The sequence below is a fragment of the Pithys albifrons genome, chromosome Z, assembly GCF_047495875.1.
Source record: "Pithys albifrons albifrons isolate INPA30051 chromosome Z, PitAlb_v1, whole genome shotgun sequence".
NCBI classification, from domain to species: Eukaryota; Metazoa; Chordata; class Aves; order Passeriformes; family Thamnophilidae; genus Pithys; species Pithys albifrons.
In genome coordinates this window covers 26,707,369-26,851,547 of record NC_092497.1, presented here as the reverse complement: position 1 = coordinate 26,851,547, position 144,179 = coordinate 26,707,369, and the positions used below count along the sequence as shown (strand labels likewise).

General features: G+C 40.6%; 3 protein-coding genes across 5 annotated transcripts in view; 1 reads left to right on the top strand and 2 right to left on the bottom strand.

Annotated features, from left to right (window-relative positions):
* Nucleotides 1-43,249: 43,249 nt before the first annotated feature.
* Nucleotides 43,250-63,029, bottom strand: GCNT4 (glucosaminyl (N-acetyl) transferase 4). 2 transcript variants are annotated; one of them, XM_071580905.1, is made up of 3 exons: nt 62,527-63,029; nt 58,403-58,609; nt 43,250-46,745 (listed from the first exon to the last, which is right to left on the bottom strand). In XM_071580905.1, the coding sequence occupies exon 3, from the start codon at nt 46,742-46,744 to the stop codon at nt 45,377-45,379; it is 1,368 nt and encodes a 455-aa protein (XP_071437006.1). In that variant the 5' UTR covers nt 46,745; nt 58,403-58,609; nt 62,527-63,029; the 3' UTR covers nt 43,250-45,376. The 2 variants fall into 2 exon arrangements, with proteins under 2 accessions (XP_071437006.1, XP_071437007.1); XM_071580906.1 differs by lacking the exon at nt 58,403-58,609.
* A 2,283-nt stretch (nt 63,030-65,312) lies between these two features.
* Nucleotides 65,313-124,746, bottom strand: ANKRD31 (ankyrin repeat domain 31). The gene is made up of 24 exons (XM_071581537.1): nt 124,646-124,746; nt 124,425-124,562; nt 123,527-123,582; nt 121,752-121,831; nt 117,847-117,893; nt 117,137-117,231; nt 116,118-116,158; nt 111,511-112,146; nt 107,508-107,647; nt 106,973-107,097; nt 104,254-104,433; nt 101,255-101,397; nt 98,258-98,402; nt 93,655-93,840; nt 92,746-92,888; nt 89,563-89,722; nt 89,066-89,145; nt 88,247-88,328; nt 86,086-86,182; nt 82,942-83,983; nt 80,673-80,813; nt 78,340-78,436; nt 76,640-76,837; nt 65,313-66,824 (listed from the first exon to the last, which is right to left on the bottom strand). Exons 1-24 carry the CDS (start codon nt 124,744-124,746, stop codon nt 66,679-66,681), a joined length of 4,299 nt encoding a protein of 1,432 aa, XP_071437638.1. The 3' UTR covers nt 65,313-66,678.
* Nucleotides 124,747-127,530: 2,784 nt separating this feature from the next.
* HMGCR (3-hydroxy-3-methylglutaryl-CoA reductase) overlaps nt 127,531-144,179 on the top strand; it is an 18,897-nt gene continuing 2,248 nt past the window's right edge. The window contains exons 1-17 of one of the 2 annotated variants that reach the window (XM_071580385.1): nt 127,531-127,605; nt 130,620-130,815; nt 131,182-131,293; nt 131,833-131,920; nt 132,016-132,100; nt 133,575-133,680; nt 135,120-135,226; nt 135,611-135,727; nt 136,222-136,373; nt 137,242-137,486; nt 137,649-137,818; nt 138,275-138,469; nt 139,522-139,680; nt 139,762-139,919; nt 141,036-141,141; nt 142,083-142,253; nt 144,109-144,179. The exon at nt 144,109-144,179 is cut by the window's right edge and continues 70 nt beyond it. In XM_071580385.1, coding sequence (XP_071436486.1) covers nt 130,651-130,815; nt 131,182-131,293; nt 131,833-131,920; nt 132,016-132,100; nt 133,575-133,680; nt 135,120-135,226; nt 135,611-135,727; nt 136,222-136,373; nt 137,242-137,486; nt 137,649-137,818; nt 138,275-138,469; nt 139,522-139,680; nt 139,762-139,919; nt 141,036-141,141; nt 142,083-142,253; nt 144,109-144,179 — 2,207 coding nt within the window. In that variant the 5' untranslated portion in view covers nt 127,531-127,605; nt 130,620-130,650. Of the gene's footprint in view, nt 127,606-127,936; nt 127,953-130,619; nt 130,816-131,181; nt 131,294-131,832; nt 131,921-132,015; nt 132,101-133,574; nt 133,681-135,119; nt 135,227-135,610; nt 135,728-136,221; nt 136,374-137,241; nt 137,487-137,648; nt 137,819-138,274; nt 138,470-139,521; nt 139,681-139,761; nt 139,920-141,035; nt 141,142-142,082; nt 142,254-144,108 lie in introns of those variants that run through there. The other variant, XM_071580386.1, reaches the window with a different exon arrangement.

The window sequence follows — 144,179 nt, the reverse complement described above, 5'->3', positions numbered from 1 at the left end:
ATTAAACAGGTTTTAGTTAAGGTGTGTTGTAATTTGTCTTTATTGGTAGACAAGCCCTTTTCAATTGTTTTTGGCACTAGTTTAGAAAAGCCTCTTTGTTCTGGGAGAATATTTACACATAAACTTCAGTTTTAAAATATATTTGAGCCCTATTGCAGTTGTGGTCAAATATTTCCCTGATGATTTCAGGAAAAGAATTGAGGTATTTAGCTGTTTGCTGTTTTACTTACCAAGAAAGTCTTGTCTGCAAAAAAACCTGCCTTATCTGCAAGAAGCTATAAACAGGGAATTAGTGACTCAGTGGTATCTTAGACCAGGATGCTGCTCTGAATTACATTTTTCAGCTTTCGGAGTATTGCATTAAGCTCTGAAAATGAGTCACTGGGGATACAAGAGTGGATCATAAAAATCCATTATGAATATATTAGCTGCATTGGGTTTTAGTGCTGTAAAAGAATAGCTTCCTTAGTCGGTTGAAGACTTACTGAAAAGAGGGAATACAGAAGCATATGTTATTCTGTCCCATTGCTCCTTACACCATTTGTGGATGTGCAAACAAAGTAAAGGACTGTTTTGTGTAATTGGTTCAGTATGCTTAAATTCATCCACATAGTTGCTCCATTGACTTAAAAATAAAGACTGCACTTGACTGTGTATCAGCAACAGAGCAGTGGATAAATGAGCAAAAACTTTGGTGGGTTTTTTGGGTTTTTTTTGCCTGTGCTGGTGGGGGGAAATCAAAGTAAAAGTGAGTTTGTTGTTTATTATTGATGTGACTAGTAGATGGAAATCCTTATAGTTACCCTGCATTAATTTAATTCATGATACTAAGAAGTAATAAAAAAAATTAACTAGTGTCTCTGTCAAAGAACCTGTCCTAGTTCAGCAGGAGGGACCAGTTAACACTGTGTGTGGGGTGATCAAAGCTGTGTATTCTACCCCCTCTATTCATTCCCCAAGGACAATGGGCCATTAGCAGCAGCTGCCCAGGGAGCCATGATCACCTTCACACTCAGCCTGAGGGGGGGCGGAGCTGCTAAGGGGCCATCAACAGTTCAACACCCCCTGGCTCCCAGAGTTAATCACCCATTGTGTGAGTCCCCGCCCAGGGGGAGGGACTGGGTGCTCCCTGAGGGTACATAAGTGGTGGGTAAGAAGACCTCGGGAACTTCTCATTGGATCCAGAGGAGCAGCAGGACCTCGACAGGAGGAGAACACCGCTCTTGCCCAGGCAATGCTGCCATCTGTTCTGCTCTGCTGGTGCAAAACATGGCTTTAAACCAGAAAGTGATTGGGTCTGAGTGCAGAGGCTTGGACAGGATGCAGGGAAGAGGAAGTCCCTCTGTGCTGCTCCTGCCCTCTCAGAATATTGTCTGTTGTATCGTACTCACTTAAAAAGTTGAGCAAATTCAACACAGTGTCAAAACATCACTATATATTTACTTCAATAGAAACAAAATCTGCTTCTCTGGTTGTTTTCATGTTTCATTGCTTTCATCTTTCACTGCAAGTTTGTGTGGAAGGTCACCACACAGTCTCTGACATATTCCTGGAAGGTTAGACACACAGTTACAAACGCTCACAGGACTTTTGTACGTCAGCTTTTGTGGTGGAAATACCTTTTAACTGAGTTTTTAAGTCTATATGCTTTCTCTGGTGTAAATCAAGCCACAAGCCAGTTTACAATTTCTGATAGAATGACAGAAATGGTAATGAACCTAATGCACTCAGAAAACGAACTAGCCACTAGGGGACAGCAGAAATCCTACTACTATGACATACAATAAATAATACTCAGCTATAAGACAGCGAAGAGATGTCAGACTCAAATATATTGTGGTATCTGTCTGGACTAAGATACCTCCCAGTTTTCACCAGGGAGCAGCTCATCAAATTTTTTTAGTTGGTTGGTATAACTAAGAAATGTTTAAGATACTGCAATAAATATGCAATAATGAATATTACAAATCTTTGCAAAGCTAAGTTTCAGAAATCACTGTTCTTAATTTTATCAGAGACAAAATTCTTTCTCACAAACCACCACAGCAGAAAGAGACAAATTGGTGTAAATTAATTAGAGCAAATTACATTAGTATGTAAATTCCTGGACATGGGACCTAGGGTTCAATTTGCTGAAAATAAATGAACAGTGTGGAGAGTCACTGAAATAATCTATTAGCTTTAAACAGAATAATCTGAAGGTGTTTTTAGGAGATAATAATAATCTGAAGGGGGTTTAGGAGAATCATTCTTCTAAAGTATTCAGTTGTCTAGTACTAGTTTTAGTGGAATACACAGGAGGTCATAACATCCTGATAAAATTTTCCAGCAGATTAGTTGATTCTGTGTTCAGAATTGAGATTCATTTTTCTGTACCAGAGCAGAAAACCTGGAAAGGTCACACATGCTGATAAAGGCAGCTTAAAGAGACATGACACAAACGCTGTCAGAGGGTTGTGTTGTACTCTGACCTCTCACTCTCCAGCTAACGCAAACTTGTCTGCCCTGCCCATTGTTGCCCAAGTCCCTTCTCCAGAAAGAAGTTGGTCTGGGGCTGTTCAAGGCTCTTTCCAAAGAAATGCTTTGACCACTGTTCACATTAATTTAAATGTTTCATTTCTCTGTAATGAATGTTTAAACAACAGGGCATTTGCTAATGCATTTTGCAACTGCATACTAAGATCAATGCCAAGACAGTACCACAAGCATAGTCTGAAACCAATGGATGATAAATAATCTATTGCTGCCCCAGTTATCAGATATTGGCTTGCAATCTAATAGCTTTTACAGTTTCCCATTAGACTTGCTGGCCATCTATTTAGTCCCTGTGAAGAGATACTGTGCAAAACTGCATCCAGCTGGTGGCCAGTCACCAGTGGTGTTCCCCAGGGGTCTGTGTTGGGTCCAGTCCTGTTTAACATCTTTATTGATGATTTAGATGAGGGGATTGAGTCCATCATCAGCAAATTTGCTGATGACACCAAGCTGGGAGGGAGTGTCAACCTGCTGGAAGGCAGGAGGGCTCTGCAGAGGGATCTGGACAGACTTGAGAGATGGGCTGATTCCAATGGGATGAAGTTCAATAAGGCCAAGTGCTGGGTCCTGCACTTTGGCCACACAACAACCCCCTGCAGCACTACAGGCTGGGCACAGAGTGGCTGGAGAGCAGCCAGGCAGAAAGGAACCTTGGAGTACTAATTGACAGGAAGCTCAACATGAGTGTACAGTGTGCCCAGGTGGCCAAGAAGGCCAATGGGATCCTGTCCTGTATCAAAAATAGCGTGACCAGCAGGACCAGGGAAGTGATCCTTCCCCTGTACTCTGCATTGGTGAGGCCACACCTTGAGTACTGTGTTCAGTTCTGGGCCCCTCAGTTCAGAAAGGATATTGAGGTGTTGGAGCGGGTCCAGAGAAGAGCAGCAAGGCTGGAGAAGGGACTGGAGCATAAGTCCTATGGGGAGAGGCTGAGGGAGCTGGGGTTGTTTAGCCTGGAGAAGAGGAGGCTCAGAGGTGACCTCATCACTGTCTAGAACTACCTGAAGGGAAGTTCTAGCCAGGTGGGGGCTGGTCTCTTCTCCCAGGCACTCAGCAATAGGACAAGGGGGCACGGGCTTAACCTCTGCCAGGGGAAATTTAAGTTGGATATCAGAAAAAAATTCTTTCCAGAGAGAGTAATCAGGCATTGGAATGGGCTGCCCGGAGAGGTGGTGGATTCACCATCCCTAGAGATTTTTAAACACAGATTGGACGTGGCGCTGGGTGCCATGATCTAGTAAATGGACTAGAGTTGGACCAAGGGTTGGACTTGATGATCTCGGAGGTCTTTTCCAACCAATCGATTCTATGATTCTATGATCTACACCGACCTGGGAGTAGGGTACTGGGGATTTGAGGAAAGCTGGAAAGGAAAATAAACAGTAATCTGGAGAAAACTCATCCTCTCCAATTCCTCTGCTCATGGAATCAGGGATAAAGTGCAACTCCATAAAAGTTGTTAGGCCATTCTTGGGGAGACTAACTTTTCAGGATTCTTAGGGATAAATGGACACCTGGAGATAAAAACATATTTGGTTCAAATCTATTAAAAAAAAAACCAATAGAACTAGTTTTCCATTGTTTTGTTTGATCACTAGAAAGGCCATAGAAATTACAATTGTTTATGCCACAGATGTAGATTAATGCAAGAGAATGTTATTACTTGCTTTTGTACTTTCTACATGTCCTCTCAGCTGCTACAGTGTTTAGCAATATCAGATGCCATAAGAAGAGATCTGAAATAAATTTCCTGATACTTCAGAAAATAGATACAGGAAGATTTCTTAGCTCTGAGGATAATAGGCTCCTTTGTTCCACTGTATTTGGAAGAGACAACGGGAGTTCAGATGTGGAGGCTGTAAGAGAAGCACCAACAGAACATCCTCCTTTATCCACCAAATCTAACCCTACAGATACAATCAGCATCAGGGTACACCATATACATATGGGAAGGGGATACAAGAAGGGTGTGGGAGACATCTAAAAGAAGTGAGCAGAGTATATATGCACTGGGGTATTGGGAGCAAGGGGTACATATGTCGGAGGTGGAATGGAGGCAAGGGGATCAAAATGGAATCAGAGGCATTAGGAAATCCTGGCTGTGGTCCTCCTACAGCACATGAGATCTCAGGCTCTCCTAGGCTACCCTACGAAGTTAAGACAGTGATGAACATGTTTGGACATTGGCAGCATTCTTGAAGATTTTTCAGATGTTTATTCTGAGAACTTTTCCTCTAAGACGAGAAAATGCCTGGAACAGAGATCCTTGAGGAAATCTCTAATGCTTGACTAACTTTCTGCATCTGAACACTACTAAATTTTGAACTGCTTGGGATTAATTTCCCTTTCACTGTGAATATCATGATCTAAAGTAAACATGATCTAAAAAGTTCCTAGCAACCAGTCTCATTTGATCAGTGAAGCATCATTCTTTTGTTGTGGTGTTTATCTACTGCATACGCTGTGAGTTAACTGTTAAGCCTTGGTGTTAAAGAATCAATGAAGAGAATGACATTTAAAGTGGTAAAAATTCAAAATATAATGATTCTACAAGTAAATTTTATCCTATGTCAACTTTCTTTCAAGTTAACATTGGGGTTACTTATTTCATTGATCAACTGTTTCTTTATAATAAACACAGCATGAATGATACTATAAAGTACTTCAAATGCTCGAAAAATGCTTCAATTATTAAGTGGAATATCTCAAAGGATTTTAACCTATAAAGACAGTGTAAAGCCCAGATATATTTTCCTTTAGGTTTTGATTTGACTTACACAGAAGGAAATAGACAGAAAATCTCTCCCATGAACATAGGCACAACCTATGAAATATGGTCAACCATATCACAATGGTTCATGCATTCCTAAGTTTTTCTATGCTTTCTTCTGCCACTGCTTCCAAAACCTAATTTGAAGTTTCCTATCTTCTCATCTAATGCTTGAAAGCCACCCAAACTCTCAACAGATCAATTCTCTAAACAAATTCATCTTTGTCTTTTACCTTCATGGCAAAACTTATGTCAGGTGACCATACCAGCAAAACTTTTGTGCAGGACCTGAGAAAAAGGAGATTTTTATAATTTATCATTTTAAAATTCTTATCAGAAACTTTGATCAAATTCACAGATTAAAAAATTATTATGATATGATCTCTTCTATAATATCAGATTCCACAAATAGCTAGCAATGAAAAAATTCCTCACTGAATTATAGAATATTTTTTCAGAACATTTCACTTCTCAGTGTTTAGCTCAGAAATGGGCATAAAGATATTCCTTGGGGAGAGAAAAATATTATGTTGGGTTGTTCAAATAGTTAATTGTTCACACCAGTCAGTTCTCACCAACAGTCCTCCCAGCTCCTTCCTCTTCTTCCTAGAATTGCTTTGACCATCACTCTTAGCCCTTGTTATGAGTTGGCTGTTAAACCCTTACCCTGATCTAAATGTTAGACAAGTTTGATTATGGTCACATGCTTTGCATTACAGGTCTTTACTGCATTTTTTTTTTACTAAACAACATAGGAGACTTTCTCCTTATGAAGAGAGTTCATTTCCATAGAAACCTGGTGCATGATCTTCAAAGACATGTGATTAATTTTCTGTCTCTCTGCAGTTTCAAAATGAATTTTTTAATGTACTCAAAATATGAATCACTAGTCAACAGAGGTCAGCCTGTCTCAAGGTCTAAGTAATAGTTCTTGTGAGATAGTGAAAATTGTTCATTTCCTAGAACTATGAAAGAAGGGATTCTGTTAAATATCTTGTGGTATTTGAGTATCATCTCTATTTCAAATGGACCTAAAGTTTTATTATTTCTTACCTTATTATGAAGGTTATTCAATTGAATTGTGGTTAAAAAGTCACTGTGATCACACTGGATTTATCCAGGCTCAGGAAGCACAACTACTTACTGTCTGTGCCCAAGAACAACTTCTGAACATACTTTTAATGATGTGGTGGTTTTAGCTAGGCCTCAAATTAGCAGGCTCAAGGAGTCCGCACGGATTGGGAGAGACAGGTATCACCTAAGTAATCAGGGAGATATTTCATACCAGATGACACAAACCTAAGATATGAGTGCAGCAGTGGGAGGTGTGAGGTCAGTTCCATCATGGATGAAGTAGAAGAAGGACATACTGCAGCTCTTCTACTGTGCTAAGCCCCTGCTCCTGCTGCTGCTACTTGCATTTGTTTGAGTTTTAGGGAAGTAGAAACATTTTGTTGTTACTCTTTTTGTTCTTCGCTGGGTGTCTTTTGGGGCGCTTATATAACTACAGTGATAGAATCTGTTTTTAGTGGGAGGTAGAAAATTGTTGTTATATCCAACTTGTGTAAGTGTGTGTTATATTGTAATTTTCTCTTTTTCTCTTTTCTGTATAAATATACATAGTTTAAGCATAAATCTAGTTTGGAGGGTTTTTTCCCTCTCCCTCTTTTTCCCTTGGCTGGTTGGTTGGGGGGAAGGGAACCCTTTCTCTCTGTCTTGGACAATTGGTGTTTTGCCAGCTCAACCTGAGTCAAATGAAGACAAATAGAATGAATGAAAATTATCTACAGAACTAACAGAGGGGGAAAAGTAGCTCCAAATAAAATAAATCTCCCTGGAATTTTAAACTGATGACAGGTGATTTTGATGAGGTGCCTTTTGTCTTTGCCATATCAGACACAATAATTTTGGGTCAGCTGTTCTGACACAAGCTCTTTAACGTTGCCAGTGGTCATGTGTGATTATCTCACCTGCAATCAGCCAGTAATTTGAGATTGTATTTCTCCATCTAATGGGTATACAATAGCCAGTCTGAGCCCTACTCACCATGCGTGTCTACCTGACCATAACACACATAAGGAAGAGAAATGTAACTTTTTCTTCTGTCTCAAGAGAGGGTAATTGTAGGGAATTCACATGTAAGAGCAGTCAAAGAAATATGGTCTTCACTGGCCATGTAACCTCTTGAATAATTAACAATGTCAGTGTATCAACACTGGATGAATTCCTGAGATGCAATATGCAGTAATGCAGCTGCAAGGGTCTCAAAATATTCAGAGGTTTCTGCATGCTGCTGATTGATGTAACTTCTCCCTTTCAGTGGCAGTTGCTCACCTTCTAATACAATGCAGGAAGCTAATTCTTTTCACCCTGGCCATTTACAGCTTTCAGGACTGACCTTAAAACCAGCTGAAAGATTTAGTGTTGGAAGCCCTAATGACTTCCAACAGTCCTTATGTTCTGATCATAAATCCCCCAAATGATTCTGAAATTCTCTCAGCATGCAGTTTCTCCGCAATTGAAATTGTGGACCAGTGAATCAGAACAGTGTTGACATCAGCAAAGGTCAGGTTAACAATGAGTCCCCAAACATTTAAGTATGTAATTCCCAGCCCCTAATAGCCAGTTCCTTGTCTCTGACTTGTTTTTAAATGCTGACTACCTACTATTTCCTCCTATCCTATGGAAGAATGCTGAGATACTGGATTCTAAAAGGTATCTCTCCCTCAGTTCATTGTGCCTGGCCATCTACGGATGTGCTTACCAGAAGGGGCATGTCACCTCTGTCAACAGAGGACATTGACCTGAGCAATGAATGTATTGGGAAAGTGTGCTGATTTAAAGGTAAACCAGCAGGAGAAATTAACCCAACTCAAAAGAGATTACAAATCAGTTACAATTTAACAAAAATATTACAATAAATACAATCATACAGAGAAAAATTGGTTTTAACCCACAGTAACCAGGTGTATAACCCAGAACCTTGGGGCACAAACAGAGTGGTGTTCATTAGCCCCTGTGCTGAACACCATGTGGTCCCCCAGAGTGCAAAGTAAAAGGAAAGGAAAACCTGTTTGTGAGGATGATGGTCAGTCTGGTCAAGAGTGGTAGTCTCAGTCCTGTTGAGGTTCTGGTCCTCCTCTGGATCCCATAAGTGGTACCAGAAGTCCCAAAACCAGAAGATTATATATACTCAGGTTCAGGTGGGAATGCCCAGTACCTCCCCCAGGGTGGGGAGTTTCACAATGGGTGATTTAACTCTGTGAGTCATGGGATATTTTTGAAATCTTTGATGGTTTAAGTCATTGCAGCTGCCCATTATACCAGTCCCTAATGGCTCATTAGCAGAGATGATCCCTCAGACTGGGTATAAAGGTATTAATACCTCCCCTACAAGGGGATCACAGCTGAGTCATTGGTGTGAAGACAGAAACACTCTGCCTCACAGGGTTCTTGTCAGCTTGTAGCCTAAAGTGTCAGCTGTGCCCTGGGCAGATGCTGCAAATGGTCCATTATTAACTGTTCATCAGAAATGAGACAGAGGGTGTAGAATACGCAGTTTTAGTTATACCCACTGTCTGGGTTTGAGGGAAAAAAACCAAAATGTTTTACCCACAAGCAGGGGAGGGGCCTCCTCCACGATAATCACACCACTCTTTATCAAATTTAAGAAAAGGAATTTTAATACAAGAAGGATAACTGATATATATATATATGTAAACAGACTAGTGCAACCCACTTCCCCAACACCACAAGAGAGGAAAAAAAAAAAACAAAAGAAAAAAAACAACAACAAAACCCAGCAGGTTTTTTCTCCGGGAGAAAAGGTTATACTTAAGTGTCCTTGTCACATCCCGGCTGGCTGCAGAGTGAGTTTCAATCCCTCTCCAGCGAGACAGACGAGCAGTGAGCTTTCAGATGGACTCAGTCTCTTCCCCCTGTGTTCCCCGTCCAAGAAGCAGAAAGGTACGGGCAACCAGCAGCAAATCCAAGGCAGGCAGCAGCAGCAGCACGGCACGAAAAGTAGTCCGAAGTAGGCAGCAGCAAGACAGCCAGGAAAACCCAGCAGTAACCAGCAGGGCAGCCTGCCTCCTTCGAGCCCCCACTCCCCCGTTCCGCCGAGCCAAGACTCCGGAGAAATCCAAAAAAAACCAAAAGAGACAAACCTGCCCCCACCCCAGCGATCGCAGTTAACTGCTTCTTTTGTTAACCACTGGCCTGGGCAGTTAAGTGGCAGGGGAGAGAATTTACATAATGATCCCAAACTACAACATTATCCACCCCTAAATTCTCTTCCATGCCGATACTCTACATTAAACTTAAATTTTCTTTCAAATAATTAAGTGTTTACAAATACAGTAATAGGAGTTGTTTACCCAGAGATAAGTTCCCCTTGAGGTACACATCGTGTCTCTCCATCTTCCTGCATCACCCACCAGGTGGAACCAGATCCTTGAGCAAAGACAACCCCACGAATGGGTTTGCCTTTGCCTGAGGCAGGGTTGATCCAGACTGTTTTCCCTAGCATACCTCTCAGGTGTATTACAGGGACTTTGTCTCCATCTACAGTGTGAAGGGGTTCTGATTGGGCAGGACCGGCTCGATTGACAGAGCCTCTAGTGTTGACTAGCCATGTAGCCTTTGCTAAGTGTTGATCCCAGTGTTTGAAAGTCCCTCCACCCAATGCCTTCAAAGTGGTTTTCAACAGTCCATTACACCGCTCAACTTTCCCGGCAGCTGGTGCATGGTAGGGGATATGATACACCCACTCAATGCCATGTTCTCTCACCCAGGTAGCAACTAAGCTGTTTTTGAAATGAGTTCCATTATCTGACTCAATTCGTTCTGGGGTGCCATGTCGCCACAGCACTTGTTTTTCCAGGCCTAGGATGGTGTTCCGAGCAGTGGCGTGAGGCACTGGGTGTGTCTCCAGCCACCCTGTGGTTGCTTCCACCATGGTGAGCACATAGCGCTTGCCTTGGCGGGTCTGTGGCAGTGTGATGTAGTCAACCTGCCAGGCCTCCCCGTACTTATACTTATCCCAGCGTCCACCATACCACAGGGGCTTCACTCTCTTAGCCTGCTTAATGGCAGCACATGTCTCGCAGTCGTGGATAACCTGAGAGATAATGTCCATGGTTAAACCCACCCCTCGGTCTCGTGCCCATTTATAAGTGGCATCTCTGCCCTGATGGCCCGAGGCATCATGGGCCCATCGAGCCAAGAACAGCTCTCCCTTGTGCTGCCAGTCCAGATCTGTCTGTGATACTTTCACTTGCGCAGCTCGGTCTGCCTGTTGGTTGTTGAGATGTTCCTCATTGGCCCGATTTTTGGGCACGTGTGCGTCTACGTGGCGGACTCTCACAATCAGCTTCTCTACTCGGGTGGCAATATCTTGCCATATATCAGCAGCCCAGATGGGTTTCCCTCTGCGTTTCCAATTGGTTTTCTTCCATCGGTCTAACCATCCCAAGAGAGCATTGGCCACCATCCATGAGTCGGTGTAGAGGTAAAGCTTTGGCTATTTCTCTTGTTCAGCAATGTCCAGGGCCAACTGCACGGCTTTAAGCTCTGCAAACTGACTCGACCCACCTTCTCCTTCAGTAGCTTCTGCAACTTGTCGGGTGGGACTCCATACAGCTGCTTTCCATTTGTGATTAGTCCCTACAATGCGACAGGAGCCATCGGTGAAGAGGGCGTAGCATATTTCCTCTTTTGGCAATTGATTGTATGGTGGAGCTTCTTCCGCACGTGTCACCTGCTCTTCCTCTTCATCTGCTAGACCAAAATTTTCACCTTCAGGCCAGTTTGTGATGATTTCCAGGATCCCAGGGCGATTTGATTTTCCTATACGGGCGCGCTGCGTAATCAGGGCAATCCACTTGCTCCAGGTAGCATCAGTGGCGTGATGTGTAGAGGCAGCCTGTCCTGACAACATCCACTTCAGCACTGGTAGTCGAGGTGCCAGAAACAGCTGTGCTTCTGTGCCAATCACCTCTGAGGCGGCTTGAACTCCTTCATAGGCAGCTAGGATCTCTTTCTCTGTGGGGGTATAGTTGGCTTCAGATCCTCTGTAGCCTCGGCTCCAGAATCCAAGTGGTCGGCCTCGAGTCTCACCAGGCACCTTCTGCCAAAGGCTCCAAGACAGGCCATTATTCCCGGCGGCAGAGTAGAGCATGTTCTGTATGTCTGGTCCTGTCCTGACTGGTCCAAGGGCTACAGCCTGAGCAATCTCATGCTTGATCTGGTCAAAGGCTTGTTGCTGCTCAGGGCCCCAGTGGAAATCATTCTTCTTACGGGTTACCAAGTAGAGAGGGCTTACGATCTGTCTGTATGCTGGGATATGCATCCTCCAGAACCCTATGGCACCCAGGAAGGCTTGTGTTTCCTTTTTGCTGGTAGGTGGGGACATTGCTGTGATCTTATTGATGACTTCTGTTGGAATCTGACGGCGTCCATCCTGCCACTTCACTCCCAGGAACTGGATCTCTTGGGCTGGTCCCTTAACCTTACTCCGTTGGATGGCAAAGCCAGCTCCCAAAAGGATCTGGATGATTTTCTCTCCTTTCTGAAAAACCTCTTCTGCTGTGTCCCCCCACACAATGATGTCATCAATGTATTGCAGGTGTTCTGGAGCCTCACCCTTCTCCAGTGCAGTCTGGATCAGTCCATGACAGATGGTGGGACTGTGTTTCCACCCCTGGGGTAGTCGGTTCCAGGTGTACTGCACGCCCCTCCACGTAAAAGCAAACTGTGGCCTGCACTCTGGTGCCAGAGGAATGGAGAAGAACGCATTAGCAATGTCAATAGTGGCATACCACTTTGCTGCCCTGGACTCCAGCTCGTACTGGAGCTCCAGCATGTCCGGCACAGCGGCACTCAGCGGTGGGGTAACTTCATTCAAGCCACGATAGTCCACAGTCAATCTCCATTCTCCATCAGACTTATGCACAGGCCAGATGGGGCTGTTGAAGGGTGAGTGGGTTTTGCTGACCACCCCTTGGCTCTCCAGTTCACGGATCATCTTATGGATGGGGATCACAGCATCCCGGTTCGTTCGGTATTGCCGACGGTGCACTGTCGTGGTGGCAATTGGCACCTGCTGTTCCTCAACTTTCAACAGTCCAACAGCAGAAGGACTTTCTGAGAGACCTGGCAATGAGTTCAATTGTTCAATCCCTTCTGTCTGTACAGTGGCTATTCCAAAAGCCCATCTATGCCCCTTTGGGTCCTTAAAATATCCATTCCTGAGGTAGTCAATGCCCAGGATACATGGAGCGGCTGGACCAGTCACAATGGGGTGTTTCTGCCAATCTCTCCCTGTCAAGCTCACTTCAGCTTCTAGCACAGTCAACTCTTGAGATCCCCCTGTCACCCCAGAAACAGAAATAGTTTCTGAGCCCACATGTCCTGATGGCATTAATGTGCATTGAGCGCCAGTATCAACCAAAGCCTTATACTTTTGTGGGTCTGATGTACCAGGCCATCGAATCCACACAGTCCAATAGACACGGTTGTCCCGTGCCTCTACCTGGCTAGAGGCAGGGCCCCTCTAACACTGATCTTGGTCATAGCGGTCAGAACCTTTTCTCGATGAGTACACCTGGGAGGTGCCCTCCTGTGGGTCAGATTCTTGCCCGTGGGAAACTGGGACTGCACTTACTCTCACTGATCTTCTTCCATTCTCCTTCAGTTCTTGTACTTGGGCTGCAAGGGCACGGGTGGGTTTCCCATCCCACCGTCCCATGTCTTCTCCATGTTTGGCCAGGAAGTACCACATCTCAGTTCGTGAGGTCTGTCCACTTCCTCTGGCTGGGGGGCGTCTGGCTCTGACTTCAGAGGTTCTCATTCGCACTGGTGCCACTTGGAGACTTTCCCTAATTTCCTCTCTGATCGCTTTTACCTCTGCAGGCAGCGTCTTGAGACTCTCAACCAATGTCTCTACAGCAGAAATACGGGCCTGCATTGGGCTGTGGGTCATGCCTTCATATATCTGCAGCTTATCTGCTACAGCACCCACTGTTTCTTGGTTCTCTTCCCTATACATGGATGCCAGGAAATCGGTGTATTCAGCTGGCCCCGAGTGTGAAAGGTTCCACCACATATGTGGTGTGCATCTGACCTTGTCAGGGTCATTATTGGTTTGCCCACCTCTTCCAAAAAGTACGTCCATCATTGCCATCTCCCTCAGATGTAAAATTCTTTCTTCCATCGTCTTCCAAGTCTTCCTAATATGATGTTCCTGCAAGATTTCTCTATAAACAAACTTCTCTCTTACACTCGTTAGAAGTCATGCCCAGAGTGAAAGGGGCTTTGATTCCCTCACGAACACCTGTTCAATAGCCACATCCTGGGCCAGAGCCCCCAAAAACCTGGCTTCAGCACCATCCAGTTGTAAGGTTTCACCCATAAGGTCCCAAACTCGGATCAACCAAGTCAGGATGGGCTCACCCGGGTGTCGAGCAATGTCTTTCCGCAAACTACGGAGATTATCAAATGACAATGACTCAGTGATGATCTCAGGCTCTGGGTCTGCTTGCTGTGGAGGTGCAGCAGCCCCCTCATCGTCCGCTGGATGGTCTAATTTGGTCTTATATTTCCTTTTCTGGATAGGGGCAACTTCCATAGGCTTGGCCTGTCCTCCTGGTTTAGCCCCATCCTGCATCACTGTACCGTCAGGGGTTTTACCCTCTTCCTTCTCCCTCTTCACTGTAACGTCAGGGGTTTTACCCTCTTCCTTCTTCCTCTTCACTGTAACGTCAGGGGTTTTATTCTCTTCCTTTTCTCCCTTCACTGTGGCATCAGGGGTTTTATTCTCTTCCTTTTCCCCTTTCACTGTGGCATCAGGGGTTTTATTCTCTTGCTTTTCCCCATTCACTGTGGCATCAGGGGTTTTATTCTCTCGCTTTTCCCCCTTCACTGGGCTAGGCTTCTGAATGCATTCTGGAAAACACCTGGCCCTACCTTCAAACATTCTGTAAGCCGCAGGGATACAACCTTGCAGAAAAACCATAAAGAGCAAGATATCTCTGGCATCCAGGGAGAATTTAAACATCTCAAAAGCTGTTGTAACAGACTTGAATGGGGAATGGACAAAGGGTTGGGAGAAGAGATTCCCCTTTGTTCCTTCCCAAGGGTCCGTACTATTATCACTGAATCCCCAGAGGTAGCAGCTTAGGTTGCGGCAGGAAAACAGTCTGGAGAACACCACCCACATGACATCCAAAGGCATCGAATTCATGGCACCATAAATCCAGAGTAAGAACTCAATAATAATTGCGGCTATTTGAGTTTTACTCATTGATTTGTTGATAAGACTTAAACCTGCCGCTCCTTTTGGCATGAATTTGTACCAACAAAAAGCCAATATATTATACAGGATGGTCCTGATGAACCCTAAACTCAAGACCCACATGGTGCCACAAAATAGCAGTTATCCTTCTTTGTTTACAAGCCCCACACGTTGGGCGCCAAGAAATGTCTTGGTTTGAGGGGAAAAAACCAAAATGTTTTACCCACAAGCAGGGGAGGAGCCTCCTCCACGATAATCACACCACTCTTTATCAAATTTAAGAAAAGGAATTTTAATACAAGAAGGATAACTGCTATATATATATATATGTAAACAGACTAGTGCAACCCACTTCCCCAACACCACAAGAGAGGAAAAAAAAAACAAAAGAAACAAAACAACAACAAAACCCAGCAGGTTTTTTCTCCGGGAGAAAAGGTTATACTTAAGTGTCCTTGTCACATCCCGGCTGGCTGCAGAGTGAGTTTCAATCCCTCTCCAGCGAGACAGACGAGCAGTGAGCTTTCAGATGGACTCAGTCTCTTCCCCCTGTGTTCCCCGTCCAAGAAGCAGAAAGGTACGAGCAACCAGCAGCAAATCCAAGGCAGGTAGCAGCATCAGCATGGCACGAAAAAATAATCCGAGGTGGGCAGCGGCAAGACAGCCAGGAAAAACCCCAGCAGTAACCAGCAGGGCAGCCTGCCTCCTTCGAGCCCCCACTCCCCCGTTCCGCCGAGCCAAGACTCCGGAGAAATCCAAAAAAAACCAAAAGAGACAAACCTGCCCCCACCCCAGCGATCAACAGTTAACTGCTTCTTTTGTTAACCGCTGGCCTGGGCAGTTAAGTGGCAGGGGAGAGAATTTACATAATAATCCCAAACTACAACACCCACATAGTGATAAACTGGTCCCAGCCCCTGTAACTAGAACAGAGGGAGAGGTTCAAGGGCCTGCTCTCCTCAGGGAGACCACAGAAGAACAAACCTAAGACAGCAAGAGACTGTCAGAAGCATCAGTCTCCCCCAAGAACAGACACATTTGTAAGGCAATTCACTTAGAAGGACTACACCAATATCTGCTATGCCCATTACCAGACAGTTTAACACTTGTCAAAGGTGACCCAAAATGAACAGAAGCATAGTAGTGTGAAAGTCAATAGGGCTTAATCTCAGACTGAGATCTTGGTTTAATGCTGATAAAGGTCACAGAATTGCTTATCAGCAGCTTGGTACTCCTAGTCTCCCAACAGATCATCAGTGCAACAATATGGTACTTCTGAAAGCAAGTAATACTTATTTTGAAAATAAGTATGTTGAGACACTGAGATTCTGTCATTTGCCTGTGATAACTTGTACCATGATTTACAGCATATGGCATGGCTGGGATTAGGAGGGACTTTTTGAGGTCATCTTGTCCATCTCCCTTGCTCAAACAGGGCCACCTACAGACAGTAGCCCAGGCCTACATCCAGATGGCTTTTGAGTACCTCCAAGGAAAGAGACTACATAACCTTTCAGGGCAACTTGTGGCAGTGGTCAGTCACTCTCAGGAGTTAATGAAGTCAGAGGAAAATCATGTTTTCTAACATTCAGACAGAAACCCTTGTGTTTCAATTTGTGAATACTCCTTTGGTGAGTCACTACTTCTGGTGACTTTCTTCTTCCTCATGTGCTTAGAAATGGTTTCCAGGACACTTTGTTCCATAACCTTCCCAGACGTAAAGGGGAGGCTGACTGACCTGTAGTTTTTATTTCTACTGATGTCATAGGACCTCAGTGATTTCAACAGGCTTTAGTTCAAGTCATAAAGGAATTGAGAATAGACCCATGAACCCTACCTTTTAGTGGTAGCTACCAAATGCACCTCTTAACAGTAGGGATTATCTACACTGAGCCAGTAGTTGCCTATTGGACACAGGACAAGTAGACATTTGTTTGAACAGGTGAATAGTGAAGTTCCTTCCAGTATCACCTCTGAGGAAATGAGAAACAAACAGGATGTAGTAAAACAGTCTTACTATAAAAAGGCGTGCCTGTCTCTTACTGCCAATGGCAAGCTTGCCACAGTACAATGTTCAGTGGGATTTCCACAACTCTCTGGCTAGTACTTAAACTGAGACATCTCTCTCCAAAGTACAAAACATCCTCTTTGCAGTTGGTTGGCTTTCTGCTTTTGTGGGGGTATTTTTTGTCTGATTACATACCATCTCTCACTTGCATTTCTTCCTCCTTTTCTCCTAACCCTTCTGTGAACAGACACACTCTACCCTTCGTATCTTTTTCCAAGCTTCCTGGTATTCTGCTGCTTCTATTAAAATCTCATCTAACTTTTTTAAATATAAAAAGGAAAAATCTTTTCCCTTTCCATTGCACTAATTTATTTTTTGACTGCATGCATCATTGCAAAATATATTCTAATTTCATGACAGCAAGATGGAAATTCAACTTGCACATCACATCTACAACCCCTTCTGGGTTCTGTGACAGGGAAGAGATACTAAATATAGATATTAAATAGCTTCCATAGTTAACCTAGATAAAATCAAAATTTTAAAATTGGAATTCAATATCTAATGTGGCATTTAATCAATATACTGATGGGATCATGTTTCAAAATATGAAACAGAAAATAGAATGTTTAATATTTTCTGCTTCAGAGTTAGACTCTTAGAACTTGCATCAGCATTTGTTCAGATGCCTGTAATTCCCTTCATACACCTTATCAGACAAAACAGTTTTAAATTACAGGAAGCCTTAGCCACAGCCCAGATGAAGATGTACTGCTGGGTTTCTTTTGGCATTTACAAATCCTGACACAGGACCCCAGTGGATGAATATTGGCTTGGGAAACACTGCAAAAGAAAACTGCTGCCAGGCCAGCAGCAGGTTGCTGCCTGGCTTGAGCTGCTCCAAGGTGATTTAAATCCCAGTCTCCTGAGAACTTCTGTGCTGTGTTGAGGGGTCTAACTCCTGCTTGGGTGCTGCCACTGAGTTGTTCTTTCACAGACATCTGCTGCAAACAGCAGTTTAAATATCAGAAAACGTTGTACCACCCAAGTCCCATCCCCTGGATGCTGCTGTGTCTCCTTCCTTACTTCCACATCTCCATTCTTTGGGAACACCCCCTCATCTCAACAGGGTCTAGAGGCTCTCAGCTCCTCTTAGCCATGCCCTCCCTCCAGACAGGGACCATGCAGATCCAAGGCAGCTGGGGATGGCAGCAGGCTCCAGTGAGCCTGTCCCCACCAGGGGCCAGTGGGTTGGAAATAGCAACTCTCTCCCCTAAAGGTTTCATGAACTACTCTCCATTAGCACTCTGCAAGTATTGGTACCTAAATCTGGAAACCTCACATCATTTCCATACGCCATTCTTCAGGGCTTCTGCTCATGGCAGTTGCCCAAGCAAGCTGCATTTCTCTGGGCACCAAAGTTCCCCAGTTATATTGTCATAGTATTGCTAATGCCAAAGGCCTGCAAAGCTTTCTCTGAAATATATTCCTGCACCCAGATACCTTAATAATTTATAAAGTCAGCAAATCACAGTGTTGGCATAACGATGCTTCAATATTAAGCTGCTGTAAGTCTGGACCAAATACATTCTGCTGAATTCAATGAAAGGGAAATAGCCATGAAGTGATAAGACAGTTGAGATATTGAGTACATTTGGAAAGACACTTGAAAACACAAATATTTGACAATATATGCATTCCTTTTGCAGATGCTTACTAAGAATTTGATCTGTGAGAACACAGAGCTATGCTACTAATAAGGTAAAAAACAATCTATGTATTTATAGTACATAGCACACTGTTATATAAGAAAGCAAACCCCTCAAAAGGACCATATGCATTTCTCTCACTACATGCTACGTAATTGTAAAATTATTCTTTTAGTCTACCTCTAGTCACATCCGGCACATGACACAAGAGACAGAAATGAATGAGTGGAAAAATGTCCTGCTGGATAACTTCATGTAGTTTTGCCCATAGAGGGAAAACGGCAGTCACAAGCAGTCAGTTCTAGGACTGAACACAGCAGGTTTCAATAGCACAGACAAATGTTGCCTGTGTGCTTTGGGGTGGGGAGTAGACCCGTGTGATACAAGAGACTCAAAGCAGAAAGCAATGCCAGAGCTGTGTGCTTGGTCTGCATGGACATGCTTCACTACTTGCAGCAGGAGTAGTTTTCAAGAATATCAATTTTTCTTTGTTTAAGAGGAACCTAGAAGGTGTGAATAAAGGAAACATAACATAAATGGCATTACAACACAGAGAAAAATAGCGGGTCTGAGGCTGAAAAAATCATGGTTGAAGTAGTAATAATAATAATAATAATAAAAAATTTCCTGATAACACCAAGTTGGGAGGGAATGTCAACCTGCTGGAAGGCAGGAGGACTCTACAGAGGGATCTGGACAGACTTGAGAGATGGGCTGATTCCAATGGGATGAAGTTCAATAAGGCCAAGTGCTGGGTCCTGCACTTTGGCCACACAACAACCCCCTGCAGCGCTACAGGCTGGGGACAGAGTGACTGGAGAGCAGCCAGGCAGAAAGGGACCTGAGGGTACTAATTGACAGGAAGCTCAACATGAGTGTACAGTGTGCCCAGGTGGCCAAGAAGGCCAATGGGATCCTGTCCTGTATCAAAAATAGCGTGACCAGCAGGACCAGGGAAGTGATCCTTCCCCTGTACTCTGCGTTGGTGAGGCCACACCTTGAGTACTGTGTTCAGTTCTGGGCCCCTCAGTTCAGAAAGGATATTGAGGTACTGGAGCAAGTCCAGAGAAGAGCAACAAGGCTGGAGAAGGGACTGGAGCACAAGCCCTATGGGGAAAGGCTGAGGGAGCTGGGGTTGTTTAGCCTGGAGAAGAGGAGGCTCAGAGGTGACCTCATCACTGTCTAGAACTACCTGAAGGGAAGTTCTAGCCAGGTGGGGGCTGGTCTCTTCTCCCAGGCACTCAGCAATAGGACAAGGGGGCACGGGCTCAAGCTCTGCCAGGGGAAATTTAAGTTGGAGATCAGAAAAAAATTCTTTCCAGAGAGAGTAATCAGGCATTGGAATGGGCTGCCCGGAGAGGTGGTGGATTCATCATCCCTGAAGGCTTTTAAACTGAGGTTGGATGTGGCGCTGAGTGCCATGATTTAGTAAATGGACTAGAGTTGGACCAAGGGTTGGACTCGATGATCTCGGAGGTCTTTTCCAACCAATCGATTCTATGATTCTGTTCTATGAATAACAATAACAATAGCAACAATAACAACAGTAACAACAACAACAGCAACAGCAACAGCAACAACAACAAAACAACAACAACAACAATATTAATAATAATAGTAGTAGTAGTAATAATAGTAATAATAATAATAATAATAATAATACAAAATGTCTGGTAATATGAAGCACAACTGGGTTTGGCTGGAGTAAATTTTCTTCATGGAAAAAGAATTTGGCTGGGGTTAAACCACAGTGACACTGCAGGTTTGGAGTTTTTTTTTTCAAAAAAGCCCCACAATCACAAGGTGAGGCATTTCACAGTTCAAGATTCACAAGCACTATCCTTGTCTACTTTCATTTATAGTAAAAAGCAGGCATGATGACACCTTCCATCTATGTTTTTAAGTGCAAAAAGCATTATATATAGACCACAAAGCTTTTTTCATATGTCCCATTATGACTTTGTTCAACCCTTCCCTAGTTACCTCTTTAGCCACCGCCTAAAATGAATACTCTCTTCCAGACACTGGTTTCCCCTTACTCTTTACCCAGTTCCTCCCAAAGGGTTATCCAGCAACTAGTGTTTCACCAACAAAACTAAGTGGTAAATTTTCCCTTTCTTGTTTCTGATGTCTTGGTACAAAACCAAACAAACAAATAAACAAACAAGCAAACACAAAACCCAGAAACTAGTTGACCTCCTAAAATGCAAATCTCAGGTTTCATATTTGGAATTTGAAATGAAAAATTCCCAGCCTGGAGCTCTGAGGAATGCCAGGTGAATATCAGATGAATGGAAAAAAGCAGAACAGTGTTTTATCTAGACTCGAGAGATTTTTCCAACCTATTGTGAAAATCTGCAGCACCTCTATATAAACATGCCTTTCAAAGAGAAGTAAATTTAAACTCTAATACAAAAATGATGTGTGCATATGGATGGCAACTTAGCGAAGCAAAGTTTCCACTGGAGCTTAAAGCATGCTTTGGCAAAGCCCCAGCTTTGCTTATAAAGGCAACATTGACAATATCCTGCTGAACTCGAAGGATTGTTTCCTCACTACTATCAGACATGATTCTATACACAAACAATAAATATCTGTGGCTTTGTGCATCTGTACTGTGTTCGCTGCACCCTCTGAGAAGCACAGTCTCAGCCAATCTTTGACTCAAACCCTGCCTTGCCTGGCATCAGCAGCATCCCCTTCCAAACTCATGCAGTGAAGAGCTGAGGGGAAGTCTTTATCCACATTCAGAGGGAATTTCTCCAAGGATACAGTTCTGTCTCTGGCTGCTTTTTATAAGTGTTGGTACCTGAAATGAGGTAGGGGATGGAGGAACTTTGCAGCCAGGTGTCTGGAGTGCTTTGAAAGCTTGGGTTGTGGTGCATCTTGCACTGCCAGTCCTGTGGCTGCCCATGCTGTTAGCACATCAGGGCAAGGCACCCGTGGGTGATGTCTGCATACAATTGGGACTGATGACTGCTGCTGGCAAGTACACAGCTGCTCTTCTCTGCCATGGTGGGGACACTGAACATCACAGTCCTGTCATCAAGGAACAACTATTTCAGAGTAAATTTTGATTTTGTTGGTTTCATATATATTTTAAAGCTGACTTTAACTACTTTTGTACTATTGATTGCTTGTGGTCTAGGCCTTGTTTCCACTAAGTTCACTGAAACCCTCATCACTAAACTGAATGGCTCTACTTCACAATCCCCACAACCACCACCAAATTTCCAAGTGCAAAGTGCTGTATTCTGACTTTGTGTTTGATAGTGTCTCTGTCTTGCCTGCTCTCAAGCAGGTATACCACCCTCCTACTCACAGCTAATCTGTCCCCTTTTTAATTCAAATAATGTCTACCTTCTCAAGCTGATTTTTGACACAGTTGCTGTGCTTTACTGTAGGCAAGAAGTTAGTCAGAAAAGCAGGTGGTGAGCTGTATTTTATGAGAAATATATTTTTCATTTCATTTAGTCAGAGGTAGTTAGGCTAGAAACACACAAAGATCAAGTAACATATATAAAGTAACAATAATTTAAGTTAAAGATCTCTTTCCCAGCTCCCTACTGGGAGACAGGAGTAAAAAGTAGGATTTGCACAGATACTCAGCACTGGGAATGCTGTGCCAGTCTCCTCATGATGAGGGACACAGACTCTAGAGAGAAAAAGAAGAGAACTGATAAAACATGATTTTAACTTGTCTTGCTGTCTTTTTAAGACATAAAGATCAATCTTTAAGTATTTCTCCCCTTAGGAAAAAAATACTGCTGGAAAAGGTTTCATCTTTCAAACGAGCTGTTTCTTAACAAACTACGTAGACTGCTCACCATATTAAGCTTGACTCCTGCTTTTACTTTTAGCAATAGCTAATGAAAATATTTGTCTGATCAGATTGTTGAACCTAACAGACCAAGATGGTAAGAGACAAAAATCCCAGACTGGCTCGGTGTCAGTTGCCCTGCTTGTCTGCCAAATACATCAGTCCGGGAGAGTCACAGGCTTTGTTCTGTTCTGCTGAACTGCATGGGATTTATAGATTACAGGAGGGTTAATGATCTTTTTTTCATCAATCCCAAAGCATACCACATAAAACCCACAAGTTCATCAGGCAGCCTCTCCTCCAGGGCTGGGAAAGACCTGGAGAAAGCAGGGACATGAGCAATCAGCTTCTGAGGAGAGGAAATCTGATGAATGATGAAAATTCCTTAATTTTCACATTCCTACCCTCAGGGATACACAGCTGGCTTTCTTCAGAAGGCAAAAACTGAGTGTGAAAATGGGTGGTGGCTTGCTATGGTATAATTTTGTCTGCATTGCTAAAGAAACATGAAGCTCACTTTGCTAATCGTATTATATGTTACCTAATACTCATATTATCTATTTGCCCACAGAGTTAGAAGTAAGGTAGGAAAGGTTACTTATAAGAAGAAAACTACTCTGTATCCAGGACATTTCTGTCAGTAAAAACAAACCTTCCAAACTGCTGCCTCTTCTTCGTTCCCTTTTCTTGCTGGTTATTCATTAGCACTGTCTTATACACAAGTCAGTACAGAAGCTCCATAAGACACTCTTTAATGCTGCCACTGGCCAGAAGAAACCAACTTTCTGCTGGATCTCAGAGTAAGCATTATTTTGCTTGACTTGAACACTGAAGACCTTCCTTAATTCTAGGTAAGCAGGAAAGCCATCTACCTAAAGTTAATGTCTATCTTTCCTATAGAGAGAAGATACAGGGACAGACCACCCTGTCCAAGACTAACTGCCTAAACAGGATACAGCAATCCCAAGTGTTTTGTTTTGGCTTATTTGGCCACTGACCCAAATACATCCTGATTTAGTGGGTATTTGTTGGCAGACCTCATTGCCCTGCTTCACACTGCAGTACAACACAGGGTATCTCCAAACAGTTTGAAAGCAAACATGGCCCTGTTTTCCTGGATGCAGCCATCACTTTGGCTAGAGACTTTCACTGAGCCTGCTGTACTAATGGCAGTGGGGGACAATTGCAGAAGGCATTGCCAAGTGTTTTGAACACTTCAGCAACAAAAAATATTCATAATAATAATAGGCAGATTTAGCCTTTCTGATTAACTTAAGGGCCTAGGAACTGTGAAGAAATCTCCATCTACCTCTGACCAGCAGTTAGACTGATAGAAAGAAGAGTCTTAATATTACACCATGTTGTGTCTAAGTACAACAGAGCTGTACTTCACTTTTTTTTTTTTTCTTTCAGAGAACATAAGCTTCCCCCAACCCATGCCTGGGAGAAACAGTACTGCAAATTTAGCTGTGCTTTTTTGCAGCCCTGGAAGGAAAGAAGTAGTGAAAAGAGTTTGTGAAGAGTTAGTCTTCATGTTCCTTTACCATCAGCTGTGAGAGATTTTGGAAAGAGGTATGCTGCCACTTGCATAGTGCAAGATCTGCACAGCTCAATCCCTTTTCTGGGCAGAAGCAGCACTCACAGCCCAGGTTCCCAGCTATCTGGAACAGGTTAAAAGGAGGCCATTGCACTTTTTCTGTCCTCAGCCATTTCATTCTTTGTCTTGTTGACGGTTAACCTTGTTTTCTCAAATGCCCAGACTGATGATGCAGGTGCTGTTATACAGTAGGAGATTCCAGTGTTGCAGCACATCTTTGTCTGACTGATTTTGTCATTGTGTCTGCCCTGAGCCACAACCTGAAGTGTGGAAAATCCTTTCTCTCCTTTCTGTCTGATTTCCACCTGCTGTGCGCTTCCTACAAAACCATGATAAATATAAATCAAGGTGACAGTAGCTGGAGTGGTCAGCCAACAAAGGGTCACATCCAGCAGATGCAGTCTGCCCACTTTAATGGCCTCCCACTGAATACAGTCACTGAGTGAGAAAGATTTTGTTGTAGTTGTTCCCTCACTAATTAATATGAGTATGACAACTTTCAGGAGAAGTCAGGCAGCCCCTCAGGGAGGCAGATAAATGCAGACCTCCTTTGAGCATGGAGGTTCTTGCAACTGCAGACCTTAACAAAGAACTCAGTATATTCAAGCGTTGCAAGTAATTAGTATTTTCCCCACTGAGAGTTGCCTGAGAATGATATGACAGTGAACTTTATTCCTGAAAAAGGGGCGATAAGTATTTTAGTAGTTTATGACTCTGCAATCAGATACATAAACAAGATTTGGAGACTGAAAATTTAAATTTTTATCCTAATTTTCTACTTTCATGCTTTGTTTCAGTACTCTCTTGGGCCTTGCAAACAGCCAGCACAAACTATAGGAGCAAAGAGTGTTCCAAAATTGGGGCTCCAAACCCTTGATATAACTGGTAATTCTATTTTGTAGAAATCTATACGCACCATGGAAAAATTATTTCCCTTGCAGCATTCACAGACAGGTCTGTGAAACATTTGTCTGGAAAATCATTTATCTGCCCTATTCACAGTGGATCGATTGCAATCTGTAGTTACATCCCGTAGACAGAACTACTCACATTCATTCTGAGGTTTAAGTTTCATTTTCTGTCAAATAGCCCGGGCTTTTAATAGGACACAATCTACAAACGCCTCAGTGATAATCTAATATATTGATTTCCCCCTTCTACATATCTCCTATGTAATATAATTATAATCAGATAGTGTCTTCTTGACTCTGCTTTTTTATTTATACATCAATGAACTTGTAATCCAATGGTTGCATTTCATATTCCTCCAAATATTTTAAGAATAATTAACCTCTTTTGGCCAGGTTCTTATCTCTAGCACTATGAAATCAACATGACCAATAGAGTGTAAAGAGCTACTGCACCGGTTGTTTGGGAGGATATTTGCTGTAGTTTACAAACTGAATCACCGATTTCTCTTCAGCTAAATCATACATAGCTTGCACACATCAACAAGACCCACAAGACTTCACATTAAACCATCACTGTGTGAGTGGCAGGAACAAACACTGTTAGGAAAACACTGGCTAGGAATAGAGGTTATAGTCAGCAACAACAGCTTCCAGATATTGTGCCAGGTAATGACAACATTTTGAAGGTGGTGGGAGATTTACTTTTATCACCTGCAGAGACACAGACTTCATGAAAGAAATGTTTTATTTTAAACTCACAAGGAAGGAGGTCTCTGCTATGTGGGACACAGTGAGATGTGACTAAACTAACACTCTTCATTCTTCTCTTTTCAATATAGACTTTCAAAATTTCCCATGGAGATCTCTGAGAAGCATCAAAGGCAGATCCCAAAGATCAAATCAAAACAATGTCATAATAAAGCCAGTAGAGATACAGAAAAATTGGAAAGGGCAAATTTACTCCTATCTGAGCAAAATATTATCAAATTGTCTAATAATCATGCCAATAAAATGGGAATAAATCAACCAGAAGTCATTAATACACAGTTTGAGTTCATGAAAGCACCTACCTATGTAGAGAGAGCAACAAGAAAGTCCTTAAGCATAGGTCAAGAAGATATACACAAATTGTACCTCCTTTCCTTTTGACAGGTATGACAGAGTAATTACCTGTGATTCAGGAAAGAAAATACAAAACTTTTTTTTTAATATGTATTTTATGTCTGTATTTGCATAAAAGTGTGCATTTGTACATCTTCATAAGTACACACAGAAAAATATGTATGTATTTATACACATACACATCAGAGAGAGCAACCAGAGGCAGCCCCACTAAATTCCAGCTCCAGTGACTGAAGAATGCAAAAACTCTTACCACAGAAACATAGCTTGCATTGGCTGGTGCAGAAACACGAATATCCCCTTACAGCAGCTGGCACAGAAGAGCCTCTGATGCCCTCCTCACCACAGGCTGGTGACAACTTGCCAAGTGACAGAGCCTGCCAAGCCAAGGGAAGTCGCAGAACTTTCTGCCATGTGCAAGAGGTTGTTTTGCTTGGAAAGAGCTTGCTTGCTTGCTTGAAAAAGAGCTTCCTGTTTCCCCTCCCCAAAAAAGCGCTCTTTCTAGTAGGCTTCTGTAGAGAATATTCTCATTGGTACAGAATCAATATTATTTTTAAAAATCACTAGAAGGAAACAGGAGAGGCATCTTGTCACTGTCCTTGCAGCCTCACTCCTTTTCTCTATTAAGAGCATATCAGATGTGCTCTGTCATGTGAGGGACACTGAAACAAACTAGCTTTTGCAAATTTTATTTTTCCCCGGAGGATATTAATTCTGAAAATGCAAGGGGCTTTTCCATTTGGGAATGTCTTTGAAAACATATCTGACTTTTATATTTATTCTTCCTCCTCGGGTGGTATCATAAAGACCTGTCCTTACCTCTTTCTTCAGATTTTAGCCTTTGAGCTTGCAGCATCCCTGCAGTTTGTCCAAGGGCTCAAGCAGCCTTCTGCTTCTCAGTGTGCAGCCTGTGACCCTGTCACTCATAGCTCAGGAGAAGCCCCACTGCCTTCAGAGCCCAAAGGATACAGTTTTAAGTCAAAGTGCATCCACCTGAACATGCTTTCAAAGTACAGCATTTTTGCCTCTCAACACATCTCTTCACCATCCTAAAGTTTCTTTAGTGCTGCACACAGAGCTGAGACAAAGGAGCACTCCTAGCAACACCAGCTAAGTATTTTCAATGTTTTTCTACCCAAGTTCTAAGACTTTTTATCACCTTCTCATGTGCATAACACTTATATGCTTGCAGTAAAATTAACACCTCAAGTCCAAATCAAAGCCATGTTGACACCTCTTTTATTTTTTTCTACTGTCTTAGAGAGCACTCTTCACATTATAAAGTACAGTTTACCTGTGAGCTTCAAGCAAAACCCACACTTATCTACAAGGACACACATTAGTCAAGCACAGGCCACATCCTGCAATACTGCAGATGACACTGGGGTGCTTTTAAGGATCTTCACCTATTTGGAGAATTTAAAGTGCAGTATTTAAAGCTTTGAGGAACCAGCAACGCATTAAAGGAGCTCAGCAACATGAAGTTTTATGGCATGTATGCGGAAGCATCCCTTTCAACCTGCAGGTTTGTAGTGTCTAAGCCACCCTCTTGTCCTGCTCAGAGGAACAGCACTTTCTCAGGGAAAAGTTTCTCACTAGAAGCAGACACATCCCTCTGAGGGACAGCATCCTTACCGTTAACACCAACCTTTCTGTCTTTAATGCTGTTGCTCCCACAGATTATTATTTGGCAGGTGAAGAAGTTATAAAACATATCCCCAAAAAAGACATTGCTTTGATCAGTGACAAAACAAGCATATTGAGTCTTTTTTTCTCCAGAGTCAATCCTCTGTCCCAGACAATGGTACATTTCTGTGACTATTAGAAAACAAAACTATCTGTAAGTTTTACAGTAGGATAGTCTGCTACTTATTCTATGGAATTTTTACTTATTCTATGGAATTTTTTCAGCCACCCACCAGAAAGACTGCTTCCTCCCAAACCCTCAAGGATTTGCCCGTGGAAGTTCTGGTCTCATGATGTTCTCAGGCACCTTGCAGAGATTGAGCCACTTTTGCCAGGGGGCAGTGAATTATTCTCACTAAAACATGGTCTTCCACTTTCAAGAAGCAAACACAACAGTCTTCAGTACAAGGGAGGGAACCTTTGCCAGTGACTCAGGTTTCTGGGTAGCAGCAAACATGCCTCATTGCTCAAGCTTACAAGAGCCAAAACCACAGGCTGCTGGACATCAATTTATTTAGTAAAATCCAGATTAACTCAACTGTATAGTAGAAAATTGCGCTTCCTTCATTTCTAGAGAGGCATCAATCGTTCTCTGACAAGTTCCTCATGTGCATGCAACTTAGACAGCATTGCCCTTTTCTTCAGCTTCATCCTACCCTTGCCCATTTCTGTTACCAGTCTCCCAATTTTTTGCTACTTTTGACTGTCCTAGTTCTTCTCAGTACAAGCCCTTCATGTTCTGAGCTTCCATTCATTTTCTTGCAGACAGTGTCTTGCTTGAATCCCACTCCTGTCTCCCAGCTACAAAGTTTTCTTCATATTCCCTGATTATGAGTTAAAGACAGCCTTGTTTCCTGTCATTTGTTCTGCTTTTAGTGGGCCAGTGTTCAAGGGTTATGGTTAGCTTCTCCAGGCATCACCTTCCTGGCCTTTTGACCATCACTGGTCATCACACTTCTGATTTGGTGCATCCCACAGCATGTCACTACCAGACAGTCACTGAAAACAGAATATGAGATTGCTTTTAAGAGCTGTCTCTGTGATAAACATAAAGGCATTCATCCTCAACCAGTAAACAGGTTTCTGTTTTGGGAAAGAGAAGGGGAGTTGTTGCAAATGTAGGAATTAAATTCTCATGTCGTCTGGCATAAATCTTCTTAGTGATTATAAATGTGTATGACTAGGTGACCCATATTACAGCAACCTGTTCTAATTTTAATATAACTTTTCACAAAATTAATCATATTTTCTGGTTCATTTGTTAGAAGTCCTAATGACCCGGTATTGTATTACGCAGAATGGGAAGATTTTCCTATGTCTCTAGTAATCTCTGCAAGTAAGTGTCCTGAAAACACTATACAGTATCTTTATAGCTTCTGCATAAAACAAATTGGTATTAAAAACTGGAGATTAATGTTTGTGCAATGGCTAATGCAAATGATATCCCATCTTGCTCCCAGCTTTGAGGGCTTATGTATACAAAACATCTGCTATCACAGTGATTTTTCCCACTAAGGCAGACTGCACAAGTCTAGCTCTCTTGAACCCTGGGCTGTGAGTCTCATACTGTATCACTATTTGATCCAAATTTGTCCAAGGAATAACCAAATACCACAATCACGGCTGGGACCTCTCTTTTCCATGAGATGCTGCACATCTCTCTTACTAAAGAAGATACAGCAGAGCTGTTCAGGTAAGAAAATCATACGCATTAGCCCTTGTCCTTATAAAGAACCTAAAAGGACAACTCAGTATAAAGCCCCAAGGTGACTGGCATGCACATGGCTGTCTTTAAACTCACACATATAGACATCCCATCTTGTGGGGAAGCTGTCACAGACTTCACAGTTGAAAACTGCATGGGTTCTTTCTGCATATCACATGTTCACTGCTCAGAACTGGTGTCTTGGGTGTCCTCCCACTGCCACTCACAAAAGGCAAAGGCACAAGTTTTGTTAAAAGCTTTTTGCATTGCTTCCATCACTCTCTGACTCACAGTTTTGAAGGTCACTGTCTTTAAGAGATGAATAGATGAAATTTAGGTATCAAAACTCCTTCCAGATGGTGCATGAGGGTTCTCATGAACCATCAAATAACAAAATCGTCCCTTTAACACAGAGTACATAAATGACCATTATTTGTTTTCTTTGAGATAAGGCCAAGCCTAAAGCAATCTTTAAGGTCATTACCATGCACTTCAGGAAGACACAGTAAGTACATTTTTCTCAAGTGGTTCTGCACAAAATATGAGACTGTTTTTCAGTGAGTTTTCCTGATAGCTTTTCCTATCAGGGCTGCCTAAGATGAAAAGTGAGGTGGAGCATCAGGCTTGGTAAGTCAATAACCTGCTCCATAATGCATTTGTCCTACAGAAAACAATGAACTAACTGACTCCCTTTTTTTTTCCTTACAGTAAATTCTGTTGTTTGCAGCCTGTGATGAGGCAAACTGTCCTGAATGCTATGTGCCACAGCTGCCTCTTCATGTGAAATTCACGGGAGCATCACACACAAAGCTCAAACCAGCAATTTTCAGGAATCAAGACTTTCTGATATTTTTCACTTTTCCTTACCATTTATCCATATCACTTTGCCTGCATTCAACACAGTAATTTTTCCAAGATTTGTTTTCATCTCACACTGCTCCCTGGTCCAGCAACGAGGATCACTGCCTGAACTACATGGCTATTTAAAGATATTATAAGGCATACCCGGCCTGTAGGCAGAAGGGTGACAGTCCTCTTATTACAAAACATGTCTGCAGGAGAACAGAATGGGTTCCTCAAACAACAAGCATGTCTTTCAGGAGGGGAGAAATCGTTGTACTTTCTAAAACCATGGGTAACTATTACAAGAAGTGTACATGAGTAAGCTGAATGTAAGCTAATATAGACAGATAATAATCAAATTGCTATTAGGAAATTGCTTCAGCCATAACTTCATTAGTTCTTTAAACGTAGTCTCTAGATCTGCCTGTGCATTGCAGTTGTAGCAGGATTTATTGCATTTTCTCTCTTGGATTTCCTGACAGACTTCATGCTCCTGAGCTCTGCTGGCCCTAGATTATGAAGCATAAAATCATTTTTATTCTAGCCAAGCTCAGCTTTGTTGAAGTTTGCTGGTCAGCTGCTCTGTCCTCAGAAGCAGTACGAGAATGGCTCTGTGTGTTTCTTGGTCACTGCAAGACTATTACACAGACTACAAAGGAAAGAAACATAAAATAAGGTCAAATAAGGATGGGAAGCCCCTAGTAAATGTCTACGAGACCACAGAAGCTCAAAAGCTCAAAATACATACACATATATCTATTTATACCCATCTATATTAACTGGCAGAATGCAATGACCAGAGGTGTTTTTTCTTTAATAATGCGTGAGGAAGCTGATACCAAGCAATCAGAAAAGAATCCTGAGAATGACCTTCTGACCTGACGTATTCTGCAGACATTCCCAAAGCTGACAGAGACAGCATGGCTAATTTCCATAAACTATTGAACCAAAAACAACTTTCAGCATCTAGAAATAAATACCACATTGGTAACTGTTGCATTATTCACCATACAAGGACTGATTGAAAATCTATTTCCAAGTACTGAATCAAATATTTATTCATGCAGCGAGGTAGCAAGGGCACACACACACACATACACAGAGCCACAGGCTGTTTGCAGAGGTTAACATCCTAACAGGGGCACCACATGTTTATTATTCACTGCTGGCTTGCTTTGCAAGAGCCATTTGAATTTCTAATGGTGTCATCAAGTCTCAGAATTTTAGTATGTATTGTAAATACTCCAGTTCTGTGCATGCTGTTTGGATGGCCCAGTCCACAGTCTTAGCTCCTGTTAATTCTGCTTTGTAGCTTATTTTAGGCCACAGGTTTGAAGATTATGAGGTTTTCCTTTCCCCTGGTCAAAGGCAGTGTACACTTTGGTAAGTCATTCTTCTTGAGTTTTTCAGAACAAGTAGTATAGCAGACAGGCTGCAGAGTAGAATTTACCCAGCCACAAAAGCAGAAAGGAGTGCCATATAGGTCAAATCAGGTGGGCAGGATGTGAAAAAGGAGCCAGCGGAGGGTATATGTATTTTGGAGAGGATTTTCAGAGTATACACATGCTATCCAGTTATTAATATTTAGTCAGACATTCCTTGATATTTGTTTGCATAACTTCCATTAGTGCTTTTTTTCTTCAACACATTTTGCAAACAGGTTCACTTCCAGTAGCATACTACGTATTAGGACCCCACAATACCTAGGTCTATTTTCAGTGAGAATCTGGGAAAATATTTCACCTGGAAAGCTGAGTTTTTCACATTCAAATGACAATAAAACCCAGGGTAATCTTTAAAACTTAGCTTTTTTCCAAAAGAAAGTCAATATTGCTCCAGAAAACTGATGATGATGATGATGATGATGATGATGATGATGATGATGATGATGATGATGATGATGATGATGATGATAATGGCTCGGCTTCGTGAACACAGATTTGGGCAGGGCTCTCCCCACATGGCTGTGCCCTTCCAGCCTGCGCAGTGGATGTTTTAGGTGAGGCACAGCATGCGCAGAACTGGCCCCACCCTTTAACTCCTCAGGTTCATCTGCCACAGCTGAGCAAGCTTGGATGGTGACAATGAAGTCTTCAGGACTAGAACCTACAGCCTCTGGTATTGCCAGGAGGTCTCCCATCCAAGTACTATCTGGGGCTGACCCTGCTCAGCTTCCGAGATCTGACAGGGTCAGGTGTCAGGGTGGCATTTAATTCTATCAAAAGTCCATAATTTGGTAGAACAGCAGTTTCAACAGGTTTTCTGACAAGTTTACTTGTAACTTCTTCAAAACTTCATATAATTCAATATCGAGCTTTGCTTCAAGTCAAACTATAACTAGCATTCCATTCACATTATTTAAATGGTTTTGCAATACAAAACCCAAGTAAAACTTATTTCTTTGTACTTTTAAACATGTTCTTTTCACAGATATTCTGAACCTGTGACACTTCTTCTCTTCTTCTTTATAGCATCATTCATGCTTTGCTCTTACACCTGGTTGCTTGCAATATCAAAACTACTGAATTCAGGGACTTTAATTATGCCTTTGTGCAGACATAGGAGAGGATGGAGACCAAAAACATGCCATTTGAATGGTGGCTTACTTGAGCACTATAGAGACATCATACAACCACTGGCACCAATTTGGCTATATGCAGGACCTCAGAAATTGCTATTTCTCTACATATGAATCCAGAAAGAAGGTAAGACCCCAGATATGTGATTATTGGCCTCCATGTTAAATTGGAGGTTATCTTACGTAACCTGAATTTTTAAAAACAATAAACATAATAATGGAAAAATAATAACAAAAGCTAAACCAACAAAATGTTTACTGTGGGGAGGGAAAAGGGCTTTCACACCAATCCAGATCTTACATATATCCTGCAAGGACAGTAAATATACTGCCTTTGCACAGACACACCTTTCTCTGCCTCTCCCCAGCCCTCAATTTTCCCTCACAGACCCCCACCTCCTTGTCTGGCCTGAAAGGGCTCCTTCTCCCATCTGTGACACAGGGCTACAGAGCTCCCCCTGCTTGGACCTGAAACAGCTGTATGTGGGGGAATATCACTCACTGCCTCCCTCCCACAATGCCCTGCAGCAACAGCACGTTCTCCAGCTATGCCACCAGCCCCAGAAGAAACCCATGTCTTCACAAAGCAGCCCTATTCCCAGAGCAGTATCTACAAGCAGAATACTTTTTTGAGCCAATTTGTTTATGAAATAAATGCTTCATAAATGTAGAGTAATATGGATTGTCCATGGAGACAAACTCGTTGTCCTATTTACAGCAGCTGGGACCAGCTTATCACTATGTGGGTGTAAACAAAACTGTATTCTACACCTTTTACTCACGTCTGATAAACTGTTAATAATGGACCATTTGCATCAGATGCCTGGCACACCTGACCCCTCAAGATACAATCTGGGTGTTAAAGAACCCTGTAGGATAGGGAAGGGTTCCCGTCTTCACACCAGTGACTCAGCTGTGATAACTCCCCTCCAGTGAGGCACCAGCACCTCCACACTCAGCCTGAGGGGTCATGTCTGCTAATGGTCCGTCCAAGACTCCAAAAATATCCCGTGACTCACAGAGCAAATCACCCACTGTGAAATTCCTTGGCCTGGAGGAGGTACTGGCCAGTCCCACCTGAACCTGAGCATTTATAATCTTTGGGGTTTGGGACTTTGTACCACTCATTGGATCCAGAGGAGGACCAGAACCCCAACAGGACTGTGACTGCCACTCTCGACCAGACTGTGACCATCATCTGCACCAACAGGTTTTCCTTTCCTTTTACTTAGCACTTGGGGGGACCATGTGGTGCTCAACACAGGGGCTAATGAACACCACTCTGTTCATGCACCAGGGTGCTGGGTTACTCATCTGGGTTTTGTGGGTTAAACTGATTTTTTTCTCTGTATCATTGTATTTATTGTAATCTTTTTTTATTAAATTTTAACTCTGACTTATAATCTCTCTTGAGTTGGGTTCATTTCTCCTGCCGGTTTACCTTTAAACCAGCACACCAGTTGATTAGTCCTGTTATAAATGACCAAACAAACAGCTAATCATTTGGTATAAAGGGTAGTTTATAAGTAATGAAAGCTACAGAGTAAACAGCGCGGCACTAGTTGCACTGGGAGTCTTTGCTCCATTAGTGACACCCATTCAAGCTTGCAGGCTCCTTTTTTATACAGTCAAAGCAGGTTTATTCTTAACCAGTTCCAATAAATTATTTTCTTCTTTCTTCGCTTTGAGATCCTTTCATCTGATTCTGCAAGTTGCTTCTTGGTGGTTATGGGACTGGGTTCTTCTCTAGTGTGATTCTTAACTTAAAATTTAACTAGAGACAATCTTGTTATTTAAGCTTTATCTGTGGTCTTGAGGTGCTTCTTCCTTATCTTGATTGGGTTTACTTCTCTATTGTATTTAGGTATTCTCGGATTATCTTTGCTTTGCACTGTATTTATTTTATTTCAAAAGGCTACTTTAGTAATTTTCTTTTCCTACTTTATATACATTATTTGATAAGCTCATAGACATTATGTTGCTAAATCTTTACTGCATCAAGCTACACAGAAGTCTCGTTATGTTCTTGACACAAATTAAGTCCTATATTTATCACAGTCCAATGCAGCTGGAGGACCATTGTCCACTTAAGAACACTCATATTGCCCTAATCATAACCCATTTCAGAGTCATTACATTTAAGACATACTTCTGCGGAAGTATAAAACTGTTTTACCATGGAAGCCATCCCTGACACTGGAAAACAACTAAAAATGCAGGCTGAATTTTTGTAGCCACAGCAGGAGGGGGTCAGTGTCTCGGTGCCGAGAGTGTAGGAGCATGCTCCTGAAATGACAGCCAGAATTACAGGAGAAATCACATTTTACTTCCATGGCTCATGCACACTTCAACCATTTCTCTTTCTTTCTAATATTTAGGAAAGAGGGGCCCCCACAGAGCTTAGAAAACTGCAGTTTAAAACCCTGTTTCAGGAAATGGAAAAAAAAAATCTCTAGAACAGGAAAAGTTGCTTGGTGACTGTCATGAATTAGGTTTCACAGAAAGTCTTTGAGAAAGGCCCATTTACAACTTTTAAAGCAAGTTGGGGGCAGAAAGGGGGATCCCTGTGAAGGCAACAAACAGCAAAGGTCAACACTTTGAAGTCTGAAGTAGGACTGTGTTAGGAAAGAAAGTGACTACCTTACACCAAGATGAGATTGTGCAGCAAAGTACCTCTTCATTAACTTCAGTTAGAGGTGTTGCTTTTCAGTAGCATATGACACACCAGAAATTTCAGCTTGTCTTTGTGTCTGAGTTTGCATCACTACCTGCAGACCTTCCTTTGGCTTGTAAACTGATGCTCTAAGTAGGTGTGTTGGTACTGAAGGCTGTAGCATAAAAGCTCAAAAGCAGTAGGAACAGCAATCACAAGAGGCAGCCGCAGACTTTTCCCACATACCCAATCCAGGAACGCCATTAGCTGTGACTGGCGGTACTTAAAGTCCCCAGGGTCACAGTTACCAGTTTGGATCACTGGATCTCAAGTCTTTGGACCTTTGCATTTAATTGTCTGTACCACTGTAATATCTTTGATCAAGCTTATGACTTGTTGCTGACATAGCTGCGTGTGTATGTGTCATACAGATAATCTTCCCTTCCACTGTTTATTCGCCTTCCTAACAAGATTAAACTACAAAAACATGAACTATACTGCTAAATAGGTGTAACGTTTCCTACCAGTATGATTTCAACAAGAGCAGGAAAATTAATGCTAGCCACTTTTAAGAGCAGAGCACCATCACTGGTGCGAATTAACACAAGCACCATTTGGGTTTCTAATGATCAACAGTAAAAACCCCCACTCGCACTTGAATTTGGCTGTATTCTTTTCTAAACTGATTCTATGATTTTCATCTACAGCCTTTAGCAAATAGAGCCTGACTTCTGCATAGAACAGACCATGAAAAATCAGTCATTCCCACTTGAAGTTACCACTAAATTACCGATAACTTCAAATGTCAATGGATCAAACATACTCCTTGGTAATTTGTTCCAAAGGCAAATTCTTTTGCTGAAAAAGAGTTATAAATTGAATTTTATTGTTAATATCTGGCATCATGCTCCAGCCCTAGACTTACATTATAATTCTGTCTGCTAGATTAAGAAATATTGTAGCAGCCAATTTGTTAATTTTCTTCATTTATGGTCCAAGATCAAGTTGCTTTTTTCCTTGGGGTTTAAAAAAGGCAGGTATCTCCACTTATCAGAAGCACTGACACAATTTCTTTTTGGCTGCTTTCCCTTCCCTCTGGGTGTTATTTTACTTTTATCTGGTCAAGTCAGTCATCCATAAATCAGTTTCCATTAAACATTCAGCACATTGTTCATTTGCATCAGCAGGGTCAACTGCAGCAATGAGCAAGGGCCCAGCTATGCCTTCCAAGAGTCCTCAGCAAGCAGTTACTTATGGATTTGGTTTTCTGTACATGTCACAAAAGCAGACAAATAGTTGATCACAACAACAGACTAAACAGAAAACTGAAATAGAAGGATATTGCAGGAGCATTTACCCAGCAGCCAGAGAAAAGGATAATTAATCCACTGTTAAAAAGACTTCTTACCAGTTTGTTGTGAAGCAAAGTAATCACGCAGGGATGGACCCAGCAGCCACACAACTCACCGTGGTTTGGCATTCCAATCTTCAAACACACCCCAATCCCAAATTTGGAGACAAGAGAAGCTTCTGGGTGCACTACCCTTCAACTGATGGCACTCCAGGATGGCATCACTTTTTTACTCCATGTGAAAACCAGACAAATCTTAACTGAACTGTCTGAGCAGGTACTTCTCACATCCTTATGACTTGATTATATGGACAAACATTATCTTACCACTAGTCTTGCCAGCTAACCCACTCTTGAACACTGAGCTAAATTAACAGCACTCAAAAGAGAATACAAGTCTTTTCCCCTTATAGTCCGGAAGTCACTGCACTTTACTGGAGCACAAAGGTTCACTGTCTCATCGTGCCTCTGTTGAAGAAGGCAACAGCCACCAGGAGAGTGGATATTCAGAGCCACCTCTCTCAGACACTGCAAAGTGCCATTTTTTTAACAGGAAATATTTCAAAATAATTTTAAACTCTACAGTACCCAAAATTCATGCTACCATCAGCTAACCTGGCATATGTGGAAAGTCTCAGCTCTAAGGCAGCTGAAAACCTTGCCAAATCATCTCACCCCTCAGCTGGACTTGAACAATATGCATAACTCAGAAGTCTAGTTGTTAAGAAATTTGAAACAGATTTGAAAAAAAACCTGTTGAAAAAACCAAGCAAACAAAAATAGAAGAAAATGACAGCAGAGAAAACTGTGGCCAAATATTCTTGGGCTAAGCAAATGAGTTCCTGATGCAGGTTAAACTAGCTTGCAGTGTGCAACACGTTTCCTTATCACAACCCAAAGCTTCACTTGCTGTATCTGGTCATGTGAAGGGAACATGTTTGCATGAGATCTACTGGAGCCAGCCATTACCTCCACTCCTTCCCAAGGCTGTAATATTGAAGCTCATGGTCTGTCATGTTTATGTACTCCAACAGCTTTGAAGCACTGTGAGGCAGGATCACTGCCCAAAAGGTTATTTCTAGAATGGTAGGACAGAGGCCAGTTCTTCTGTCCCCTCACCTAATGACTGCACTGAGCAATGCTTCAGCTGGGGAGAGTACAGCTTCTGAGGCACTGGGGAAACTGTACTACAGTGCCACAGTGCCAGCAGCAGCTCTGTGGTATGCATGGTTGTCCAACAACTGAAATGGAAGCATGTCACTTCACACAGACTGAAGCAAAAACTCTCAAGTTAGCACGTCGGGTAAACTTTTCTTTAATAGCTACACTCCTTGCTTTTCTGATTTATTAAATGCTTCAGATTCCTGAAACTGAATATAAAACAATCCCTCAATGACCACAGAGAGGTAAAATGCTACAGCTACTCAATTTTAGGATGACTCAGTTTTTCAGGTCTTCAGCTCCTTATGGTTTTATTACTGCAGAACCTGATCTGGCTGCCTTGGTTTCAAATGAGGACAAGACATGAAGTAACAGAAGACATATTGTGTCTGTTCCCAAAATGTATGTAGAGAGACTTTAAATAAATCTTAATTTAAGGAAGCCATAAGAGAGAATACAATTAGCTGGCTGGTCAGGAAAATTATAGTGCTGACGTGCTCTAATGAAATGAAACAGAGACGGTGCTTGCTTTGCTGGCTGAGTGGGCTGATTTCTGCTCCAGCTTGGTTTCTGTAAGCAGGCACATCTTCAGGAGGCGTCTTGTCTCAGCACTTGCATGCCAACAGCCAGGTGCTTTTCTGGTTCTGCTCTAGCTTACAGGAATCCTGGAATCTGAGATTAAGAAAAGAAATAAACCACCTAAATCTGCTCATAGTTTCACAGGGTACAAATTTTCTGCAAAGAAGAGGGACAAAGCCTTAACAATTGTGTGCATCCACATCCCAGTTGAGCAAAAGCTTGGAACTAGGAGAGCATTTGTACGAATGTTGTTAGCAATTCAAAAGTCACAGACGTGACTCCAACTGGCTGTGATAACAGCTGCATGTGTATTATCTCTATTCAAGACACAGCATCATCTGTTTTTTCAATTACTTGAAATTACTTTTCCAAATGAACATTTTTTTCTCTCCTTTTTTGGTAATGTAAATGATTCTACTTCTTTGGATATCTTCTTGACACAGTTTTATATATATCCTGTATCAAGCAGAATTTGAGACAAGAGGAAGAAGTTTGGCATAGGAACAAAGGCTATCTTTCCCCTGAAATACAAGTTGAACAAAATATGGTAATCTCCCAGTGAGGCAAACTCCTAAGTGTTGTACCAGTTCAGGCTCAGGGTAGCCGAGCGCATGCACATGTATGACTAACGTCAATTAAACAGAAATCCAGCCACATGCTGACTGCACTCACAGCTCTTAGAACTGCTTCAGAACAGAATGCAAGTTTTGCACTCCTAAGCAGTTTAGAGCAAATGAGAAGTAAGTGATAAAATTTAGTTGGTATGGGTATCTCACATCCATAAAGGAGCTGAGACTGCTGCATTAAAAGGTAACAAACAACTGTAGGGGATAAAAACACGCATTACATTGCTTGGAGAAAATAAGTTGACGCCTTCAGTTCTGCTGTTTCAAAGCTCTGTAGCAGGAGGACATTACTTTCTGATGACTGAAAGGTCTTGCAATGCACTTACAGCTAATTTTTCCATGCATCAGATAAAAATGCACTTTCCACCTGTACTTTCATCCTACTTCCTATGGCCCATAGCAATTTGTCGCTGAAATATTTGTCTGTAGTTATTTCCTAATGTGATTTCTGATTCCTATTACATTTATGAACAGATGGTGATTTGAATCTCTACAATATAAGGTGCATTTATTCTTATTTCTCAGCTGTTATGCTATAATAATGTATTAATAGCATGACAGCTACGTATATATAGTAGCATAACAGCTGGTACGGTGGTAATAATGCCACCTGCAGCATCTTTTTATACTCTCCAATCTTCTCATTGCTCCAGGTAAAGCTCAGACTTGCCATCCTTTCCATCTCAGAGCACAAATTCAGGCAGAGAAAAGAGCCGCAGCAAAAGAAAAGCTGTTGCCTTCAATTCAAATCGCAATGAAGTGTCTAATTGTAGTGCAGGGAAGAGTATTTTCAATAAACTTATATGTGTTGGAAGCAAAAACTTGAAATGCAAGGTGGAAGTCAGTCACTAGTTTTCAAATTAGCACATATTTAAATTGGTTTCTATGAAAAACACAAAAAGCATCATTAAAAACTCTTGACCTGCCATGAGCAAAAAAGTCAGACACTTCTTCATCTGCTTTCTCTGATGCAACCTGCACAATCTTCTGCATCTTTTTCTAATGCCCTAGACAAATTTCAGTAAATTTTGAAGCACCTACTTTTTTACAAGACAGGAAACTGATACAGGCTCTAGGCACTTATTTTCTAAATTATTTTGTTTTCAAAATGTACTAACTCAAGTCTAGCTTACCTTGATCAGAGATGGCAGCAGCAATCATGCTATATGCAAACATTTCCACTTAAGCAAATCAGTGCTAAGACATGTAAGTGGAGGCTCAGTAGCAAGAAAACATATTTTCCTTGTCCCTCTTAACAATATACCATCTGACTCCTTCCTGTCTATAGTGGTTTGACCCTGCCCAGATACCAGGTGCCCACCAAAGCCACTCTCTCAATCCTCTCCTCAGCTGGGCAGGGGAGAGAAAATATAACAAAAGGCTTTGGGGTTCAGATAAGGACAGGGACAGAGAACTCACTGATTACTACCATGGGCAAAAAGGACACATCGGGGAGAATCACTTTTTCACCAATCCAGAGCAGGGTTAAGCAAATATTTAAAACAGAAACCACTTTCCCCCACCACCCCTCCCTTCTTCCTGGGCTCAACTTCACTCTTAATTTTCTCTACGTCCTCCCCTGCAGCAATACAAGTAGATGAGGAAGTTTGCGGTCAGTACCTCACATGCTGTTTGCCACTCCTTCCCCCTCATGGGGAGGACTCATCACACTCTCTCCCTTCTCCAGAGAAGAGTATCTTCAATGGGAGACAGTTCTACACAAACTTCTTCAGTGTGGGTCCTTCTTATGTGCTTCAGTTCTTCATAGACTGCTCTAGTGTGGGTCCCTCCCACAGGACAGTCCTTTGGGAACTGACTTCTCTCGTGTGGGTTCCCCACAAGTTCACAAGTCCAGAGGGATCTCCTCTCTCCACAGGGCCACAGGTTCTGCCAGGAGCCTGCTCCAGCATGGCCTTCCCTTGGGGTCACAGACTTCTTTGGGCATCACCTGCTCTGGCTTGGAGTTCTCCATAGGCTGCAGGTGGATTCCTGATCCACCACAGACCTCCACAGACTGCGGTGGCACAGCTGCCTCACCATGATCTGCACCAGGGGGCACAGGGAAATTTCTTCTCCAGTGCCAGGAGCACCCCCTCTTCTGCTTTCTTCACTAATCCTGGTGTCTGCAGTGCTGTTTCTCACATAATCTCACTCCTCTCTTCTCTGGCTGCAGTTGCTGTTGCCTACCAACATTTTCTCCCATTTTTAAATACATTATTCCAGAGCCACTACCACTGTCACTGATGGGCTTGGCCTTGGGTAGTGGCAGGTCCGTGTTGGATCCAGTAGGCACAGGCTCCGTAGGACATGGAGGAAGCTTCTGGAATCTTTTCACAGAACCCACCCTCACACACCTCCACTACCAAAACTTTGCTGTGCAAGACCAATGCACAGTCTCACTTCAGAAAAAGTCTCGTCCAAAGTTTCATGTCTTTTGCTTTCTCCCTTCTCTACAAAAGATTGGTACTATAAAGATTAGCATACTTTGGGCATTTAAAACTACGGATTTGTGGCTCTGAAGGAACAGGACCAGGATAGAGTTAACTATCAGCTTGAAAATCAAACAGCACTGGGGTACTTCCAGTACAGATTTACCACATTATGGTAACAGATCACATTTTTCTGAGTTATCATATCTATGTAGTGGAAATTATCACCACTAAGACCAACCCGAGTTCTGTAAAAACACCAAGTAGAAACAGTTGTTACACCTGAAATAAAACTCAAGGTCAAACCGTACACACACACTACTGTGTCACATATACTGCACTTTTGCTGGCCAAATACTGTTTTTATCTTGTTTATACATTCTGAAGTAAATGCCACAGTAATGACAATGCAGTCATAAAAATACTCAACAAGCCAAGACTGTTTTAATTACAATTACAGATTATATGTCTAAATACTAGTCTTTCCTTTCACATCGTTTTATTCCAATGTTGAAGAAAATATACAGTGAGGCATTTATGTTTGTATATACTATTCTCCTGACTCCATGTCTAGCCTAATAAATTCATTAGCATGACAAGTTGAACGAATGTTGGCTCTACTTCTCTTTCACTAAAGCTCATTATTTCCTTTTCTTCCTTACTTAACTAGTCCATATTAGAACACATTCAGCATTTTTGCTGTTTTTAACCACTAACAAGATGGTGAGCTGGACCAGTGCTGACAGTCAGAAGTAGTATTATTGTCCCATTCGTGCATCCTTCTTGAACAACAAAACAAGGTCATCTGATAGTCCAGAATTTCCATGTGACTGGTATAGGGCAGGGTGGGTGGAAGAAATCCAGGAGGAAACTATTATGTGTAAATGCATGTACACTTCAAATGTGTGAAATAACTTACAAGAGGAATCACTCAGAAGTGAGGAAGGGGAAGAGGAAAAGGATATCTAAGCTTTACTAAGGCAAAGAAATCCCCAAAAAACAAACCAAAACAAAATAAAAATTAACAACCCCTGTGAGAGAATATCATAATATACTGCCTATAATCTGTTTCAGCCCAAATGAAACTTTGTATTTGTTTTGCCATAAACTAGGTTCAGCCACTTCCCTCAAAGAAAATTTGTGGATCATGCCTCAAGTCCATTTTCAGCAAAGACAGACCTACCTGTGTAAAGAGCAATTATGATGAGGCCAAAAATAAATAATGAAGTTGTTATCCACCCCTGTAGTCTAATGACAACTGTGACTGATACAGGTATCAGTATGGCGACACTGCTGAATGTAAAGTCAAAAACAGAGATCAAATTATTCAAAAGGGAGTGTTTTGGTTTTGTGGCGGTTTTTGCTTATTTGTTGTTTTGGGGGTTTTATAAACAATGGGAAAAGTTCCTCCTTCCTCAGAGGAACAGGCCACTGCAGGAGCCCCTGGAAAGCCCAAGAAACTCAGCTCCAATTAAGTTGTTGATACTGTTGAGAGCAGGAGCCTGGGCTACATAATCTCCCAGCCCGACAAAGCCTGTGGTTTTTGTGAACCGCCTTTCTACAACCTTGAATATCCTTTGAAGTTACTTTCAAAAAAACCAGAAATATCTAAAATTTATCAGAAAATCAGCATTTCATAAAGTTGCAACTGTGCCTGTAAAAATTCTACTTCCCCATCTAGCAAATGTATTGATGAAATGGGTGATGCTGCCTCACAGTGTCATATCCACATTCACTTCTCTACCAACTTGAAAGGACAAGCTGCCTTATTCCAAACTAAAACGACAGGTATCATTCAACACAGTTCAAATAAGTAGCACAAAGTTGCATGCTGATTAAAATTATATACTTCATTAAACTTTATTGTGCTGATGGATTATCTTTATATTTATGGCAGATCAAACAACTCCAATAAAACACAAATGGGTGTCTGTGTACATACATACATAAAGCCAGTTTAAATAAATACAAATTTTTAAATGTAACATTAAGCTTGGTCCTGGAATCCTCACATTCTCTTTTATTTTTTATCACATGGGAACTCTATTTTATATATAACTGCTAATGTATGAATATTTAAATACTACCAATATTTAATTTTCTACAAAGTATCTATAAATTACATCCAGTCAGGACAGTCCTGGGTAAACATGGCCAGTCACTGAAGTAAGCTACACAGACTTTAAAAATAATCCCCATTTATTTCAGAAACAATACATCAAAGAAATAGTTAACCTGTGCACCTACAGACTTCACAAATAGTTGATAAACAATTAGTATTGTGGAACCAACTCAGAAGACCCACAGGTTTCAAAGTGCTTAGAAGATAATAGAAGATTGCAATTCCATTTTACAGCTGGAACAGCTGAAAGAGAAAACTCAGGTGGCTTGTCTGAAGTCTTACAAAAAATCAGTGTTACAAATGAGGCAAGAGGCCTGAGAGTCCTGACTCTCAAGCCACACATGACTTGACAATGACTAAATTTATAAATAAAAACTGAGAGCAAAAAGTGACTTGGTTCTTTTAGCTCAAATAAGGAAAAAAGATTTCTCATATGATAGGATATGAGACAGGATCATTACTGCAGCAATCTGTAGATCAGTAAGGCCAGATATTCCAAAGTCACTCATGGGAAGAGGCCCCTTAATAAAAGACAGATGGCTAGAAAGAAGACAGTGTCATGGAGAAAGCTAGACCCCAGGGTCCTCTGAAACCACCAAAACTGAACTTCTGGCACAGCAATATTCTGGGGAAACTTCCAAAATGCCAAGAGGCATTTTTGAGTTGCAGAGGTTTCTGGAGAGACCCCTGCACTAGCAAACACTTCCCACAAGCTGTAGCATGGGAAGCCCATCTGCAAGGAGTCTTCCAAGCCACTGCACTATCAGAATATCTGGCAGGGCTGTGGTAAGCACAAGCTGTTGGAGAACACTTACTCTACAGCTAAACCTGGGCTCACTCTGGCACCTGTCAGCCTAGGATCATGGTGGCACAAAACCACAGGACTTGCACAGAAAAACACTTCTATGCAGGGTCTTAATTTCTGCAATATGGCTATTCTTAGAGTTACTGCTCAACTTCGCATGTTCTGCGCTTCAACACAGCACCACATTGCTCAACACTAAATAGAAATAACACTTGTTATTCACTATGTGTAGACATACTGTCTCAAGAGGACTGGGATTTCACAAAAGATTATTTCTGCAGGCAGTGATAAAAATGAAGATTGATCTCTTTTCTCATGGATATCTACCCTAAGGGGCTGCAGAGACTGCCCCTAGGACACACTTGTACTCTGCCTTTGAAGAATAACATTGCATAAGTCTGTTTCAACCAACTGTCACTGGTTTCACAGCATAGAACAGCACCTGAGCACATGCTTCATGAAAGGAAAAGCAATGCACGGGTGAGCTGGAGAGGAGAACAATGCTACAGACAATGTAGTGCATAGGAATCTTCTTTCCCTTCTATCATCCAGTCATATTCACATTGCAAAGATCTGTGCAGTTCTCACAGAAGAGAAGTTTGAAACTTCAGGTGAGGTCACATGGCTCATTTGGTGTCATGACGATCTCTTGATTTTGTCTGTGAGATGGGCACTTGCAGTTTTCCTGAGGTAGCATACACAAAGGCTTTTGTTTCATTCCTTTAGGAAAAGCAAAAGTGAAGGGAAAAGAGGCAGACAGCGGTGTTGAAGTTCCTTATGAAAAACACAAACACATTTGAAGTAAAACATGTTGTTGAAATACTCCAGACACCACAGCTTCCAAAAGCAAACTTCACCTCTCAGAATTACACTGGAGGTTTACAATGCCAGGTTACAAAATATTCAATCAGAGAGGCATAACTTTCATAAATAAACAGCCAGACACCTGGCTCTCCAGGGGCTTGAACTTCATAGAGGACGGATGTTTTGCTTGCTGACATCCTGCAGCCGTCAAGGCAGGGAAACTGCAGGTGCTGTGCTATAGCAGCAAGGACAGCAAAGAGCACAGTCCTGCTACAGTAACGCGTTTGTAGAACTTAAGTGCAGAAAGCGTTTGTCAGAGGACAAATATACCCACTCCTTCTGTTGTTCTGCCACTTTTTCTGCCAAGCATTTTACCAGAACAGGGTCTACTTTGGAGTCAATCTTGTTGGCAAACCAGTGCCCATAATTCAGAAGCCACCTTAATTCCCCAGCCCCATAGATGCAGACACTGCGCAGGTGGGCACCAGTGCATGGAGGATACAAATAATCTTCAAGATAATTCCATTTCACCAGACGAGTTTTGCTTTGTAAGTCTGTTATGTCCTGGGATGACTTTGGAACTTCCCCAGGGACCCCAGGAACACGTACAAGAGTGGCCCAAAAGTGTTCATCTGGAGAGTATGTGTCCCTTGACCACTCAAAAAAATCTCTTGCGAGTGAGCTTTCAAGGGTATACTGAATAAATTCTCGGCTTAAAACAAAGTAGGCACTGCCTACAAATACTTCAATATTATGAGGTGGTGGATTCTTGGAAATGTTTGTTTTGACAGGCATCTGCATGTATTCATAAGGCACTTTCATAAGTTCATGGTGATAAGTAAATCGCTCTCTTTTGCTACTGCTTGGCTTTGAAGTTTCCAGCATGTTTCCTTCACCAAGTTTCTTCAGTTCAGCAACCAACTCAAAATTTGACCTCAAAGGGAAATCTTGGCCACACAAATTGATAGCATATTTCCAAGGAACTGGAGAGTCCATCAAATCAGACAAACAATTGAAATCTGCTTGCAGACGTGAAATATGTGCATACTCCACTGTCTCCAACTTTGATGCAATGAAAATATTTGGGAAACATTTAGCCAGATTGTTCAAAGCAGATTTGAAGCTTTTTGCTGCCTTTTGGTCATAATGGATGCAGTAAATATTTTGATGACCATACAGTGAATGTATGAGCCTTTCTACCATCGCTGCATCTTTGTGAACAACCAAAGAGTAGGCTATTGGAAAACTTTCCTCCTCTGGAGAAACAGGTTTTAGGTGGTATTTCCTAAGTGAACGATACACATGGCAATCACTCGTCATTGCTATAACATCTTCATCAGCTAAATCAACTATTTCTTTTCTTCTTATCTCTAAACTCTTACCAATTTCATGAGGATCTTGCTCATAGACAGATGAACAATTAATTTCATACTGGAACTCATTTCTAGGGTATGAATACCTGTTTCTGACATAAGAAGAAGTGCTCAAGAAGTGCTCAACCAAGTAAATGCCCCTAGAAGGAAAAAAGTGTCTTTCAACATGGAGAATCTTCAGCAGTGCAATCAACCACCCAGTAACACAAAGGATAAGGATCTTCCTTCGCGCAGGGCATGTGTAGGGCCACTTGCATCTCTTCATTCTGCAAGAAAAAAGAGACATGGTGCTATATTAAGTCAGAAATAAACTGTCAGAGACAATTCCAGCTTCTAAGAAAGACATGAACACATCAGTTTGCCTACAGCATAAACATCACAGGACAGCGCACTGGTAACCTGCGGCTTCATCTTAATCATCATTTTAAAATTTCATTCCCCTGAATTAGCTGACTGAATGCAATAAACCAAAAAAACAGCTCAGATTTCAGATGATTTCCAGCTAAATAAGAGTGTTGGAATAAGGCTTCCACTGTTTCTTTTCCAAACCTTTTTTAAATTTCTAATGAGTCACAAATGGAAGTACAGCAACCTCTGGATTGGCAAAAACATGACTGTCCTGTAGGTGAGTAGGCAGGACTGTTTATTTTCCTGAGTAACTACAATGGTTTCAATGGGAGCAGCACTGGGATCTCTTGTGAGTTTACAAAGAATGTGTGCTTAATGTTAGATAACAGTAATTTTTAAAAATAAAGAAGAAAGAAGTGCATGAAGACACAGTACTTTCCTCCACTGGGCCCATCCACTGGTATGAATATATAGTGAGTGTAACCTTTTGAAGGCAGAAAGAGTAGCAGTGAACAATACCACATCTATCCTGCTCTCTGACATCTGACACAGCCTTGGATGTGACTGCAAAAACACATGGTCCCTTTTTATGCAGTAGGTTATTTAATAACGTTCCTGTATAGCAATATAGCTGAGGTATTATCATAATAAAAGCTAAACACATAGATCCTCTCTTGGGACAGCTTTGCTTTCTGGCTGAGTGAAAGCAACATTGTTACTATCCCTGAATTAAAATCAAACCAGAACCATATACTAGTCAGCATTAAACTAAGCTTCACTTTGCCTTTAAATTGAACATCTCCAAGTATTTTATTTTGAATAGACACTCTTCCAGAATACTCCTGAGTCAATAAAATAGTGAGGCCAGCCTAAGTGGCTCGGATGCCTGCAGAACCCACATATGCATGTAAAATCAAGTACTGAGATGGGCATGCAAATGTACTGTAAGACTAACTTGGGCATCTTTAGCGTTTGCATAAATGTCAGGTCTTGCAAGCTATAGCTACATTTAAATAGCAGACTGTCAAGGCAGAGCTCCTTCATCAGTCTGTTCTCCCCAACTTTATGTTTCCCTGTGTATCTTTGTCCTTGATATTTCGCTTCTGGGATAACAGAAAGGAGAAGGAAATATTATCTCCCTGTTTTGCCTAGGGGTGCCAGGTACAGACCAGGGTAAACCAGCACATATGTATTTTGTAGAAGCCAAAGCTCAGCAGCTCTCTGTAAGTTTTACAAACAGTCTCCAGGTATTATAAGAAAGAGAAAAAACAGATCTATCTCATAGAATCATAGAATGGCTTGAGCTGGAAGGGACCTTAAAGATCATCTGGTTTCAACCTCGCTGTCACAGGCAGGGGACTTTGCTCTAGGCCTTGAATGCTTCCAGGGATGGGGAATCTGAAAGTTATCTGGGAAACCAAACTGTTCCAGTGTCTCATCGCCCTCACAGTGAAGTAGGGTGTTCATATCTCCTTGAAGCCAAAAATCCCACCTTCCCCCTTAGCCAGAAGGTGCTTTCCTTCACCTCTTCTCCAACTAATTCCAGCCTAACATCTAATCTGGATCTCCCCTTTATCTACTTCCTTCCTAAATGTGTGTTCCTAGACAAAATTCACTCTCTAAAGCTGCTCCTAACGTAAGGCAGGTCGTCAGTCATATGACAAAAGCCCTGCAGAGGGGAACACAGTTGACCTCCCCTGTTTTTATTTTGGAGGCAGAAGACCTGTCGGTGTGATCTTTCTGTGAAGCCCACCCTGTGCCTCAGCCCATGCATGTCCTTGGCTACCAAGGACAACTGCCACTCCTGGCTAAACAGGGATTGCCTAATCCAAGGAGCAAATCTTCTCTTACTCTCTCCTTCAAAAAAGTGAGTCTGGACAAAGAAAAAGGACGGGGAGAAACCCACACATCCCCCAGTGCCACCAAACCGCTTTATCTATGACCTGCCTCTACCCAGTGCCAAACATTCTGTTGCTATGAAACCAAACAAAGCCATCGAATCCTAGAATGTCCTGAATTGGAAGGATCCCACAAGGTTCATCGAAGCCTAACTCCTGGACCTGCACAGGACACTACAAGAGTCATACCATGTGCCTGAGTGCATCATCCAAATGCTTCTTGAACTCTGTCAGCCTTGGTGCTGTGACCGCTATCCCGGGGAGCCTGTTCAGTGCCCAGCCATCCCCTGGGTGAAAAACATTCTCCTGATACCCAACTTGAACTTCCCCTCACACAACTTCAGGCCATTCCCCCAGTTCTGTCACTGGTCACCACAGAGAAGAGATCAATGCCTGTCCCTCCTCTTCCCTTCACGAGGAATCTGTAGGCCGCGATGAGATCTCCCCTCAGTTTCCTCTTCTCCAGGCTGAACAGACCAAGTGCCCTCAGCCGCTCCTCACACAGCTTCCCCTCAAGGCCCTTCACCCCACCTTCGTTGCCTTCCTTTAAGCCTTATACTTTATACTGTGGCACCCAAAACTGCACACAATATTCAAGGTGAGGCTGTCCCAGTGCAGGGCAGAGTGGGACAAAATCCCCTCCCTTGACCGGCTAGCGATGCTGTGCGTGATGCCTCCCAGGACACAGTTGGCCCTCCTGGCTGCCAGGGCACTGCTGACTCACATTCAACTTGCCATTGAGCAGGACACACAGGTTCCTTTCCACAGTGCTGCTCTCCCAGCCTTTTGTATCCCAGTCTGTATGAACAGCCAGCACTGCCCCATCCCAGGTGCAGAATCCAGCACTTGTCTTTGTTAAACTTCATATGGTTGGTGATTGCTCAGACACTCTAATATGTCTTGGTCTCTGCAGGCCCTGTCTGCCTTCAACAGCTCCTCCCAGTTTAGTGTCCCGGTTTACTTAGTATCCCTTCCGTCCTGTATCCAAGTAATTTATGAAGATGTTGAAGAGCACAGGCACTAAGATTACCCCTTGTGGAACCCCACTAGTGACAGGTCACCACCCTGATGTCATTCATTTACTGTAACCCTTTGTGCCATCAGCCAATTGCTCACCCACCAACTGATGTGTTTATCCAGCTGTAGGCTGGACATTTTGTCCAGAAAGATACTGTGAGAGACAGTATTAAAAGCTTTTCTGAAATCCAGAAAGATTACAAGAAAGGCTTCCCTTGATCAAATGGATGGGTTACCTTCTCAAAAAAAGACAATTAAATTTGTCAAGAAGGGCCTTCCCCTCATGAAGCTGTGCTGGCTGTGACCAATAACTGTGTTGTCTTTCATGAGTTTTTTAATAACTTCCAGAATAATCTTCTCCCTAATTTAACCAGGCATCGAAGTGCAACTGACAGGCCTGTAGTTATCAGGGTCATATCTCTTGCCTTGAAGAAATTCTTCCTGGTATCCAGCCTGAACTTTCCTTGGCACAGCTTGAGGCCATTTCTGCTTATCTAGTCACCAGTTGCATGGGAGAATAGGCTAACTCCCACCATGGGACAACCTCCTTTCAGGTCATTGGAATGATAAGGTCTCTTTTGAGCCTTCTCTTCTCTGGGCTAAACAGCTCCAGCTCCCTAAGCTGCTCCTCAAATGACTTACTTTCTAGATCCTATACCATCTTTGTTGCCCTCCTAAATAATTTTTTTCTCACCAGGATAAAGCTAATTTCTGCAGAAGACTGGGATTTCTTGAGGAACAGTGTAAAACCATGGAAGTAAACCCCTTGGGACAGAATGGCTGCCACAAATCTCATCAGGTTTTGACTCAAGTGCAAAACATTTGTTTCTTACCACATGCAGATCTCAGAGCCCTACTCAAACACAGCAGTGTACTGTACATGCAGTCCTCTCCAGAGAAGCAGGGAATTAATGAATGTGGCAGATGAGAACAGGAACTTATACCTACATGGCACTTGTGTTGGGTAGCACTGGCCAGATGCTAACTCCAGTTATCCTGCCCATTAAATTTTTTTCCTCAGGTGGTGCCATACTATACAGAGAACTGAAGATCCATTTTTTGCACAAAGCATTTACATTACAGTTTTATACTATGAGCTTGGCCATAATATTAAACCATAAACAAGGCCATCTTGCCTTGTTTTTCAAAATGTTTGTCTTGTCTCTTCTACATGAGAGAAGACTCATGAGACATATTTGCATGGACCAGAGCTCTTCATCTCGCATAAGACTTCTGACAGATCCTTACCAGGCTATACAGCCCTTTCATGAACCCTGGTTCCCAGGGAAATCATACTCTCCTGCCTCTGCACCACATTATTGCTAAACCTCCCACATTAGCTGGCCAAGAACAAACACATGCATTTGTATCATCTGATTATCAAACCCATTATCAATTTGTTACATCAAAAAATCTGCATTTTCCTTGTCACTAGCACTGTAATGCAAGACAAAAATAAACTTATAAAAATCTGGGAAGTGTCTCTTCCTTCTCAACTGCTGCTCACATTCAGAGAAGACAGATGAAAGTAAAGCATCCATCCCTCAGGCACTTACTACAGCTCTTAGCCTCTCAGAGATCATGCCCTCAACTGCAAAGATTGTTGTGTCAAAGGTTTCTTCATTCATACAGCCAAGCACACTGGTCTGGATTCAACTGCAAAATGAAAATGGGTGAAGTTGTTGAAAAGAGGAGGAAATCCTGCTCAGGCTTCAGATGGGAGCACAGTGTGGTGGCTGGGAAGTGGCCCAGGTAAAAGCTTCCAGTCACAAACTGCAGGCATTAATTGCAACTCTTCTGACTCACAGCAAGGTTCTAGTGTGCCTGCTGTGATACTGAAGTTTAAAAGGGTTAAGCAAGGGTCAGGTGTCCTGCTAACATTAGATGCAATCTGGTTGGAAAACCCTGAACATCCTGTTCTACAAGCCATGTGAACAACTGAATCATTTTCCATTTCACTGGCACTCCCCAAAACCACATGCATTGCCTCAAGTCAATGTATTTCTTTCAAATTCAGTAGAAACATTTTCTATTTCAGGATTTTTTGTTTAAACTGAACTCAGTACAGAAAGAAATTCAGTTTTGAATGAGAACAAAGCATTGGAGATGGCAACAATCCACACTTTCGCTTGGTCTACAGGTTAGGGGTTTTTTGTCAAAATTAAGACAGAATAAAGCAATGTTTCCTGCTTCATTTGCATTTTTTCATAATTAAACAAACACTCTTTTCTGTAAAAAATTGTAGCAGTGGCAATCCTGGTCTCCAAGGCAGACCCTAAGAGGGAGTGATGATCGGCCTGTCCAAAAAATTGTTCTGCAGTTTCGCCTGAGTACTGTAGAATTTTTGTTGCATTGTGATCTAAACACACTGGGTAAGGTCACTGTGCACTATCACAGAGGTATTAAGGTAATTGTAATATTGAACCTTATGACACCTATATTATTTATTTGTATTACTAATAGTTCCTTAACACGTAATATCTAAGATGCTGTAATTTACTGTAAGTTACAATTACTGTAAGCTAGATTTAAATTGGTTTAGAGTGTGCCCACCTGATGTTTCACTCTATTTACCAAATTGCTTAAAAGCGAACCTTTATAAACTGTTGCATCTTCTCAGTGCTATGCAGACAAAGAAACTGTTGCAGGTCAGCCAGTGAACTATGTATCTGTGTAGCATAGGATACCTCCTACAGGTCCAGTACCTCTCTCCTAGGGTGACATAGACCACACATACACAAAGAGGAAGCCTGCAAGCCCACAGCCCCTGAAAATAAAAGTAGGAGCTGCTGATGCTGTTCATTGGAGGAAGAACAGAAGAGTCAGATTCTAACCAGCTGAAATCATACATTATGAGTTGTGGTGGTCCAAATTTCTGCTCTGAAGAGCCTCCTGTGACCACATATATTAATTTATTAATCCTTCAGAGTAAAATCAAGTTTAAAGCATCAGTCCTAGTGAGAAAACATGTAACCACTTATATTATGCATATAAGTACAACCATCATACATTATTTCAGAGAATCACAGAAATATGGAAAGGTTGGAAGGGACCTTTAGGGATCATTGCTAATCCAACTCTCCTACTACGGGCAGGGACATTTCCACTAGACTGCTTGAGCTTGTCTCACTTTTTTTTGTGTCAGGGAGAAGAACCCAAAGTGGTTAAAGTACCCAGATTACGTCCGGATTTGGCCTGGAAAGAAACCAACAGAGGACTTGTTCTGTATGCTGGTCACTCCACCACACATGTAAGACACACCTCACCTAGACTAACCATCTGAAGTCCCTCTGCAGCTGGTGGAAAGATACAAGGAACTACAAAGGATCATCAATTTGTCAAAGCACAGCCTGTGAGATGGGCTGGATGAAGCATTTCTGGGAAAATCATGGCCCCAGCAAACAGGAGCCAGAAAAAGGGCCCAGCTTTTGCACCATGACTGTGAGCTCTGACAGCTCTGACTGTGATAGCACAGCTTTGTTGTACTTCCAATGTGAAGTATCCTGGGGATAGGAGCATTGCATCCAACTCTAATACTCTGTCAGCATCACCCTAACATCTCCTTCATCCCAGAGAGGCAATGGAGAAAAGCCAGCCTAGAAGCTGCTCTGGCCAGCAGAACTCTGACTCAGCCTGGAAAATCAAGATCATGCTCTGTCTAACCTCCAATGGCTCGTATCCCCTGCAGCAGCTTAGCTTCCTCTGAGACCTGAAGAGGTCCCTCTGTAGAGGGTTAAGGAGGCATTTGAGCAACTCAGATGCATGGAGAGGTTTCATTCAGCACAGTAAAAATGGCAGGCTTTGGGCTCACATTGCCTCTCTCAAGGCACACTTCTACTTTACTAAGACCCTAATTATTTATACGTGGAGAGCCCTGACTCCTGAGAGAGACCAGGGCTTTTACTGCAGCTCCTCACACTACTATTTCTGCTGTTTTCATAAACTCAGTGTACACAGAGTACCAGCAACTCCCAGTCTGTGCAACTTAGTGATGTCAGTGTCATCCTTGCACAGGAGGAGTCTATAGCTCCCTTAACCCTGAGCAGGAACCAATTACCAACTAACATTCCTCTTGCTCTGCATGGCAAGTCTTACCTGTGGTCCACACAGTACAGAGGTGTTTCTAGTTTGTCTGTATTCACAGCACACTGATTTATTAACAGCTTGTGAACTACTTTGTTCAAGACAACAAGGAATTTTCAACTCCCTGGCACTTCATTCCCTTTCCTCATTGTATCTTTTCTGTCATAGCTTGTGTTCCATTAAACTCAGCCGCTTCAGTAATTAAAGGTAGAAGCTTCCAGGTGGATCTACAATGCTCACAAGCTCCCTGGTGCCCACTGTCCAGGTACATCACAGGAAGCATAGATCCTGGTGGAGCCAAGAAGTATCCAGTGTACTCCCAGGCAGAAGGATAAAACTTCTGCTTTAAAGGTTGGGGTTTGTTCAGGAAGAAGAAAAAGCAGAGGATTCTCTGCTTAGACTGGGCTCACCCCAAGCAGATGGAAAAGCTCTCCTTTGTTGTTGGAAGCAGCAGACTGAGCAGCAGGCATGCAGACAGGGCTCCCTGAGGAAGGCTGTAACCTGTCTGCCTGGAGCAACCAACACATCCCAACCTTCCTGAGGAACACAAGCTGTATATCAGCCCACGTCCACTGGCCTCCCTGCTCTGCCTTCTGCCTATTCTTCCTGAAGAACCTGCTCAGTAGGTAAGCAAAAGTCTAGTTCAACCATCAGCTACACTGAGATATAGAAAAACAAAAGTCATGATCTCTCCTAATGAGTAGACCTACTGAATTCATACTACTTCTTTTCTACTGTATCATTATCCATCAAACAGGTCTGTGACTCTCTAGAGATGCCACAAATGGCTTTCAGTGTCATGTGAGGTGGGCAGTTGGTGGGAAACATCTCTTTGTTGTCACATTGTTTTGGAACTGGTTAACCAGAGTGTGGAGTGACAAGACAAGCTGGCTGCTAGTGTGGATGGAATAGGGATTTTTGGAAAGTTCAGGCTGTAAGCAGGCAGTGCTCTCTCCCTGGTGGTTCTGAATACATAGTACTCGCTATGAATGCTGTTGTGAGGAAACAGGCTTCTGTGCTTGCCACAGAGCAAGATTTAAGTGGAAAGGTCAGGTCTGAATGCAAGACTGTGAAAGGAGAGAAAACAGGGAGAGCAGTGCAGGGTAGCAGGAGTGCCCTTACTCCATCATGTGATTCTCTCTCACATGCAGAAGCCATTTGGCCTATGTACAGCATGAACTAAGCTCCTTGCTGTCACCTGGGTTGAAGAATAAAAGGGGAATGGATGTTGAGAAGAACAGAAGCAGCAGAACAGAGGCTGGGAAAATATAAGAAGAGAATGGAGAGAAAGCAACCTATGAGGGTAAGTGCTTTCATGTAGGTTGCATTAACAAAAATCAGAGCAGCAGAACAGGTGCTTCCTCCAACCAGTTACTCCCTCATCACTCAAAGATATCTGAGGCAAACCCACTGTCTATATCTTTCCTTGGAAACCAGATCATAGGTGTATTTCAGCAACTAACACCATTAGTACATAAGAGCAGAAACTATGGGAACAATTCCCTCTACTCCAGGCAAAAACAGTTTGGGAAAGTTCTCCCTGATAAAGTATCTCTGTTTGCTTAACAAACACCTACTCATGCAGCAATGCAAACTTGATTGTTTGCATGACTAGCCCTGTGGAAAGATGCAGTTAGCTCGCTCTGTTTTTCCCTCTGGCCTGCATTATTCAAGTCTGGGTCTCATTGGGTCTCTAGAAAAGGTAGAGGGACAATGTTCTGGGAAGCTTAGGAAGGGGGAAATCATAGAATCATAGAATCGATTGGGTTGGAAAAGACCTCTGAGATCATCGAGTCCAACCCTTGATCCAACTCCAGTCCATTTACCAGATCATGGCACTCAGTGCCACGTCCAATCTGTGTTTAAAAATCTCTAGGGATGGTGAATCCACCATCTCTCTGGGCAGCCCATTCCAATGCCTGATTACTCTCTCTGTAAAGAATTTTTTTCTGATATCCAACTTAAATTTCCCCTGGCAGAGCTTAAGCCCCATTCCTCCTTGTCCTATTGCTGAGTGCCTGGGAGAAGAGACCAATCCCCACCCGGCTAGAACTTCCCTTCAGGTACTTACAGACAGTGATGAGGTCACCTCTGAGCCTCCTCTTCTCCAGGTTAAACAACCCCAGCTCCCTCAGCCTCTCCCCATAGGGCTTGTGCTCCAGTCCCTTCACCAGCCTTGTTGCTCTTCTATGGACTCGCTCCAGCACCTCAGTATCTTTCCTGAACTGAGGGGCCCAGAACTGAACACAGTACTCAAGGTGTGGCCTCACCAACGCAGAGTACAGGGGAAGGATCACTTCCCTGGTCCTGCTGGCCATGCTATTTTTGATACAGGACAGGATCCCATTGGCCTTCTTGGCCACCTGCAAACACTGCTGGCTCATGTTCAGCTTCCTGTCAGTTAGTACCCCCAGGTCCCTTTCTGCCTGGCTGCTCTCAGGCCACTCTGTGCCCAGCCTGTGGCGCTGCAGGGGGTTGTTGTGGCCAAAGTGCAGGACCCGGCACTTGGCCTTATTGAACTTCATCCCATTGGAATCAGCCCATCTCTCAAGTCTATCCAGATCCCTCCCAAATTGTTGTCATCAACAAATTTGCTGCTGCTGATCTCAATCCCCTCATCTAAAACATCAATAAAGATGTTAAACAGGACTGGACCCAACACAGACCCCTGGGGAACACCACTGGTGACTGGCCGCCAGCTGGATGCAGCTCCATTCACCAGCACTCTCTGGGCCTGGCCCTCAGACCAACTCTTAATCCAGGAGAGGGTACACTTGTCCAAGCCATGGGCTACCAGCTTTTCCAGGAGTATATTACTCACATGCTTTGCTAAGCATTTCATTTTATGTTTTTTAGTAAATTGTCTGATGAATTAAAATTTTAACATGATTTGATCATTCCAAACTGCTAGCTAGAAAAATTAACTTATTAATGTTCTAGTTTTTACTTCTGTTAGCTGATTATTTCCATCACAAAATTATCTATCGATAGGCATTTCAGGATTTCTATAGGGGTATTTTTATTGACATTAAATTTAGATCAGTTGATTCTATCAAGTTTTTCTGGTTTTCCACCCACTTCCCCTGAACTCAGACTATGTCCCTGTAACATAGTGACACTACCAGCCTTGTTCCACATGGCTCACCCCCTTGCTTTGGCTTGCCTCCCTGATGTAATACTTAGATATTCTTTAAATGATGCACAACTAAAGAACTAAGTAACTATTACTTACATACTTAATTGCAAAATGTGAAAAAATATGTCCTTATTTTTAGACCCAACACTAAATAAATGATTAGTCTGCCAATTTTAAGACCCTGAAGACTTAAAACAATACAGTGTCACAAGGAAAACCAGTAAGAAAAATCTAGTTTACCACAGCCTGATTTGTGCTTGTGAAAGAGGAAAGACGAGTCCTTGCCACATACATGGTTCAGCAGAGATTTGGCAATTATCACACATGTCAAAGTCATACCACACATGACTTTATCCCAGTGCTAACCATGAGGACTTCACTTCACAGGATAAACAGATCTGTGTTTCCTAACAGAACCTGCTGTGCAGATAGTAAGTTGCTTTGCTTATCTGTCTGCTATTCACTCAGTCCCAACTCTCTGGATGCTCTTTAGAAAACACTGGATGCTCTTTTGCAGTTCCCTCCAGCAGTGATCCCCATAATGTCAGTAAAATATCTTACATTAATTCATGCACATCCATGTCCCAGAGATACTTTGAGGTAAAGAAAGTCTGTGTGTCTGCCCTGTGGTCAGGAAAAGAGTTGAGTGACTTCTGCAAGGTCGTGCAAGAAGACAACAGCACAAGAGATGTGAACTTAGTTCCTCCATATCTCAAACTATTCTGACCTGTTTTACAATAACTTTTGGTGGAACCTGTTCTGGTGAGGGCCTGAAAAGAAGTGTCTCAGCAAATCCCTTAGTACATCCATACTACTCTGTCCTGCCAGTTTGAGGACTTGCAGGGTCTTTCCTTAAAGCAAGAAAGCATTAAGAAGGCTCAGAGATAGCCCTGAAAATTTCCAAGTCTGATTGCTCATACATTAAGTATTTAAATGCTCTTGACTTTGTGAAAGTATACATTCTTGCCGCAGATTTAATGTACTACACAGCCAGGAGTCAAAACAAAAACAAAACAAAACAACAACCAAAAAAATTGAAATCCACATACCTCAGCAAATAGGGTTTAGCAGCTCTGTTGTGACTCACATGGGAGTTTAAAATAATACTACTACAGTGAAGAGAGGGTTAACTTTTACTCCTAAGCTATAGTGTAACATAAAATAAGATCTAAAGAGCCAAAATCTGTATTCATTGGCAAGGAGAAGCACTGTAAAAGAGGGTGGAAGTTTCCTGTTTGACAGAAAGGCAGGACAAACCGTACCACGCTGCAGAAAAGCTCCGATTAAGAGCTCAAAATATTTCCTTCACACCTCCATCAAGCTGCCTGCAGACTCTCTGCAAACCCCTGCTGTAAATCACCCTTTTTGAGTCAATTCCCCCCCATCAAAGTCACAGCTTGTCACATTAGCAAGATCATTTCAAGGAGAGCTGCAGACCTACCTCCTGGACTTTGCTGTGGTCTCTTTCCCTTGCAGAGCTCTCTAGGATGGTCTGTCCCAGGACATCAATACAGGCATATCCAGCTTGGTGGGTGAACAAAGTCCTGGTGTCTGCTCCATCCTGCCACTGCCAACAGCCTTCACCATCATCAGTGCTTCAAGCGCATGTGAAGTCGGATGTACAGAAGAACGAGGGATGACATTGTATCTTGCACAAATTACAAAAGAAAATTTCAAAATATTAGCTGAAAAATAGTGACCATGGAGGCTTTGCATAATAAGCTGTGCAAAGCATTATCTGTATAAGAAACTCTAATGGATTGATGTCAGCTGAATGCCAGGTACCTACCAAAGCTGCTCTATCACACACCTCTGCAACTGGACAGGGGGGAGAAAATATAACAAGGCTTACATGGGTTGAGATACAGAGCAGGAGAGGCCCTTGTGTCCTCAGCAACAACTACTTCAGGACAGGGTACTTCAAGGATCCAAAGAGCCATTGATGGGCTTTTAGTGTAGGTATTGTGAATACAGAGAAGTTCAAAGAATTATCTACCCTGCCTGGCCTCTCAGAAGATTCCTGCATCCTGGGATTGTTGCAAGCAGAAGACCAGTAAGTGCCAATTGCTACCAGAACAGTGAACCAGCAGCCATCATACCAACCAAGACTCCATAATTCCCATTCAGAAGCTCAACTGGAGAGCCAAGGAATGCTCAGCAGTACCTGCCAATTCTTTCACAGCCCCATATGGCCAGCGTGAAAATCTAATGGAGAGTCGAGATTGACAGTACTTTATCATGGCCTGAACGAAGTCATTCTGCCCCTGAGTGCTCCTGTGCCAGACATGGGGGAAACTTCTAGCAGCTTCTCACAGAACCCAGCTCAGTATCCTCCCCACTACCAAACCATGGCCACACAAACCCAATACAGAATCATATATTTTTGTTTACTCATGTAGCATTTCTAAGCATCAAGAAGGTAGGGAGACAAGAACACCATAAAAAGAACAGATCACATCAAAGTAACCTAATTTCCTCCTACAGCACACTGAAGAGGACTTGAGGAGAGGTAGAAAAGCACTGGGATGTGAATAGTCTCTGTCAAAAGCCTCACCAATAAGATCCATATGGTACTTCAGGTACCAAGACTTCAGATCTTGGGGTCTCCACAAATGAAATAGCTCTAACACTAAGCCAAGATGAGAAATTTGGTCTGCTGTTACAAGGCCCGTGGTCCCGGTGGTACTTCCTGAAATTCTGCTTGGATATGATGATCTGCACTGCAAGTTCACCTATACATAAGTACTTCATATGGTATACAATGTCTTCTACATGGCAAGAAATACATTTTTGGGCTATTAAACCTAACTTCTCTGTGTGTAATGTTAACAAAGAAATTTCAGGAACTAAATACTACTGTTTGCATATACTGCAAACAATTATCACAGTATTTTTCCTCAAGGAAAGCACAGAAGCAGTAATTCCTAAGCAGTTACTCCTCCTGTAGCATTTTCCTCCTCTCCATCCACATTTTTGACCAAAATAGTATGTACACCAGTCTTCTCTTCATTATCAGCCTTCCAGCACAAACAGAATTATAGACTGTACTTTTGTGACTAGAGTTGACTGAATCTCATAAGCTCTGACCCTCGAGGCCTCTGGATGTCACAGATTCATGGGATCCTACAGTTCTGCCTTAGCTCAATGGTCCCAGAATGGCAAAATCATACAGAAAGAACAGTTTCCAAATTCCCCACTTAATATTTGGTGCTCTCTGTATGCATAAGATGCCGTGCACTGAGACAGTAGCTGGGTCAACTTTACCTCTTCTCAGTCTGATGGGAGGGTATAGCAGCCAATTGTATCAAATGTTATTAATTGATTAAAAAAATAAGAACATAGAACACTTCCTGTGAGACAAAAGCTTCCAACACATACAAAACTGGAAAATGTCTGCAGACAGCTGTGCATCTTTAGAGTAAGATTCAGGGTGCTGACTTGTCCTTGCCTGAAAAACCAAGCATGCAGAAAGACCCCTCCCCCCCCGCCCCCCCAGATAACACACCACAAAAATGAAATGCACACCAGACAACTGCACTGCAAGGTCTTTGACTGGCATCAGGGAATCCTGCACAGGACAGGGACGAGCCTCCTGACACACTAGACAAGCCACACTGCATTTAGTTAATATGACAGAGTGCATTGTAGGAGGATGGGTGGGTCTCTGACAGGCTGGTATGTACCCTGTCATCTGCTTATTGATGTCTCTGTCTGGGCGTGATGCACCTCTTTCTCCACAGCTGTCTCTCTTGTACTCAAAGCAGAGAGAATTGTGCATCACATATTGCAAATCATGGTAAAGCCTTTGTAATTTTTGAGTGTTTCAGTGAGAGGTCTGATGAGCTGACTGTTGACAGCTACGCAAATGTAACCCCCTTGCTAGATCCAGCACCCTGCTGTTTGTAAAGCAGAAATGAGCTTTTTGTGACTCATCTAGTGCATCTCTTAGAACCTTTATCAATATTTCCTGGAAGATCTCAAAAGCTGGAGTCACTGTATGACTCCTAACACCCTTCTGTATGTGTAACAACTACACAAATGCTGTAAATTTAATTATTCCAAACAGGTCTGGACAGAGATACAGTCTTTTGCCTCTCACCAAGGCATTTTTAAGACAACCACAGACAGCTTGTTGACTGACTAGAATAATTTGGACATATTAGGCCAGAAAATAGCATGCATAATGTAGGTTATGATCCACAACATCTATGGAACCTGGTACACAAGCAGTTTTCAGTGTCTGAAGCCCACTGTAATATCAGCACAAAGGTGGTGCCAACACAGGCAACTGAAGCCTGAATGTATTCCTTATCACCATCACTCTTTTTCAAAAAGTTGTAGTCCCTAAGAATGGCTCATCTTCTGATGCAAGTTTCAAAAAGCATTAGCCATGTTTGTTGGTAAGCTTCATATGCCTTTACAGCAGGGCAGCATACAGAAGAACACACAAGAAATGGACCAAACCCCACCAGTATCAGATGTATAAAACCAGAAAGCACAGCTGCACTAATGTAGTAGCATTTCACTTCCCTTTCTATGACTATCTCAGAAAAGTTACATGCATGGAGAAACAAGCCCATCCAGCACAGAATGTTGTTTCAAAGTACTCAAAAGTGGATGGTTGGAAACAGGAGAGCTCTTGAACACCTTCTCCGCACATTCTTTCCACTTCTGTTTCCTTACAGCTCCTGAACGCAGAGGTTACAACTGTCTGTTTCTCATGAAATTTTGGGTTCTTCCATCCAGTCATTTTTGAACCCATTTAAGTTTTCTGACATCCAGAGACTAGGGAGTGCAGAGGTGGAGTGGTGATGGCAACACTCTACAGCTGACTTGAGCATTGTGTAAAAACTCACTTTCTCATACTTGCCGTCAGTCTTTTGCCTTTCAGTGTCACTTAACTGCTGTAGTTCCTGGTCTGAAACGGCGCAAGCAGCTCTTCCCTGTTCACTCCCTCCACTCCACTACGTTACTGTTAAAGAATTGTGCCTAACTCAAAATGAAACGGCTGCTTTATGGGCTATGTCCTTGCGACAAGTTAGAGGATGTTCAGTGAAGCAGATGCTCAGGTGAGACACAGTGGAGGTTCACCATAAGGTCTCCTTCTTCAAACCTCACTCTTGTATTAGCAAATCTATCTGCCACATAACGAGGGAGAAGCAGATATTGTCTCTCTTCCAGAAAAAAAAAGTCAGATTCTTGCTGCTGTTACTTCTTGTTTCCTCACAAGGAAAAGGAGCCTCTTTCCACGCTAAAGAAATGACTAAGTGCACTTAGCACATTTAAACAGCGCTACAGGCTACCACGTTCGTTTTCAGCGATTTACTGAGACGAAGAAAAGGCCAACATCACAGCAAACCCCATTTCTGTTACCAAAACTCGGTGTAACTGTTGCTCTTCGGGAGAAGCTTATGCGGCTACAACATCTGGGCAGCTGCCTGCCAGCCGGGCTCAGGCACGTGTGTGTCCGACTCCGAATGCCCCGTGGCACCCGCTGTCTCGTTCTGCTCCCGAGCCGCAAAATCACCCCGTAACTAACTTTTAAGACACATGGCGCGTTCTTACCGGAGCCTTCCCGCAGCACCACCGGCACCGACCCTGCTCCTCCTGCTGCTCCGGCCGCCTCCAGCGTCGCGCCCGGCCCGGCCCGGCCCTCTCGTTCCCGCACAGCACCGCCCCGCTGCGCTCCCGCGGAGCCACACAGCTGCTGTCGCCCCTTCCTCCTTCTCCTCCTCCTCCTTCCAAACTCCACCGCCGCGGTCGAGGCTCCAAGTTTGCGCCTACGGCGAAGCCGCCGGGAGGAGGACGGGAGTTGCTGCGCCGTGGGGATCCGCGCAAAAAGTTGGGCCCTTTCTGCTTTTGCTGCTGCGGCAGTCGCGGGACGTGCCCGGCGGCAGCGCACTCACCGGGACTGATCGCGGCCGTCTCGGGACCGGCACCGCTCGGCTCCGAGGGGCGCGCTGTGTGCGGGGTGTGCGCGGATATGTGCGCGACGCGGCATTTTGCTTCATGACGTGGACGAAAAAAGGAAGGGCCGCCGCCCGCCCCGAAACCTGGCGGACAGGAGAAGGAAGCGGCGGCGAGGTGCCCACCGGCACCACCTGGGTGCGGGAGGAGCTGCCGCCCCGCCGCGGCCCCGCCGCCCCTCCGGCAGCGCCAGCCCCTCCGGCTCCGCCACCGCTGCGGCCGGCGCTGGCCGGTGGCAAGACCGGGCTCTGCTGAGCAGGGGACGAGCCCCGTCCCGGACTCCGCGCCCTCTCCTCGGCTGCCCCGGGACCGCCGCAGTTCTGAACTGGTAAGCCGTGGTCTGGCTTTAAATCTCTCCTAACAGTGAGATAACCTGCCGCTACACTGGACTACTGCAGATCCACAGCGATTTCCAGGCAAAGGCCGATGTTTTAAGGTCAGGCAGAGCCTGTGGGCCTGCACCCCTGGTACACCAGCTCGGTTGGAGAAGTGGAAAATGCCACCAGAGACGAGAGCATCTGTCATCTGTCTGCTGCTGTAGCCCAGACCGTGCAGCTGAGCACAGCTGTGGCAGCTCGGTTTAAGGTTGATAATTGCTTAAGCCACTGTGACCGAGTTATATGTTACTGTGTGCTTGAGCTCCTGCCACAGAAACGTGTAAGTGAAATCAAAACAACACAGATGGTGGACAGCTCACCAGAGGGTTACTCTGTCACAGTAATGTCGGTCTAAGTGGTAAAACCTTTTCCCACAGGCAAAGCCAAGGCCATAGTAACAACACACAAATGCCCCAAGAAACAAAAAACCCACAACCACAACACAGAAAAACACAGATACAAAACTTGAAAGTTCTTTGAATTTGGTTCCAGAGTCTCATTGCTTTGAAATGTTTTACTCCCTTCCCAAGTCATGCTTCTTGATATGGCTAGACACTTAACAGTTCAAATTCCAAATCACCTATATAATTTCTTGCTTGACTGGTTAATTGACTACTGGTGACCAGAAAAAGGGCCTGAATCTCGCGTATGCAGTTGTTCATTCTTTCGATGACTTAAACAGCATATTTTCCTCCAGTTATTATTAAGGTTTGAAAATCAGAAAAAGTCTTCATCTTTGTCTCTGTGTCACAATGACAAAACACTTGATAACTACAACTGCTTCAAGAATTTACCCAAATTCCTAAGGCAACATTATTCCATCCCTTCCTCCCCTCCACCCCCCACCTTAAGTTGCATTTCCACCATCAAAAACTCCTCCTGGTTACAGTTCAACTTTGCCTGCCAGGAAGGTGCAAATGTTTTGTGCTGATCGTCTGGATTGCATGAATTTAGCTCTGTCTGCACCTGTGTCTTTATTTCTTTTCTCTTTCCCATGTGCTTCCCTTGCTTACAGAGCTTCTTAACCTCTGCCCTGTGTTACTCAGGAGGCCAGCTTATCACATTGGTCCCCGCTGGCCTTAAAATCTGTGGATCTTGTGTTGCACTGTGTGTCTTCCAGCTATTTATCTTCCTCCTCACTCTCATTTTTTTTTTGAGTCTTACATTCTTCCCAACTGGAATTAATCTCCTCAATGATTTTGACTCTATTTTAGTAAAAAATAAATCTGTGGAAATAAGAATCTGAAATTGTAGCTTTTGTTCACAGCATCATCTCTTTCTCCTTTTATTCCCCATCTGAATATTAAAAGCATCATAATGCCATGGGGGGTGTGTTGTATTATTATTTTCATTTTACATCCTTTTTACTTTAGTCTGCACCATGCAAAGTAAGTGCTAACTCACAACCTAGGAATGGAGAAGAGGGTTACTAAATAAAAAGAACTGAATCATGAAAGCAGAAGGAGCGGCTGCGAAGAGTGACTATCTGTTCACCACTTATGAGCAAAAGCTTTATTACTCTGCTTCACTTTGGATCACTAATAGCTGACTATCTTTGACCCATAACTGCTTATATTTTTATGCAAAAGTACACTTAAAAAGTGTAAACTTAAACAGAGAAAACATGATGGGGTAAGTTTTTCCCATCTCTTAATGGATCTTCACACTAAGAAAAAAGATTCCAAGAGGGAGAATAGGGAATATTCACAATTTTAAGATTTGGGGAGCAAAATCCTGCATTTGTTAATCATATTAAAACAAATGTTGTCAAGCTAATGCCTTTCTCAGGATGCTTATATACAATATAAAAATTGGAGAAACCCCTCCAGTAGCTTACGTTTACATATGGCATTACAAAAAGGCAGCAGTTTTCATGTAACACTTTGCATTTTTACCTCTTTGCTCAGCTTGAATAAATTCACTTTTCTGTCACTATCTTAGGATTGCCTTAGGATATGCAATCATGTTAATATAATGGACCAAAATACTATTGTCAAATACTTACAGGTTTTGTACATTAATTTTATTAGACATCTTGCAACAAAGAAAAAAGTCAAACAAATATGCAATCAGAGGTCATTTTAACAGTCAAATATTTTCTACTTTTCAGTGAAAGTTCTGTATTTGAATGAACATTTCCTTCAAAAATGTCTTCAAATTTGTTCTGCTGCTGCAGTTGTGAGACCACACAATTTTCTCTTTGGAAACTGACCTCTACAAATATCTGTCACTCAGTAGCTGTTACCTTTTTGGACTTCCAGGCCATTTCCATGTCTTTATTCTTACAGCCCACCAGGCTATGATTGCTCATGTATCCTACAGCACAGTATTAGCAGCCTGTACATCAGAACCCTCTCTCTTTCATAAACCAACTTCTCTTTAAGTCACTAATCAAATCTCTGCAGAAGAGCTCTTCACACTCCAAATAGCTCACTGATGTTGTTATGTATTGACAGGAGATGCTTCTCATCCCATTCACCAGAGTTAGGAGTAGCAGGTACTATCATTTCATCTCTTATAATCCAGAGAATGAAAGAGCAAGAATGGTATTTGAATGCAGATAATTCCCATGACAGTCAAACATGTTATAAATAATTTGCTAAAGCAGATTCACATATTGTAAAATTAAACCAAACAGAAATCCTCCACCATTTGGAATGAGTATCTCAGATGTTGTTAAATGGAAAAAATCATGTTCCACAAACAGGCTAACTGCATTTCTCGCCATATGCCAGCATGTTTTGTGCCTTTCAGAAAGACTTGGCTGGAACAGGAATGGAGTTTTCCTGAGCACTTCCAATGGCCGAAATTTCTGTTTTAACCTCTCCCAGCACCTGCCCCTCGTCTCAAATGTTACATCCATGCCACACAAAGCAAACCTGCTGGTGATTTTCAAAGCTGCCCATCTTGATTTGTTGCCTAACCTACAGTTTATGTTATTACACAAACGTACTCCCATTTCTGATAGCACCTGCTCAGACAGAGCAGTTCCAGGTTCAGGTGTGGGAGGGTGTTGATATCTGTTTAGTTCTGTGCTGCCCCATCAAACATGGACAGTTACTTAAATCTTAAATTAAAACCTGAATTCCATACAAGTTATCAACCTGGAATATAATTCACAACAAGTACCAGAGTCTTAACAATCTTTACTTCCCAATTTCTTCATTTTTCAGCAAAAAATTAAATATTGACAGTTATCCTTACCTGCTACTAAGTACTCCCCTGTTCCTCACTTAATCAATCTTTCCATCCATTCCAAGTGCTGGGCAAATGATTTATCAAAATGACAGTAACAAAGCACTTAGTTCAAAAAGCCCAAATATTTACTTCTAAGTGATGATGAAGGAAAAAAAATGTTAGTATTCAAGAAGTTTTAGAATCCAAAATCTTCACATCCTTTGTAGAAATTCCAGTGCTTTTCCATTACAGTGCATGGTAGAAACTCCTCTTTACATACCAGTACTGTCTTACGGAATTGCAGAAAATGACTTTCCACTGAGTTAAACTGGACAGAAGAGCCTGTTGAAAATGAAAGCAAAGGATTACACAGTATATATGGGAGTAATGGAAAGTGATTGCTCTCATTATTTTCTAGAAAGAAAATACTGTTGTTTCTTGTTTGTTACAACCATGTAAACATTAGTGATCCCTAGGAATCTGGAACATATCCTAGGAATCTTGCGGGGAAGGACTCAGGACATCTTACCAGTATCTCTCACTCACACCTAGCCTTCAGTGAGACAAGGAGCATACTACTTTCTGGTGCCCAGACTGAAAAGTTACCTGTTCCAGACATTTCCAGTTATATAACAGGAAAATGCAGTTGTTCTTCTGTACTGATGGAATTTCACATATTATGTCTACAAAGAGGCACGCTTAGTGTATTTCCCTAAAATTAAAGAATCACACAAAGAATACCATCCAGTCATGAAAGCACTATATAAAAAGGAAGGCATACACCTGTACAGAAGAAACTGCAGGACTGAATAATGGGTATTTGCAATATTTAAATATCTGCTGGATTGAATTAACTATTGCAATGAATAAATTTAAGGCACTTTTGTCAGTACAGAAACTGAACTGTCATGCAAGTAGGGCAGGCTTCTGTTTTCAAACCCACCAACAATACCAAACAAGCCATAACAAAAACAGCGTCCACACAACATTCAAGTGTCTCAATAAGCAAAACACAATACGTTATTTAGGAATATTAGGTTAATCAAGATAAATCCTTGTCAAAGTGCAGAGAAAGCATGTTTGAAGTGACATCAGTTGGCCATTTAGCTTGTACTTACTTCTGGGCTATCATGTACCACCCCAAGAGTGTCTTTTTCTGTTATCACAGTTTTCCATTTGTGTTACCTACACCACTTCTAAAAAGCAAAATGTATTCACTGAACAACTTATACACTCATCCAGAAGTGATCTTTTAAAGGACACAAACAGGAATGCTTGGAGAGAAAAATCACTAAATAGTTTTAAGGACAACCTCAGGTAAAAATTATCTTAAAAGTATGCCTGGGATTTTTTCTTTATAATAAAAGAAACTGGCAGCAACTGAGATGAAACATTGCCATTAATGCTGAGTCTAACAGTGACACAGCAGGCATGACTTCAGTCTGGTTTCGTTTGTTGAAAAACAGCTTTTTTGTTCTAAAATATCTACATTTTGTATACAAGCAAAGGGAAAATTCTTAGCAAAGCCTGAAGTTAATTTATCATTTTGTTTTGGGAGATCATAATTGGAGACAAGACATTCCTTTCTTACTTTGGGAATACTCTGGACTGCAATGATTTAAGTTACTAAAAATTCTTTAGTATGAAAGTGTTAGAGAGATGTGACCAAATAAATCTATTGAAGTAACTTTTTTTAGCAGCTGACAGCTTTCTTTGTTGATTCTTTTGTGTCAAATTTATGTTTTACCTATAGGATTAAAATTTTATAGATTAAATATCAGTATTCTACCATAAACACTTTACCTGAGTGAATAATTAAAATATCTAATCTCTATTACCTCTGCTTTTCAGTACTTTGGGAAACAGTCTACAGCTAGGAAAACCACAGTAAATTATATATCCCAAAGCTGCCTTTCTTGGTTCTGACATCAATGTTTGATACCAAAATTTCTACATCCATTGACAATATTTTTCCTCAGTAGAAATGAATCAGTATTTTAGTCCCTGTATCTCTTCCTCTACATTCTGACACAGATGATTAATGTTCCTTCCATTTTGTTTTCTCCATTTTTTCTCCCCTTTCTCTCCCCCTTTCCTACTATTTTTAATCTTCTAATACCCACTTTGATTCTTTCTTCCTCCATTTTGCTGACTGTAACTCTCAGACCCTTAAAAAGGACTGGCAACTTATAGGTTGTAAGTAGCCAAGAAATGTTGCTCTACTGCTAATATAAAACTCAGTGCCCCAGCTAGAGGAAAACTTAGTAAATGAAGACACACACAGGCAGGGTATTTCCTACCCTTGCTGTCTGTTAGGTGGTCTCAGTTTTTTTGTCACCTTCATGAACTATAAGATGAAGTATCAATGTGAGAATGAGCTTTTTTCTGCATCACTATGGGGCAAGCACATGTTGTCTCTTTGTAGTTTTGTCATCCTGCTTATCAACAGCTTTTGTGTCTCTGAAGTTATCTATTTTCGTCTAACACTTTTGAAACTATTCTAAATGTTTTCAACTTGTGATTCCATTTTGTTGCATCTCTGCAAACCCTTGTTCTCTGTGGCTGCTTAGAATCTGAAAATTGTTTTTAAGGATAATTCCCATCAATGTTGAAACCATATGAATATCAGGCCATAATCTCAGTAGTATAAAGGTCAGTCAGCAAAGACTATCACTTCAGTGCAGAGTTACCATTTTCTGATCATTGTAACACTTCATGAAAGACCAGATCTTAAAAATCCCACCAGTATCTTCCTTAGCCCAATGCTGGGACTATCCAGAGGCATGTTTAAGCATTTTATAACTATTTCATTTGTATAAATTATCTGTAAAAGGAATTTAAATGCTCTTGCAGTTTAAGCAACATATTTGATTCAATCTACAGGCATCAATAAATCCAGTTTAAATACTTCTCTAAAACAAGTAATGGTATTACAGCATCTAAGGGAAAGATGAATTCATTTGCAGTATCTGGCAAAGTCACAGGACATTTTATTCTTCTGGCTCAAAAGGATCTGGTGCAGCACAGCTAGTCTAGACATGGTCTACAGATGCGTAAGCAAAGAGAAGATCTAAGAACAACACACTTAAAGGTGACAGCATTTGATCTAGAGGGCCACAAGGGAATATTTATAGAACAAAAATCTGTCTTAAGTGCTTTCAAGTTTCTTGGGCCCTATCCACACTCAAGAACTTAGCGAAAACCAGTCACAATCTAAGAGTCCCAACAGGGATTGTTTATTCTGACCAAATAAGGCCTTGGGAATGACAGCTAGCAATTCATATAAACAACTTTTTTGGACCCTCTGACTCTTCAAAAAAAGGTTGGTGCTGAACTGAGGCACAAGAATTCTGCCCATGCTAGTGACAATTTTGAAAATAAATTGTCTTTCTGCTGATCCAGACCTGGTATTTTGGAAATAGAGATGCATGTGGATGGATTGACATTGTAAGACTAGACCTTTCACAAACAAAATACAATGTTTTCTCAGTAATTTAATATTTTCCCCCTGTGAATGCTTTTGTTCTTCTTCAGGTATCTCCACAGTTCTTCATTCACTTCACATGATATAGATATCAATTCTTTTCTCCCTCCTGTAAATGCTGGTGTCCAAGGTCTGTCCTTACAAACCAGTCAGTAAATAGTGAGCTTTTTCTAACAATCAGATCAACCATATCACTCAGACACCTGAAGCTGAGGTGGTGTCTATCGACTACAAGATACAGACCAGCAGGGATTTTGCTAATTGCACTGTGATCCTCTTTGCCCATCCCTATCCCAATCCTGAAAGTACCTTTTCCCCAAGAATTAATTTGTCAAGAAACCCTAAATTATGCTCACCATGTTTTTTGAATTGGTAATTATAAACCTTTGGAAAAAGTTAAAGGATATTTATAGCATCATTGTAATAAATAAATCATTTCAGTTCGGAAGCTACCTAATGGACCTTAATGACCAGATAATTCATGGAACAGCTATAACAGTGCCAGAAGGATGTAGAGCACCTTCCCATAGTACCTTAGCCTACATATCTTTCCTTTACATATCAGACATGGGTCACTGTGGATGATCTGTATGTTCAGTTCATCGTTTCCCTGTAACTGGAATTTGTATAGTGATAATGTAAAATTTTATTCAGGCTTCCACAATTCATTATTCCATTCCATTCCATTCCAGATAAAATAATGGCTTTGAGAAAGAAACATTTCCTCTCCACTCAATAAAGGATAATATTCCTCAGAAGTTTATTTTTCCTCTTTGTCCTCCAGTGAGATTGGCAAAACCAATGTCATAAAGCAGAAAAAATGTGTGTTTGGAATCATTCTTCTTTCAAAACATTCCATAATAGTGGCCTTTCTTCTTGCACTCTGTTATCTGCATGGTGAAAGAACTTGAAGGTATGATTAAAATTCAAGTATTCACACCTTTTACTCTAAAGCATCTGTTTCAAGGTTTATGCTGAAATCTCTAATTATTTTATGTTTCATGTGGTAGAAGGTACTATTGCCATAAAAGGATTCAGAGATGTTACACTTTTTCAAGAGATATACTTTTACTGTTTCTAAATGTCTGAAAATCGTATAATAGTAGTAATATTACTTTATAGCCTCCTTTAAATCATTGCCCAGGTAATACAAATACATTCTTTTCCTTTTATCTTTTGCCTACCTCACAATCTTATACAGTAATTGGTTTATGTCTTCTCCCAGGTATCCTTGGGTATATCCAGTTAAAAACACTTTGCACATGACAAGTTTTGAATTATTCTTCAAGGACCTTGAATTGCTGTATTAAGTTTTTCACTTAACTGTGTGGCAAAGTCAAGTCTGCCGACTTATTCCAGATATCCACCACTGTTTCAGTAACTTCTCAGAGAAACAAGATAACAATTTAAATCTCCGTGGTTCTTACCTTCCTTGATATGGACATAACACGATTTTTTTCCTCAAAAGGCGAGAGAGGTATAATTGACATAGTTGCAAATACCAACTGGGAAATGTCTACAGCTTTCCATAGAAGATTCTATATTCAAGACTGAATTTATAAAGAAATAAAATAGCTACTTTTAAAATAAAACAAAACAGCTGATTCCATTTTTCTCACAGAAATATTTTTACACAATTGTCCAGATGGCCTTTCAGTTTCTCAGTTAAGACAATCACTCTATTTAAATATCAAGTTATGAGTCCAACAACAACAAATGTGTATACTAGTACCTTTCATTAGCACGCACAAAGATTGCTTTAAAATGATTCCTAAGAGACTATTTCTTGGCATGACGATCAGGGTGCAGGTTTCCAGCATATGTTTCTTTCTTACACTTGATTTATTGTTGTAGACTTGATTATACAATGATTCACTAGTAAAATCATTCAGAAGGAAAATGCTTCTCTAAAATTATTTCCAACCATTTTAGAAAACCTGAATTTAATGTGACAAGATAGTGCATAAGAAGCGGTTCTAGGGCTAAACTTGGGTAATTAAAACCACAACACTTTATAATTCTTGCTGTTTATAGCAGACTGAGATGCTGATTGAAAGAAACGGAAGGTAAAGCATAAATCAAGCTTCTGTCCAGGTAAGAATAACCATGTGATAGAAAAACCAACAGCTCATGTTTTTCATGCACTGGCAAAATCTACAATGGCTGTAACTCATTTATTGAGTTTTATGTACAGCCTCAGAACAACTGACAGAGCCTTCTCCTAGGCTATTATCATGTGGTGATTTAAAGAGTGAATTGTTTTGTTTAGAAGCTTTGTCATAACTTCATTAAAAGTCACTCCTGAAAAAAATAAGATAGAAGTGTGGTATAATCTGAACGTTCACCGAGGTAAAATCATCAGGTAGTCTCCCAAATGCTTTCATTTCACGTTACCAGTGTGGTGTCAAAAAAGTCTCTCCTCTCTGTTTCAAGCAAAGCAGCAGCTGAAAACAGAGCCTCTTGAAGCTTGCTGTGTATCACACTGCCTTTCATTTACTGCTTTCTTAAGTAAGAGAAGAAAAGATAAGTGGGCTCCAGGAAGTTTATCTACAACAGTTCTGTTTGTCTGAGTCTTCTCTGAGTCTCTACAGGACCACCAAAGCAGATGAAAATGTTATAGTGCAGCTGATGAATAAAGAAGATGGGACAGCTATCAAAGGATTAGTTATACAACTTGTTTCGCAGAGTAAAAAAGCCAGAAAGCCACTGTTCAAAGCACCTGACTACAAGTCTTTTTATGTACTCCTAGACAGGCTTCTTGAGGAAACATGGTTTCTGTATCAAACAAAAAGAGGCAATGGTTACAAGTTTTAACAAGCAAGATTCCATCTACATCCATGGGGAAAAAGAATCACCATGAGCATATAAGTATGTTGCAGAATATCCATCCTTGAAAATATTCAGAATTTGACTGGTCATCCTCATCTAACTTGGAAACCTGGTCATGCTTTGAACAGGCTGGGCTAAAGACCTCCAGAGGTCCCACTGGACCTATATTAGCTTATGATTCTGTGCAATCACATCTGTCACTTTGTTACTTCTGAAGTGATTTGCTAGTTTCAGAAAAACCTGACTCACAGATAAGAAATATAGACATGAACTCCTTAGAATTGGCTTCCCTGACATGTAGTCCCTAATAGCTGTTTCCTTCCCAACCTCCCCAGTTTTGGCCATCTAAAAAGTGATGTCTGTTTGGCTCTTGCTAGGCACATAGTTCAACGGAGTCAGTCATGTGACATTCTACCTTCTCCCCTGCTGGCAGTCAAACAACAGCAGGTAGAGGATTTTGGAGAGGAAGTGTGCAGATGAAGGAAGCCTATACGTCAGTCATGGTATGCAAAGTTACTGGAAACTACAGCGTTGTAAATTCTCCAGACAGAACTGTGTGCTTCTTGGTAAAGTACGTAAGTACCTAGAGCAACTACCTGGAACTTTACAGTACTGGAAGATAACTTAAAAAATTTTGTCTGCAACCCATAAAAAAGAGAAAACAGTGTAATAGTTGCACCTCAAAATACCTCTGAGATTAAAAAATATTATGGGTGAAAGTACTTGTCTGTAATCTCACTTTGCCTCTGAAGTACAAAATATAAAGAGTATATGGTTTATCTACCTATTACAGTCACACAAGTGGGGACATAGTGTAGTTGATGAATATTCTACTATAGCTAAGGAGGAAAACATACATATTAGATGTCAGGGGTTTGTTTTTGTTTATGTGTGCTTTGCTTCCTGGGTGTTTTTTTTAAAACTTTTCAAGTACTTCTACTCATCCACATTATCACTATTATTGATAGTATAATAAGCTACTACTTCAATAATAATCAATCAAAAAAAATTAAGACATATTGAATTAAATTCCTTTAAGCCACACTGTTTTGTTAGAAAAAATAAACTTGGGGTTCTCAGTTTATGTGTTGATTTTTCAATCACTAAATGATGTTCATTATCTTTTTCAGCTTTCCTCCAAAAACATGAAGACAAGAATAGTAGAGTTTTCCAGTGAAAGTAATTTCTGACAGAACTGTCTGAGCCCAAGCAGAAGTTGGGGTTCTGAACTGGAGTACTATGCAGCACAAAATACATTGCAAGTTTCAAGAACAGATCCCATTGCTTTACATTATAATTACAGGGATCTTTAAACATACTGCTGGGAAGTCATAGTACAATGGGCTGGATTTGTTGTTTGGATTGTTGCAAAGCAGTATCTTAGATGTATATGAGATCCCTCTTCTGAGAAGTTTACAGTTTCAGGTCTAGAGGAAGTATCTTGCAAATATGCACATGTAATATTTTCCAGGAGTTCAATTTTGCATCTATGTAGGAGGACACTCAAATACTTAATAGCTTGGTTTTGTTCTATTGGAGTAATTTGCATGGATTTATATATTCTCCTGTTAAGTCAGCAGTTTCAGCATCACTACTTACTGGTGCACAAACAAGAAGACTGAAATTAATTACTTTCCTACCATTTTCCAGAAAAGCCCAGAAAGTAAACTAGGTTAAAGCGAATTTATATATCTGGGCCTTACATTCAGATTTTATTTAGCATGAAGTAAAGCAAAAATGGCATTGCGTATATGACCAATTCTTTGGAAAGAAAAGGTAGAGGGTAAACCAATGCAGCAAATCCATCTATACATTTAAGATCCTCAGTAAAATACTAACCCTGAGACAGTTGATTGTAAAGGGATTTTATTAATAAGTAAGAGTTTGCATTTCACTGTTTGCTTTAAAAAATATTTTTAGTCAGACTAGGAAACATTAAAAGCTCCTCCTCAGAACTGGATGCAAAAAATTTGGGGTCCAGAAGGCAGAGATATCAAAACTGAGATGGCGGTTAAATTTTTTAAGGCTTATACTGCATTGTAAGCAGCTTTTCCCCCTCCATTAACAGGGTAATTATAGTAAGTATAAACAAAAATCTATATAGGAAACAACATTTCTGTAAATTTCCAATTTATTATTTTTTAGTATATTATGAAACTTCAATTTTGCATCATCTCCGCTGCCTGTTAATGGTTACTTTTGCTACAAAATTACTCTACACTCTTGCTATAAACATTCCCACACAGGCCTGAGCACTCAGGTAACAGGGTGGCAAGCACTACACATGATACAAGACTATTATTTTGGTAAGCAGAACTAGCAGCTGTATTTGAGAAAACTAGAATGTGGCTATTAATTTGTTCAGCAGAGAAACATAACTCCTATGAGCCATAATGTGTGCTACTTTTCAGTTCATATCAAAGGGCAGTTCAGTCTGGGGGGGTTTTGTATCTAAATTTGAAAACAATCTACTACACACTTTGGTTTCTGTAACTTTAAAGACCATCTCCCTCCAAATATTCTGCCCTGGCTTTTACTAAGTCTATTCCCTTCTATTTAAAAAAAAAAAAAATAGGCCATCCCGTGGTGTAATGGAGAGCACTACGGACTCCGAATCCCAAGGTCCTGAGTCTGAGTCTCAGTGGGGACCGTCCTCTGGCAGTTCAATGCCTCCCTGCCATCCCATCCCGTCAGATCTCGGATGCTCAGCAGGGTCAGCCCCAGTTAGTACTGGGTGCTGTGACAGTCCCGAGGACTTCACTGTCACTGTCCAAGCTCGCTCGGCTGTGGCAGATGGACCTGAGGAGTTAAACGGTGGGGCCAGTTCTGCACATACTGTGCCTCACCTAAAACATCCACTGTGCAGGCTGGAAGGGGACAGCCATGTGGGGAGAGCCCTGGTCAAATCTGCATTTGCGAAGTTTGGCCATACATACAAAAAATACCCCAAAACAACCAAACAAAAAACAACCAAACAAAAAACGGGATAACAAAGCATGTTCTGAAGATGTTTGTTGACCCAGGGGTAAACTTCATCCTTTGCAAGGCAGCTGCAGGGCCCATGTACAGAACCGTAAAGAATTGCTTTAAAGTGTGGATACACTTTCAGTTTATGTGACTGACAAAGACTAGGCACTTCACTTCTGGCTTTTGTCCTACTGCCTCCCAGAACAGGTCTGACTTGGCGGTGTTTCCCACTTCAGCACAGTGTTACCTGGCAGCAGAGTTTGAGCTGATTTCTCTGACTGTGCGCTGCAGTCAGTCAGGGTTATCCCTCTGTAGTGTAAGCACAGGCGGTACCAGGTCAAAGTGCGAAATGCACTGTTCAGGTCGTACAAACATTACACATGGGGTTTAATGTGCGATCAACATAAAAATGTAATACTGAAAACACAAACGTTACCAGCTCAGTCAACTACACAAAGATCAGAACATCTTTGAGAACACTTCCACATCTTCCTTTAAATTAGATTACATGAGACTATTTAGCAATGCTTATGAATCATATCTCTCTATCTAAATCCAGAAGACACTTCTCTATGCTATTATTCCATGAAGGCATTTAACTGAATATTTGGTATGGAGTTACTTCATTGACTACATCAAAATAGCAAAATGTTTCCCATTTGGACACAGGAGAGTCAACAATACTGAGCTCTGAAAAACATCATTATTGGGTCATTCAGATGAATCCAACCTATTGGCAGCATCATTTTTCCCCAGCACTCTTTCCCTCTCACACACTAATCAATTCCATGCTACCTACTTTCTTCTTCCTTTCATACTTCTTGCACGGTCCCTGCATCCACCATTAACTTTTTTAGACAGTTAAAAAAACACTTACTCATAAATTCCCTAGCAACAGATGCTTCTCTTCTGGCACACAGTGAAGTTTTCCCAGCTTCTGTTTGTGACAAGGATGGGGTGTTTGGATGTATATTGCTCAGGTTGAAGCTCCCAAGAGGCTGAGCAATGGAGACAGTACCAGGACTGTGATCATGCTGGCTGTGGTTGCTGGTGTTCCTTGTGATAAAATCCTTTCCTGAGAGCATAAAAAGATACTTTAGTTCTAAGAACAGAAAGTATTGCTTAACATCAGTGGTTTAATTCACAGAACAGTTACACTTTTTATTTTTCTTCATTTCTTACTCTAAATTTTCACTTAGCCTTACACAACCTAACACATGAAAGGGCTTTTCTTTGCTCTTTGCAGCCCAGCTGTAGCTGCTGTAAGATGATTGAGGCACTCTTCTTTCATTAAAAATACTTTTTACACTAGACACTGCACAAATTTAATTTGAAAAGTAGTCTACTAAATATGCATGTTTCATTGTTTGCCTTAAGGAAAATGGAAACATACCACAACACACATGATCACAGCACAACTATTCTTGTTTGCTTTCAAGCAATCTTACTGAATTCAGATGCTGTGCTGCCTCTTGGGAACAGTGCTTGGAACAAGCTAACTCCTGAACTGGTCCTGGAAACCATCTGGGAATTGCCAGATGACCACAACTGTTCTCACAGCACAACAGTGAAGATTAATCCTTTTCTGAAGCAATTTTGGGCACTGTTTAATTTCCTGCTATATATCTGTCCATGTAGTATTTGAAGTGGAACTGAAACTGAGAACACTTTGGCTTTACCTCCTTCAATTTCCCACCTAGGGCTAATTACACATTATATATAAAAAAAAATTCATTAAATACTCTTCTCCAGATTCCTCTGGACTATTCGGGACAAAACACTTACTGTTCTTCAGGCTGATTTTTGTTTCTCAACACTATTTTTGAATAAATGGATTTCTCTGTTCTAGAAGTTATAATGTTTATCATAAATATTCCACAAGAGAAATAATTTAAAAGAACTAGAGAAATTTTCAAAAGCCTATTTAAAAGTTAGAAAACTAAATCCGTTTTACTCCAAGTACAACTGGCTGTCAAAAGGATTTGGGTTTCCCTGAGAATACGTTACTTATCAAAATTAGATTGAAGTTGTGAAGTCTGCTGAACAGTTCTGAAAAAACTGTTCAGTGCCATTTTGTCGAATCAGCGAACTGTTTCTTATGAGTACTCATTTTTAGAGAATAAAATCCCCCCCCTAGTTATTACTGTTACTTGGGCATACTGGGATTTCCACCAACACAGACAATTCAATATGATTTGAAGATGTATACATGACTAAAACTTATGCTACTGTATCTGAATTTGCAACAGAATAACAAAGTATTAAAATAGTTCATTAAAACCTTCACTATTATCAAATATTTCAGTGTAAAATTTTACATAAAACTTTTTTACAAAGCAACAAAGTCATAATTAACTATCCTCCTCACACAACACACTTGTGAAAGAAGTGTACTTCTTTAGAGTTCATGTGTAAGTTCTCACACTACTTATATGTCAAGCCCAAGATCTGTGATAACTATGTATCTCAGAAAAAAGAATCAGAAAGCAACAGAGGAATTTTGGGATTTAAGTTCTTTAGAAATAATTTTCAGCTGCTTTCACTTATGGTGAATATTAGATTTTAAGTGGTACATACCCAAAGGCTTTCCTCCCTGTGTTGGTAACTCCAAGTCACTGGAAACTGACACTCCACCGACAATAAACTTTGACAACTCTGTCCCAAGATATGTAACCTGTATAAAGAAATGTAAGTGGATAACTGGTTGTTTTGAATTAGTAGGGGTTTTTTTGATAGGTGGAAAAATGTCACTTCTTATAAAACTGAGTTTATGCACTTACCAGTCTAATCCATGTCTATCAAGATCGAGGAGAAATTCTGCTAATTTGAATTCTAAATGAAACACCCCCCCCAAAAAAAAAAAACCCACGAGCATAATACAGCCCATCTGCAAAGACCTCTAAACTCTGTCAGTATTTCTGCAACATTTGTCCAGAACATTTCAACTAGCTTGCTCCTTATTCAAACTACCTTTCAGCTCACAAACAGGGACAGAGACAAGGCAGAGTTCTTCTTTTCCATGGATGACAGAACAAGGGGATCTCAGTGCCCTGAGCTGGAGGACCATGACTGCGAGACTGATCAAATTCCAGTCAACTTTGAAATTGTGAGGGATCTGCTGTTCCAGCCAGATCTCTACAAATCTATGAGGCTGATAGTATTCCTCCCAGAATCCTCAAGAGCTAGCTGATGTCATTGCAAAACATGTCTCAGTGATTTTTGAGTGGTCTTGGGATTCTGGAGAGATCCCAGCTGACTGGAAGCTGGTGAACATTGTCTCAGCTTTCAAGGGCAAGGAGGATCCTGTAAACTACAGGCCTTTCAGTCTTGCTTCAGTGCCTGGTAAAGTTATGGAGAAGATTTATTTTGGAGGTATTGAAAAATACCTGACAGACAATGCAGTCATCAGTCACAGCCAGCATGGCTTCATGAGAGCAAAGTCCTGCTTATGAAAGCTGACTTCCCATCTAGGGACCAAGGGAAGCCAGCTGCTGTAATCTTTTTGGATTTCAGTAAAGCTTTCAATACTCTCTCTCTCACAGGATCCTTCCAAAGTCTCCAGCCCACAGCTGGATAAACACATCATGTGGTGGGTGAGCAGTTGGCACACAGGTCGAGCACAGAGGGTAATAGTGAATGGGGTAACATCAGACTGGTGACCTGTCACTAGTGGGGTTCCATAGGGCTCCATCTGGTGCCCTGTGCTCTTCAAGATCTTCATAAACAACCTGGATGCAGGACTGGAAGGGATACTAAGCAAGTTTGCAGATTACACAAAACTGGGGGGAGCTGTTGACTTCCTCAAAGGCAAGGAAGCCTTGAGAGAGAGACCTGGACAAATTAGAGGATGGGGAATCACCAATCATACGAAGTTCAACAAGGGCAAATGCCAAATTCTATGCCTGGCATGGGGCATCCCTGAATGTATATACAGACTGGGAAATGAGAAGCTGGAAAGCAGCATCGTGGAAAGGGACCTGGGCGTCCTGGTCGATGGCAAGTTGAATGTGAGTCAGCAGTGCCCTGGCAGCCAGGAGGGCCAACTGTGTCCTGGGGGGCATCAGGCACAGCATCACCAGCCGGTCAAGGGAGGAGATTGTCCCACTCTGCTTTGCACTGGGGCGGCCTCACCTGGAATATTGTGTGCAGTTTTGGGTGCCACAATATAAGGAAGATATAAGGCTATTAGAGAGTGTCCAAAGGAGGGTAATGAAGATGGTGAAGGGCCTTGAGGAGAAGCCATGTGAGGAGTGGCTGAGGGCACTTGGTCTGTTCAGCCTGGAGAAGAGGAGACTGAAGGAAGATCTCATTGCAGTTACAACTTCCACATGAGGGGAAGAGGAGGGGCAGGCGCTGATCTCTTCTCAGTGGTGACCAGTGACAGAGCTGAGGGAATGGCCTGAAGTTGTGTCAGAGGAGGTTTATGTAGGATATTAGAAAAAGATTCCTCACCTAGAGGGTGGTTGGGCACTGAACAGGCTCCCCAGGGAAGTGGTCACAGCACCAAGCCTGACAGTTCAAAAAGCATTTGGACAATACTCTTAGGCACATGGTGTGACTCTTGGGGACAGTCCTGTGCAGTAAGGCCAGAAGTTGGACTCAATGGCCCTTGTGGGATCCTTCCAACCCAGCACATTCTGTGATTCTGTGATCTTTAAACCCACGCTCTCAAATCCCCAAAAGTTTACAGTGTGCGCATTCTATATTCTTTGAACGCTTGTGACTAGTTCATCTCTGAACAGCTACAGCTATTCTGTTCTTTTTTTGTTGCTCATTCATTAAAAGTAAGAAGACCTTTTAAAAGTTAGGCTTGTACTCTCTCTTGTTTTAAGAACAGCATGGAGATCTAGAGTTTTGAAACTTGTTATAGGCATTTTTATTGATGTTTTGAGGAGTAAAATCAGGCCTACCTTATTCCATGCATACTTCCATGTCACAGAAGTATCTCTTCCTAATAGATTTTTAACCCACAGAACTGGACTCTGCAGTATTTGTCCTTTACTGGTTCTGATTTTGCCATTCTTTAAGAGTGTAGCTTTGTGACCAAATTCCTAAAAAAAAGAGTAAGAAATAATTTCAACTCATCAGTTATGAAATCTGAAAGAACATTCTGGAAATATAAAAAATGCTGAAGAATATAGCTGAAAAGTTGCAGCTAATTCTGCTTTTATCTGAAAAAAGCTAAAGAATTTAATGCCACTATCATAAACTGTGTTATGTAAAATAAGAGGATTTATTCCATCAGAATAAGATATTGTATCCAATGAGAAGACAAATCTCCCAACGTGTGTTTATCAGAACTGTATTTGCATCTTATTTCCTCTTAGACATAACAAGGCTTTGAATAAATTAATTTGCAAGAGTGAACTCAGGCATTCACAGAAGGCAAGTCTTTCCAACACAAAACTGCTACTCAAATGCAATCTGCCTTACACATGTGAAACATGCATGTCACAGTGATATTCCAGCAATGGTGCAAGATGAAATATATTTGCATAAAAATTTTCCTTATATGAAGGGATATAATTCACATGTTTTAGGATGAAGTTGACAGTCTCATCTTCTGCAAAATTAAGTATAAAACTTATTGTTAGTGCTTTTTTGATAATACAGCTCAGTTCTGCAAACCAGAAGCACAACCTACTACAGTTGTTTATAATTGAACAAGTTATGGTTCTGTCACACTGGTCTCAGACTAACACAGCTAAGTAATGCAAAAAATAGCTGGTGATAAACTCTGTTAGAACTTAGTAAGGTCACTTAACTTTAGGTTAAATAAATAAATTGGAATAAGAGAATGATTCACCAGCAAATATTGAACCACCTCTTACCATATCCACTGGCTTGGAGTGTCTGTAAGAAGCTAAATTAAGATTATTAACCCAAATATTTTGATAAGCGCTTAATCCAGTTCACAATTTCACAGTCTAGGTCTACAAAATTCAACAAATGCATTCTGCCTGTCCAAAGCTAGCCTTAAGTATGGACTATGTACCAGCTACATGTTCTTGACAAATACATCTCCAAAACAATGAAGAAGGAAAATTTACTGATCCTGTCCTCTTTACAATGCAACAGACACTGGTTTCTAAATTTCAATCTCTATAGCCCTGTCTTTCAAGAAATGAGTGAGTGTTATTTTCACCCTTGTAAAAACTACTGCCTTCTCTACACTCCAAACATCAGTACTTCAAATTCCCTAAAATCCACATGCATCAAGGTGGTACTACAGATAACTGTCTTGAGAAATTACAGTAAGCATACTCAATTCTTCATCCCTTTAAAGAAAAGAAGTACATCTACATACCTATCATATGACACAACATAACGCCTCATGACTGGCACTATCTTACATTACCAACATAAGACCAAATGAAATGGCAACTCTCAGCAGAAAAGCATTCCTGAGCAGATTATAGGTGTAGAAGAAGGAGTCCTTTCTACATAAACTGCATCTGGTGAGTTGGCTGAAAAGAACCTTTCATGTTTCATGCATCAATATGCTGCCCTGAAAATAACTAGCTCTCATCTGGGAATTCAGTCGGTGATTCCCTCATTTGCTCAATACTAAGCCAGGCCCCTGGCACCTGCCTTGCAAATCTGCTCTGTATTTGGAGGGACATGGACATTCTTTCATATTAAAAAAAGAGGTTTCTTTTTCTTTTTTTTATTCAAATATGGTTCATACCAGACTGTAAAATGAAAGAGCCAGCTAACATGTAAGCAAGTAATTTCGCATGTAATTATGTCTATTACAGCACTATGAAATTCTCAGTGTCACATTTATCTGAGAGACTTGAAAGTTGCTTCCAAGAATCACAGTAAGTCTCAAAACCTTTATGTTCCTGCTCCTTCCAATATGAAAATCAGGTATTACACAATGTAGATCAACCAACAATTCCACTCTGGTTCTAGCAATAGGAAATAGCAACTGATAATACAATGCTAAACACAAATTTTACATATGCAATATTCTGTGTGTTACAGCTGACAAAAGATTTCATGCATAGCATTTTACTTTAACACTTAGAAAACAGTGATCTGTAACCAGTGAATAAAAACATTCAATAAGTGCTGAAAATGCAAACTGAAGCATGAGAACTGCTGTTTCCCCATTTTAGTGTGTAGGGGTTTTTTCATTATATGCCAATATTAACATTATTTGATCTCCACAATTACCTGCAGTTTGAATTCTAAAACATTTTCTCCTGGCTTAATTCTTCCCAATTCAAGCAGATCAATCAACTGAGGATTTTTCTTATTTTTACGTCCTTGTTTGTTCTCCCATTCCTGGTTATTATAGCTCTGTGAAGATTTCTCACTGACATTTACTCGAGAATTTGAATTTGAGGTAAGATTTGTAAGCACCAAGTTGGTATTAAATGAATTCTTACGACTCCGCAAGACCATTTGCTGCGAAGTATTAGGGAAGTTCTTCGTAGATGCTAACAAAATTACTTGCTGCTGCTGCAAAGCTTCTTTCTTATTTACATTACTGTGTAGATTCTCATGTGTAGTAACCTGCTGGCAGTCACTGGCCAGCTGACAGACATTCTTATTCACAGCAGTGCTTCGGGTTTCTACAATATTTACTGTGTTGGTCACTGAAGTGGGCTTTAAAGACTTGTTTCCTTGGTCTGCAAACACTACACAATCAATGGTTTTTTTCTGTGAGCACTTAGTTTTAGCAGTGGAAAGAGTAGGTTCTGAAGGCAATGTCACCACTTCTGCAGCATTTTTCAGCTTTGACACGTTGTCTAAGGGATATTCTCTTACCCTGTTTGCAGATACCAAAGCATAATCAGAAGCCCCTTTGCTTTTAATTGCTTCATTATTTGCTACTGTCTCGTCCAAGCAGATGTGTGGATGCTGGCTGCATTCCTGAGCTGAAAATCTATTTTCTAAAGAGACATGTGCTCCTACTCTACTTCCATTAGGCGTGCTGGCACCAAGCCCCAGACTAAGTGTAACTACATCAGGACACATGATTTCATCAGCAGTTAAACTTGGTCTTATATCATTTCCATGGAAAATAACCAAGTCTGAGATTTGCTTCTCTGAAGATGATAAACTGAAAATTTGCTTTGTTTTTCTGTAATTTTGTATTTTCTGCACTAATTTTTCCTGGGTTTGGGCAATAGTCAACACACTCTTTTGCTTAGAAGCAAGGTTAATTAACTGCTCCCTCAGTACTTCTTTTTTGAAAGATTCCACTGAAGCCCTATAAAAAATAAAAAATAAGGACATCAATTACTGTACACAAAATAAGGACAGTTTAATAGATGTAATCCACTAAGAACAGGAATATACCTAAAATTTGAACAGTATTTTTATGATGTGTGAAGTTTAAAGTTCAAATCCCAGGCTTTTGGATAAAATGCAGAATCTCACAGCAGGATGCAGAAGTAAGATTCAAGGAGGAATCCAACAGAACTAGGATGAAAAGCATCAAAACTTCAGTAATAGCCTTGTACTCCTGTATCACCCTTCACTCACACAATCCAAACTGGGTCTGTTCTCTGTCTGCTCTTTTATCACCACAATTAATAATACTTCATTGAATTCAATGCTTTTGAGGCTCTAATTCAGAGCCTTTTAAAATGAGCTCAGCATGACCTACTGAAGACTGATGCTATTGGAATTTTTTTATGATGTGCACAACAAAACATTTTGTGAAGCTGTAACTGTAATAATATCACATGATGATTAAGAGGACAGAGAAGTTTAGGATATTGCCTGTATATCTGGAAATGCCTTACCCTTTATCAGACCCTGCTTCCAGCCTGAGCCTCCTTCTTGTGAGACTCCTTCCCTGGGGGACTTAACCTCCTTTCTGTTGGAAGGGAATTCTTCATTTACTCCATTTATTTTGGCACAAGAGCCATCAGCCCAGCATAATACTCTTTTCTCCTAATTCCTCCCTCATGGGACAAGTGATATCATTAGTACTCTGGTACCTTAGTGGTGGTATCAAATATGATACTCTTTTTCTTGCTCATTTTTCTCAGGTAAGAGATAAATTTTAGTATCTCTGAAGGAACAAAAGTGGAAGCATGTTAGTCTCCCTGGACCAATTAACTGAATAACTGGAAGATGGAAAATGTGATGATGCCCCTTGATCTTTAATACATTATATGGCTTGTGTGACGAAAGTTACAAGCCAATTGCTTAAAAATAAAATGTTCACCATATAAATATTAAAAATGAAATTTAATGTGATTTGCCATGTAGCTCATTACTGTTGATGGATAGTTGTTACATTACCTGAAGGCTATCTGCAATACCCCGAAATATTTACCATTTTACTCTGGAACACACTTTCACTCTTAATATTAGAAGGCAAATAAGCTTGTGTAGTTATTAATTTTACTGCCTTTCTTTCTTAATTCAATCACTCGTTTGTACACAAGGACATGTTAGAATCCTAACTCCTCCTAAATTAATTTCTTGGCTTTTATTATTATCTGTGTAATCAATGTATGTTACATTTTTAGCTGGTAAAATGGCTCATGACAGAAATATTTCAGTCTCTTTGCTCAACAGCTCACCTAACAGGGTCTACCTGGAAGCTGTAGACTGCTGCTTTTACATGACCAACCAATCTTGCTCACACAAACAGTATGAAGGCATCCTCCTCATCAGCTGACCTAGAAACATCCATTGAATAGCATGCTCTGCTGTTAGCTGAGCACTCCCCACATGACAGAACTGAGGTAGTCCCTCTCACAGGAAGTCAAAAGGGGCCTTGTGGGAGCTAGCATCATGAAGCTGACAATTCCCACAGTCCATGCACACACTAAGGTGAGCACTTCTAGCTCACATTTGAGTTGTGCTCATAAAAAATGAATGTCTTGCAAGCATGCTTCAAACCATTTCTCTAAATGGCTCTTGCAGGCTGATGGCTCAAAACTCCTAATCTAGGGGTGCTAAGGAAACAACCCAGAGGCTGAGACATTCCAAGTAGTGCCTTGTGTTGCTCCTACTTTCCCCATGATATTGCAAAATAAATATAATTCCTCCATACCTCCATTTCCTAATTTCTGCTTAGGTATTTTTCCACACCTTCTGTATGTTCACTACCAAATTTCAATGCTCACTGGGTGTACAGCAATTAATTACTATGCACTAGCTAAACCTTGACTTCTTCCTTGATGCAAACTCTTACTGGAGGTAACTGCAGTCAATATGGATCATGCTTCCACAAAATCTGAAGAAAACCACATAGATTTACTTTCATGCCACTCTACGCTAGTCTCATAACAACTTCTAACACTAATTCTATAAAGAATAGCTTTCTATGAATACCATCCCTGTACTACTTACCTGTATTTTTTAGCAAGGGTATCCCTCTCTGTTTTCTGGTTTGCAAGCATTTCATTCAAAGTATCTTGTATCTGAGACAGCTTTTGTATATACATATCTGTGCAATATTTTGAAATAAGCAAAATTATGATGGCAATAAGCAGTAGAAAATAATTACAGTAATACCATTTTTAATGTAGCAAACACACAACCAATGTATAGAGATACTGTAGGAGCAGTACCTTATACTATCATGATAGCTCTTTACAATTGACGTACTTTTAATTAAATTCTTCATAGAAAGAATGAAATACAAGTTTAACTTAAAGAAAATAGCTCATACTGGAAAATTTTGAAGCACAAGTACTTTGTCTAGGAAATTAATAAAAGAAATGGATACATTAAAGAACTGCCCTATAGATGATAAGCACTAAAAATTTTGAAGTTCTTTGTGTTGCAAGGAGCAACCTAATGACAATTACACTGAGGCTACACAGTCTTACGAAGGTGCCTAAAACTTTTATTTTTGAAGTATTATAAAATACTTTAATGAACCAAGACTTTTTCAAGTTACATACAATGGTAAAAGCATATCTATCAAGTTTTACATCATTTCAAACTTGTATTATAAAATAAAATGATCAATTGTCCCTTTCTATTAGCTGTATTTTTCTAAATTAAGAAGAGCAAATATAAATTCCTCTTTAAATATCCTATCTCTTAAGACATATAGCATAAGGGAGGGCAAGAAGTCATGACCAGTGGATACCACTGGGCTAATTTGCTACATGTGTAATCTAATTCCAGAGATTCTACAACAGACAATGAGAGCTTTCCATAATCATGAAAAATGGGAAATTACAGTCTTAAAATTGGCTTTTATAAAATGTTTCCCTAAACCTGCTTTGCAGTACAGTATCTACCAGTACTTACTTAGTAATATGTACATATTGCTCTTATTAAGGCAGCTTTATAGCAAATTTGAATCTGTTATTTACAGTAGGTTTCACACATGAAAATACCTTGAAATTTTATTCTACATTTTGTCAATGTACTTCCATGTTCTTGTTCAGTCTTGTGCCTCTTCAGTGGTAATGACTATGACTTAATCTATGATGTGCTATAATATTAATGCTTTTGTCAGTAGTGATAATAGATCACCATGTTCCTTTTTCTCATACTCCTAAACAGAAGTCTGATAGTTCTGTCTACAAGCTTCTGCCTGTTGTACCATCTACCTGTTTGTCAAACATTTTTCAAGAAAACATATCTATTTTAATTAAGAGTTCATACACCATAAATTTTCATACACTATAAGTCTGCATAATTCTATATTTCAGACTTAAAGGGATAGATTTCCTTCTAAATATGATTTGAAAGCCCCACCCTATATTCAGGAAAAAAAAATTTTTAAATCAAACCCTTTTTTCTATCAGGAGGCAAAACTGTTTCATGGGCATGAACTGCTCCAAAGTAAATAGCCCTGCGTACAAAGCAAGGGCAGCTCAGAAGAGAGGCCGTTGTCAAAGGTATTCCTGCAGCAAGCCATGCCACCAGCAAGCTACTCCACTTCAAGAGTTATGGCACAGACACTACAGACTCCAACTGCTTCACAGGAGCAGCAGCATGATCTCCTAAGAAGTCACTGTCACTTAGTAGGTCTTGAGATTAATCTGAACTGAGATTTGATAGCCTAAAACAAATTACACCTCTGGGCATCAGCTTTTCTGAAGCTGTCCATCATGCACAATATCTGTCTTAAAGAATTCTTTTTTCTCTCATAAACTATTTCAGGCTCCTGTAAGTCCAGTCACAGTAGAATGAAAATGCTGCATCTGCTACTTTACATACAGACATAGCTGTTCTTGATGATGGAGGGGCTCGTGTACTTGTAACTGAATAATGCTGCCAACAGTGGCCATTCTTATCTAACGATTCCTTTTATATAATTCGGCTGACTTGAGACACGTGCCTCCAAGCGGCACGCTTAGCTTTTCTCTCAACTGGAAGTATTTCAGGAGGTACACTTACCTCCGAGATACTATTAAGATCTTATTCTCTAAAGCTGTATTTTTCAAAGGAGATAATCAAAATATATTACGTGCAATAACATTTTTTAAAAATTATATTACAAAAGATATTTACCCCCTAAAACTAGTCAAACACTTGAATTTATGTGTACCTGCATCTTTGGAAGTTCTCAATTCAAATAATAACAATTCTTTCTGCTTCTTTTCTGTATCATGTAAGGCAGCAACAGACTCCTGTTAACAAACATGAAATGATGGTAAGAAGCAGAGCCAAGTGCACTATAGAAAACAGGCCACAATACAGGGCCTGCAGTTTAAGTATTGGCAGACTCGAGTCACTGCAGGCAGGGAATTACTGCGTAAAGGCAATGGGGCACTGGTAGAACAGACACACATACTGCCAAAGGCATGCTCAGCAAGTGGCTGTCACAGCCTGCTTTTGCCCAGGCACATAAACTAGTCCATGCTCAGAGTCCCACCTCTGACCACTCTGCAAGGATTAGACAGTGAATTTCAGCATGACAGCATCACCTAGACAATATAAACACAGCCTGATTGTTTTACATTACGATAAACAGTTTCTAAATACCTTCATCATGAGGACAATTCATTACTATTTCAAAAAGAACCATTCTGGAAATGTGATGAAAAGCCTGAGGACTCATGACCTTTTTTCTATTCATATAAGCAGTAAGAAATATAATCATTGAATGCTGTTTGCACAATAAATGTAAATGCACAAGAACCATGAACAGAGAGAGGTGAAAATAAACACATATACATGCAAAACACAACTTACCAACTATAAACCTTTGCATTATGCTGAGTTTACATACATTCTAGTAGAGTAAATATTTACATTATATTTTTATATTATTGTATTTTTATATATATTTTGTATTATTCAGTCAGCAAATGTCACTATGCAGTACTACTATGCAGTTTAACACAACTCAGTTACCTACACTTACCACGGTATATTTCTCATGTGGCTCCAAAGCTGCATCATCATTTTTACAGCAGTCATAGCAAGGATGTTTCGATTTCCTCTCTCCATAATTAATTTAAAAAAAGAAATTAAAATTAATTTGCAGGAGCATAATATGTTACAAAGATGCAATGGTAGATCATACCATAAAAAAACCCACTTTGTCTTGAGATCAAATTTAGGTAGCATAAGGAAAAAAAGCCTTTAAAGCTTTTTAAATCTCCTGTGAAGGGAAATATGGATAAAAACGAAAATTTGAAGACCTGAATATGTTCTTATACCTCATTCTCTCAGAAAAAAAAACACCACTCATATATCCTATTTTCTGTAAGTAAGTAAATAAATATAATTCCAAGTTAATAGAGTTAAGTAAATCACTGCCAGGCAATACGCAGCTACACAAAACAGCACTATTTGAATATATTTTTTTTCTTAAGACTACAGGGTAATACTGTGATTTACACTACAAAACCAACATACCAGTAGCTTCAGTAGTCAGAGCAGGAAGTACGGAGTCCATAGCACCATAAGACTTCAGAAGTTCTTTCATTTCTTCATCATAAGCTTGATCCAAAGCACTTCTCCCTGACCCATCCCTCTCACAGGGATTTGCTCCATGCTGCAGTAGAATCCTGACTGCCTATTATGTATTTATAGTATTTGTATTGTGATCATTCTTGTTGTGGTCTAATAATACATGTGTTGTATCAAACATAAATAACAAATAATACAGGTAGAAATAAGATGCTCTAAAACCTGTTACTAATTTAAACAAATCAGATAAATTAGCTATTTTCAACATAGATTTCTATCTTACATTTCTAATTTTTTCCATTAAAATACACAAATAATTCACAAATTATCATTAGTCTTACCATTTTTACGTTATAAAGGAATTACAGGTTTTTTTCCTAATTCCAAATAACTTGCAAGTCTGCTTAATTCTCTAAAATTCACATCATAAAGTGTTAATGAGCTCAGACCTTTGATGGTAAAGAATTTTTGTATGTCTGATTTCTCAATTGTAGCATTTTTCTTATTTCTCACACTCAGAGTACAGGTAAGTATGAGAAAGTATCAGAAAGAGAATACTCTCTTGAAGTTCAGAATGTTTGCTGCTGGTTTTCCCTCACAATACTGAAAAATAACATACAAGTTCGCAAGAACCCTAATGATAGTTTGGCACCAGGCCTGTGAAATCATCCCCTTTGATGTACCATTGTTCACAGAAAAAGATAAATGTGATGAAACAGTCCTTCTGACAGAAATAGAAGTACGTTTGAGCCAATCTGGTGTCATCTTCTTTACGCTCAGCTCCCCAGAACTCAGTCTCCAAAGGAACATTTTATTTATTTCTGTGCAGTGCTGGGCCCCACAATTTAAGAATGATGTGAAGGTCCTTGGATGTGCCTGGAGGAGGGCAACAAGGCTGGTGAGAGAGCTGGAAGACATATCCTGCAAGGAGCCAGTAGGGGCTGTGGGCTTGTTCAGTTTGCAGAAAAGGAGGCTGAGGGGTGACCTCACTGCTCTCTACAGCTTCCTGAGCAGGGGAAGTGGGGAGGGAGGTGCACATCCCTCCACCCCAAGATCCAGAGGTAGGATGTGTGGATATGGTTCAAGGTTGTGCTAGTGGAGGTTAAGAATGGACATCAGGAAGCATTTCTTTACTCTGAGAGATGGTCAAACACTGGAATAGGCTTCACAGAGAGATGGTCAACAGCCCAAGCCTATCAGTTTTTAAGGGGCATTTGGACAAAGGGACATTTGGACCCTTAACAACAGGCTTTGACTTCTGGTCAGCCCCAAAGGGATCAGGAACTTGGACTAGATGATGACTGTAGGTCCCTTCCAACTGAAATAATCTATTCTATAGATTCTATAGAACTATTCTATAGAATGGTTTGGGTTGGAAGAGACCACCCAGTAAAAAAAAATTGATTCATTTTTAAACAGCAGGCCTAGGGTCTCTAAAAAACGATTTTTTTTACAGTGAAGGTGGTGAGACACAAACCAGTTGCCTGAAGAAGCTGTGTATACCCCATCCCTAGAAAAGTTCAAAGTCAGGTAGGACAGAGCTTTGGGCAAGCTGAGCTAGTGAAAAAATGTCCCTGCTCATGGCAGAGGGCTTTGCAGCATGTGCTCCTCTGCTTAAGCCATAACCTCCAGGGGCAGCTGTGATCACAGAATCATAGAATCGATTGGGTTGAAAAAGACCTCCAAGAGCATCAAGTCCAACCCTTGGTCCAACTCCAGTCCATTTACCAGATCATGGCACTCAGTGCCACAGCCAATCTCAGTTTAAAAAACTCCAGGGATGGTGAATCCACCACCTCTCTGGGTAGCCCATTCCAATGCCTGATTACTCTCTCTGGAAAGAATTTTTTTCTGATATCCAACTTAAATTTCCCCTGGCAGAGCTTGAGCCTGTGCCCTCTTGTCCTATTGCTGACTGCCTGGGAGAAGAGACCAACCCCCACCTGGCCAGAACTTTCCTTCAGGTAGTTACAGACAGTGATGAGGTCACCTCTAAGCCTTCTCTTCTCCAGGCTAAACACCCCCAGCTCCCTCAGCCTCTCCCCATAGGGCTTGTGCTCCAGTCCCTTCACCAGCCTTGTTGCTCTTTTCTGGACCTGCTCCAGCACCTCAATATCTTTCCTGAACTGAGGGGCCCAGAACTGAACACAACACTCAAGATGTGGCCTCACCAATGCAGAGTACAGGGAAAGGATCGCTGCCCTGGTCCTGCTGGCCACGCTGTTTTTGATACAGGACAGGATGCCATTGGCTGCATCCACCTTACTCTGGATTTTGGGGGGTGAATGGCATGAAGGTGGCCAAAGACTGAAATCCAGGTATCTTGCTGGTATGCAAATATGACTAAGTACACCATCTTACTCCCTTGACTAGGGACACTTCTCAAGGTTACTCCTTGGGACGGAAAGATTCCTTGCCACAACACAGTCTCCATGATTAACTGCATGTTAAACTTTGAAATCTTAGCTAAGTGATAGAAAGGACTGATTGTGCACATACAGGCCTTTAGGCATAAACTGATGACTGAGCCTGGGACCAAGTCTGGATTTAGTCATCTGAGATGGAGTTTAGAAAGCTAGGGGGTCCATTCTGGACATCATGACTCAACAGGAGTGTCCTCCTTACAGTTTTGACCTTGGCCTCTATGCCGTAAATAATCAATACCTTCTCAAATAACTGTCAAATCTTGTTAAACAGTTGTCACATTTACCAGGGAACTTTGCTAACTCACTGTTTTCTATCAATAAAGTATATTGGTTACTTCTTTCTCACATGTGAAATTCATCTCACATCTGCAGCAGGGTTGGACTAGACAATGAAATGGAGAATGCTCCATTTTTAGTATCATTTTTAAAAAGCCTGAACCTGGGAGAAAACCACAGGAAGTCTGTGAATTTTTATGATCTGTCTGCTGTACTAAAAAAGTCAACTAACTGCACAATTTCAACTGTCATTATTGAAAAACATTTCTTTCTCAAATTTGGATCACTTTAAAGAATCCTACTTTATTTCCTAAATGCAAATAATACTAAAATTGTATCAGTAACTTGAGTGAAAAGAGGATTTTGCTCTGCTGACCCTCTGCAGGAAATCAGCTTCAGGAAATTTTTTTGCAAAAGAAAAACGTACCTCCAAATAATTGCCAGAAACAGCCTTATGTATTGGTAAAACACCCTGCAGACTTTTGCTGTTGACATCAGCACCTGCTTCCAGTAATTCCAAGATCACATCAGTAAATCCCCCACTGGAAGCTTTGTGAATTGCTGTCCAACCTAATAAAGGCAAGACAACACATAGAGCATGCATCTGATTTGGAAAGATCCACACAGAGCACTTATTAGAGATTGTAAATTTTGCTGCATTTAAGATAAATCTTACACAAATAATCATCTTGGAATGCCAAGGTTAACGAGTTTCCGTAAAATTCAATTTACCTCAGAGAAAATCCAGTATTAAGCAGAAAGAATACTGCTTTCTTTTCCACTACAGTACTAAAAATAATAAAACAAACAAAATACTGGAGTAGAAAAACTCTGAAAGCTCAGAAGCACATTAATGATGGTCTGATTCCTAATCTCAGTAGCATTTTATAGTACTAAATCTGCCAGGTATCTAGAATAGAATACCAAACATTTTAAGGGTATGAAAACAGAAATATGTTATACATTTAGGTAGAAAATAAGAAAACATCATCTTGTCATCTGGTTTTGTCCTTATTTCTTAAGGAAATAAGACCTGTCTGAATGTGCTTCATGCATGTATATATTCATGTGCACAAGCATTATTTCCCCCACTCATCAATCAAGTGTAGTGTCTGAAAACTTGTTCTTCAGCAGAGATGCAAGACCCTATGAACACCCCTACTGAGAAAAAGTCTGCATTACCTCCATGATGAGACACAAAATTCACCGATTGCACTTACACTTGTTTAATAATTTCCTCTCCTTCTCAAAATTTTAAGTAAAGAATCCATATCTGTACTACAAATTATGCAAAATTGTATAACAAAACAAGCCCATAGGAGAACAATTTTCAAACCTTGATAGTCCTGTTGATTGACACAAATTTCAGATGATAGTAGGGTCTTCACCAAAGACAAATCTCCTCTCCTAGCAGCAATATGCAGCTGCGTTTCCCCTCTTTTATTTCTCCTAATTTTCTTCTTTGTTCCAGATCTTGAATTAGAGGTACCACATAGAATTACATCTTCTTTTCCAGTAGATTCTAAATGCATATGGGACATTCAATAGGAAATATTTTCACAAAAAATGTTTAACTATAAACAGAGAATTAAACTTCGTAACTCATTTAAATTACTGTAAATGTGTGCAATACTGTTACATTAATAATGCAATAACACATTAACTGACTACATCAAAAGGTTAGAAGGTACTGTGAAACAGATCTGATAATAAACAGACCCTATATGAAAAAAGTTAAAGTTCAAAACTAGATGACTTAACAAGGGTGCAAGTTCATGATGAAAAGAAAGGTTAACAAGGTTGAAGTTCTATACTGTATAGAGGAAGGGAGTATGTTAAGTTTCTTCATGCACTGCTTTCAGGCTACCAGGCACACCTCCTGAATATATAGACTACACACATAAATATATTTAAGAAACTATATAAAACAATTGCAATTCTTAATTCTGTATCAGGGAAAAGATACATGTATGTACATCCACACATAAGTATACATACAGGTGGGTGAATATGTATCTAAATAGATCTATAAATGCATAAGGTATTTTTACAGCTCTGATGTGACCAAGTCCTATAGACTGATTACAAATCTTTGATTAATGTTTAATGGCATACATTAACTAACTTTAAATTAAACCTGTGCAAGATTGGACCCATGATTTTAAGTAAACTTGATTTAATACTTATTGGTTCACAGAGCAAACAACATCCACTTTAAATTTTATCATGGGGTCATAAGACAGCTTCTAATGCTGAATCTTCAGGTAACAGATGTATTGAATTGTAGGAGACACAAAGAAAAAGCAGATTTACAAAGTACTGATTATGCATGTAGAGTAAGGACAACTACCTCCTCAAACTGCTATCAAAAAGACAGGATATATCAATCTTCAAAAGCTGTACCATGTATGTTAGCTTTTTCAAAACTCCTGTACCTGCTATTATAATACTGTGCTGTCAAGATTTTCTCAAAAGTTCACAGTGTTCTTTCTCTGTTTTCTTGAAAAACTGTAATTCATTCACAAAGCCTGAAAGTGTATGGTTTAAAACGAGCATTTTGCAACTCTTATCCATGGGTTTCTTTCCAATTATTTCTATGAACAATTAGTTACTGCATCATCCTCTTCTCATCAGACAAGATGTTTCCTCAAATATTTTCAGTCAGGAGTATGCATTGTTATCAAATATATTTAATGATTTGATAACTGCCTTTCTTCAGGCTCCTCCTGCCTTCTGAACAATTTGCTTTTTCAATGTTTCCCTCAAGGTGAACTACTGAGTCTGTCATCCAAGACTATTTGGAAGAACATGAAATGACATTGGAGACAGACATAGAGTGAGGATATATCCATACTAACTTGAACTATCTTGTTCATGTACTGCTGCAGCCAGACTATGGCACGGAGCTCACTGTAGTCAAACTGAGGAGGTAAAGACCTATGGCCAGGGCCTAAGGCCTGGCTATGTCAGCATAAGCTTTAGAACTTTGCATGAGCGTGATTTTGCAAAATGCAACCATGAGCAGAACTACCCGACTGAAAGGGTAAGATAAAACCTGGAAACCAGCGCTTCAGCACACAGCAGTGGTAATCAATGACCTTACAAAGGGACTGATGGATGGGTGGTGGCGTAGCTGCTTGAGTGATAAGACTGTTTGTACAGACCATGTAAGAACAAGTATAAGAAATAGGTAACTGAATGAATAGCTGGATAAGATAACCACAAATTGAACTTTGTACCGATCTGTGAAGGATATACAAGATAGATAAATTCAGTACTTCCTTGTTTCAGGGCATAAAACCCCCTTGAATTTTTAGATGTCAGACACGTGCACGGACATGCAAATTCTCATGTGTGCCCCAGGTGAATAAAGGTGTGCTTTACTATACAGTGCACACTGTGTAGTGGATTCCTTTCAATCAGTAAGTTGTTCAAACCTGTCAGAAAGAAATCTTTGCACTGAGGGTGCTTGGCTCACACTGTATTGGCAACTAGAAAAGCTCAAGAGTTCATTTTTAAAATGAAAACTGAGATTCTAGAGCACACAGAGGCATCTCACTATTAAAATACTACTCCAGTCTGAGACCTACTTTCCATAAGACAATGCATTGTATTTTGTGTAAAAGCTTCTGTGTCTGAACTCCCAAAGCAATCATCTGCTTTCTGGTTCTTCCTTTTCTTCCCCTTTGATTCATGGGAGAATGTCCCAGGGACTGTTTAGAGACATCTGAGAAAAAAAAAGGTACACAACAGCCCATTAAGCTAATGACCCTTAGCAATATTGGCTGTCAGTGAACAGAAATAATTGCAAAGTTTTCCAGTTAAATTGCCATGCACAACAGTTTGCTTCATGGCTGTTAGGAAACATTTGCAAAAGCATAATGGGACACTAGTATGTGAATCAAAATACTGGTTCTCTGTGGGATGCATTGCCAGGTGGGTCATGAGCAGGAAAGATCCAGATCTTGGCAAACACAAAGTACACTCAGCACAGTACAAAGACAAAATGAAGAGATTACAGTAACCAGCAATCAGGTTAGATTAGGCTGACATACCTAAACAACTTCAAGGACACTGTCCTTCAAAAAGATTTCAATACCTCAACATTGGTCTAAGAGCAATTATTTCCATAGATTGAACTGTAAGGAAAGAAGCAAGCTGTTTGTACCTTCCTTATGTATAAGCAGAATAGGAGTGTTGGGAGCCTAGTAAGTGACTGGCTGTAGATGACAGCAACTCTGTGTCATTTGGAAAGAAAATATTTTTATTCAAGAATAGAATGATATAAGGAGAGCAGTGGGAGACAGGAACAATCAGATGAGATACAAAGACTAGTTAATGAAGAAAAGTCATGAGAACAAAAATTCTGAAAACACCACTAGTCAGAAAACAATCCTATCTTCCACTTTTTTTCTACTGCAATCTGAATGTCATTGTCCTGGACTCCAGAATTACTAAGACCTTCAATTGTATGACACATTATACTTTCTTGCAACACCTCTCAAATGGCAACACTCTTCTGGTGTTAAGGGAATCATTCAATTTTATCTGAATAACATTTTACCTGAAAAATCTCTTTTGAGGAAAAAAGTAATCCGAGGAATGCTATTCCAGTGGAGATCAAAATAGACATATGTTTAGAATAAATTTTTTTATAATCATAATTGTATATGTAGGAGGAAAAAATAGAAATAAAAAATTCAAAAATACATTAATGCACACAGACTTTATTACAAAGGTTCAGCAGGAATATAGGAGCTACAAAAAAGAACATCTATAGGAAAACGAAACAATTCTATGTTCAATGTTTATTCTTCCAATAATTAGCAGTGGATTATGACATGTGTTAGATATGCCACAGATTCTTTTCCAGTGTGACTTAAAAAGGCATTCCTACAGCAGAAATTTGGAAATAGGAAAGATAATTACTGACACTGCCAAGAATTGGAGAGCACCTACTTCTTTCTTTCTCCCTTCAGCTTCCGAAAGAGAATACACACTTGCAATCCAGGAACTCAAGAGAGCAGGAACTTAAGAAGGGTTGAAAACAAGCAACCAGCCAAGATGGGAAGAGAGAACAGTCATCTGTACCACTGGAGGCAGAAGACAAGCAGACTCTACCATAAAGAAAAGGATCAGGAGGAGCTTCCCACAGTTTCTTGAGGGGTTTTTGTCATGTGTAACACGACACTGCAGAGACTGGCTGATGGCTCCTTAATTCAAAATCTCCTCTCTTAGCAGCAGACTTAAACATGCCACAGCCCACAGTGGCCCATGATTGTCCAATAGTCTTAATTCTACTTCTAATCAAGACTTACCTTGTGGCACACTTTTGCACTTATTTCCAATCAAACAGCCTCTTCTGAACCTTCTGCTAATTAAGTTCCCAAGACTGCACAAGACTCACCTTTTCTTTAGCCATAATCACTGGCTAGAATTCAACCATGTCCTTACAAACCCATAGGAGTTAACTACAATAGTATCTCCCTATACCCAGCCCAAACAGCAGCAGTGAAAGCTTGGCAACTCCTAAGATTTAAATCTAATCCTTGAGTCACCATTTTTTATCCTATGGATCCTTCAAAATTCAGACTTTATACCAGTTAAAAACCAAATTTTATCCCTAGCTCTAAACCGTACCTCACCCATCAGGAAGTCAAGCTGTGCCCCATCTTCCATTTAGACAACCAACTATTGTGCTTCACATCTTTGTTTCAAATTTAGAAGTTACTCCAGCCCAAGAAACACGTGGACTTAATTATCTTTCACACTTTGCCAATGTACAGCAGCTGTGGAAGCTAAGGAGTGTTCACTGGTACTCAGGCATCAGATAGTGAAGCCCACAGAATTACTAGCAATAATTAAAGAAATATTGTTCAAGAGATGTTCTGAATTTCTCCATTTAGTGGTGATGCTATGATAGAATAGTTCTTTCCTACCTGATTCTGAATATCCCTTGGATTTTTCTATATAACTCATAAGAAGTTTCCTCATAGATGGGTTAGAAGCTTCTTCTAATGCAGACCTTCCCATCTTGTTTTTTAACAAGGGATCAGCTCCATACCAAAGTAGTAAACGTGCCATCTAGAAAAATAAGTTTTTCAGATCATTTTTCTTCTGGCAGTATTATCCATATTCCTTATACAGGCTTCTCTCTCATACTTGACAACATGAACAACTAAAATCAAATCCTTCTTTATTTTAGTTCATATACCCCATGCATTTCCCTAGATGCATCATTGTCCTATAGTCTTACTATTTTCTTTTTTATCCATTTTTCCAGTTACTAACCTGATGCCATTTTGTCAGCTTATCAATTTAGGACATCACAGAACATGCCAAATTGAAGGGATCCCACAGGGATCATTAAGTCCAACCCTTAGCCCTGCACAGGACCATTCCCAAGAGTCACACCAAGTGCCCAAGAGTATCATGCAAATGCTTCTCGAACTCTGCCAGGCTTCATGGTGTGACCACTGCCCTGGGGAGCCTGTTCAGTGCCCAACCACCCTCTGGGGGAAGAACCTTTTTGTAACACCTAAACTAAACCTTCCCTAAATTAACTTCAGGCCATTCCCTCAGCTCTGTCACTGGTCAGTATGGAGAAGACATAAGTGTTTGCCCTTCCCGTCCCCTCACGAGGAAGTTGTAACTGCAATGAGGTCTCCCCTCAGTCCCCTCCAGGCTAAAAAGACCAAGTGCTCTCAGTCCCTCCTCACATGGCTTCCCCTCAAGGCCCTTCACCATCTTCATTGCCCTGCTTTAGATGCTCTCTAATGGCTTTGTATGTTGCTTATAATGTGGTGCCCCAAACCACACACAATATTCCAGGCGAGGCTGCTCCAGTGCGAGCACAGTGGGACAATCCCCTCCCTCGCCCGGCTGGTGATGCTGTGCCTGATGCCCCCCAGGACACAGCTGGCTCTCCTGGATGCCAGGTAACACTGTCGATATCTACTTTAGAAAAAATAAATTGAACTCCAGATGTGTCTATTGTGACTCCCGTGACTGCAAAGAGAAGCTTTGACAGCCATTTCAGATGTAAAAGAGCTATTTGACCAAATGAAACTCATTCAGATGGTTTTATTACACCAACATTATGATATTTTTACAAATGTAAATCCTCAATTTGTTGTTATTCAAGAAATTATCATGCTAGCAAAATGCTCCATCAACATTTGCAAAATACTTTTTAATTACATAGGAAATTTACAATCTGATTATTTAATTTCTGTGGGTAACCCTGCAATCTTATTCCAGCACTAGTGTGATTTTACTTGTACCTCTGCATTTCCCTCTTCAGCCTATCAGAATTTCAACCTGAACTTGACTCACATCTTCACCCATGTGTGCAAGTCCCTCATTACTTCCAGATTGCTAACAAGAACATTTTTAGTGAAGTTTTTTCAATTCATACATGCTCCTAACAATAGAGTAAAATGAAAAGGTTTCAATTCACAACAACAGCCCTCTTGGGTTTCAAAAGTTGTCCCAAACCTTTGGATTTTTTTCAACCAGTAATGTTGAGAACTATTTGAAAATCTTTCCTATACTTACCCTTTTTCCTGAAATAAATTATTTTGACATACTGCAGGCACAGAAAGGGATTAAGTAGTAGATGAAAGCTGTGTTTCCAATCTACAGTAATAATTTCATGCTGAGAAGGAAACTTTGAAAAAGCAGCTTCAAACACCATGTTACCAAAAGCTGTATTGTGAAATCATTATTATTATTTTGTTGCTAGTCAGAAACCACAAAAATTAAGTCTGACAGACCACTGCAGCAAGACAAGTTTACCATTACTGAGTAAACAGAGATGGAGTAAATACAGGACCACCAGGTAGTACCATTCCCTCTGTACATACCAGCTTGCATAACTCTAACTCAGCCCTATGCTAAATGATGTTGGTGTGTCTGTAGTGACCTAGCTGAGTGTTCTTCCAATATCATTTTAGTTGCTGGCTCCTAAATATTACTTCCAGAGATGCAGAGTTCTTCATGCATAACTATGGACATGGTGTGTTAGGTACACTCACAGAACTCAGAAAGAAATATTTCATGAACCTGCAACAGTCTGTGATGCACAGCTGAAAATCATTCTTGGGGCTCTCAAGTCTCAGAAAAAATTGTTAACCACAAGTCCACCCTTCCTCTTTGCTCCAGGGAGATTTGTGGGGAAACACCCCATCTCGTCTAAGTTGTGAAACAGAAAAGAGCAAATGTTTAGGGACAAAACTTATTACACTCCACAAAAGATATTTTAAAAATCTTGGAAATCAATAAGTATTAGAAAGAAACTGCAAGCAGATAAACAGAACACACAGAACTCCTACATAAATTTGGGCCACCCTAGGGATACGCAGAGACACGACAGGTGGAGGCAAGCACTGCCAGACTGAAAGAGGATCCACAATTCAGACACAGATTTATGAAACCATAGCATTTGGCAACAAGTCTTACAACTAATTCACATACATTATTCATTTAACTTTCAGTTTAAGACCATAGAAAATATAAAGCAATGTCTTCATAACCCCCCATGCTATGTGTTGTGGCAGCATGCCATACATGCATGATTACAAAGTCATGCAAAAAAGTCATTAAGAGTCCAGAAAACTGCTCAGATCATAAGTTATTCTGCAAGGTGGTTACAAAATAATTGAAGCAAGTAGTTTTAAAGAGGAGCAATCCATTTCTCAGTAATACAATCCTTTTCTGCAGCAGTTAGAAAAACAGGTATTTCTCCTTTTGGACAAATTCTGTTAAGCATGGAATGGTTTGAACAGAAATCAGGCAGGATAGACTTGCAAGCTCCTGAATTTGCCTTCAATCTGAAAAGAGCAGCCATACGCAAAAACACAATGCGGCCTTCTGGACTCAACAACAACAATTCCTAGTCCTAAATCATAATTCGTGTTCATATATTTGGAATATACCTCATAATGGTCTTCTTTAACTGCATTCTGCAACGGTGTTATTTTTTGCTTCTGTGCAGCATTAACATCAGCACCTGCTTTCAAAAGCAGGTTTGCTATCCCATAAAAGCCTTCCACACTTGCTATATGCAGTGCAGTCAAGCCTACAAAAAAGAAAAGCATGTATTTCACATTTGGATGAAAAAAGTTCTAATAACCTATGGCAGTTTCAGGCTCTCTATATGATAAAGATTTCACAGAGTACACAGAAAAGGTGAAAACCAGTGTATTACAGTTTTATGAAGAAATGTTCATGGAAAAGTCACAAGGGTTGGGACATTTCATGCTTTTGACAAAATTTCCACCTACTGAACAAGCAGATAATGCTGTAACAACATAAGTTTTAGGTTTAGTAGTTCTGTCATGAAATGGAAAAAAAAGAATTATTCGACTCATATCTTAGTAATTTCTCCTGGAACAAAACCTAAATGCTGTATTAAGAACAACATAATTTTTCATTGCACTCTTATTTACATAGCTATGCTAAAGAGGCTAAGTAAAAAAGAACAGACACAAAAATAAAGATGTGAAATATTTATAACCAAACAAAAATGGTTTTTAAGACCATCCAAGAATGATTTGAGTGTCCAAATAAATGAAAATTCGCTACTGAAATTCCATCTTCATTGCAAGCTGTACGGAACAAACCAAGACAGGAGCTTCACAATAGAATCCTATTCTATGCAAGGGGTGTTGAGGAAAAATACACAAAATACAAGACCCTGAACTGGCTTAGCATAGCCATGCATCAGCTCTGTAAACATGCTGGGTGAGAGAAATAAGGGAAAAACAGAGAGGATTTTTCACTTCCTACCTTCCAGCTCTCAAACCACCATGCCTTCCAGAAGACCATTCTGATCAACAGTCCTACTCTTCAACAATCTCCCATTATCACACAGTTGTTGAGGCCTAATTCACATAGTAAATATGTGAATTAATGAGGCTTAGCAAAACTCTTTTGCTTCTATTAGCGAAACTATCTTAATTTCACTGGAGAGAGAAACTCTTGAGGCTCTTACACACAGCTCAACTGAGATTAGTGTATATTCCTGTGAATTGGGTTTATTATGAAATCTGTTAAGGGGAGAATAAAGAAGTTGACTTAAGGGAATGTACTAATTTCTCCCTCAGTAAAATGTATCCTCCATTTGATATAATAATAAGGCCCTGAAAAATTGGCACCTGCAACACATTCAATTAGTAATCATTAGGGGTTAGCAACAAGATTCTGCAAGGATGCTGTGCATGCTCCAGATCAAGGAGAAACACAAGTGTCACTGCAACTGTTTTTCAGATCCCTTGAGACATTGTGAATCAAGACTCAAACTGAGAGCACATGACAGCATCTCTAAAATGCTGTTCATATCCTATGTTCGTATGTCCAGGAAAGAAAAAGGAGAAAAAAAATCCAAACCAAACAACAAAAGATCCCAAGAACTAGTAAGATACTGAAGCAGAATATCATAGCACAGGAATAAGGAAAAATATTAGGCACTGGTGGGAGGCTTTAAAGGAAGAGAACAGGTATGGAGGCAGAACATAATATTCAGAACAATGACTCCCAAAGAGATCAAGCTGAAAGTGCATGTCAAAATGGCACAGGTCTGGCAACTATTTCTTTCTGATCATACCTGCCTCATTAAATAAAAAATAATCAGGGCAAGGTTAAACCTCTCATCTCTTCAGGAAGTACAACGAGAAGATATTTTTTTTGCAGCTGTGCTTCTTTTGCACCAAAAAACCAGCAACCAGAGCCTGAGGAATGAAGAAACAGTGGCCTGGCAAAACATGCAAAGGCAGAAAGAGGAAGCAGCTGTGACAGCAAAAACTAAACCCGGTGTACTTCAGTAGACTTGCCTACTGCAGCTGCACTATCAGCACTTCCCTGTTGTCAGCACAGCGCTTTGAACCCCACCAAGAAAATATCTTCTCACCTTTGTCTAGCACAAGTTAATACATATTACGAGTCACTCTGTTAGCTCAAATGCCTGTGCTGCAAAAATCTGTAAGTTGCCACTTACCCAATCTATTTCCTAGTATATTCCAGAAGACAAATAATATCTAAATTAATTTTGGTCTGTTGTATGTCTGAGTTATGCAACAGCCTGTAAGTGCAGAATGTGGGTTTGTTTCCCACACAGCAGTTGTGAAATCCTAGCCACTAGCACGGTATGGGAACACTCCAAGAATTAATCAAAGTTTTCTACCAAATGTGCTAGCTGTCTAAAACCATCTTCTCTGTTGTTACGGAGTTTATCAGACACTGAAGAAAGAGACAGGGATGTGCACATAAGGAAGAATCTTATATTTGAAACACCAAGTGATACTTAAGGTGTAGCAAAGTGTTTGAAACAGAGTATCACACAAGAAACTGGATAAGGTGAATTGTTTCAAACAAAACATTAACAGTGGATCCTATTTGTCATTTTCTTTTTTTTAATATCCAGGATGAAGAATGGAAAATACCAAGTAGTCACAACTTTACAAAGTCAGAACAGTGACAAAGTATAAAACTACAACTTCCCTTAATCTAAGGGGCAAAATCAAAGTTCTTGAAAAAATAATCAGGAGAATCTACATCTTGGTATCTCAAGTTGGCCACTGAAGTGGACAAAAAATACCCCCAACTTCAAAACCATAAAGCTGATTATTTAATTAGGGACTGTTTTGTGATAAGCATGCACAGGATTGTTGAATTAAGGCTAATTAAACCTAATTACATCACTTTGTAATTTTTTAAGTGCTTATTTTCCCTCAAAATTTTCTTTTCTCATATACTTTTATAACGAGATCTACATATTTTCCCATGAACAAGTACGAAGTGAAACGAAATTTCATAATCTACTGACCAGTCACAAACCTACGGTCTTGTCCACTGCATAAACTCATAATATATGCTTTTATTAGTTATATGTGGATACTTGTACCGAAAAGAGTATTTTAATACAATTGGAACTTACCAGCATAATCCTGAGAATTTACATTTCCACCAGCTTTTATTATCTTACATACAAGGTCTATATCTTGATGAGTAACAGCACTATGTAGTAAGTCCTCACCATGCTCATTCCTCTTGTGGATTGTTGACAGTGAAAGAGGGTAAGCCAGATTTACAGAATTCCTACCAAATGCTTCTCGTCCTGAAAAATAATAAAAAATCTGTTGCACGGAAAAACATTTTTTCTCCTTTACTTTGGCACTCGGTATTACAATTGGCAAATGAGCCTTCTGAAGAAACAATTGCTCATTCAATCTGGTAGAAATGAGTATCTCAAAAAACACATCACCAATTAAATAATAACACCATTAAATAAAAGATGCCATAGGGAATTTCATAACAAAACTGCAATTGAAAGGCAACACAGAAATTATGACTTCATAAAAGTGTACTATTAACTTTAGACTTCTTCCTTTCTAGTGACTTTTTTGCAAAATGCATTGCTTACCTATGGTGATAAAACTCCTATTTTGCAATACAAATAATTGCAAGGAGACCATTTCAATGACTAAGTCAGTTAATAATTTAACTTTTAAGAAGTCAAATTGGTCTGTTTTAACTGTTCTTCTGTACTTGTCTTGTAAAATCTCTTCTTTCTGATCAAGTATTTACAGTTGGGGAGTGATTGAGATGAGCTCCCTCAGATGACCTTTTCCCATTACTTCACAACCAGCTCAGCCATTTCTGCAATGACTGAAAGGTGAATATGAGGCTTAAATGTAAAAAAAAAAAAAGTAAAAGACACTATTTTTAATTTTTAGTTTATTTTACAAAACAAATGCTATCTCTCATTATGCACTCATCACAGTTTTCAGCTTTGCTGAAATTATTTTGAATATCTAGATACGCTGTTCTGTACTTCACTAGCAGTACTTTTCCATCATCCCTTAAAACTGTGGAGAAGAGCATCCCGACTACTACTGCCTCTGATGAAAAACAGAGAGGGAATAAAGAAGGGAAGAAGGAAAGAACAAAATTGCCTGCAGGAAAACACAGTGTATGGCCGAGGCATTTAATTCATCTACTAATGAAAAACCTTGGGACAGCAGGCTACCTACACTGCTTCTTTCCACAAGCTGTAGCAGGTGTGCCTCACTGGCCCTAAAACTGCACTCCAGTGTCAGGAATAAAACCCACAGTTTTCTAGAGCTGTAACTCACACAGCCTGATGCCTCTGTTTTGTGCACAGTGTATACTGTGAGATCAGACTAATTCACAACTTTCTGAAGTCCTTGACTCTATGTAGCTTTTCAGAATCTAACCGATACAGGTTTACCCAGGACCTTCTCTCAGCTGAGCATGCAGACAGCTCCTCTCCTCTACCTGTCCAGGCTTGCAAATCATTTCAGATATACAGTCACTAGTCAAAGCTGGTCTAAACCAGCCAAGCAGTTCAGGAGGCATTAAACTGTAAGAGCAAGAACAAGGCACAGTGTTATGTTCCAATTTACTGATTTAACTTCTCCCTTCCAGAGGACTATTTCCCATCACTTCCACCTTGCCTTCCCTAGTGCCTTCTGTGTGCCTGACCTTGCACCGACACAAACTAAAACTTATCATAGGGCTCTTTTTTTCAGTGAATTACCAAACTAAGATGACTCAGAGGCTCTTGATTGCTAGGTCTGAAGCAAAACGGAGATGGACTTGCTAGATTGGTTTAACATCAAGCTGTGTCTATAGGCATTGCAACTCTTTCTGCAGAAGTCATGCTGAAGAACCAACAGATAATTTACTGGGTGGAAACTAAGTCAGTTTGAAATATATGAGCAGCTAGTCATTCAATTTCAAACCTCATCAATGTAGTGCTTCTAGTGTGAATAATTAAAACCCTGGAAAAGAAAAATTTTGGTAACTGGAGGGACTATTCTTCATGTTTTGTAAGACCTATAAGGTAGCTCTTACTGTCCAAATACTTCCAAACTTTGTCAGGTGTTTAAATTATCGTAAATGCATGGATAAACCCTGACTAAGTGGCCTGAAACAAACAAACAAAAAACACTCAATTTTCAAGATCTTGGTCTTAAAGGTGTTGGAGTGAGCATTTAAGTGAGGAAATTATTTATTCTCTTACAAAATTCCACTGTAAGGAGGTAAAGAATTTCTCTGTGTGTCTCTTCAAAGGATGAAAAATAGCAATCTTTCTCTCTGACAAAACACATTGCAATGAAAAATATTTCAAAAGTGGGCTGTGTAACTGGCAGTGAAGGCCCCATAATCCTGCAGACAGGGTAACAACAGGAGGCATTCAAAATAGAATAAACTGAGGCCAATGCTTGCAGATGGCACTGTCCTGAGAATGGTGTTGCACACAGAACACTAAATGATAGAAGGATATATAAATGTGCACCAAGATTTTCATTCTGCATGAAAACATTTCTATTCTACTTGTCAGAATACACTGTAATTTTTTTCATATAAAACATTGTGATAAAGATTGCATCCTGAAGAAGTTGTCACGATTCTTAAGGAGTTTATGCAAACAAATCAACGGTTAGGTTGCTAATATAAAGGTTTCCAGAAGTGAGGGAAATTATCAATAATTTTAATTATTAAAATGAATGTTTTTACCATATTTTAAAAAGAAATTCATGTTACAATATATTGGAAAGGTTATTAACTATATTTGATTCAGTATAGTTGTTCAAATAATAAAATGTCTGCTAACAGCATAGATATCTTACTCCGCTTGTTGTTGATTCTCTGGCTCCGCCTCTGCTTAGCTTCTGTGTACTCATTCAGAATTATTTCTCGCCGTTTTCTGGTTTCTAGATCCTGCTTGTCTTTAGAAGCAGATTTCTGAATTTGACTGACAAGACATTTGCTTAGAGTGAACAAAATTATTCTCTACAAAAATCGATGTTTCCAGTAGAGGTAAGAGTATGAACATATTTGATTTTAAAAGGAAGACTGTAACAGCTTGCAAGTACACAGGCTAACCTAGGTAGCACTTAATAAAAAGTAAAACAGGAGAGAAACTAACTTCCAGACCTTTAATTAAAGTCATTCACATGACAAATGAGTACTCCATATGCACTGTATTTATTACATTAAAAATAGTATTATGCATTTATTTCTCATACACGAAATCCTTACGTTTGTTTCTTGTTATACTGTCTCTATGAGACATTCTCTGCTGAGTCTCTTCAAGTATTTAGTGATGAGAGCAAACACAACCTCTGTTCCTTCCTGAGGAGGACTCTCAACTGCCTCACTTACCTTGACTTTGTGTGGGCTGTTTCTGCAGATGTTGCAGGCTCAACTAAATGTGAATGTCTCTCACCAGTTTGCTTTTCACTAGAGGTGGCATCCCAGTAATCTGAAATTACTTCTTTCTCTCTCTGTTGATCATCCACAGGCTGTGATGAAAAAAAAAAAGAAATATTCCAAGCAAATGGTAAGCATGCAGTAAAACAAGGGCTGTATATAAAAGAGCTCTAAGAACACTGTTATAAATTTTATGTGTCCTCACAGATAATGGAGGTGTTGCTTAAGTGAATAACTGGAATTCTATAGATATGAGCAACAAAGGATGCCATAGAAGAGGCACTCCTGAAGCAGTATGCCATACCACGTACTACTGCCAGAAGAGCTAAGAGAATTAGGATACTCAGAATCATAACTAAAACATAAATCTAGGCTGGCTGACAGCAAACAGAAGTTATTCTATCTGAAAATTATTTGATTGGACATATGAATTGACCTAACAGGTTCATTTCAGCTCCTGTTCTAAAAAATGAGATGATGTTTTAGATGTCTTAAGATAGCCCATCTTATCTCAGTCTTGCAGAAGCCTGGAAACATAGACAAACCAAGAACCATGTTTCATCTGAAGTTCAGTGACTCCCAGCTAAGAAGTTATTTCTAAAGACACACCATTCCTGAGCTACAGCCACTACAGATGAAATTACTTCACTTACCATCAGCCTTCTAAAAGCCAGACATCTAGATAACACTAGGCAATCTCCTAAATCCCCACCATGGATTAAGAGGAAGGGCTAGTTTCAGAGATGACAGCGATTCGCTTGTCCTCGGATGTGCAAAGGGGAACCTGAATCAGTCATGTATACAAGAGACTTATCTCTAACAGTAAGCATGAGAAATCAGAAATCCCACCCTAAACACAGGTCATTACATGAAAGTTAATTTGAGTTGCTTGAGTTTATTCCCTGTTTTAGCCAAGTGAGTATGACATGCTGCTGTGTATCACTCAAGCTGCTGAAACCTCGCTTTTCATTAGTTTATTACACACTTGAGTCATGCTGAAAGCTTTTAAGACACACCCTCAGCTCACACACATAGAAATTCTTTCACAGTGATGTGGGGGAAGTTGTTAGTCCTTTCTTGGGATACTAATAGAAATGGAAAAATTCACGGATAAAAATTTTAATTGACATATTTAGCACAGAGGATATTGAAGAGGTGAATTACTTTCCTAAAAGTAGTCCTCCTGGATCAAGAGATGATGCATATTAACTTGAGATCTGGGATTGTTTAGCCTGGAGAAGGGGAAGCTGACAGTGACTGTCCTAATTACAGGGGCCAGGACTAGTTTATCACTATGTGGGTATAACCAAACTGTTTTCTACACCCTCTGTGTCATCTCTGATGAACTGGTAATTATGGACCCATTTGTAGCAGCTGCCCAGGGCACACCTGATGCCTCAGGTGACAAGCTGAGTGTTAAGGAGCCCTGTGAGATAGGGGAGTGTTTCTGTCAGTGACTCAGCCATAGTAACTCTCCTCTGGGGAGGCACCAGCACCTTCACACCAGCCTGAGGGGTCATGTCTGCTGACGGGCCATCAATGATTCCAAAAATATTCCATGCCTCACAAAGTTAGATCACACAGTGTGAAACTCCCCACCCTGGGGGAGGTACTAGGTGCTCCCACCTGAACCTGAGCATATACAGTCTTGGGGGTTGGGTACTTTTGGTACCACTCACTGGATCCAGAGGAGGACCAGAACCTCAACAGGACTGCGACTACCACTCTCAACCAGACTGCAACCATCATCCTCACCAACAGGTTTTCCTTTCCTTTTATTTTGTACTCAAGGGAACCACATGGGGCTCCGTACATGGCACTAACAAATACCATTCTGTTTGTGTCCCAGGGAATTGGGTCACATATCTGGTTTTTGTGGGTTAAAACCAATTTTTCTCTGTATCACTGTATTTATTGTATTTTTTTTATTAAATTGTAACTCTGACTTGTAATCTCTCCTGAACTGGGTTCATTTCTCCTTCCAGTTTACCTTTAAACCAGCACAGTAGCCTTTATCACTTTCTGCAACTACCCGAAAGGAGGTTGTAAGGAAGGTAGGGATCAGCCTCTTCTCCTGGGAAACAAGTGACAGGATGAGAGATGGCCTGGAGTTCTGCCAGAGCAGGTTCAGATTGGACATTAGAAAAAATTTCTTCACTGAAAGGGTAGTCAAGCATCGGAATAGGCTGACTAGTGAAGTGGTGAAACCATCACCCCTGGAAGTGTTTCCAAAATGTGTCAATGTGGCACTTGGGGATATGGTTTAGTGGTGACCCTGCTGGTTCATGGTCAGATGGTTGGACTTGATGTTCTTGGAATTCATTTCCAACCTCAATGATTCTATGGCAGTTGGGGAAAATCAAATATGTTACTTTACAAAACTATCACAGCAGTACTTTCTGAGGGTTCGAGAAGAAGCAGCAAACATTTTAATGTAAAAACCCACACTTGTTTTATAAGAAACTATATACTAAAATACATGGGCTATCCAGCATCCTGATTGCATTTACAGGGCAGTGCAGGTTCTCCTCTTTTGGACACTTATTTCACAAGAATACTCTGAAGAAACAAGAATGAGAAAAGACCATGGTGAACAACATACTGTTAGAATTCAACAGTTACTAACAAATTAACATGGATTTTTTCTCATTAAATTGCCTCCTTTCTCTCTTCAAGAACTCCAGATGGAGACACAAAAAAGCGCTAAAACTGAGTATTAATCTACATGCGGTTATAGATCCCCATTTCCACAAGACTCTGCTTCACAATCTTAACTGTAATTTTGAGTAGATTTATACATAAAGCTTCACACAGCTGTGTAACAACTCTCAGAAATCAACACTTCACTGAAAGAGCTATGGTGCTATGGTTCTGAGACAATTAGCTGACAGACTTTTCAGTACCTTAAAATAAGCCATCTCAGCGAACCTTTTACTACATGCTATTATATTCAGTTAATACCACTAGGAAAAGACAGAACTAACTCATCCTTTTTGGATGCCTTACACCATTGCAGGGAAGTGACATGGTTGTAAACAGCTAGCTGTCTGTGACTGATCATTGATTGGTAGCTCCAGATTATTCAAAGACAACATAGAGCAGAGACTCAGAGCACAGGTTTACGAGAGATGTCTATTAAACTCTGTAACATCTCTCATGTGTCCTTCACTTTCCCTTATTATAATCTAAACAGGAAGAGATTATGGTGTTGCTTTCCCTTCATGCTTCTCTCCAGATTTCTGCATTCATGTTGTTGAATACAAATGACCTGTTCCAGAAACACCTTTACAGCACAAGGCATAACATGAATGGTCACATGCTGTATCCATACATACTGACTTCTTCAGGGGAGGACACAGACATAAAAACATGTCTTAGTTTTTTCAGAAAGTCTCACACAGGCGGAACTAAACAAAATAAATATACTTCTAAATACATGTGTAAAAAGTCCCTATGCAGTATTCTTTCTAGTCTAAAGAAAAGACATAACTGTAATTTATTTTGCGGAGCATTTGTACGCTGCAGCAGCGAGAACTATGACAGAAGAAAACAGCACACTATAGCATGGAATAAAAACAGAACTGTATGGGTTCCAACTTAGAGTTGGAATATGCTGGTATGTTACAATAAAATAATGGAATACTGTTATGGAGAAACACAGAGAATGCACAGGAGGACTAGATTTTGAAACTTCCCTTCTGATTCTAGACCTCCACATCAGTGACTACATTTCCTGTACCAGCAAGCTCAACCTTTTTCACAGCATGGACGTATCAAAGCAGAAAATACACTACTGGACTTTTAAACAAAAAACAACTTAAATGATCTAAACACGCAAATTACTTATGCCAGTTTATTCTTTACCAAGATTCACACCTCAAAGCAATTTGGCTATTCTATAAAATACTTTATACTAAACATAAATTTTCAAATATGAAATAAACTGTGTATATACTTGCTCATTTCTTGTGCTCTGACAGTCAGATTCCATGAAGGCATTTATTTCTTCCACCTGAATTGTGGCAAGTCGAGGCTCCATCATGCTTGTTATCTGTGTACAGTCATCATCTAGCTGGGGAATACTGGGTTCTGAATTTAGTTGCTCTCCCTCGGCGTTAAACTGTCTCTCATTTGGCACTATAGGAGTGACAGGTTGTACTACAGATCCTGACAAGGCATGCAGAGGCATCACAAGCTCTCCTGGCAGGGCATCACTGCTCTCAGCCACTGACGTATCAATGGAAAAGGCATCACGCTGACACTCTAACATGTCAGGCAATGGCTTCATCACTTTGAGACTCTCAGAATCACTAGGGGATCTCAACAAAGCACTGCTGTCAAATCTGTCAGTCTCTATAGTCTGTTCAATTAACACATCCATGAAAGTCAGTGAAAGATCTCTATCACTATTAAGGGAATGCTCTTCTACTATATTATCTGTATCAACAGTGGTCACATAGGTTCTGTGGCAATCATCTAAAACATGTGGAAATGTATCTTCTGGTGTCTGTTCATTTAGGACTGTTATGTCTTCCAGAGGGTCATCTAGACAGAGGTTTATTTCTGGAGGGAGCTCTTCATTTTTTAATTTCTGTGAAACATGAAAATTACAAAAAAAAAGTTTAGAAAAAGGAATGGAATGACTTTCTGAAAAGGACATAATTAGCATTCACTTAGAAGTCTTCTCTCTCTCCACATATATATACACACATATATATGTGTGTGTGTATATATGTAGATAAATACATACACACACATATATATATATACATATTATCAATTTTTGCATTAACTACAAGACTCAAAGCCTTCCTTCACCCAATTTATCATGAAGGGTTACAATGAGGTCTCAGTTTCAAAAGTAGATTACTTCAGCTCATGACTTTCACAGCAGTGAAAATCCAGAGCAAGAGACACTAGATCTGTTAAAGATTTTATGCCATTATTACCAATGACTTGAGGGTGTTAAAAGGCTTTAAAAGAAAGTTATTAAAAATTTCAGTCACTCAGAAGTAATGAAAGAGAGCATATTCATAATAATACAAAACGCATAGTAAAGCATAACATATGAGTTTTGATAATATGTTTAGGTGGATCCCACATAGGTATGGAGCATTTGTGACTCACAAACTTCAGTTCAAAACCTTAGTTTGCATGTTTGAGTTTCCACACTGAATACAGAACACAAAAGCCTGACTGCCCTTGGAAAAGTAATACTGCTACTGTTTTTGTAATCACTTTCAACAGATACATCCCATTTTTATAACAAGAAAAAGCTTTTCTGTTTTTTTCCCTGTCTCTGTTTCAAATGCTCTGCAGCAGAAAATATGATGCCTCCACCAACCTAAACTATGTCTATGTCACATTTGTATATAAAAGTGCTCTTACTTGGTAATACTGCATCTTAAGAAAATCTCTTTAATGCATTTGCAGAGCCTTGCTGCCAGCAAGTGGCAATACTGGGCAGTGCAAGAACCCTTTAACCACTGGTAACATGATTTTGATAAAGCTCACACACAAAAAAACAGGTCTGAAATCTGACAGCATTGACTTACATTCCGTTTGTAAGTCTTTATAAATCCCTGCTTCTGTGTTGACAAATTATTCCCTAGCCAGCTGTTTTGTACCTCATACCTGTGTACCTAATTGTGCCTTTCTAAGTAATGATTATTTCTTACTTTGCTGTACTGAATTACATTTTCTTTTCAGACCTTAAACAACTGCAGAGAAAAGCTCCACTGGCATAACTTTCTGTACTTGAAGAACTGTGGCATAAACAGCAATATTACAAAAATGTCTAGTGCCTTTGTTAAAGGGCAGGTTAAACTTCTGTTTCTATTAATGGAGAAGGCAGGCAATAAAGGATTAATTTTGCAAGATCCCAAACACCCAAATGACAACTGAAATCCAACCCTTCCATGTGATGTGTTCACAAAACTCCTGTTCAACTACAGATTCCTAAACTTCTTTAGCACTCATTTCTGTTGGGCAAAATCCTGAAAAACTTGTTCTACAAATAATTAAAATCTGCAGAACGCAAAAGAGTTTAAACTTTCTCTCCCTGAAACCCATCTTCAGCTGAATTTAATCATAAAGACACTTAAAAGGCCCAGTGCCTCAGGTCTCTGTACCTTCAATCATCTCTTGAAAACCAACGGAGGAGTTGCTGAAGAAGCAAACCTAAGCCAACTGAGAACTGAATCAAAACTGAGAGTTCTGTCTTCTGTTGACTCTAGCCTGGTAAATATGGTCTGAATATACCTCAGATGTGGAAGAGCAGGATTCCCTCTCAGTCACCAGTTCAGCCGTAAAGTATCATCACTGTGGTAAATGCAGGTTCAGGACCATCTTCTACCAGAAGAGCTATGCTTCAAGCAATTAATTTTAAAAGGAGTTTTCTGTGTAAGAATGTCTAAGAGCAAAAATGTACCTCTTTGGCATAATGCTATTGATTATTTTTAAGGTTTGAATGCCAACCATCTCCTGGCATCTGTGAATCTCTTCAATTGAGCATGTGCACACTACTTCAAAAAACTTGATTTAAATCCCACTATTCTCATGTCTCAATTATTCCCACTGTAAATTCAAATCATGGTGCTCCTTAATCCAGGCACAAATCCTGGTGATCTAGCCTCAGCACAGAATTTCTTGTCTCCCTCTTCACCTTATCCAGTAAGCACACACCAAGTAACAGCTGAGCATAGGCACAGTCAATTCCAGCCTCAGCTGATTCAGAGCCTGGCACCAAAGGAAGCAGACAGACAGGGAAGTCAGGAAGAGGTCTCATAAAAAAACAACTTGACTGAGGATATAAAAACAGTAAGTTAATAAATGCACTGCTCCAAAGGCCAGTGAGCAAGCCAGGCATTGCCAAGCCTTAGATATTTACCTCTCCCTGTACACTACATGTGCAAGGTTAAATCTGGCCTATCAGTTCCAGCAGCTGGTAGGACATTCACATCACCTTGGGGGTGGTGAATCGTGACACACAAGGACTTTTTTGGCTTTTGGGTGTCACAGCCTGTGATTTACAAATGTTACAAAATAAAAAGGTAATGACTAATGCTGCAGTATAAATAATATGGCTGGAGTGAAAATGTTAAGTGGACTCCTATATCTGATAACTGAGTAAAACAACAGCAGAGAAGTTCAGCTTCTCAGTACATATATGCAGGAGAATCACTATAAAAGAATTAAGCCTTCAGAAAGATCAACATTACCAGCTTTTATAAGAATATTGAGCTGAAAATTACTGCAATATACTGGGATATGAAGGAGGCACAGAAATTGACAGAATATTTGAGACTAGAAGGGACCTCTTGAAACCAATTAGTTCAACTTTGCTGCTCAAGCAGTGTCAGCTGCAGCAGGTTGCCCAGGACTGTGTCCAGTCAGGACACAGGTGGAGAAGGCACAACTGCTTTGGGAAACCTGTTCCAGTGCCTGACATTCCCTCAAAGTTAAAATGCATGTTTTCATGTTCAGATGGGATTTCTTTCCTTTGAATTTGTGTCCGCTTCCTCTTGTCCTATCAGTAGGCACTACTGAGAAGTCTGTGTCCCTCACCTTCATTCCTAGCTGTCAGTTGTTCATACACATCATTAAGATCCCCCTCAGCCTTCTCTTCTTCAGGCTGAACAGTCCTAGTTCTATCAAGCTGTCCTCACATGAAAGATCATAGAATCACAGAATAGTCTGGGTAGAAAGGGACTTTACAAAGTCATCTAGTCCAGCCATGGGCCAGAACACCTTCAATACATCGGGTTCCTTAGAACCTTATTCAATCTGATCTTGAATGTTTCCAGAGCTAGAGCATCTACCAACTCTCTGGGCAGCCTCTGCTGGTATTTCAACACTCTCATCATAAAAAATGTCTTCTTTATATTTAGTTTGAATTGACCCATTTTTACTTTAAAACTATTAACCCTTTTTCTATCACTACAGACCCCAGGAAAAAGTCTGTCCCCATCTTTCTTATTAGTCTCTTTTATGTACTGAAAGGCTGCAATGAAGTTTCCCTGGAGTCTCCTCTTTTCCAGGCTGAACAACTCCAACTGTCTCATCCTGTCCTCATCATAGTAGAAGTGCTCCAGCCCTCTGATCGCTTTTGTGGCCCTCCTCTGGACCTGCTCCAATAGGTCCGCATCTTTCCCGAGTCCACAGCTGGACCTGGTACTTGAGGTGGTGTCTCACAACAACAGAGTAGAGGGTCCACCAGGATTCTCATGTCCTTCTATGCAAAGCTATTTTCCAATCAGCTGGTCCCCAGCTTTACTGGTGCCTGAGGTTATTTCTCCCCAGATGCAGAACTTCGCATTTCCCGTTAACGAACTTCACAAAACTCCTCTCTGCCCCATTCTCAAATCTGTCCAGACCTCTCTGAATGACAACACAACTCTCTGGTACATCAATCACTCCTCCCAGTACCATCTCTGAACTTGCTGGCGTGTGTTCCGCTCCATTTTCCAGACTACTAATGAAGACATTGAACAGCATTGACCCAACTATTGACAGACTAACCACAACAGAAATTAGAGCTGTGACATCATCAAAGTCACTTACCTTTGCTTCTGAATCTTTCTGAAATCCATTCAATTTGATATCTAAATTTAGAAGAGTACACAAATATTTCAGTTTTACTTTCCACTTCTGAAATTTCTCATTGTCTCTCAAAAATGGCATCATTGCCTAAGTTTAAGGCTAAAGTTTCAAACACTAAAAATTACTAATGTCATGTTCCCTAAGTGGAACTGACAAAATATTTCTAGTTAGACTCTGTTAGTCACCAAACTATATCCCAGAGCTATTTTGTCACATTTCTTCACTGTGGTTTAGAGGCCTGTCTTTCCAAGGACTGTCAGCAGGTGGTATTGCCACCCATTCCACAAGATCAGACGTATCCCCTGCCCTCTCTAATTACAATGCAATTAGACAATACTGCTAAAGCAACCCAATAATTTATTGCCTCTGGAAACAGATGATCCCAATCCCCCTGCTTCCATAACCCTGTTTTGACATTAATGTGACTCCCTGGCAATTTCCTACACAGAAATAAAGTGAATGCTTTTCTCTTGTGTTAGCAAAAATAAAGCCGAGCAGGAAGGCAGCAAACAGAGCGGGCAGCCCCTGCTGCGGGGAGCACAGAGGAACGGAGGCACAACTAAAATAGCAGCAAGTAACATACAGACATGGAGGGGGAATAACATCCTTTCTTAGAGATGCCTCTGATTCCTAGATATGTCATTAAGAAGCTTTTGGAAAGCCTCTATGACCTGTTTACCTTACACATCCATACGGCATTTGAGTACTGTGTGACCTGTAACTTTTGTCAGAAAATTCCACAGCAATTAAGTTATTTTAAACTGGGTATGTACCACTGGCTTGAGAAAACAGTTACTTCTTCAAACAATCCTAAGAATACTCACAAAACCAGAACTTGTAGTCCACAACTATAAAAACTAAACAGCTGTTGGAAAGAACACATGCAGTCAGATGCTAAATAAATCTATATGGATACTCATCTTCAGCTTTTCAAATGATTTTTGCACAGCTAGAGCAACTTCTAGTTTTGTTCAACATACCTACAGAATAATTTTGCTGTTCCTTTACTGCAGCATTTAGTGAAAAACGAGGCTTAGAAATACTTTCAGTAGGTGATGAACACTTTATCCAACCCCTAGAATTAAATAATACAATTAAAAGTTCTTAAAGAATTGCAATCTGCTCATCTTATGAAAATGTTTGCAGTACTTTAGTTTATTTACGCAATTTTGTGCTAACCATTACTCGTGAAAACAGATGCAGTTATTTTAGAGGCATACTTTTCTATACAAGGACATACAGTGAAGACTTCTGGATGTCCTACATGGAGCTAGCAACATTTGCAAATTCATTCCCTAAGTGAAAAAATGGCCTTTCCTATTTTTATTACTTCTTTCTACATTTCTGTTATAAATTAATCTTCTCCTAAAATTCTTCCATAGCTTCCAGGAATGAAAGTTCCAATATTATTTATTATAAATTTTTGTTTATTTGTCTAATGATTTTCTCCAAGTTCTGTTACTCTTGTTGGTTATGCTCGTAAACCATTAAGGGTTGTATCATCAATATAAACAAATCCAGGCACATACTGGCCATAGAACTACCTCTGACATAAATACAGATTCTTCACTAAGCAAACAAGAAAACTGTTTCTCAGTAGTACACTGAGAATAAAATAACATGCAAATGGAAGTAGAAAGGCATTGTTTAATTACAGTACATCTGACTTTGTGTGATGTATTATACTCACTGCAGAAGAGACTGAGAGTGATCAGATGTGTAAGCCTCTTGAAGAATCTGAAAGAAAAAAGTAACAAGTTAGTAAAAAAAGTACTTAATCATTTAATTTTTTGGTTTTATTACCAATTGCCTATCTTCTTTCTTCTGTAACTGAGTTGGGAAATGGAATTTTTAGATCCTATCATTACATACATTACTAATAAGACACAAAGGTATTCTGCTTAAATCTTTTTTAAATTATATTATTTATATTATTTGAGAAAAATGTTGAAAAATAAGACTTTGGAAGACAACTCTCACTCAGAAGGAAAACATACCCATGCAATTAAGATACAATTGCTTCAAACTTAAGATGTCTTATATATCAAAGGTCCAAAACACAAGGTATTTTGATTTCAACTCACAGTTTTAATCTTTTATTTTTATTTAAAAAAGAGACTCTAGAGATTATGAAGCTTAGGATATTACTCACAATATCCCTGTAAATACCATAGTTAAGAAACTTCAAGACAAGCACATTAGCAAGCTCTAAGTGGCAGGGCTGCCACATGACAACACAGGAAAGAGCATGCAGATAATGTCACAGCAGGAGCCAAACCCCAACTCTTCAGTAAAAGACCTTGGATGTGCTTTTTGTGCCTCTCTACATAACAGAGAGGTGTTCTCCAGTATGGAAAAAGGAGCCTTTATGTGCAGCCTAAGGCAAACTAGTTCTCTCACTGATGAGCTGAAGACTGGGTATTACTAGTGGACTCCCTGCACAATGGCTGTAATTTTAAACCAATCACTGACATACAGTGAACAGCATTAACAGCACTAGGAAGACTCTGGGAAAGAACATCTTGGTGCAGACACCAAGTGACAACTTTTTTGTCCTACAAAAGGTATTAACAAGGCAGTAAGATCAACCATCTTAGCAATGACTTGAAGAGCAACAGGTGGAGATTGCCCAATAAAAGGACTGCCAAAAGGCTCCCTGGAACAGAACAAATTCTTTAGTTTTTCAACAATTATCGATTGATGTAATTCCAAACATGGCAATGCGATAGTTTGCAGAAAGTTATTGACTTTACTTACATACACCCTTCAGGTAAGTCAGCCTGAATATTTACACAGAACATTATCCATGGACTAGGCAAGGTCAGGAGAGTAACAAAACAGCTATTAAACTTCTCTGACTGGTTTACATTGCTCTTAAAACCTCAGTGAACTACCACTATAACTCAGAAGACAAAGGAGCTATTTCTTCTGGTAAAAATTTAAGTAAGTAAAATCAGTGTATTGCTCAATGGTTGAGAGGTCTTCTCAAGTCATTCAAATTATACAAGCAGTATTTGTGGCCACTGACTGGAAGTAGTGGAACAGTTTTTAGTCTTGCCTCTTGCTTTTGGTAAGAAGATTCCTGCAAAATCCTAAGATTTTTTTATAATTTCAACACTTAACTTATACATACTATATGAGGGGCCTCTGGATGTGTTCCAGAAAAAGACTAATACTTAAAAACTGTTAGGTGTTACCTAACAACTTTAGGTTCACTTCACCAAAGAGGGCAAGAAAAAGGTATTAAAATCATGACACCCGTCTGAACAAGCTATGGAATGGGGTGTTAACAGATAATGGAAATGACCCGTCAGTTGAAAAGAACCTGGATGCTACAAAATCTGATCTATCTCTACTGGATTTTTGGTGGAATCAAAGACAGGACTGCACATCCCAAGCCTGCCCCAATCCATCTGAAGTACAAAGAAAGCTAAGGCTCTCTGAAAAAACTGGAACAAATGTTACATTTCCTGACAAAAAACCCTAAGCCATTCCAGGCTGCATGATATTTATATCACATCACATTTAAATGCTGTATTCACATAAGATCACTTCCAAGGACACAGTAGAATGAAAGCTTCTGTATAACCATATTCTATGATAGGTCTGGGAGTGGTTAAAGAGCCTCCCTGGTGCAATCTACAAGTATGGGTATCAGAGGTGACAGGACAATACCATTCCTTACAGCATTCAATAAAGATTTAAATTTTAGATTGTCCCCAAGCTTTTCATGACCAAGCTGCCAGTGGCATGCTATACAGTTCTCACAAAATAAACCCAGAAAGAATTACTGTGCTGGTTTAAAGGTGAACCAGCAGGGGAAATGAACTCACCACGAGAGAGATTATAAGTCAGAGCTAAAATTTAATAATAATATTACAATAACAACACTGACACACAAGGGAAATTGCTTTCAACTCACAAAAACCCCAGCAGTATAATCCAGTGTCCTGGGGCACAAACCCAAGGGGGTTTGTTTGCCCTTGTGCTGAGACCCCTGTGGCTCCCCCAAGTCCAGAGCAAAAGGAAAAGAAAAACCTGTTAGTGCAGGCGAGGGCTGTGGTCTGGGCGAGAGCGGTGATCTCCTCCTGTCAAGGTCCTGCTGCTGCTCTGGATCCGACGAGAAGTTCCCAAGGTCTTCTTACCCTCCACTTATGTACCCTCAGGGAGCACTCAGTCCCTCCCCCTGGGCGGGGACTCACAAAATGGGTGATTAACTCTGGGAGCCAGGGGGTGTTGAACTGTTGATGGCCCATTAGCAGCTCCGCCCCCCCTCAGGCTGGGTGTGAAGGTGATAATGGCTCCCTGGGCAGCTGCTGCTAATGGCCCATTGTCCTTGGGGAATGAATAGAGGGGGTAGAATACACAGTTTTGATCCCCCCCACACAGGGTTAGCTGGTCCCTCCTGCTGAACTAGGACAAATACCCAAACTATTTGGTGAGAAGTACCAGGTTCTTTGCTTTTAGGACCTTTTCTTTAGTGCACTAAAGTGGGTATTTGTGGGGATTTGTCCTTAGACTTAGAAGAATCCCTTACTGGTACTGCAGACTGGTTAGTCTGGTGGTAACTACAAAGCCAAAGACAGGTTAGGAAGCAGTTAGTCAGATCAGCTCTCAGAGGGGAAAGGAAAAGAGCAAATGTGCACTTCCCTCATTCCCTTCATCCTCAGAAAACCATGATAAACTTAGTCAAGACAACCCTGAGACATCCAAGGAGCAAAATAAAGTTATAGGGAAAAGTCTTTGAAATAACAGCACCTTTTGGACTTTATTCAGTTTTCCACACTGACAGTTGAGATAAATTTATTCACAATTCTATAATGAGCCGTAAAAGTATTCACTTCAGAAGATGAAGTGTCTTTTTTTTGAGTGTAGCTTTTGTCATCTAGGAAGCAGGTTAGTTCTTTTAAAAAACCTCTCTTTTACTGGAGGAATATACAGGTTGTGGATTTTGCACTGGTAAATCCATAGTGCTAAAGACAGTGTAACAGTCACAGTTACAAGCAGAGAACCTGTTTGTCTCTAATTGTTCCATGATCATATCATGCAGGTGGAAACTGATTGCTCAACTGAATAGAAGTTTATGGGCCAGCTACCAACCATAGTAAATACATTAAAAGGTCAGCTAATTAGTAGATTAGGAAATGCAGCATTATCCATAGAGTACACCAATTACTTGATCATCATGCAAGTAGACATTTTATTCTACATTTCAGATGACTATCTCTTCTTTTGGAAAGAAACAATTGCTCAACCATTGGCTCACAGCTAATTTCATAGTGAGAAACCAAGGGTGTATTCTGGAATGATCAATCCAGATGGTTATTTTTCAGCTCCTGAAGGGAATATATTAAAAAGTCTGTGCTCCACAACTTCTTCATCTTTGTCCCGGGCTTGTTCCTCAAATTTGAAAGCTTATACCCTCACGAAATACATGGGAAGACACTATGATACATTCCTGCAGACAATGCACTACACAAGTGACAAGATGAAATTCACTTCACCTGTAAGCCACCAGACTCTTACACATAATCAAAGGGAGGCCCAGTGGGTTTATTAATAATTAACAGGAGACATTATCATTGTGGTACTTACTGGATTTATCTGTTCTTTCCCTTTACAGTATGTGTGGTCATTAAATTTCTGCATAAAACAGATTTCTGGAGAAGGAGCTCCTAGAAAAAAAACCAAAAAATACTCAGTAATTAAATTTTGGATTAAATTTTGGTTGCCTTAATTTCTACAGAATTTTGCATAATTCTACACATTTTTACATCACTCAGTAATTGAGGTACATGCATCAAAGCTTCTAATACTCCAGGGATTTAAGTAGCTAAATAATCTATCTAATTAGATTTTGAAACTACAATGAATGGAACAGAAATTCATAAAACCAACTGGGGAGAAACGTATTTCACTTAGTGTTCCAGGACCCTCTCTGAGGTTTTTTTGGAGATTAAATCTTTCCTCTTATTTGTTTAACTAACAACTTCAATTTTGGTAAGCTACCTGATTCATTTGATGAAAAATGTACTTTTATATGGAGTTGTTTCTTTAATGGTTATACAAAGGAAGACCTTCTCTCTGGGAAAAGACAGAAGAAGCCCTTAAGGCTGGACCCTTAAGTTTGAAAACTAAGATGTTGATACTGACATTAATAAAATACTAATCAAATTAATATCTACATTATGTATCTCATCACCAAATTGCTACTACGCAAGTATGCACAAAAACATGAATAATGAAATTCTAATTCCAACTTACTGAATACACTGTGCTGCAGACAGAATGCTAAAGATACCATAATCTGCTACAGTTGTAGAGACAACCCCACACACACTCAACCCTCAGACAAATGCTCACTCCACAAACTGCAGAATGAGTCAAACAAACATGTACACTGTAAACCACGCACACTGAGTGTTGCCATGTTTTAGTTTCAGTGGATAACCACAGTAAAGTTCAAGATGGGGTGGTGCTTCTCTCCTCAGTCAAAACTATTAAGCAGCTATAAAAGGCTCCGCATCAGGAAATTGTAGACACTGAAAGAGTTTCTGCAGGTTCCAATGGGCTGCAGGTAAGACTTAAAATTAACTCAGAGGAAGTTGATAAAAAATGACAGTCCACTCAGATTTTCAAACTGGCGAAAAGACAAATAAAAAAATCTGGAAGAACACCATGTGTCACTTAAAGAATAGGCAATCTGAAATATTGTTGAAATAAAATCTCCATGATGCAAGTCAAACAGATCACATGAAAATGCAAAGGAGGTATCAGTGAAACGATTATGTAACTAAGACATGCTTGCTTATGCAGCCAGCTTTATGGGAGTTATTAGGGAAGATTTTAACACTTTAAATGAGCGTTCATTCATTTATGTTGAAAGTAATTTAATGATACACTTAAAATAATGCACTTAAAAATCCCTACCCAAAATTTGTATGGTAAAAAGGATGGATATTAACAATATTAAAGGGTCTTTAAAAATACTATAAGCAACTACTGTTACATATAACTACTATGTGTATAGATTCCATTTATTTTATTCTGCTCAAACATCTACATAGAAATATATACATGTATGAATATCCCTATATATAGTTAATCCACTTTCCCAAGATGGGGATTCTCAGTTACAGTACCTACAATATAAAAATCAAAAGCACCCATATTTTTCAAATATTAAAACAGTGCTGAAGTATCTTCTAAAATATGAGCCAAAATTATAGATGCAACAAAAGATCACATACACTTCCTAAGAATGAACTTCATGCAGCTCTGAAGTATAAATAAACATGGGCTCAGGCAATACCTAAAGCAACAGTTTAAACAAATAAACCAACACAGATTGAAAAAAGAACCCATCCTACCTTTAGTAATACTCATCTCAGTGGTTAAGGCCATGTCCACATTAAGAAAGGCCAACCTTTGTAAAATAAATAAAATAAAGAGCTGTTAAGCATTACAGTCCTCTAAACTGAAAGGGCAGCCGAGAGCAGCCTCTGCTGTTGGGACTCCAAGTGCTAACACCAAGCACCCTAAATGGTAGGGATATGCCTGATTTTCTGCATAGAAAACCACAGGTACTGAGGCACATCGCTGCTTTACGTATTTCTGAGAAATGCCGTGCCACAAAACCATCACAAAGAGGTGCAGCTGCAGGTGGTTTCAATTATTTGCCACATTTTAAATGATACCACAGATAGTACCATGAAAATAGTATCAAATAAAAGTTGCAGGGATTAGTATCAGCACCAGCTGCATTTCATAGTGTTTATTTCCCCCGAGTTGGTTTCTGGGGCATTTCACTTCTGTAGAATGTGATGTAGACCCTGAGATAAGCTCAGTTAGTTAAAACTTGTTTGTAATGATGCCAAGGTCATGAGTTCAATACCCTATGTGGGCCATTGACTTAACAGTTGGACTCGATGATTCTAATGAGTCACTTCCAACTCAGAATAGTCTGTGATTCTGTGATTCTGTGGGTCCAGAGGCACAAGCCCTGAGGCACAGAAGGTGTGTGAAAATAAACGTGGCTATCTGGGGAGCTAAAAACTGTGAGTCTAAGAGCATACAGAACTGCTCTGAACAAAGGCGGGTGGTAGAAAGGGGTGGGGGGGAATAAATTTTAAAAAAATAAGTGGGCAAACGCCGCTCCTGTCCCGCTTGGCCGCTCCGCCGCGGGCCCCTGGCCGTACCCTGGGCGCGCCCCGCCCGCCGCTGCCCCCGCACGGGCAGGTGCTGCGCGGAGCCACACGGCGTTACCACCTCCTCCTGCGGAACTCCTCTTCCTCCACATCACTTTCCGTCACAGAGCCCTCCACGATGGTGTCGTCGCTGTCGGTGCCGCCGTGCCCGCCGCTGTCCCCCTGCTCCATGGCGGTGCCGCCGCTGCGCTGCCCGGCGCTGCCTCAGGCGAGCTCGGCCCGCCCCGCGCCCACCGCCATCTTGTGCGGGCACCACAGAGCGCGGCCTCACGGCGCCCTCACCGCGTGGCTCTGCCCGCACCGCGCTCCCGACCCGGCCGTGTGCCCGCGCCGCGCCCCCGGCCCCTGTGCCCGCGCCGCGCCCCCGGCCCCTGTGCCCGCATCGCGCCCCCGGCCCAGCCGTGTGCCCGCACCGCATGGCAGAGGCAGAGACAGCTCTGTGCCGGGGGAGGTACAGAGAATAAGAAGGGAGTTGTGAAAGAGTCTGGAGTTACCACTGAAAGAGGTCTCATAGCCTCTAAGGAGGGACCCTGAATGGGCTTTTATTGCATTGTCTGGGGTCTTAGAATCACAGAATGACAAGGGATTGTAATAGACCTTCTAGTGCCAACCCTCGATGGTAGGGACAACTCCCCCACTGCACCAGGGTGCTCAAGGCCTTATCCAGCCTGGCATTGAACACCGCCAGTGCTGGGGCATTCACAACCCCCCTGGGCAGCCTGTTTCACTGTCACACCACCCTCACAGGAACAAATTTCTCCATAATAGCTACCCTAAATTATCCTTCTTTCAATTTTATACACGTTACTCCTTGTCCTATAGCTACAGTTCCTGACAAGTTCCTGTTGAGTCGTAGGCTCCTGCTGGCTCTTGTCACCTGCTGTGGCACTTGTCCTCTGGCTGGCACCACAGGTCCCTGTGCCCTTTGTAATGCAGGGGGGGATCTGTGCCAGCTCATGGCCTCAGTCTGGTGGTCAGAGATTGCAACCAGTGACTCACATAACAACTCAAACCCACCAACTCAAAACAAAAGAAAGGCTGAGCACGTAGACTCATATGTGAAGCAATAGAACTATTTAACCAATAGAAGGTAGAATAATTAATAAGCAAACTATGTAACTTGTAGCCAAGGAACTGTGACTTCTTTTTTTGCTAAAATGTATATATAATGTAAAATTTTGAGATTCAGTGTATCTGATTTATGGAAAACTCCACGTTGCATTCTGCACAGAATAAACAATGTCTCCTTTCTAAACTAGGCCCTGTGTCTGTATTTAGAGAGTCCCTAAAGTGGCAACACTTCCCTAGCCATGGTTAAGTAGCTAACTTAACCTGCTGTCCTGAGTATAATTAATGGTTCATGTGCTCATGAGTGGGAACATCTTTGGGATAAGCAAATTAGTATTTGACAATACTTTCACAGTATTTTCAGTGATCATGTGTGAATCACATTAGCCCCAAGCAGAGCCATTCTGGCTCCGCTTTGCCTGCCATCTCCTTGGCAGTGGGGCTGCACTGCCCCCGTGGCACTGCCAGCACACAAGACCAGGCTGCAGGCAGAGGCCACCACAGAGCCACAGATGTGAGAACTTGTTGTCAGCATGTATGGTATTGCACAGACTGCAAACCCCAAATCACCATAGGGACTCCTGCTCCCAATGAACTTGATGATAAAATTAGTGGGTTGAGTACTTGCCAAATTGTTAATGGGAAAAGTGGAAAACAGAGCAAGATACTAAGGGTCATCTTAAGTTATGTGTCATTTACACATAATTTTTTAATCTGTGTACAAATTGCTGTTGTGCCTTGCCTTAGTCATATCCGTATGCAATTATAGCAATTGCTGTGCATATCACCAAATGAGTCCAGAAATCTCACTGGTAGTACTTTAGTTTTAAGCTATTGAAGGCGAGATACTGAGAAAACATGAGTATTAAGAAAGAAGCTGTCAGGGAAGATGGATACACAGCAGTAAATTATCAAGATTTATAAGTGTCACATTGAAGATGAGAACAAAAATTATATCTATCTGTTAAAAGACTGAGCTGGAATGATTTCATCACTGACAACTACTCTGGGTGGAGTTCTTAGGAAATGTTTTCATCAGCACTTCCTTTCTTCACAGCACAGCACCATATGGAGGTACCAGAAATATTTCCCAATGAGGCGGCACCTGTAAGAAGCACCTTCGGGACCTTTTCCTGCAAAAACCTGTATTTTGTATTTGAATGTGAGACCTTGCAAACTCAGCCCCAGAGACACGGAACAACAGTGCCAACCTGGAGCGCTGCTTTTGCAGCAACCACAGTGTGTCACACCTGACTCTGTAGCCAGGGAATTACAGAACTGTTCGGGCTGGAAGGAGACCATCCAGTCCGACCCCCTGCCAAGGCAGGGGCATCCCGAGCAGGTTACACAGAAGTGCACCCAGGTGGGTCTCTCAGAGCCGCCCAAGGCTTCATGAGCCGAAACACTACAGTTATTCTCTGGCTGAAAGACACAAATACAAATAAAATATATTGGTTTTTTTATTTTTTACACCGCTGGGTGTGCGGTGTGCGGGATGTGCGGCAGGGCTCGGTGTGCGGGCAGGTGCGATGTGCGCGGGCAGGGCTCGGTGTGCGGGGTGTGCGGGCAGGTGCGGTGTGTGCGATGTGCGCGGGCAGGACTCGGTGCGCGGGCAGGTGCGATGTGCGCGGGCAGGGCTCGGTGTGCGGGGTGTGCGGGCAGGTGCGATGTGCGCGGGCAGGGCTCGGTGTGCGGGGTGTGCGGGCAGGTGCGGTGTGCGCGGGCAGGGCTCGGTGTGCGGGGTGTGCGGGCAGGGCTAGGTGTGCGGGCAGGTGCGGTGTGCGCGGGGTGTGCGATCAGAGCAATCTCCGCCGCCGCCCGGACCCGCGCCCACGGCCGCCCGCGCCCCCCGGCCATGCAAATGAGCCGCTGCGACCGCCCAATCAGAGTGCGCGGAGCGGAGAGCGCGGCGCCCCATTGGCGGGCGGCCCGTGGCGCGATGGCGTGTTCGCCGCTCCTGATGGCGCGTGGGGCCGCGCGCCTCTCGCCGGGCCGTTGCCGGGTGACGGGCGGAGGGCGGGGCGTGGCGCGCTCTCGCCATTGGCCGCGCGATCGGGCGATGGCGGTGCCGCCGAGTCCTTGCGCGGGGCGGGGCGGGGCGGGGTGCAGTGCGCGCTGCGGCGGCTCCGGGAGGCACCGGCACTGCGAGCCGGCACTGCGGCTGCTGCGCGGCGGTGAGCGGGGGCCGGCGGGGCGGTGAGCGGGGACCGATGGGGCCGACACACGGGCTGCGCCTCCGGGCCGAGCGCGGGCGGCGGCGGCGACGGCGCGGGGCAAGGAGAGGCACCGTCGCCATCGCCTCCCGCAGGGAGCGGCGGCGGCCCCGCCTGAGCGCCGCCTTGGGCGGTGTGCGGGGCACAGCGGGGCCGCTGTCCCGGGGCTGCCTGAGCGCCGGCGGGGGCAGCGGGGCCTAGCCGAGCCCGCCCGCCGCACCGGGGCCGCAGCGACAGGCCTTGCCTGAGAGCTGTGCCCGCCCCGCTCCGAAGGCCGCAGCGGGGCCGGCGCGCTGTGTGCGGCTCAGGTGAGCTCCGCACAGGTTTGCGCTCGGCTGCTTCTGCCGCCCGGGTCCTGCGGCTGCTGCTGAGTCAGCCGGCAGGAGAGGGGCATTCGTGTGATCTGATGGATGGTGTCGCAGAGGTGTTGTGGGCTTAGTGACCGCTGTGTGACAAACCTTAGGGTATTTAAGAGACGAGTCGTACGGTTACGTGGTAGGTAGTTGCTCTAAAGCATTACGTAAACCCCATCTATTTTGCTTTTTATGCTCTGGTTTGAGGGGTTTTGTTTGTATTTTTGGTTGCAGTTGTGTTTTGTTTGTATTTTGTTTTTATTCCCTGATCAAAAACAAAGGCAAGCAGAATTTGTAAAGCATCTCTTTCGTCACACCATTTTGAAACTTAGCAGAATTATTTCAGTGTTAAATTTGGGCTTTCAATTTAACGTTATGTCTTGCTAATTTCAAACTATGAGTCAGTGTAACTGGATAAATATTTCAGACAGAAATATGAGCACATCTTATGTATTGATTTTTTTTACAGCAGTCTAATGCATAATCAGTGTGTGAAATCATCAATATTTTCTAGAATAGTCAAGTTCATAGCAAAAGCCACCATGCATTTAAGGCAGGTTAAATAAATACAAAAGCTTTAAAAGCCTTTTTAGGTTAAGAATCAGTATCTGTTAACCCCAAGATTAGCCATGAGGTATCCTGTATTTCACAGAAGCAGCTAATAATAAAACTAAGATATTATGGATAATTATTTTCATAAAGGAATCCGTTTTTTCTCTAATTGATGTACTCGAAGCTGTTTTATTATTTTTGTGTAGAAATGTGAAAAATAATTTCAGAAAAAAGTTTTTGAAATCTTTCTAGCCCTACTAGTTATTTTTTATTACCAGATAATCATTGCGACTGGTAGAATTAGTTGTATTAACTGTACTACTCGCTTTAGGATTCTGTAAAAGTCAGGTAGTAAGTACTAGTTCTGATTTTCCTGAAACAGTGTGATATTTGTATTTTCAGAGGCTGTTGCTACACCCTTCCTATTTTTTGTGTTCTTTCTAAATATTCAGCATGAAGGTGTTTCTCTGGATGTGTCTTATTTTAGCTTTTCTATTTAAAAAATACCTGTCATTCTGCTGAGGTAAAATGGTAATACCACTTTGGTACAGCTTTGTAAGAACATAAATTGACTAAACAGAATGTCAATTATATTACACGTGAAAAAGAAGGGATAATGTTGACTTTAAAAGGAGGAGTTTGGTTTTAGCTTTTAATTTCATTTCTAAAAAGGTTTCTGTCAGGAAATTAAATAATTTGTTCATGAAGAAGGCAGTCCTCTCGATTATTTTCCCCATTTGGTTCCATGAGCCACAACATTCTGCCACTTCTCTATGGAAGGATAAAGAAAAATAGATCAGAGCTGTTGGTGCTCATGTGATTGAGGTCGGCACTGATAGGAGACCACGATGATTTTAGTGTCTTCAGGAACACTTAAGCAGATGGATTTGCCCTGTTATTTTCTCCATTGAATGATGGCTTCATTTTTGATGTCCAAGAAAGAGAAACAATACTAGAAGGAGTTGTCTTTCCAGAAGCCCAATTGAGGGATTGTTATTTTAAAGCAACCCAGAGGGATTTTTTTTAATCCACTTTGAAGTGGCAGTGTGTAGAGCCCTCAATTGTCTATGGACATCTTTACAGTGCTAAGTTAGTACATTTAAATACTGAATTACACATTGTCTCTGTTACCCAGGCTGATATTAAGCATTTTTTGAACTTTACAATATGGTTTTGTCAGCTGTTGTTTTTGTGTAATGAGAAACGGAAATTGGTTATTAGTAGATTTAAGAGAGAATGTTCTGGCATTTTGTTTCTATGCTGTAAAACGTAAGTGAGCATCCTTGATAAACTTGTGTAAAGATACAACACGGAGCAAATAGACCAGGATGGGGTTTGAAGGACGTGTGGAATGTCCATGTTCTTAGTTATGTGAAAGACAGCTGTGAGAATGGTGAGAACAAATGTTGTGTATCTGTTGGAAGGAAAGGGATGATGAAATGCACCAGTAACATGGGAATTAGTAATGGGTAGAAGAGAACTGTCACAGAAAACTCCATGTGAAGACTTGGGTGGTTGAAATGAAGAAGAAACATTTTTTGAATGTAATTAATTTGTATCACAGAATAATGTGAACAGAAGGTAGAGAAGATGCGGCCAGAGAGACGACATTGCAATCCTACTGTTGAGCCTTACCACTAGTGTTTAATTGGTAATTTTTATAGTTCATCAATATTTTTGATAGTAAGAATATGTACAAAGAAGTAACAGAATTTGGTGAGTGCTTATTATATAGGGGGTGAAAACAAGTAAAGTCAAAGCTGTATCAAAATTGTAGGTTGCTGAGAGATGTGAAAGTTGTGGGGACTTACTAGTAAGACCTTGAAACAAGGGAGATATGTATTAAAACAAAGGCTGAGAATGCAGGAACTGATCATATTATATTTTGGAAAAGTAGAAATAGGTGCCTTTTACACGAAAAGTTGAAAGTTGAAGTTTACTTCCCTCACTCATCTGATACTTAAGCAGTTTTGCTTTTTTCCCTGAAGGATGACTTGCAGGAATATGTAGAGCTCTATCTTTTCACTGAATCTTGTGCTTCTTAACTTATAAAATATTCCTTTATTGCAGGGTGGCTAAGTACAGAAAAACAGTCTTGAAAATGTTGTCCAGACTCTTTCGAATGCATGGCCTTTTCGTGGCCTCTCATCCATGGGAAGTCATTGTGGGAACAGTGACTCTCACCATCTGTATGATGTCTATGAAGATGTTCACTGGCAATGATAAGATCTGTGGCTGGAATTATGAGTGCCCCAAACTTGAAGAAGTAAGGATTTAAATTCATTTTATAGTACTACTCAGTAGTTCCGGGGTTTTCTGTAGAATAAAATGAGGTTTCATGTATTAGGAGTAAAGTAGCAATGCAGAAGCTTCTCCATTGCTTTCTTTTCTCATTATGCATATTGAAGCTGATGCACTACAGACAGGTTTCGTTAAATCTAACATTCAGCTGCACAGTGTCTAGTGAGCAGCATTTTCGTATTTTAATTTAAGAGAAGACTGGGCAGCGATACTTATTTTATTCTGAAACTTCATTTTTAGTGCAGCTTCATAATGGATTTTTTTATGGGTGAAAGTTGACAAGTTACTCCTCAGTGTAAAAGCTAACAAAGTCACTTTGTGTTTCAAACAGGATGTTCTCAGCAGTGACATCATCATCCTGACAATCACACGCTGTATAGCAATTCTATATATATATTTCCAGTTTCAGAACCTAAGGCAGCTTGGATCAAAATACATTTTGGGTACTGTATCTGACTGTTATATTGCTGTATGCTTTTTAAATGTTGCTGGAGTTTTTTTACATAAATTGGTAACAAATGTTAACATTTCAATCCTTACATTCAAAACAGGGTAACTTCCAGTTATTGCTGCATAGCAGAAGAAATGCTTCGCATATATCCAAGTGCTTTTTTTTAAGAACAGTTGTAGGATCATATAAACACTGGAAATGTAATTCTTAAAGTAACTGTTTATTGTGTGAAACACTTCAAATTATAGAGCTGTTTAAGCCGGTTTTAATTTTGCTTAAAGTAAATTGAGAAGATTTATGGCTTTTATTTCTGTGTCTTACTCTGAATGGAGTACAATGTTTAGATTTAAATACCTATAAAAATAGCATCTACTTCAGTTTGTATCTTGACTGCTGTTTATACACTCTGAGAGACAATAATTCTCGTTCCTTTGTGATTATTGATCTGAAGGTGTGATTTTTCTTTTTCTTTTTTTTTCCCTCTCTCAGTATATGCACACCAAAAATTTCCCATTCTCTTCTTTTTTAAAGGTATTGCTGGCCTCTTCACAATCTTTTCAAGTTTTGTGTTTAGTACTGTAGTGATTCACTTCTTGGATAAAGAACTGACAGGTTTAAAGTAAGTAACGAATTGTTATTCTGGATTTTGTGTTTGTGGTTTTTTTTCCTCTACAGTGAACCTTGAAGTTTAACATATGTCACTTTTTTTTTCAGTGAAGCTTTGCCATTCTTCCTGCTTCTGATTGATTTGTCGAGAGCAAGTGCATTAGCCAAATTTGCACTCAGTTCCAACTCACAGGTCAGGGGGCTTGTTCTTGAGGGTTTCCTTGGTTGGTTGGTATTTTACTTTATTGGGTTTTTTTGTTTTTTAGTGGGGCTTTTGAATTTAGTGTTCAAAACTGAACATTATCCCATGGCAGGGAGTTAGAACTAGGGGATCTTTAAGGTCCCTTCCAAGCCAAACCATTTTATAATTATATATTAATAATCCAGGTGAAGAGGCATACAGGTGAATATTGTCTTGGTGATACGTAAATATCAAAAGGCTCAGATTTTATACAGATTCTGTGTTGTCTTCCAGCCAGATCAGTGTTCAGGTGTGTAGTAATACTGTTTAGATTAGTGTGCACCCCCACACCTGCCAAGTTAATTGAGTATGACTTATAAAATTGGAACTTCAAACCAGCAGTGGTTACAGCTTTTCTAAGGAGGCTACAGTTCCTAGGCCAAAGTCTTCTCTGGAACAGTTACTGATGGAAAAAGTTAGTTTCTACTCGGGAACAGTATGTAAAGAGACATCTAATGTTACTGTGCTGCTACTGGAAAAAGCATATTTGTAAACCAAATGTTAGCAGAACAAATGTAGCACATGTGCAGACAGGAGCACTCGTGCTCTGATGCATCTAACACAGCACAGTACAAGGGGGTGACAAAAGCACCTTGCTCGTCATACCTACTATTTTTTCTAGTAGTCTTAAGTTCTGAAGTGGAAGTATATTTAGTGAAATTAACATATACTGAAAAAATCCTGTACATGGTATTTGAGCATACTCATTGTGACAAAATATTGTCTATTATATTTTAATATAGTGTGTATTGCACTGCACATTTCTATATATGCAATATTGTTATAATATGTTGTATATATTTGATGATAATTGCAAGTGCAAAATGTTTTACTAATTTTTGAGAAAGTATTTTGCAAATAGGTTTTCCTTCCAGTTTTCTCCCCTCCTACCCCAAAAACGACAACCACCAGAAAAACAGCAGCAAACTTTCTAGAATTTGTCATGCCTGCCTGCTTGAGGATCCCTTTGCCCCAGAAGAAAGGCTTTCCATGTCTTTCATGTGATCTTTTCTGGCAGATAATTCTAGACAGTTGAATAATAAAATAATCAAGTAGTAGTAGCTAGAGAACAGATATGTGATTGCAAGGAATTTTGAAATGCCATGACACAAGTGTCTTCTATTTTATGTTGAAGTCTTGTTCTGAATTTACTATAGAGTGTCTGCCCATCAGTGTTGTAGGAGCTTAGAATACTGATGAGAATTTAGTCAAAATTAAATAACCTTGTGTGAATAAAAACTGTTGAAGTACGTTAACTTAGAGGAGATAGGAGACATTCTGTATATGCTTTCTCACAGGAAGTAATTTTCAACATATGTTTTACACGGCCTTATCACCATAATGCTATTCAGTTTACCAATCAGGTTGCATCTAACTTAATATGGTTTTTGTCTTCATGTTAATGAACAGAAATTTCTCTTTTAAGGATGAAGTAAGAGAAAATATTTCACGTGGGATGGCAATCTTAGGCCCTACATTTACACTGGATGCACTTGTGGAGTGTCTTGTAATTGGTGTTGGTACCATGTCTGGTGAGTAATACATTCTTAAAGTAGCTGCTTATATGTATTCTTGGGCATACTTAGAAAGGAGCTACATTTTTCATTCATGCATATCTATTTCATATTCTTGCATAAAAGGAGTCTGGAGCTTACTCCAGGTAAGAAAAGTTACTCTGGTTCAGTTAAAAATAACAAATCTTCTACTGTTTGCTTGGGGATTTTTTGCCCCCTATCCCATATCCTGTAACTACATGCCCTTGTAAAAAAGTTCCTCTCCAGCTCTCTTGTAGGCCCCAGCAGGTGCTGGGAGGTGCTGTAAGGTCTCCCCAGAGCCTTTTCTTTTCCAGACTGAACAACCAAACCGGACTCTCTCAGCCTGTCTGCACAGGGGATGTTTGATCCATGCTTGGATTGACTTGGTAGCTCCTCTCTGGACTGTCCCAGCAGTTCCATGTCTGTGTTACGTTGGAGGCCCCAGAGTTGGGCCTCTCAAACCCTGTAAAACTCGGGTGGAGTTTTATGAGACAGGAATAGAGGGACAGAATCCCTTCCTTCAGTCTCCTGGCTGTCGTGCTTTTGATGCTGCCCAGGATACGGTTGCATTCTGGGCATCGCGTGCACGCTGATCTTTATCAGTTCTATGTGCAGTGGCAGTTGATTTTCCCTTAAGAAGAGAACAGTTAAATGTAATAAGCAAAACAGTTTCACATGAAAATAAATAACTTCTTTGCAAAATAAATTGACGTTCAATAGTTAGGACTACAGTGGGGTTTTGCTTGCATGTTTCCTTTTTTTTGTTTTTTTGTGTGGCTTGGTTTGGGTTTTTTCACCCATCTTGCACACCTTAAAGGCATCTTCCAAAGGACTTGCTTTTCAAATTTTTGATCTTTTGAGATATTCTGCATTTATAAGCTGTTCTCTTGTTTACACGTTAAGGGAAACAAGACCCATTTTGGTGTTGCACATAGTTGATTATTTAAATGATTTATACCGTTAGCTCTTTTATCTTTACTAAGGCAGTTTCGTAATGCATGAGCAGCATGGCTGTCTTTTTCTGGATGCCAGACTTGTGAAAGAGTAGGTGGCGTACATGTGATTTCTTGTTGCCTTAACACTTAATTGACCATCTTTCAGAAGGGATTTAAATACATAATGTTGGCTACTTGTTCTTTGTTTAGGTAAGTAAGGAGTTTCAGGCTTTCAGTGTGAAGCTTTAAAATCTTGGTGGAATTTATTTGTATTCATTTAAGATTACACCCTAAAATAATTTTCTGTCAATACCTAAAACACATAATGTGCTTAGAATAAACCACTGCATAATTACTAGGGCTTAACATGTTTGTTTTTCATTAATATAGACAATTCTTCTGTAATCTGCAGTGTCAGTTTAATGATTTTTTCCTTAGTCCTGCAGCACTTGAAGTATAGCCCATTGCATATTCAAATGTAAAAAATGTGTTTTTGTTTAGGTGTGCGACAACTTGAAATTATGTGCTGCTTTGGCTGTATGTCTGTTCTTGCAAACTACTTTGTCTTCATGACCTTCTTTCCAGCTTGTGTGTCCTTGGTATTGGAGGTAAGAACAATTTCAAGACAACATCAAGCTTAGTATTCATCCCCTGTGCTTCTTGCAGGCTATACATTTCATCACAGAGTTCAATGTTTGTGTTTCTGTCCAAGAGAACTGGTGACAATAGCTTGTAAATGTCACTGTAAATGAGTCACACTGAATAGTAGGAGTTCTGATCTAAATCAGAGTAAACATTTTTTATTGTAAATTATTGTCTGTCCAGGGTTTTTCACTATTGAAAGTGTAACATAGTCTGAACAGTACACTGTAGGCTCTTTTTTTTTTCAATTTCTCAGTGGTCAAATAAAAATACAGTGTTGAAGCTTAGTTGTTGGTTCTTCTAGTATGTACTATGTATGACCTGCTTTTAAATTTTGTTGCTGTTCGCAGCTTTCGAGAGAGAGTCGTGAGGGTCGGCCCATATGGCAGCTTAGCCATTTTGCTCGTGTTCTGGAAGAAGAGGAGAATAAGCCAAATCCTGTAACACAGAGGGTCAAAATGATTATGGTTTGTGTCTCTTATTCACCTATGGTTATGTAATCAGTGAGGTGTCCTGGTGCCATGAATCAAGCTTTTGTTTTCTATAGACTTATATTCTGCATCTCATTAGTCTGGTTTAGAGTGGTAGTTTTTAATACCTTGCCCTGTATCTCCACCTCTCATTTTCCTGCCTGTGGCATTTCTGTGCTAGACCCTCAGGGCTTTTTTAGGTGTGCTAATTCCTTCCCTCTTACCCTGCAGTATCCCCAGCTTCCCCTTCTTATTTCTTGAGCAAGAGGAAGAATGTGGGTGGGTCACATCCAATGCTACTATACAACAGTGTTGCCATAAACTAAAAAAGGTGTTAACAAGAGGTGTAGAAAATCAAGCTTTAGCTTTAGACTTTTGTAGAATGGGAAGGAAAAAAGCACCAAAACCAAAAAAGACAATATTTACTTTTAGTAGGTTAGATACCAAGTTACAGTTGAAAAATTATTATTTGTTTTTTGTTTTTGATGCAGTCGCTGGGTTTGGTTCTTGTTCATGCCCACAGTCGCTGGATAGCGGAACCAGCTGCTCAAAACACTACTGTAGAAAATTCAGTGGGATTGGATGAAAATGCACCAAAGAGAATTGAACCTAATGTTTCCCTATGGCAGTTCTACCTTTCTCGGTGGGTGACTTCTCAGAAGTGTCTTTCCTTGATTGGGATGTATCCTGTAGTACTACCAAACTACATTCTCATTGTCCTAGAGCAAAAGACTTGTAGAACTTGCAGGTCTGATGCCTGTAGGACTTCCTGGAATCAGAGATGACATTTCAGAAGCAATATTTCAATATTATGCCATTTGTCCAATCTCCATGAAGAAGTCAAGAATACGATTGAGCCAGCTGTCCTTTATACATCAAAGCATTATCTTTTCTACTAGCACTGACACTTTTCAGAGTACACTAGAAAATAAATTTTCTGACTGCACTATAGTAATTATTCTTGCAGAGTTTGTGACTATTCACACCTAAGTGCAAACACTGCAAAAGCCATGTCAACTGTGGCTTTTCCTTCAGCTCAGCTCAAGTTACTGAGTTGAGTGAGGCACCTGTGGTTTCATTTTCCTTCTGAAAACTCAGAACTCTGTTATAGGTGGTGATTTTTCCCCATCTTAGCAGTTCATCTTGTATCATAGTAATCTCTGTTGGCAGAGGATGATAAATGAAACTTCCTGTTTTGTCACTGCGGGGATATGTGTTCCATCAGTTTGATCTAGCTGTTAGTCATTTATCTTACTGGGACTGCTTTTTAGCAAGATTTAGAGAAGTCTTTAATGATATCTGAAAGTTTTTATATTTTTAGTAATACAAAGAATGATTTCTCTCGCCTAACCTAGCACACTTCAATGTCCTGGTAGAAAATAGCATTTGACTGGAATTTCTGTAACTTTATAAATTATGATGAAATTATTACTCTGTAAAGCAAAGAATGCCAGAATGCAAACAATAAATTGTATATATTGTGTATTTACTTTTTGATCTGTCTGTTTTAGAATGGCCAGTATGGATATTGAACAAGTAATCACTCTTGGATTAGCCCTTTTCCTTGCTGTCAAATACATTTTCTTCGAGCAAGCAGAGACTGAATCTACCCTCTCACTGAAGAATCCCATAACATCTCCCATGATGGTACAGAAAAAGGTCTCTGAGAATTGTTGCAGGAAACAATCTGGACTACTGAAAAATAATCAGAAATCCAACACAACAGAAGAAGCTTTCGTTCACAAAGATGGAAGTGGTAGGTAATTTTTATAATTTTGAAGTCTGAACCTGCTCATGAATATTTGGAATAAATAGGGAGATCTGTGGTAGCGTGTAGTATTTGGTATCAAAAGTAGTATTTGGTATCAAAACTTTAAGGTTTTGTAAACCAGAGTTCATTTTAATTGTCTTTGTGCAGCTGAAGTCATAAAGCCTGTATTAGCAGAGTCATCAACCAAGGCTACATTTGTAGTTGGCAGTAGCAGCCCTGTGGAAACTTCATTTCCTAATGGAAAAGAGGAAGAAATTGAGTTACCTAAAGAACCACGTTCTATTGAGGAATGTGTTCGTATACTTGGAAATGCACAGGTATGGAAAAATAACTTCTTAAATTTTTATTTAACCTCTACTGCAACATCCGATTTAAGATTTTGTAAGTTTGTTTTCCAGCTTGTAGGTGTTCCCACTGGTTGTGATGTCATTCTCCAGAAAATTACATTAGTAACTTGGGGGATGGGGGTGGGAGTCACAACTGATACAAACCCCTTCAATTGGTTAGTTTGCAAGTCAGCAGAGATGGGAGGGAGGAGGAGTTATCATTCATAACATACCAAGTCATTGGAACTTCACCATGTACACGTGTAAGTGGGTGTCTAATCATAAAAGTTTTGATCACGTCCTGGCCTACTGTAAAACCTGATGTTGGCAGTTGACTTCCTGTAGATGTATTCAGATAATGTCAAAGGAAAGGTTTTACCCTTTTTCATTTGGAAACATTTCACTGGGAGAATCTGTATTTTCTCTCCCCATCCTTTATATCCTCAGGAAGGAGCAAAGTTTCTTACTGATGCTGAGGTTATCACCTTAGTTAATGCTAAGCATATCCCTGCATACAAGCTGGAAACCCTGATGGAAACTCAGGAGCGAGGTGTATCCATTCGCAGACAGATGTTATCTAAGAAACTCCCTGAACCTTCATCTTTGCAATATCTTCCTTACAGGAATTATAATTATTCTTTGGTAAGTAAAAGGTAGACAAGCAAAATCACTGCAAAACTGTTTTCCAAACATGTGAAAAAGAAGGGCATGGACCTGTTGAAATGAGTCCAGAGGAGAGCCACTAAGTTGATCAGATGCCTGGAATGCCTGTTCTGTGAGGACAGGCTGAGAGAGTTGGAGTTGTTCATCCTGGAAAAAAGAAGGCTTTGGGATGACCTTATAGCACCTTCCAATATCTAAAGAGGGCCTACCTGCAAGAGAGCTGGAGAGGGACTTCTCACAAGGACATTTAGTGCCAGGACAAGGGGGAATGGCCTTAAGCTGAAGGAGGGTGTATAGTTTGGGTAGATGATAGGATGCAATTCTTCACAGTGAGGGTGGTGAGGCTCTGGACTAAGTTTCCCAGAGAGGTTGTTGAAGGCCAAGGTTGGATGGGGCTCTGACTAACCCGGCCTAGTAGAAGGCATCCTTGTCTATGACAGAGGGCTTAGAGCTAGGTGGTCTTTATGGTCCCTTCCAATCCAAACCACTCTGTGATTCTGTGAAATAAATACTTAGTGATTTATGGAAATTAACAATGAGCTTGGTCAAAACCAATGTAGAAGGAAAATTTAGAGGCAAATGTAAGACACCACCTTTTATTGCTATTGATGTTTTTAAACCTAGGAAGGTGGGTGAGTTTTATAGGTTATCCAAAAAATACTTCCTATCAAAGTACACAGCTGCTTTATCTTAGAAATGCAGAATTCTGCTAATACTGAGCCACAGTTCAGCTGAATGATAATACTACTTTGAGCTGAAGTTAAAATTGAAGATCATTTAAAATTCATTTGACAGTATGAGTGTTTTTTGATAACATATATAAGATTCAATACGTCTGCCTACACTTGAACAGTATCAACTGTTGATAGCTTTAGCTGTTAACTTTCTGAGGTGGGAAGTAGTTGCCCTATGGGTAGGTTTGTGGGTTTTTTACTAAGATACCTCGTTGTAGTCACAGGTATAGTATGTAGCATGCTGTACTGTGCCACTGGAGAATAACCCTAATGATGGTTTTGTATTATTTTTGTAAGGTTATGGGAGCTTGCTGTGAAAACGTGATTGGATATATGCCTATTCCTGTAGGCGTAGCAGGACCACTGTGCTTGGATAACAAAGAGTTCCAGGTGCCAATGGCAACAACAGAGGGATGTCTTGTAGCAAGCACAAACAGAGGATGTAGAGCAATATGTGTAAGTATTGTTTGGGTAGAAAAACTCAAAAGCTGAAATTTCAGTAATCTTACTGTATTTCCCTTCTGCTGTGTTTTTTAGCTTGGTGGAGGAGCAAGTAGCCGCATTCTGGCAGATGGGATGACTCGAGGACCTGTTGTGAGGCTGCCCACTGCCTGCGAGGCTGCAGAGGTGAAAGCTTGGCTTGAAAGCCCTGAAGGCTTTAAAATAATGAAAGAAGCTTTTGACAGCACAAGTAGGTTAGTACAATGGCTGTTCCAGCTTCATTCCCCAGTGTAAGACTTAAGTGGATGGTAGAAAGCTCCAAATTGTTTGGGGGGGGGTGGTTTTGAGTACTGCAGTACAGGAAATTACATCTTCATTTTGGCTATCTCGTGTACTTTGTATCTAAGGGAACAAAAGTCACTCTGGCTACGTACCAAAGTTGCAATAAACATTTTTCAATGATAATGGTGATCGACTATATTTCAGCAACAAATACATTCACATTGTACAATACTTAGTAGAGTATTAATTATGCATTTAAAACAAACTCATATAAGCTTATTTTGATTTTTAGTAGTTCCTATACAAAAAAAATCAAACTCACAGTTTGGTATTGAGCCTTTCCAATGATATTACTAATATTAATAATTAATCTGTGATGTTCCAGAGGTTACAAGATAAACTATTGGTAGAACTTAAATGCTAAAAACTGTAAAACAGTACTAATAAGTCTATTTTAAGCCCTAGAGTTTTTTCTAAGGCTTACGGTTTTGTGCTTCCTTGAGGAAGATTCAGAGAGATTTCATTACCTGTCCTATTTCTTATGAGTGTCAGCCAAGGACACGCCTGTATTTCAGCCAGAACCAACTTGTGCTACTGTTTAAATGCAGTACTTTGCTGGGTTTTGTGTGACTTGAAGGGCTTACACTGTTGTTAAAGATAAGATTGCATTTTGCCTTGCTGTAAAGCTAACATCAGAATTTCCAAAGGTCTCACTGTGGGTATATAACTAATACAGAGACGTTTTAAGGAGAACAAATGAATTAAATTTGTTAGCACTTCAGAATACTTTATTTCATGGAGTCCAGCAATAGAACACATGAAAAGGCAGTGAATGCTTTTACAGTGAATATTTTTAGAATATTTATTCGAAAAAACACCATTGCTGGATGTGTTGAAAACACAACTGGACGTGGCACTTCTGCTGTGGGTCGAGTTGATAAGGTGGTGCTCTGTCAAAGGCTGGACTTGATGATCTTACAGGTCTTTTCTGTCTGTAGTTCTGTATTGCAATGATTTACTGTCATTTTGCCACTGTAAACTAATCTTTTGCCATGAGGATTGTAAGTAATAGTTAAATTTTCTTACAGGTTTGCCCGCCTGCAAAAACTTCTCATCAGTTTGGCTGGTCGTAACCTTTATATCCGTTTTCAGTCTGAAACAGGGGATGCAATGGGAATGAATATGATCTCAAAAGTAAGGACCAATCCTCTTAAGTATTTTTAATAAATATGTATTCCTTTTAAAAATAAAAAAGCCTATTAATCTGTGACTACCTGATACCTGAAAGAAAGGTGAGACATAGTACCATTTACAATGCTGTAAGATAGTAGAAGTGTTTGTCAAGTGTATACAAGAATAGAATTAAAATTATGGAAGAAAAAAGTAACTGTATATCTTAATTTTTTTTAATTATCCAAAGAAAATATTTTTGATACGGGGAAATTAAACTGGTTGCTCTGTTGCTTTAAGCCAAAGACTTTATCTAGCAGTAATTTATCTGTTATTGTTTTTATTACTTCCTTGTAAGTAAAGGATTATGAGCCTGGTGAACAGCGGCAGAGTTGTGTTCTCTAGTTTTGTTTGATTGGTTTTCATGCGAATATGGAAGAACATGATCTGTAGATTCTTGGAATGCCTTGTACTATTTGAAATTAATAGTCTTAGACTTTATGTAGAATAGGCAATCAGAACCATTACGTAAGTGGATATGGTCATAAACAAGTCCTAATGTAGCAGATTTCCTGGGCTGATTACCTACTGTAGAGAAGCTCTTTCCACTACGTCCAAAACTAATTGATGTTATGCCTGTAGTGTTTCACTTGGTTCATGCTGTATCTTCAGTATGGTACTGTATGCACATGCACCTAGAATGTATCCAGGGAGTCCATATGTCTTGGGAAGAAGCAATTATTCTCCATGTAATTCCCAAAGTGGTTAGAAAAAAGATATTCACAATTGTTTGGAGTTTTTTCCCCTCCTGTTTCATGTTTCCTTATGAAATTATATTCTTTTCTTCCACTGTAACTGGTTATCTGATTATACTTTATCTAATCTTACTGTTCCACTGTCCTTGGGTGGCCTGTTTTGCAACCATGATGATAAACCTACCCTTTTACCTGTTTCTCTCCTAACAGGGTACTGAAAAAGCACTGGCAAGGTTGAATGAAGAGTTTCCTGACCTTCAGGTTATAGCTATTAGTGGTAACTATTGTACAGACAAAAAACCTGCTGCTATAAATTGGATAGAAGGAAGAGGGAAGTCTGTTGTCTGTGAAGCAGTCATTCCAGCCAAGGTTGTTAGAGAAGTAAGTGTCTGCTCTCTTGCTTATAAAAATACACCATTTTGCAAAACTGATGCTTATTTTCACGTTTTGCCTCTGAAAAATTATGCCACATGTTGACAGATGTTCTACATATGGGGTTTTGCTGCCTGTCATTAAACCCAGGCTTTTTTAACCATTTCACTCACTTGTTGTCTCTCACACAAACATGGCATTCACTTCAAAGTTTATATGCCTCCTACTACTACAATGAAAACAGATAATCAGGAAGGAGGTTTACTTACTCCAAAGCTGCCTTACTGTCTCGTGTGACAAAGAGTAACCTTTATAAGCAGTGCCACTCCAGGCCAGCTTCTCCTCTATCATAACAGTATCACAGATTCTCTTCCACCTGAGCTCAGGAGATGGCCTGTGTGTGTCAGATGAAATCCATTGTTGCCTGGTTGCCTGCACTGGCCATGAAAGACAATATCCAGGGAGGAGTTTGCCACAGAGCAGCATAGTCTTCCATCAGGTTGCTCAAGATTTTCTGAATGGGTGCTGCATATTTCATGGGGTTTTTTTTTATTTATTTTCTCCCAGTAGTTTGTTCAGTCCTTTTTGTGAAACTAGTTAAACTTTCAGCACTGTTATTCTGGGCAGAATTCCACAGTGCAGCTACACTTTGTGTGAGACTTTCTTGATTCCATTTGATGATACATACCTCAGTTTTGTACTGGGAGAGATACTTAAGACTTGTATCTTCGCATTACTGCCCAAGATTTTACAGCTCTGACACAGCCCTTCCACCTTCCCAGCTATTCTCATTTTCAGACTGAAAAGTACTAGTTTCTCTATTAGGAACGACTAACCACACTATTCTGTCATGTCTTTGAACATTCTTATCTCTACATCTTTTTCAGTTCTGACATTTCTAAAACTCTGGGCTGGACACAGGCTTCAAACTGTGTGTGCAGACTGGATTTATACATTGACATAATTTATGTCTCTTGGAGTAGTTTTCTGTTTTTCGAGTTGTTGTCATTTAAATAGGTTATTCAATACCAGTATCTATTACAACCCCAGGATTTCATTCCAGGGTAGTAATGGGGAGAGTCCTTTCGTAATGGGCCTGGCTAGTTTGGTAAATTTGGGAAGTTTTTTCCTCGGTCCCCAGCTCTGTACATCACTACATTTACTGACATTGAACTCTAATACATAAACCTTATTTTTCTGTCAAGTGTTGCAGACTCATTGCAGATCTCTGTTACCGCCTTCTATTTCTGCTATGCAGGAATATCTTAAATTTTGCTGACAGCACTACCTCTTTTAGAGTGTCTTCAGCCATTTTTATATTGCATTCTTACTTGGAAGTTTTAAAATACAGTCACTATAGTATAAATGTGCCACCTAATTTCCTTTTTTATTGTGCATCGTGTTTATTTGTCTATCTAGCACAGTGTTTTGTGTTGGAACTCTTCAGTTTGGCTTGATATTCTTGGGCAAAGGAAAATTGGGAAGAATTGAATGTCTGAAGCAACTTTACAGGGAATGTTGCTACTGTGTCATGGTGGAATTAAAGGGATATACCTGCAAAGTTCATTTTGTGTGTTTCATTCTGGGTACAAATGAGAATTTGAAATGGAGTAGGTAGCTGTGAGCTTTTCTCAAAGGCCTGTGCAAGTCCAAACCCTTTGCACTGACTTTTCCATTGTTACTGGAACATCTCTTATTTGAAAGTCTCCTTTGGAACAAAAACAAAAGTTACGTATCTAGGATAATGATTAAGTCAAATTCCACATAGAAGTAAACAAGGGGTGAGGGCTTATTGACCATAAATAGAGTATTTCTACTCCTGCATAAGAAATGGAGTAGTAAAATTGTATCTATCTTTGTCTAGGTTTTGAAAACAACTACTGAAGCTCTAGTTGAAGTCAATATAAACAAAAATCTGGTGGGTTCTGCGATGGC

Excerpts from the sequence above, each read along its gene's own strand:
- GCNT4 (XM_071580905.1), bottom strand. The coding sequence starts at position 46,744 with ATGAAGAGATGCAAGTGGCCCTACACATGCCCTGCGCGAAGGAAGATC.
- ANKRD31 (XM_071581537.1), bottom strand. The coding sequence starts at position 124,746 with ATGCGGGCACAGGGGCCGGGGGCGCGGCGCGGGCACAGGGGCCGGGGG. Across the intron at positions 123,583-124,424 it reads GAGGAGTTCCGCAGGAGGAG|GTTGGCCTTTCTTAATGTGG; the intron begins GTGGTAACGCCG and ends TATTTTACAAAG. Across the intron at positions 83,984-86,085 it reads ACCCTTGCTAAAAAATACAG|GGCTTCAGTGGAATCTTTCA; the intron begins GTAAGTAGTACA and ends TATTTTTTATAG.